The sequence below is a fragment of the Lepisosteus oculatus genome, chromosome 11 (assembly GCF_040954835.1).
Source record: "Lepisosteus oculatus isolate fLepOcu1 chromosome 11, fLepOcu1.hap2, whole genome shotgun sequence".
Taxonomy (NCBI): domain Eukaryota; kingdom Metazoa; phylum Chordata; class Actinopteri; order Semionotiformes; family Lepisosteidae; genus Lepisosteus; species Lepisosteus oculatus.
This window is the reverse complement of record NC_090706.1, coordinates 7,107,871-7,250,964: the sequence shown is the minus strand read 5'-3', so window position 1 is coordinate 7,250,964 and position 143,094 is coordinate 7,107,871. Positions and strand designations below refer to the sequence as shown.

At 43.9% G+C, this 143,094-nt stretch overlaps 3 protein-coding genes across 10 annotated transcripts; all 3 read left to right on the top strand.

Moving 5' to 3' along the window:
- The first annotated feature begins 28,694 nt into the window (after nt 1-28,694).
- LOC102689928 (AT-rich interactive domain-containing protein 1A) lies at nt 28,695-97,618 on the top strand. The gene is made up of 20 exons (XM_006631269.3): nt 28,695-29,948; nt 58,008-58,226; nt 58,817-59,440; nt 61,875-61,994; nt 79,660-79,900; nt 80,015-80,104; nt 80,285-80,455; nt 82,056-82,362; nt 83,982-84,127; nt 84,656-84,762; nt 85,147-85,356; nt 86,179-86,386; nt 88,188-88,320; nt 88,685-88,857; nt 89,921-90,059; nt 90,770-90,892; nt 91,169-91,265; nt 91,515-92,343; nt 92,820-92,950; nt 93,213-97,618. The coding sequence occupies exons 1-20, from the start codon at nt 29,022-29,024 to the stop codon at nt 95,088-95,090; spliced, it is 6,873 nt and encodes a 2,290-aa protein (XP_006631332.2). The 5' UTR covers nt 28,695-29,021; the 3' UTR covers nt 95,091-97,618.
- A 1,812-nt stretch (nt 97,619-99,430) lies between these two features.
- pigv (phosphatidylinositol glycan anchor biosynthesis, class V) lies at nt 99,431-105,599 on the top strand. Of its 2 annotated transcripts, none has more exons than XM_006631396.3 (4): nt 99,431-99,517; nt 100,091-100,215; nt 101,232-102,413; nt 102,752-105,599. In XM_006631396.3, the coding sequence occupies exons 2-4, from the start codon at nt 100,153-100,155 to the stop codon at nt 103,010-103,012; spliced, it is 1,506 nt and encodes a 501-aa protein (XP_006631459.3). In that variant the 5' UTR covers nt 99,431-99,517; nt 100,091-100,152; the 3' UTR covers nt 103,013-105,599. The 2 variants fall into 2 exon arrangements, with proteins under 2 accessions (XP_006631459.3, XP_015203879.2); XM_015348393.2 differs by having other exon boundaries at nt 99,431-99,678.
- Nucleotides 105,600-108,750: 3,151 nt separating this feature from the next.
- Nucleotides 108,751-127,509, top strand: zdhhc18a (zinc finger DHHC-type palmitoyltransferase 18a). 7 transcript variants are annotated; one of them, XM_069195482.1, is made up of 11 exons: nt 108,754-110,320; nt 111,686-111,846; nt 114,046-114,195; nt 114,686-114,823; nt 116,327-116,378; nt 116,971-117,073; nt 117,935-118,047; nt 118,792-118,894; nt 119,007-119,145; nt 123,958-124,051; nt 125,299-125,388. In XM_069195482.1, exons 1-10 carry the CDS (start codon nt 110,082-110,084, stop codon nt 124,005-124,007), a joined length of 1,248 nt encoding a protein of 415 aa, XP_069051583.1. In that variant the 5' UTR covers nt 108,754-110,081; the 3' UTR covers nt 124,008-124,051; nt 125,299-125,388. The 7 variants fall into 7 exon arrangements, 6 of the variants coding, with proteins under 6 accessions (XP_069051581.1, XP_069051582.1, XP_069051583.1 ...); XM_069195480.1 differs by lacking the exon at nt 123,958-124,051 and having other exon boundaries at nt 108,751-110,320; nt 125,299-125,459; XM_069195481.1 differs by having other exon boundaries at nt 108,753-110,320; nt 123,958-125,392.
- The last annotated feature ends 15,585 nt before the right edge of the window (nt 127,510-143,094 follow it).

Genomic DNA, 143,094 nt, shown 5'->3' with positions numbered 1-143,094 from the left:
TCTCTCTGTGCTCTGGCTTAGTGCTATATTTACAGTACCGTAATATAAGATCCCGACACTCAGAATTCAACAAATGATTTCTTTAAACACATATTATTGTAAACCATAAATCATGGGTTTATGCACGGGATTCACACACTACATTAGCCTAGCACTCAAGGGTCTTCCTCCTCGTATATTCTAATTGGTCTCCTCTGTATTACCCTTTCAAAAAACTGAAGGATGGGCTTGTTGTTGATATTATTGGAATAAGTAATTGTCTTTTGTGTCTCAGTTGCTCACAAAGAAAATCATTTGTCTGACAATTCAAAGTTACAAAACCAGAGGGGTTGGGCTAAAATTCAATGCAGAACTGAATAAACTGAAGGATTCTCTGAGCTCATGTACCAGAAAGTTTTTCAAAAGCCGTGCACTTCATTACAAAGCAGCCGGCTTTGAAGAGCTGAGGTGTGTGAGAAGCCTCATTTTCAAAACGTTTCATTAGTTTTAGACGACAATGACCTTCACTCATGAAACGTGGTCTCTTCGTAACATTGTGTAATATTAAGTTACTAATGTTATCATTAACTCTAAAACAGAGGTTAAAGGACATTTATCAAACATTTTCTTCTTTCTACAAAAACATTTTCCAGAATCAAGACCATAAGATCAAAGAGCAGGCCGCAAATCATTCTTGCTGGTTTTGGCATGTATACCTCTCTGCAAGATAAGTGTTGGTCAAATGGGGATTTTGGAAAAAACAAAATCCTTTATAAATGTTTACTGGTTGTTCACGACACATATTAGCTAAGCTGTTCGTTTTCCCTCGGCTTCAGGGTGACGTTCTCTTGCACATAATCTTTCACATGTTAAGAACGCTCTGACAGCACAAATCTAAATCCAAGTCTTACCTGCCACGTCCTCAGACGTCCAGCAGGTCTTCCACATCTCTTGATATGTCTGGTACCTAAGGAGCTGGAGGACTTGTCAAATCCGTCTGGTTAACCATTACATCAATCACATACATGTAATTAAGAGCTGCACTCAATGGAGCCCTACAGACTGTGGAATTCCAGGACTGTAGCTATACAGCCCTACTTCTGTGGGGGGACTGTAGGCAGATCTATACTGTCTATACTGCCCAGAAAAGTGCTTCCCAGTAACAGCAACAGTAACTGTAACTCCAGTCTCTTCTGGTTTTCCTTCTTGCTGAACAATTGGTTGCTTAATCAAAGCACTAATGTAATTAATCAGACTTTTTAAACTGTTTTCTGCTCTTAATAAATGCAGCTTTCAAGTTACTTGCAAATACATCAAATCCACTTTAAAACCTTTTACAGCCGCATAGCTGAGAATAATTCCATAACACCTCACTAGTGAATGATTAGTTAAATCAGAGATTCAATTGCATAATCTCTGCCGGAGCACAAAAAGGGACAGACGTTGGGATCTCTGTGCAAACCGGTATTTGGAGCTCTTGCCCAGAAAGAGAACAGAAAATCCTGTTTTTGGTTGAAAGGAGGAAGGCGTTTTGTTCAATAAGAAGTATTTTGCTCTTGTTTTTCTTAAACAGAAATCCTTGTATAAACCTTCACAAGACCCCTTGTGTAAGTATCAACCAAGCTATCGGGCGACCTAAGTAAACCAGCTCCCAGCTTGTTTCTTTTTGTCAGAGGAGGCCAGAGCCTGTCAGCCCTTCAGGGGCGTGACTGGGGTCACTGCCTTCCTACTGAACAGCCTCTCACCACACAGTGCGACAGGGCTTAGTGTTGACTGAGCTGTCCAGCAGTGGATTTCCAGTGACATGGCATTCATTCACTCATTCATTCATTCATTCGTTCATTCAGTGCTTTTTCACCACAAACTTCCTTCCCCTGGGACGCCCCCTCCCCTCCACCCCGCAACAGCCCAGGTGAAAGGTCACCGGTACGCCCATCTTTCTATCACGTAGCACTACACACGGTAGAAAAACCTGGACAGTGGACTTGTTTGGCAGAGAAGCAGCTGCTGCTCAGCGGGGTCAGAGCGGGGTCCCGGCGACCTGCCTTGTCCAGGTGTGCATTCACTCTAACAGGGCCCACGGCCTTTTCCCACCAGCAAATGTTTACTGAACACTTCTCCCTGTGAAGTGGCACCTCCAAGAAGCCTTTGCATTGTCCTGTAATATCAGAATCAGTGTTCAGTAAATATAACCGAGAGTGCTCTTCCCTCCCACAGCACTGGAAACAACACTGGAAGTGAAGGAGTGAGGAATGCGTCTGCTCTATGTGGTCACACTGCCATTTTGTATTCACGGTTTAGAGAGGTTGTTCTTTGGGAAGACTTTCTAAAATGAACTTCCAGCATGAAACAGGCCCAAGAGAGATTATTAGTGACTAGCCATTTTTATTGGTGGCGTGGGGATAGTCAGCAGGTGACGAGGACCAGCTCTGAAAAGAGGCGAGCCTTGGATGTTCTCTCGTGTGTTTCGATGGCGTTGCCTTTTGTCATGTTCTAGCGGCGTCACACCCATGCTCACCGCCAGGTGGCACTCCTGAGAGATTTGTTTCCAAGGGATCCTGCGCAGTTCACTCCCCCCGGCTTACACACGTGCTCGCTGCCTCCTCTCCGTTCTGCTCTCCATTCTTTAATTGCACAGATGAAAAAAAAAAGACTGTTTAGTGGAGCTGTTTTTTAGCCTTTCCTGGATGGCTGAAAGTAGGGCTTCTTAATTGTGCTGGCACGGCATTTTTAATTAAAAATAGGCCTGTTCATTAATTAAGCTGCTGCACGGTTTACGCTCTATAAGGCGTGAAATAAAACAACACCCAAAATAGAAAGTACTCTTGCCACGCATTATTTTTCTCTTCAGTCCTATCAGACATTTATTGCCGCTGTTAGCTGATGGGCTCCACTAAGTCCTCCGTGCGGCACCTTGGTAAATTCGTGAAAATCATACAACCGGCGGTTAACTGCCTCGACCACAGCTCGACACATGTGAATTATTTTGAAATCAGACACAACTGCATTTTTTTTTCACTTCTCGTTTCAGTGCCTCGCTGCGTCAGAGCTGTAGCTTAGACAAAGGCCCACTGTGCAACAGAATAAGTTTTAAAAAAATGGTCAACTCTATCCTAGGCTTATATCTTTACGAGACGTTTGCGTTGAACGAAATGGGGGAAAAGAGCTTAGGGTGGCGGCGTGGGCTGATGAAATTCTCGTTTTCAACATCAGTGGAGCTACTCCGCCCTTGTCTAACGGCTGCTCCTGTGCTGAACTTTTAAGAGAATTGTGTTTATTTTACACCCCTTTTGACACACGCTAAAAGAAACCGCTTAATAACATTTTAAGTGGTTGGACGGACCCGCTTCCCGCGACAAGGAACAAGCCCAGCATGCTCCTCTCTCTCTCTCTCCCCCTCCCTGCCCTGCGCGGTGCAGCTGCAGTGACCCACGCAGCAGACAGGTGGCAGCACAGGGATGGGGAAAACGTGTTAAAGTTCAGCGGAGAGCGCGCCGTGCAAGAGCGAGCGCAGCTCCCGGCCGCGGCAGGGGCGAGCGAGCCCGAGAGCGGCTGCGCCCGGAGCGCGTGTGCTCCGTGCGCGCAGCCCCGGGCCCGCCAGCACGGGGGCTGGTATTTCTATTCATTTTTAGGGGTTTTCTGAACCCTCGCCGAAACGTGCTGTGAACGGCGAGAAGCTGCCTGACCCAGAATTGCAAAAGAGCTCGACTTGGTTTTCTTTTTAAACGTGTACAGAAGCATAACGTCATAAATCCCCCACCATCGAACAGCGTTTATTTTAATATTCCTTTATTTTTCTCTTTCTTTGTCACCCTGGTTATACAGATCCGTCGCCGGACAGAAAGCCCTATCATCAAAGGCTTTTCTGATTCTTTAGGAAATTAGGAAAACGACGCTGAAGAAAGGGAGTTGATCTCAGAGCGTGTTTTGATTTGCTTTTTAGTTTCTTAGAATTTTGCCTGTTAGGTGTTGCTTCACGTCTTGCGGACAGGGGAGGGTCGGTTCTCTTTTTTGTTCGGACAAAGCAATTTTATTTTGCTTTGTCCGAACAACCTGTCCGCACCTGAAGAAGGCTCCACGGCCGAAACGTTGTGTTTTTTCTCTCTTCTTTTTTTCAGCATGGAATAAACCTATTACTTGTTCCTTTGCAGCCTACGCATGCTGATGCAGCTCCCCACCTGAACTACTACAATTTTATTTTTGTCTGAGATTTGGTCAAAGGAGAAACAGGAGTGTTTTGTGTGGGTGTGTGTGTGTTTGTTTGTTTGTTTGTTTGTTTGAACTCCTGGCGAAGTGTGAGACAGGCCGGAGAACCTGAGGCCTGAGAAGCTTCAGTCGGGCCGGGTTTTTCGCTGTGCAAGGTTTCCCAGTTGTGAAGCAACACGGTTTCAATTCCTCACAGCCTGCCTACAGGACAATGACCTCAGCCACACAGGGTTAAACCCCACTCTGGCTATGCCGTCTGGATCTCGTCCAGTCTTTCTGATTGGATAGAGAAAACAGACGTCAAGGGTTTTGGTCACTAGGATCCACGGCTGGAGCTGTAATTAAACACGTTTTCAGAAGGGGCAGGCAAAGCAGGCATTGTCATCCCTTTGTGAAAAGCACTCATCAGCTCATTTCATGGACTTCAGCTGCGCCCTGTCCTCGTTGGAGGCAGCAGCTTAGAGATTTCAGCGGTGGAGTTTTCAGCGCACAAGCTAAACGAATTCCGCCCTCACGTGAGGGAAAGGAAAATCTTTTCTCTCTTTTTTTTTTTTTCGGGAGTGTAAACAGGCCTGTGCCTCTTCCATCTCCCCCTGCCTTTTGCATTTCCGCTAATGGCGTTAAAGGAGCGAGAGAGCCCTGCTCGTGGTAATTGCCACACAGGACTCAGGCGTTCTTGGTTTCATTAAAATGCTGCACAGCCCCACTATTCCCCAGGGCAGGGAGCAGGCCAGTTTGGGGGGGTGGAGGAGAGTGTCTGTTTGGTGGGGGGGGGTAGGCAGGCAAGCAAGGTCTTCACTGCTGCCCTCACTTAACAGAGGGGGATCCTTGTCAACGTCAGACCCTGGAATGATTTTCCAAAGGTGAGCAGACAGATATAAAAAAGAGAGCGCTTTCTTTTCCTCACCCTCTGCTCATGACTGCTCTGTCACGTTTCTCTCTCTCTCTCTGTCTCCTTTCTCCCTGGGTACGTGTATCATCGTATGTATACCTTTTTTACGACCGGTTTGTAACTGGATCATGTTGTTCCCGGAGCCTGGTGGCTTGTTTTCCTGAGCCGTCTCTTGCAATGTGGGGCGCCACCCTGTAACGAATGTGTTTTTTTTATTTTACATTTCAGAGGGCCGTGGCAGGCTTGCTGTTGTCAGAAGCTGATGACCTTTCTCCAGTGCTGAGAGGAAGCACCAGGAGTCATGGCGAGGATGGTCGAGAAACACTTTAGGCCCGCAAAAAACACAAAAACACACCTCGTATTAAACACGATTTCTTTTCCCCCCATATTGCATCGTGATCTCAAACTGTGTGGCCATCTTTTCTACACCCAAGTTCATTATTGCTAATTGCATGCTCTTGTACAGTGCTTTTCATCCCAAAAGCTTCACATCTGGGAAGAGACCCACTTCTTGCACCACTGAAATCCAGCACCCATGTGGTTGACAACTTCAGCCATTCTGGGCCACCAGCCTCACCGCACAGCAGATCAGGAGAGGTGAGAAATTACTTCAGCTGCTGATGTAAGGAGGAACTTGAGGTGAACTTGAGGCCGAGGTTGGAATTTCGCCTGGACGCCAGGGTTACACCCCTGCCCTTTCAAAGCGCGCCAATGGACATTTAATGGCCAAGAACTCAGGACCTCCGTTTTAACCTCACATGAATGATGGACCCTCCCGCAGCAGAGTGTTTCAGGTCACCAAACTGGGACGTGAGTTTGGAAATTTGGGTCCACAGGGAAGAGTACGACTACTGGTCCACTGACACCAGTAGCAAAGACTCGCCTGGGTTTCCCCCAATGTCTCCCAGCCCTGTGCTGACCAGGTCTGACCTTGCGTGGCTCCTGAGATCTGTGTGATCAGGCTACGGGGTCATATTGCCGCTGTGGTTGCTGCTGCCCAAATGCAGGGCACATGTTAAGGTGAAAAACTAAGGAAATTTAACTTGAGGTGTTTTATGCAATCAGGCGCTGCTGCTTAAGGGCAAATTTGCATGTATATTAACACTCTAAGCTTGTGTTACCTGAAGCAGACAAGCTAATGAATCCCAAGGAATTAGCACGACTTGCTCTGAGATCCTACACTTTCTCAGCATGGTATGGATTCATATTTAATTTTGCTACCATTTATTATTCTCATCTATATATCCCACTCCACCAAAATGTCCCTCTACTATTACATTAGTTCCTGAGTTAAATCCTACCAATGTGCTCCTGAGCTACCGTCGCGTCTGCAAATAAATCAGAGCTATTACTGCAACCCCTGTGCCTGCAGTAGAAATGTGTCACCTTTATTTCTGGGCAACGTTGATCCAGTCCCCAAGCCTCTGCTCACATGGGAAGACATGGGAAGCAGCCCTGTTAATTCAGGAAGTGATTAGGATCTTATCATCAAAGCCCTCTGCCCTTCCTATTGCAGGTTATTGCTTGCAGTCAGCAGGTGAAGAGGTCACCTTTTTGCACAAGTTCATGTTCATACACATTCCCTTTTCAGACCAAGTAAAACAATACATATGATGCCTATATTTCCTAGTGGGCTATAATTCTTTAGACTCTGCATATAATTTCAGTCTAGTATATTTAGGCAGGCAAATAACAAGAACTAGAACAGAAGGACCTGGCTGATATAAAGCTAAATAAGAAAATTGAAATGGGCTGATGTCATGTTCACACTGAAACCCCTTTCAAAACCACATGTGACAGTGTCACTTCGGTGTTAATGCTGTGGCTAGCACTGCTGTTGTGGTCTCAATGGATATGCTCAGCAGAATAATGGCAAAAAAGTTATTGGGAGATTTTCCATCGGTGTAAGAAGCTGTAAGGGGTCTCAGCCACTCCAAAAACACAATGGTGCATGCCGTCCTGCCCCTGAAAACTCCTCAACATCCCTCTCGTGTCTACATTCAACCACCTGCTTTCCTGGGAAAGACAATATTAGGCAAACATTGGAAAGGTGGCTCCTCTGGGTGTCAATACAGGATTGTATTGATTCGTACACAGAACCTGTGAGATCAGTTAATCTTTTCTGCCAGAACAGACTTGTGTGTGGCCACACAGGACACAGGCATGAGAGAATTTTAACCATGGATGTAACTATGGAGATATGTGCAGCGCAGTCATAAAATATTAAAAGATGCACATTATATATGCTAGAAAATATAAAGATTCCCCCTCATACATACACATACACACCGCACATACATCACAAATTAACTCCTTCTTTTCTCCCTGTCCTGGATCAAATTCTTTCTGCCTTCAAAGTTTTAAGTATGCAGGCTCCTAATGGTGCGGACTTGAGCTTTCTAATTACACGTACTTGGAGAATGAGAGATTGCTAGATGGTGGAAAAAAGAAATTGCAGCACTTAGAGAGCAGCTCTTCCCTGGGTGTCTGCCCTTACGCACATCACATCTCTGGAGCTCCTTGACACTGCTTTTCAGAAGGGCTGGGGCTTCATCTCCTTTTATTGTTTGTAATGTTTTAATGAGGTCGAAGCTATTAATGACCTCTGCAGCGCCTTTCATCCCCACGCGATGGCTTTTACAGCTTGCCACGCTGACTCAGTTAAGATGCTCCCGCTCCTGCGTTGTGTAAAACGTAGGGGGAATGTGCCGGGGTCTGCTTGCCGCGTAAGTGAGGCGCACATTTCGTTTTTTTCGTGCTTCTTGTGCTCTTTCCTGAAACAAACCAGGCTTTGGACCGGACATCTCTCTGGTTACCTGCTCAGTCGCCGTCTGGAAATCTGGCAGTGTTCATCAACAGTCACAATTCGCGCTCCAAGTCAAACAGACTGAATTTCATACACACCTCACCAACGCACACACACCAGAAGAGCAACAACAACAACAACAACAACAACAACAACAACAACAACAAACACAACAGCCAGAAATGATAACACACCCAGACCAGAAGAACACCACTTTTCACCTGAGGTGGCTATTTGACATTGAATTCCAGGATTATGTAAAACTAATTCAGTTTTACTGGGCTCGGAACAGATGGCTATTTTATTCAGCTTTGAGTAGTTTTGTTGCTTGGCAATGGGTTCCAAACCAAATCAGGGACCTTAAACTGTCACTTAAGAGCAGTGGAATCTCGTTTTCCGCAGGAGGCTGATTGTGAAATTGTCAGTCATTTCACACAAATAAAGGGTTTCATACCCGCCAGCAGACTTACCTCTTTATGGAAAATGAATATTGCCTTAAATGAATTGACAGCCTATACTTTTATATATCCGAGAACCCTTTTATAAAACTAAATATATAATAGACACATGTGAGCACCCCAGACTGCCGTTACCACTACCATCCAGCTGACTGTCTTCGTTTCGAAAGGAAAACGAAAACACGAGTCGCCCGATACTTATTTCTGATCTGGACAAAGTGAACATTTGTCCAATCACTGAGATTCATGGGCTCTCTGAAGAGATTCGAAATGGTGCAGTTACATCCAGTAACTTATAAAGAGTGCCATAGTAGTAGCTATTTGCACAGGGGTATGTATGTTGATAGAGGGGAAACTGTACAATTTGTTTTGCTACATAAGTAAACTGCCAAATGTGCTGCTAAATAACTGAATCATTTGGTCCTACAACTTCTGAGTGAAAAGAAAAAATAATTGTTCATTTACAACTAATAATATTTGACAGTCTCAGTATTCTGTACTCCTTGTTAAGTTTATAAATAGGTATATTAATAAGTCTTCTACACATCATTAGTATGTATGGCCTTTGCCAATTAGCCTGTTTTGGCAGATGGACCACTCAAGTTTGACTGCATCTTTGGGTTTAATTAATGCGCAGAGTTTACGCTGCTTTCTTCCAGGAATTCTTAAGCATCTGTAAAAAAAAAATGTTACACATGCACGTACATTTTCTAAATTGTTCAAATGAGCTTTTTGTGTTATATATTGGGTCTCAGTCTATCTGCATTTCTAATTTTTTTTGTACTCAAGGATGAAAGACGTGCTGCCTTATTTTTAACACGTTCTACTGAAATTTCCATTGTAAACGGGTTATTTTAAAGCACTTCTGCCTCGGTTTCTCTCTCTCTCCTTCGCCCTCTTTATTAAGGCGGGAGTTTCCAGGAAGAGCAGAGCAGGCGGCCCCATCACTCGCGGAGCAACACAGGAATGCATTGTGTATGAGCGAGCGAGAAAGACAGGACAGCCACAGAAACTAGTGCGCAAGTTTTACAAACACTCCCAGGGGGCGGGAGGCCCCCCCGGCGGGCAGACGTGCGGAAGACCTCACGCCGAATTTCGTGTTGTCCGGCAGACGTTGAGAGAGAGCGCTGGGTTTGGTTTTTGGGGGGGCTACTAAAACACTCACACATAAAAGTGAACCGTGGAGGAATCAGGAAGGTTGTTGCTCCGTGCTGCGTCCCCGAGTCGGAACGCGCACACACACACTGTAGATTGGAGAGAAAGCGCTCGCTAAAACCTGGACCGGAGTCTCGTATCTACCGACGGGAAAACCGCCTTAAAAACAAAATAACGCTGTGATTCTGTTTCCCGCACTGTGGCATCGCAGTGTGGCGATTTCTCGGCGTGCGCCTCCGCTGGGAAATGCATTTTGTTCGACCGCAGGCGGTGTATTTCCCGTGTTATCGCCGGTCTGAATCCAGGCTACGGCTGAAATCCCCCGGGAGGTGGAGCCGGGGTACTCTGACCTCCAGACACAGATACAGCTGCTAATGTAGCCGGGAATATGCGAAAGGAGACGTTCAGTTACAGCGCGCAACATTAAAATAATCGCGTGGACGTGCACAACCAGAACACCATCGCAAGTGCTGTGCAAACACGCTGGGTTTGGGTGGCAGTCCGGGGCGATAATCTTGCATTTCGTCACACCGATACACTGAAAGCCTGTGCTGTTGATCCTGCGTGACATGCATCATGTATGTAGGTTCAGTTAAAGCGCGCCCGCCCCCTTCCCTCAAGTGCAGTCTCGATTAAATACTTTCCCAGTAGCAATATGAATTAGGCACACTTGGTACCATACGGAGAAACTCGAATGTATTGTTACGTTATGTATTTTAACTGTAGGCTTAATGCAATCCTATTTGAATGGGCTGACCTTGTATTTAATTTGGGTCAGGTTACAAAAAAGTGCGGTCCGGTTCAGTGACACATGAAGAAAACAGGCGCGCGTTGCAATGAGACAGAACAATAATGTGTTCTGTCTCCGTACTCCCAAAACTTTAAATGCCTCGAAAACATACTGATGTATTCGGTTATTTGCATCTCCTTCTACCGTTTAGATTCTTAAATTGTTGCATCTGTTGAATTCTGTTTTGTTTCTTTCTATGTTAGGTGCCTCACTGACTTTAACAACGTATTAATAAATGACATAAATTACTTGTGAAAAAAGCTCTTCTAAACTGAGTGATTGCAAGTGTGCAGGACAGGACAGTTAGCATCCCAGGACAATGCCAGGCTATTTTCATCTCTTCGGCCCCCTGATTTGACTCTGGTCTCCTTCAGCCTTTCCACCTTAGTGGAGTCAGAAGCAGGCCAGTGTGAAAAATAGAGGAAGAATCATTGAATCACTGGGAACACGTGCAACAGCGGACACAACAGGCAAAGGTTATTTGCTGGAAAGTCCTGATCTCATAGCCAGATGCCACGGTCAGCCATTTACGAACGCCTGCAGGACAGTGGCTTGTAGCGCCGGGTTCATTTTGTGGGTGTCCATCTCTGTTGGTAAAATTGACAAAAGACAGTATACTGCAATGCAGCGCTCTTTTCAAAGGCTCTCAGCCTGCTCTGATCGCGGCGCCTTCCCTGTTAATTAACCTTTCTTTTTGTTGGCTGTAAAAAGCGGGCCGCTGCTGTTAGCAGTTCGAACAATCAGTCCCGATCGAGTTGGCAGACGGTTGTCCTCCTACAAGAGCCCCAGATTGGCCATCCCTCTCTCATAACCCGGCTCCCAGGGTTCCTTCATCTAACAACAGCACCCGATTGGAACTGGGAGTGAAAATCTCCAAAAGCTACCAAGAGCACTCACTTACTCCCTGCGTCCACACACCTTAGAACCTTCTCAGTAATGCATGAGGAGCATGACTGTGACTATTCCAGATATTTCCGTGAACCAGAAATGAAAGGCGCTGATTTTTAAATAATTACATCAGTGCTTTTGGCTTCCGAGTTGGTGCACTGGCTTGACAGGGAATAGAAATCGAAATGTAAGAGCCCCGGTCTTTTTGAAATGTCGTTCAATGGACAAAAAAAAAGAAAGGAAAGAAGATCTGTCCTGAGCTGAATCCTGAAATTCCATCTTTGGAACGAGTTTCTCTTTGCTGGAGCGTTGTGGGGATCCGTAAGCTGTGAAGGGCTAAAAACCCCACCAAAATTATTTTCACGGCTACAATGAGCTGTTGTCTGCTGGAATGTGAAAGCCTCTCGCGTCGTCCGGCTGCCCCAGAATCCCACTGAAACCATGGAATGTGTTAACGCATTTTCACGGGAGCTCTCGGGCTGCCATGCTTTCTGTGGCACTGGCAGCTTCTGCACCTCACTGCCACATGGCTGAGCCGACTTTCTCTTCACAAAAATCTAGCCATTTTATTTCCCCCCGCAAACAAAAAATCCCATCACTGCCTTTGTTTCGGAAGAAAAGGCCTTTACTCTTAGCGGAGAGGTGTAAATGTTTTTGAGCCGAGTGCATGGTGTGACAATAGGATTGCCGTCTACTGTGGGGCATGATCATCTTTTAGAAATGACACCCGGGAGCTCGGTAAACATAATCTAGGGAATTATTGATCCTGATATCCAGGCATAATTCAACATAGTCACATGCCAGCTCCATAGCCTGAACTGATCTAAAAGGAGGTTCAGTGGCATAATGCATCAGGGGAAATCCTGGGAGTATCTGGGGTGCCTTATTGCCTTAAGCAGCCATTTTCTTCTGTTTTACCTCAATGTGCAAATTCCTACAGGCTCTTGCCCCTGTCCTTTCTTCATAAGTGAAGTAGGACCCATGGCTTACACTGCCTTGGGCAGAATGACTGCCATTCTTCATTAACGTTCATGCAGAAGGTCATGCAAGAGTCCCCTCTGTGACACAGACAATTTGTGCATGAAGCTACAGATCAGAGGCAAATTCCCCTGCTTATCTGAGCCCTGCTCGCCAGCCAGCAGCACAGGGTCTCTCTTTCGCTTCCTCTGTCACTGCCAGGGGACCCCCAGCTAGGGGCTCCAGTGGGGATGCCTCATGACAAATGCCGCCAATTAGCAAGAGTCCCTTTACCTGGGTTTCCCTATTCATTCAACCTGGAGGGAAGGAACGCTCACAGGCATCACTCTGTCATTTCCATTGGCAGATCACAACAGGAGCGTCGCAGCACAGGCAAGGGAGAATTCAGAGTCACGCAGACACTCCAGGGGATGAAGCAGTTATAGGGAGGTAGGGAGAGGGGCAGAGGAGCACAAAACTATTTTTCCATTATTTTATGTAACGCATTCAATGTTAACACATCGCCAAGTGTTTTAAGTAAAGACGCACTAAAAGACATTCGGTGTAGTATTAGAATGAATCAGAAGGAAAAGAAAGTTGAAGAGTTTTCCCAGACTCAGAGCACAAGCAGGAAAAGTCCTTCACTGCCCAGAATCAATGGAGCAGAAAGCATGACCTCCCAGAGGCAGTGGCCTGGTGGCAGGGACTGGATGTAAAACTGAGTATAGAGACCACAGAAAGCATGCAGGACTGCAAGGGCATAAGGGCACTAATGTAGTTGAGGGTTAATCTGTTCAAGGCCTTTAAAGTAAGCAAAAGTATTTTACTGGGAATTCCTCAGGGAGCTAATGCAAGGACACTAAAACCTGAGTGGTATGCTCACAAGTTTAGTTTTACTTAAAGCCCAGCCAGGTTAATTCTGAATATACTGTAACTGATGAACATGCGGACATACACCAGCAAGGAAGCCAGTACAGCAGTCAAGCCTGGAGTCTTATTACTGTGAAGGTGATGTTGCACGTCCTCCATATTCTGTCTGTTGTTCTGATGAGCTTGGCATTCGCTAGTGTAAATGCACGGTCCTGTTTAAATATCTTCAAACAGGCTTTTGTTAACAAGAATAAAATGAAGCAACAAAGAACAGAATATCAGTGTAGCACTGAAAAGCCTCACCAGTGGGAAAAAGGGCATAACAGATCCACTTAGCTTCCCATTGTTCTTGTGCTTTCACTGAACAGGCACCTTGTGTGGGCACTGGACTAAGACAGGAGAATTGCCACTTAATTCAGAGGCAGACAAAGAGAATCCAACCCTACTGATGACCTGCCAAAGTTGAGAAAACTTAAAAATCAGTGGGCTGGGGAGACGAGAGTGAGCTGATGGCTGTCGGGCCAGGAAGAGGGCGATCTTCATCGCCGGCGGTTCCTGATCATGATGGGGAGACTGATCAGACACTGCCATGCTGCTGTGTCCCGTCTGTGATGGTGTTCACTTTCCTCCGTGGCTCCATTTGTCTAAGTTAAGCTGTCCTTACGGAGAAAACTGCTTCTGTGCATGAAGAAAGACCTTGTGCACCCCTCTGGAGAAAAGTAAAGACCTTGTCCACCCCTCTGGAGAAAAGTATCAAACGTTTTTCTCACTGTGGAGAATACTCAGTATGATGCACCATACACCGAACGCAGTACACTTTCATACCAGTGAGCTGGACAGCCGAGAACACATTGTGCGTAACTGAGGAGGAAAAATGCTTTTCACGATTTTTTGGTGGGGGGAGTTGTAGTATTTCATGTCTTGATGGGCCTGTCGCGACAATTATAACCACGTGCGAACGTAGCACCCCAGAAAGCGCTGGGGGGGGGTCCTGAATCAGTCATAGTGTACACAACGGGCTGGCATCCCCCAACATCCAATTTCACTCTCCTGAGGGGCAATTTCCCCAAGATCTCCGCCGTGACCCGAAGCGTCGGAGAGGGAGGGGGGACGTGGCGCTGAGGTGCCACTTCTCTCCACACGCACTGCTGCCGCCGTAAAGAGCTTCTCCCTGCTCTGAAAGCCCAGCTGTTGGCGGTTACATAATAACAGGGCCTCGTCAGACTCCACAGCCTTTGTGCGCCTGTCACCAATCGGAATTGTGGGTAAGATTAAGCGGCTGGTAAAAGCTATTCGCGGGGGGGGGGGGGGTCTGGGTCTCTCTACCTGGACGCTCGCAGTAACAGGGAAGAAAAACGGGCAAGAGACCTTCACTAACAGAGCGCTCGAGCCTGGCCATATTTCATTTAGTCAGTGCCGCGCTCCCCAGTATGTTGATCATCCTGCTCCTCGCTCTCCTCGTGCCTTGCGGAGGTCCCGCAGAGAGTCAGACATTGTGCCCGTTCACACGGGCCGGCTCTCTCCCCAGCAGGCCTGAGTTCAAATCCAGTTCAGGTCTTTAGTCAAGAGGTGTCGGGCCTCGCCCACCCCCTTCCCTCCAGTGAACAGCGCTCCATTTCAAACCTCCACCGCGTGATTTATCCCCAGTGACTACCGGCCCAAGAATGGTGGAGCCACAGGCTTAAATTATTTTCCTGGCCAAATCCCACTGGCCAAATGGGTCGTGCTCACGGTGGGTCTGAGCGCGGTGCTGCCAACTATGAACCAATAAAGGGGTCCTGAGTGCCAGAACCACCCCCATCCCCCTCCAGAACGCTTGTGCCACGACTTCAGAAAATACCAGGCCTTCATTTTCCCTTTCCAAATGGGATGTTTTCATAAGTATCAGTCTTCACCAACTTCATGCTATTTTGCTATTTCGCCTGATTTCTTTGATAATGAAACCTGTATCACCGTATCAGGTACAGTATGTTTAAATGTATTTATACACTCACCGATTCATGTTAATTGTGTGTGATGGTGGGATGTATTGGTGTACTACATACAAAAAATTTAATTTACTGAATAGATTATTTCGGAAAAGAATATTATAGCAGTATATGCTCAGCTGACAGGCAGTGTCTCTGACAGCAATGGTCCTTCTTGCTCTCTGAAGAAAACGGATATGCGTCTTGCTGCCGGAGCTCAGAAGCTGGGGCCACCAGGAGGGCTTGCTTGTAACCCACTCCCACTGGAGGACCTCACTGGGCACAGCTCACGTGCAGCTGACGAGTGGAGCTCCACAACCCAAGAACAGATGATCTACTGGCCGCTGGAGATCTGTCCCAGCTCTGTCCTGGTCCAGCACGATGAGCTCCACACTCCTCCCCGTCACAGACTGTAACTGGAGCTGGGTTGTAGGACTATTGGAAAGTATTCATTGACAGATGAGTCCCCTGCGGTTAGTACCTTGATCTGCTGGACACTTAAGAAAACACAGCTCCACTCTCTTTGGGAACCCCTGCAGGTAAATGATTTAGATAAATCCCAAGTGTCAATGACGGTATGAATGCCTTTCTGACTGAGAAAGCTTTAGGGAATCCTGTTCACATTATGCAGTCTTTTGTTTTCTGCACACAAGGCAGAGTTCCACTGAGGCTGATTGGATGGTTCATTGATTTCATTGGATCTCCCTGTAGATGCTAATATGGTTGTTGTGTGGACAAGTGACTAAAATACACACTTCTATCAAAACTGACCATCATTTATGACCTTTTTTCCTGTAATACAGATGCATTGGGTTTATTACATTGCTTTAGTATTAAGGAGTCAAAGTTAGGATGCAGAAAACATTTTGTGTTGATGCACTGCTAAATAGATCCAAAATCCGTGTGCTGGGTTGTTAAAGGACGCTATATCAAAAACGCTTGTACAATCGAAACTTGGCAGCCTGGGTTCTAACTGGATCTTGTCCTGGCAAACATACAATCCCTGCTTTAGCCCCCTGCTCTGGCTTCCTGATGCATTTCATATAGGCTTTAAAACATTTCTCTTGACTTAAGACGATGTGGGGGATCTCTCATCCCCTTGTGCAGTATTTCTCTTGTCCTCCAGTGCTGGTTTCCTGTTAGTCTCTCTACTTTCCTAGACTGTGGAATACTCCTCCCCCCAAACTCAGGGATTCTGAGCTTCAGTTTTCAAATCTCACCTAAAAACCTGATTGCTGTAGCCATCGTTCCTAAAGGTGTGTGTCTATAGATGTACAGTGTCTATTGTATGCTTTTTTATTTCGCCTGATCATTGGTTAGGTGTATTATTTGTATACAAGGCTCTGTATGAAATAAAATTTATTATTATTATCATTCTTGCTGGCTGGGATAGGCTCTGGCTCCCCAGCGTATTGGAAAAAGCTGTAACTGGATGGATGGATGGGTTGTGTTTCTTAGGGGAAGCAGAGGCTGGCCTGCCTTGCTTGTTTTCTGGGCCTGTTAAAAAGTGGCCATGCACCAGGCTGTTGGGGAGTCTCATTGTGCTTCTTTGCCTTCGCTGGGGGAAGGCTTAGGGGGAGGTGGAGCAGGCATGGAAATGTCATCAATTTCAGTCCAGCTCCACTCATGGATCCAGGCCACCTTTTCCTAGTTTCTTCTTTCGAAGGAGAGGCAGCAAGAAAGCCTTCCCTTCCATTAAATCTGTGTTTCTGCATAACTGGCCTCATGTGTTTGCAGGCTTCCCTCCCTCTCCTTCTCTCACTAGAACCACCTTATACAGGCATACCAGGGGCTCTGCTCCACTCCACTCTCCTTCTCCTTCCCTCCCTCCTTCTGCAAGGATGTTGGGAGAGTGTAGCCCTGTTCTTGCACAGCTTCGCACTCAGAACTGCTGAAAGACCTGGACATGCCTGGCTGTCTCAGGGCACAAACACACACACACAATGGCAGCAGTGATGGCAAAATAATACTTAAAATCATGTAGAAGTTGTCTCAAGATATTCTATTGCTCAATCCCCAACCACTCATTTCTCTTTGAGGTCTGGACATACAGTATATCTGAGTCTATTGATTCGTTTATTTTTTGCCCTCCCTCCTGCCCAAAGCAACCGCTTTTATCAGAGGAAAACTTGTCTTGCTGTTCTCTCCCTTTTAACATCTAACCCTGTTGTGGAGCATCGAAGCATTTCACAAGGAAAGACGTTTTCCTCACGGTGATGTCTTCTCTACTTCCCTGCTCAGTGGAAGACCTTTATTTTAAAACTGATTTGTTAGTTAGCTGTTGCAGTGTTATGTGCTCTTCACAGTACTCAGTAGAACATAACTTTCAGCACTTTTACTGAGTCATGGGACCTGTAAATGGGAAGATTGCATGTTAAGGCTTCATGACAAGACTAATTTCCAATTGCTGCTGACGTGCCTGAGCCACAGTGTGACAGAAAGGACCTTCCCAGCCGTAACAGCACAATAAAAGAAGGGTACCTTTACAGGTTTTCTCTATTAACTGCGTTTCTAAAGGCGAGTTTTATTTGTTTGAGCCTAATTGCCAGTTTAATAAGACAGCATTGTGGAATAACGGTTCATCCAGAACCCGTATGACTTCAGAGTTGTGCTACAGCAGCAAGGTTGTGGGTGCAGATTGTGAATGGGACACCGCTGTGTAACCTTGAGCAAAGCGCTTTACTCAGACTGCTCCAGGAAATTGTGTTGCTGAATGAATCGACTCCGTCCTTTCCTCTTCCCTCCTCTTCACCCCAGCTTGCCCTATCCCGTTCCCACCCCGACCCAGGCTGCCACCTCCCTCATGGGCCTGCAGAACCACACTATGCTCTTTGCAGTTATTTCACGTGAGGTGCGTCGTTCTGATTAATTAATAAGCCGTCAGTTAATTGCAGGATTGAATGCTTCGTCAGACGCCGCTCTCCGTGGCGCCCCAGATAGGATGGCACGGGATGACTCGGGGGGCGCCCCCACCCCCCCTCCTTAACCGAGCTGTCGCGCACTCGCCTTGCCAGGGCCTGGCACCTCGTTTTGCATTGTCTCCGCGAGTGGCGCCCAATCGCGGCGGAGCGCCGCAGGGATTTTGGGCACGGCGTGGACAGACAAATATTCAGCGCAAGGGATTTCCCACGATTCCCTTCCCGAGCACAAGCGCCAAGGCAGTGACTTCTGCTGCGACTTCCAGGCAGAAAGCCTCTCAGTCTCCAAACCCTGCATCCAAGGAGCGGAAATCACGCAGAAGTGTCAAGAAAAGTTAAACACGTGTAACAAGTATGTCCATTCACTCTGACCGCTCCTTCTGATGTATTTATCTTTGCATATTGTTACACTTGTCAATAGCTGGCTGGTGATTCCTGCTTCACCTTTGAACTGCAGCCAGAGCTTGAATAATGGGCGGATTAGGGCCGGCTCTTCTCCACGCTTGTTAACAGCCTTTTGCACGTCTGTGTAGCTGCTCGTAATGACGACAACACCTGACATCCTGTATAGCAGATCAACTGCCAGCACTTTGGGGGCATCATTAATAATGATCTTCCTGAGTAAGAGCTGAGTGCCGTGCAATTAATAACTCCAGCACAGACGCTGGAAACGCGAAGTGCTGTGAAATTCTGAATTAGTCACAACTGAACAATCCGTTCAACAGCTCTGCTTAAGTGAGAAAGTGTTCTGGAAGCAGGGCTGGGAGGGGGTGGGCTCCCTCCGGATTGCAACTGTGTTGTTGTTGACTTGCTTTAGAATCCCAAGATGGACACCTTAAATGAGCACTGCAAGCCTAGAACTGATTATTTCTTGCTTATATGTAATGTGTAATCGACTGTGTGGGCTCCTGGAAATGGAAAAAAAGTCGTCAAAGCAGTCTGATCTGATCTGTTGTGTTTCATGTTGGTGCACTGGGAAAACAATACGTCCTCTTGAATAGAGGGCAGTTTCAGATGCCCATTCCTTCACTCAGCTTGTAAACCTCTTGAAGCCTCAGACGCACATGCAAATCGGTCGCTGTCCTTTGATCGAGCCCCCCCTGCTGTGGAGGTATGAGCTATGACAAAGCCACGTCACAGTCCGGCCAAGTTTTGCACAGTTGGCTCGTGGGAGGTGTGTGAGATAATTGCTGGCGGGAGGGTCATTCTTCAAATGAGCCTTTACAGCCTGTGCAGCTACAGATATGTCTGCGTTGCTCTGGATGTGCGTTTGAGATACAGCCCTATGCTTTGCTAGTCAGTTTAATTCCTGTACTGACCAGTATGAATAGATACTAAGCCAATGCATTGCCTCTTATCTGCTAACCCGATGGATTGTGAGGGCAGGTGTCCCCACCAATTTTGAAGAAACCTTCATATTTATCTTTCCGTCTGTTTGTCTTACAGGTATTACATTAAAATTGAAAACATTACATAATATAGCTAGGTTTCAAGTCTGTTTTGTCTGCATAGTGAAGCTTCGATTGTCTTTAATTGTCACAAGCATGTCATTTTGTATTTTGCAAATTAAGTTTTCAAGTGGTTTCCAATTTGTAGTTCATGGAACCATTCTAGTCTTTTAGCAACCCCCAGCTACCTCTGATTTTTGTCTCCCTCTCGTTTAACTGTATGAGTCTTTTCCCAGAAAGTTGCTTTACAGTCGATACAATTGACAACATAATACCAAAGTTGCCCCACAATTAGATCCATATTAATTTTGTTTTCATTAATGCACATTCTCTGCTAGAATGCACAAAGGTATCCTCCAACAGAGAAAGTGGATCCGTGTGGTCCACACCTCCCTACTTGCATTGTACCAGAGACCGTCTTGTTGAGCACCTGTGAGCTTGCAGAACTGGTGTTAGTAGGAGCTGCTCATCACTCCTTCTGCTCATAGCACAGGACTCTGAGAAACGCACACTCCTGATTAAAGCCTACACAGCCCTTGTCCATCCCCTGGTGATAAGCAGTAGTGAAGATGAGTTGATTCACAGGTGATGAGCCCAGACTGAGAGAACGTGAAATGAAAACAGTGTCCTCAGAGCCCAGGTTGAGCCTGTGTCATGTCACTAGCTGACTGTGACCGTACTTTCTCAAGCAGAGGCTTCTTTCCTTTGGCTCTTGAACTAACTGCAGCACCTGCACTCTGCTGAACACCTGCAGGGTTGCAGTAATGTCAGAGAGAGGCACGCTTGCCCTCCGGTCAGCGCAGACTCTCCTGCCTGGTGTTGTGGAGCGTGGGCGTGTTGGAGGAGCATGTCTGCTGGTCTCGTTCCTTCCTGAGCAGGTGCAGGAGTCAATGGTCAGAGGGACGAGTCTTAACGAGTCACCACCGGTCTTGGTGATGAAGAAAAATATAGATATTGGATAATCTGCAACTTTTAGTGCATCTGCATACCTCTGCTTGCATCTCTAGGTCTAACCTTGGCCAGCTGTACCACCTGCAAGAGCAATGGGTGCATAAACTTGGATTTTTTGAGTGGGCTAACTGGCACAACGTGCTGCCATTCTGATACAACACACACGCTTACTGAGCACCTTCATAAATAGTTCACTCATGTGTATGATATACAAACAGATTTCAAAGAATCCAAATCCAGTGACTCTTCATTTAAAGAAAAATCTTAAACATCCTGATCCTTGTACTTGGAAAGCGATGAGCTTTTTAAAATATTTTGATTAAATCTTAGGATTTCTTCCGTCTCTCTGTTCTGTATGAAGGGGCTGTGTTTGCGGTCTTCCACCAGCTTTAAAAATCGGACCACATATTTGCACACTGGTCCTGGTACAAGAGCGCAGGCTGAAAATTAATATGCACACTGCAGAAATCCATCTCTCACTGTAGAAACTCAATCATACAATCTGTACAGTGTCAATACATGTCAGTCTGGTAACAAATCTTTCCCACATCCTTTTCCAGCTTGCCTGCTGCCTGCAACTTCTCTGAAACAATATGGAGATTAATTTCTGTGATCTATGGCATCGAATAGAATTGCACTGGGTTAAAAAAGACACAATTATTCTGGGAGTTTAATTAAATGAAAACCAATGCATTATATTTGCTTTTGAATAAGGGTCTTTTCCAGTGTTCTTGGAGGACGTGTGGTCACTAACCCTGGCATCCCTGTTAAAGACATCCAGATTAAGCTGATGGATTGTTTTCATATTCGCAGATTGGTGAATGTAGAATCCAGCCAATCTCAGTGCCTTCAGTTTGTGTTTTTAATTATTTTTCACAAAACTCAACAGCATATTTTAAGTCTAAGAGAACATCACCTTTTTTTTTAGCTTTGTTGTGGTTTCCTATGGTGTTAACATACTGTACAGTATATTCTCTGCTTTGTTATCCTGTACCAGGTAATACCAAGATGCAACATGATAAATGGCCACTACAGCACAACCATCTGAGTCCTGTGGTCCACAGCAGAAAAACACCTACGTTAAAACTGTAGGAAATCACATCCATTTCTGGAGTTGAAAGGAGTTAACTCACAAAAAGAGAGAAGCAAATAAAATCCCACTTTCTTGCAGTTGTATTGCTCAGGGGGCCTTCTCTTGTGCACATTTGTGTCTCTCTACTGGTGGGGACTTCCTGTTGACTCCCTTTTCTATTTTTATTCCCTATCCCAAACCCTGCTGGAGTGGAAGTGCACGTGGCCTGAAACCCTGAACACTGCAATGTTTTCAGCACTTGAAATGTAAAACAAGGTGCCATTTTGGTTTCCGAAGAACACATTTCTCACACAGTTAGGGACCCACATAGTCCGTTTGTGGGGAGGGCATGTCTCTGGGGAGCAGGACGGTCTTCCCTGCTGGGAGGGCTGCTGTGGCGGCGGCACTGAAAGGGTTAAGCCCTGCTGCCTGCAAGTTGCCTGCAAGTAGCCACAGGCAGCAGATCGCGGAGGGAAGGCTTGAAGGTGCCCAGAAAGGAGGAGTCCTGTCGTGGTGAGCTGAGCACCGCCCCAGCCTGACGGCCGGGGACTTCCGCTGCCTGCCGGAGAGAGATTTATACCAACCGGTTTTGCAACCTGGTGCTAACAGCCACCAGTTCCCTGCCAACAAGGAAATATTGCTCGGTTGGCAGGTGGAGATAATCTTCTAAGGCCCCCAGCTTTCCAAAGCGGGTAATTTCTGCCCTCGATTGACTGTTTCAGAGTTTTTGCAGGCCCCACACTTTGTGTACAGTCCCGAACGGTGGATCTAAAGTATAAAACAATGATTTGTGCTCTCATGCGGAAAGTAAGAAATGTGAATGCTGTAGGTATTCTATGGCCCAGGGTGTTTTCATGAGAAATAAGAACAGTAGACCTCATCCTAAAAGTCACACTAAACCAACAGCCTGGCCACTGTTTGAAACATCATTTTAAATTCTGGGACAAGAACTTTCCCAGCAAATAAAGCACCAAGTGTATTCTCCCGCGTGTGAGGCTTGGGAGGAGGGCAGGAAGGAGTGAAACATAACATTAATTATCTTTTTTCTACCCTTGTGGTGATCACTACTCTTGCCGCACGTTTCCTCACAGCAAGTGACTTTGAAAGTCCTCAAATCATCATGTTTTTATTTTTTCATTCTCAATTTTCAGAAAATATGGACGCAACCCCTGTTGCACAGGTATTGTTGATTGACATGAATTGTGACAAAATAAGGAGCAATATAGCACAGTCTCTACAGTACCCTCTGTAACCTTCCTTGAATTCTGTAGTTCCAGGAGTTGAAAGCAATGGGAAACTACATTTCCCAACTAGCCATAACTTAGTAAGGCCAATGGGATGTTTACCCTGAGTTAATGGAGTTCATAGACTGCATTAATAGGCTGAGGCTGGCTTTATTATGGGATTATTAATGGGATACAGAAATCCCCCAATCATAAGAAAGAAAACCCTGGGATAAGTTTTCTGCTTATCCTTTAGTGTACAAGAAAACTGTGGAGTAAACAAACGAAAACAGTTTTCTTGTATGCTAAAGGATAACCAGAGAAGAATTCAGATGAAGCACACTATGGTGTCTTAAAATGATGACATGATGTAGTGTTAGAAAAACAAGTTTATGACATTCAAATCCTCACAATGCCCACCTTTTCTTTTGTCTACCATTGTCAAAATCTGTACCAATGGTGACTTTTTGTTGATGGTGAAATTGAGACAAAGACTTTTCAGGTCAAGCACTTGGGAAGTAATTGTTGGCTGGACCTATTTAATCCCAGAGTTTGCACATTTGATTAGCAAGAACAGTTTTTATGTAAATGACACCGCAGTGCTTTGACTGCAGTCTTTGCCAGATGACAGACGGGTCACTTTTCCCTTATCTGTCTATACTTAAAATAAATGTCATCCTATTGACCTAAGCAAACCGTTTCACTAAAGTGAAACAATGAGTGGCAGTCAGTGGGATCCTAGTAAATACAAGCGATAACTGACTCCTAACTGCAGTTCCTATGGTCGAGCCCTTATGATGTGTTCAGTCAAAGCTATGAAATAGACAGACTCAATTACCACTCTAGGAGTAATGCATTTGATCCTAGTAAATCTTATGTCCATGAGTGTATATATACACACAGAAAGGCACATGCTATGGAAATATACAATATTTAGAGAGACATTTCTAGCACAATTAAGTCTCTTTGGATCTGTATGGATACACAACATTTATTTGCAATGGAGGAGATGGAAGTCTTTCTTATTATTATTATGTGCTGTGCTTGAAATGTGTTTGTGCATCTCCTGAAATCACTCATGCAGTGCAGATGTCCTGACTTGACAGAAATACAGCTGTGTGGATATGGGTGTGACCCTAAAGCATTTTTCCCTGGTTTGTTTTCTACTCTTTTAAGTTTTGAGGGGATGTTTTTGCAAAGTTGTTGTTTAAAAAAACAATGCAAGGCACTAATTCAGCACAGAATTCTGAGGTTTGATGATAACTGTTGCCCCTTATCATTTTGTGTGGTTATCCGATCTGTGCACGCGATCTGTCCGTGGTGTCGATCTGTTAATTGCAGATTGCGGATGTGAAGAGCTCGATTATCTGCTCCAGGTGAGGCTGTGTGGCGGTGCTCCATGCTTTGAGTGTGTCTGGGAATGACCAGTCCCTCGAGTGCCACTTCCTTCCTAATCACACTTCAGAGTGTGCGTCGCCTCTCAAGCAACAAGCTGGACGAGGCCCAAAGTGTGTGTGTGTGTGTTTACATGCTGTGGGTGTGTGCGTCCGTATATCACCAGTCCCTATTCCACTTTCGTGAGGAAATTCCATTCCACATTATCTGGCTGTCTTAGTAATTAAATGGCTCCTTTCCCAGACTTAGTCCAATGGGAAAAAAAACACAACACAGAGTTCAAAAATAATGATCCATCATCAATAAACTTTTTTCCACTATTGTGCTGTTGCTTTTATTTTCTTCAGTTCAGAGTGAAAGAGATGTTAGTGTTTTTTTTTGTTTCATTGGTGTAATTAAGGGTTCTGGTAATCTTTGTGTGATTGCAGAATTTTCCCCTTATTTATGCAGTGAATGTCCATTGTGAGTAAGGCCAGCAGGCTCTGCTCTGTCAGCGGTATGAAACACAGTCTGTTTTCTTTCAGGGTTAGGGAGCTGTGACCGTGGGACAGAAAGAGTCTGCATCCCTCCCCATCACGACCAGGCCTTGCTTCAGTCACTGTTGGGCCAATGTTTGAGTACAGCTGGTATCAGGTTTGTATTACAGCTGGGTGATGGTGGGTGTCATGTTCGAGACAGGCATGCTTTTGGCCTCTGTTCCTTGGCAAAGTTTCAGGAGTGCTGCGTTAGAGAAGCCCTGTACCAGTGGAGGCCTGAATGTGATACATTCGTCATTTTCTCGGGGGGCAAGATCAGAGGCTGTTCGGTCAGCATGTTTTAATCATTATTGTGGGAAGACGGATTGAGTTTCCTAACCTAGCAGGAAACGGTAGGGAGAAGGGCAGCCTACAGCACGTAACCGATGACCAGTCATACCTGAGGAGCTCGCTGCTAAGTGTCAAGTCCAGGGACCTGGAGAGTGGATATAGGCCTGAGCATGGAAAAATGTCATGTACAGCGTTTGTACCAAACCCACGCTCTTTGATGTTAGTTCTCAGTTTTAGGTTATTGATCTTTCTGGCAAATTTGGCAATGCTTTTCCCATACGATGGTGAAAAAAAACACCATCCTTCACAAGCACTGCACCATACGATAAAACAACACGCATTATCCTTTACCACCACTGGTGCAAATTCCATTATGGGCCCATCATTATTTTGTACCGGTTCGTAACGAGACGCAGTTTCAGCAGAAAGCCAAGATCAGAGCTCTGGACTTCTAGGGAGAAGTCAGGTGGATATGAAGGACTGGAGAGCTGACAGGAACTTTCTGCAGGGGCAGGTCGGTGGCAGCAGTCCTGTCAAGTTATGTGAAATTTCAGTTTGCTGTATGGTTTTCATGCATGTTGTTGTATGGTGTGGTGTACCCTTCATGAAAGAGTTACAATGCTGTGTGTGTGTTTTTTTTTTTCCTTCGTCCAAGTGTAACGAATATGCCCCTGCGTATAACAGGGATCTCAGCCACCCGGGCTGAGGGAGCTCTCCTTTAGCTCAGCCGTCAAGTTCCCTGTTGCATGACGCCGGAGACCTGGGTTCGTGCCCAGGCGGTGAGGGACGAACTGGCAGGGCAGGAGTGGCAAGGGCGGAAACACCAAGAACCATTACAGAAGCAATTCAGAAGGCCTCTTGCCAGGTTTCTTATCCTTGATGTCCTGTGCAAATACAGGCTTATCATATTTTTTGGTAGATTATATACTGTATGTTCTTAATATTATATATTCTTCAAATCCAATTTATTTATAGGCTTGGAACATTCAATTTTCCTGGGGCACAATCCTGCGGATTCCTTCACAGTGCCATGTGCTCTATCCCGGTGGGATTGCTGAGACACACGAGGTGGAAGGCCTTAGGGATTCTACCTTTGCTATTAATGTGAACAGTGTGAGTAACTGGGGCTGGGTTAACCACTTAAGTGTGATCTGAGCGCAGTGTGATGTCATGCAAAGGGGAATTGTGCTGTCCTCTGCTTATCCTGCAGAACGGTCTCCTTTCTTTTGTAGAGAATAATTTCTGCAAAGGCACCTAAACAGACAAAGTGGTGAACGATCGTTAGATGTTGTTTTGTCTTACTGTGGCTTTAAAAAAAATCCTTAATGGACGTATTTAACTTGAATGCCAACGTGATGAAAATTGTCCTGCAGTTTGGGCTGTCAGTTATGTCCCTGATTTTAACACCAAGAACGAATTAAGTTCCTCTCTATTTCTCCACCTGGCCAACTGGATGCCTGGTTTGCCTCACTCTCCTTTCTTCTTCTAGAAGAGCGCAAGACCCTTCAAAGTCCGGGAAGCTTATTCTCTGCAGGACAGGGGTTTCTGTCAGCTCGTGCGACCGTTGCTCACGCGAAAGTTGGATCCAAAATTAAAACAAGGGAACACCTTCTTTTTTTTCTTGTCTGGGGAAGCAGTTGGCTTTCGGAGGCCAGAGGAGAGGAGTCACAGAGGCGGCGCGCTGTCAAAACCTCCCCCGGCGTCACGGCCTAGCCCCAGCCGAAGACAACGGACGTTCGGTCCTTTTGTGAGGAAAATATGTCAAAACTTTCAAGGAACACCATGTAAAAACCATCTCTTTTGTCCGGCGTTTTGATTTCCGACACGTCACGGCGTCTGGAAGTTTGCGGGGGGGGGGGCGAGTCAAGTCGGAAGGGTGAGCTAGCTGAGGGGGCTGGTGGGGTGAAAAACGTTGCCGGCCCGCGCGGCTTTTTGTGGTAAAACGAGGCCAACGGGCATCGGAGCCGCCCTCATTCCCCCAGGCCCCCCGAGCGCGAAGAGGCACAACACACCTTCGCTGCTGCCGGCAGTTCGGCCCTCAACAAGTTGGTCCGCAGAGCAGATGTGCACCTCGCGCTGAGCCACAACCTGTCGGGCTTGCAGGCCCGGCCCGCTGAGGGTCCGCAGTGCCGCGTCCCGGCCCGCTGAGGGTCCGCAGTGCCGCGTCCCGGCCCGGTGAGGGTCCGCAGTGCCACGTCCCGGCCCGCTGAGGGTCCGCAGTGCCGCGGCCCGGCCCGCTGAGGGTCCGCAGTGCCCCGGCCCGGCCCGCTGAGGGTCCGCAGTGCCGCGGCCCGGCCCGCTGAGGGTCCGCAGTGCCGCGTCCCGGCCCGGTGAGGGTCCGCAGCGCGCTCGCGGGGGACGGCGGGGAAGTCGGCGCGAACGCGTGGCAAGCGAGGGAGGCGGGGTAGGGACCAGGGACGGAACAGGCCGGGGGGAGGAAAGCGTTGGGCAAAATCGACGTCGAAACACCCTCCCTCCTCCATGGCCTCCTCTGTCGTCGTCATCCGTGGAAGACAGCCGACACATAAAAGGGATGCAGAGGGATTTAAGCGAACAAACCCGGGTGCAGAGAGAAAAAAGGGTGGAAAAGAAAAACAGGTCATTGAGACACGAGTTTAGAGGGGGAAGAGAGAGTTGGGGACGTTGGGATGAGTTTCCCCCAAACCTCCTCCCCCCTGCGTCCTGACTAGGCAGGGTTTGGGGTTATACCTCTTCTTTTACCCCCGCCAAACGCAAATAATAAGCCACTGGTTTTATCCCCCCTCCCCGCCAGAGGGCCGAGGGGAACCCCTTCCTCCGCACGCCGGACGAGGTCAGGCCCCCGCGCGAGGAAGGCGCTGTGGCGCCCGCGCGCCCATCCCCCCGCGCTGGAGAGGCGAAGTTGTGTGCGCGCGTCTGCGCCGGAGAGACAGGCCGCGAGCGCGGGGAGGGGGTGGGGAGAGCGAGAGGGTGTGAGTGTGTGTGTGTGCGCGGATCGGGGATGGCGGCTCGATCTCTTTAAATGCGCCGGGACGCTAAGAGAGCCGGAGGCTTATTTATTTAGTTTTTTTTTTCCCTTCTCCTTTTGCTGCGCAGCCAAGCCACAGTCGGAATATTATGCATTGTTTTCTTAAGAAATAGTATTCTGGACTGTAGCTGCTACTGCGGCGGATCTCTCCCCCCCCCACCCCTGCCTTCTGTATCACTTCCTGCTCTGTGACTGGTTCAGTCCACAGCTCACCCCTCCTCCCTCGCTCTCTCGCTGTAATTCCATGCCGCCTCTGTGAGGAGATCGGGTGTTTCTGTGCACACAGTCGCACTTTTCACATGCTCGCAGTGCGCGGAAGATTTACACAGAACCGTCCACGGCAACTAGTTCACTCCTGCTTTTGAGCGCACAGGAGCAGGACATTTAACATCCACACACCCCCTGTCTTCACACGGGCGCAAGATAAAGTGTAACCATATCCTGGTTCGCGTCCATTCGGTATGCGTTGTTTTAAATAGGCTTCCCATTGTGCCCGCAGTGATAGTTTCTTTTACAGTACCCGTTCTGTTTTTTTAAACAAATATATAACACTTCTCCCCCACCCAGCACCAAACACACACCCTGACACACGTGAACTTGTTTGATTTCTATCTTGACTGTGTTTTTTCCAATGCACACAACCCCTTTCCTGAAGAGGAAAATGGGATTTAAAAAATAATATTCATGTTTTCTTTTGAACTGGCCCAATTAAAGCATGAGGGGCCTCTCAGGATACGGCACCTTTTAAAGCCGACGTCTGCGTTTCCCTTATTTTCTGCACCGCCACCCCCTCTACCATCCACTTTGCGATAAATGTTATTGCTGTTGTGATTTCAAAACACCCCGGTCGAGTTCCAGTCTCAGTCCCGCTCCACCCCGTCTCGGGACTCCAGTCCGGGTTTTGCGTCTCTCTGCGCGCCTCAGTAAAATGGCTGTGTCTCGCGGAGCCTCGTGCTGGTTTGATCAGTTTCTCGCTCTCAGTCTCGTTCTCTAACAGAAGCCCCCCCACATTCCGTGTCGGTTAATTTCATTCCCGGGATTTTTATTTATTTTTTTTCAATAACTTTTAATTCGCATCGGAGCCGGGAGTGGAGCCCGGATTCGGTCCGGTGTTAGGGGGGAATGAGCCGGGACACGGGTAAATTGTTATAAATAATTGTATTTATATTCAATGCTATTGAGTGTTTGATTGTGACTGACTCGCTGTGAAAGAGAGAGAGAGAGAGGAATATCATGGCCGCTCAGGTCGCCAGCGTCGCCACTCTCAACACCAGCCCGCCGTCCGAACTGAAAAAAGCGGATCGGGACCCACAGGAGGAGCCGGTACCGGGGGAGAAGCAGCAGGAAAATAAGGAACCGGGATCGGAGAGTGGATCCCCGGGTCAGAAGGAGCTACAGGACGGGGCCGATGGTGGAAATGCAGGGGGAGGAGGGGATCCGGAGATGAAGAACGGGAACGGGAATCCGTCCAGGGTGAACAATAATAATAACCAGAATGATTCAGGAGCTCCCGAAGGGAATAACCACCCCGGGATGGCACACCACCACCCCGCCGCTTTTCCTCCACCACCCTACGGTTACAGCCCGCACTACGGCCGGGGCCCTTTTCATCAACATGGCGGACAACAAAGCCCTGGCATGGCAGCTGCGGCGGGGCCGGCCGTGCAGCCAGGCAGCATGATGGACTCCTATCAGCCCAACTCGCACGACCACGGCTTCCCCAACCACCAGTTTAACAACTACAGCCCATTCCCCAATCGGACTGCCTACCCCGGCCAAGGGTACACTATGAATTCCCCGCGAAACAACCAGCCTCCGGCGGCTGGGGGGCAGCCAGCCAAGCAGCAGCAGCAGCCGCCGCCGCCAGCGGGAGGAACTACAGCTATGGCTGTCACTTACAATAATCAGAGGTATACTATGGGAAACCCGCAGCCGACTTCCACCCCAACCCTAAACCAGCTCCTGACCTCTCCCAGCTCGACGAGGGGCTACCAGAACTACCCCCCTAGCGACTACAGTAACCAGGAAGGAGCTAACAAGGGACCAGTAGACGTGGGCAGCAGCAGTCAGTATGGTGGCCACCAGGGTTGGCAACAAAGGACCCATCATCCGCCGCCTATGAGCCCGGGAAGTACTGGGCAACCACTAAGCAGAAATCAGGTAAAGTTTCATTCGCCTCGGAGCCCGCGGTGCTTGGCTGTGTTTTACACTCGCAGCCCTCTGTAATGGTGTAGACTAGGACCTAGTGCAATGGACCTGCCATTGTCTCTCTCTCTCTCAGACTCTCTAAAATGGCTGCCTCTCAGCTTTTTCTCCACACCACCTCCTCTAACAGCGTTTATCTAGTAAAAACAAGCGGCTGGTCGAGCCGAATCGTCGTCTTTCCGAGCCCGGCGGTGAAAAGTCGAAGTTTGGGCGGTCGGGCTAAAAGGAGAGGCGACTTTTAAAGAGGTAAAATGACAGCGAAAGGCGTTTTTTTGTTTCGCGTGTTGTTTATCTGCAGGGCAGGACGGCTTAAAAGGTAATTAAAATGTGTAATTCTCAGGGCTTTCTGTCTCTTTCAGGGGTGGTTTTTTTTTCTGTTTCCCCTGTAGCCGCTCGTTAGCAACATTGGTGTGTCCGGGGGTTATAGCAACTAATAGATCCGCACGTTTGTATTAATTACATTTGCATATTTGGATTTAATAGTGGGGAAAATTCCCAGCATGGCAGTAAGATTTCCTGATCCTTGTAAAATGCATGTAACATTCCAGAAAATACTAAAACAGTGCTGGCTTTATAAACGTCTAGTTGGAGCTGGAAGTTTTTTTTAACACTATATTTGCTGAGTTTTTACATTGACCTCCTATTCCTCTCGGAGAATGGCGTTTTAATTCTGTCCCTGCATTCCCAGATCGGGGCTCTTCTTTCCTTAGGCTGCTAGTAAACAATGGCCAGTGATTTGAGTAAGTGCAGATTGCTTTGCTTTGGGATTTGAATTATGGAGGTAAAATCCTTCTGTCAAAGCCAGGAGACAGTTGGTCTTAGGTTGACATGCTAGCTGAGATCTGATTGGCTCTCCATCCTCTGCTCTTGGCCATTTATAATTGCATCTGATGTAATGCTACAACAATCCCTGATTAGCTCATATACTTTTACACTCTGAAGATAACAGAAACATCTTAACAACACACATTGCTTACTTTCAGGCATGCTGCCTCTCTTGATCCCAGAACTATCTTCTGTGATGCTTGTAAAAGGTCAATTTGTCATTGATAATGGTCAGTTTAATATGTTACATTTTCCCCCCAGTGTCTTACTTAGTATATGTCATTAATAAAAAAAAATCTTCCAGCTTTGTTCAGTGTTTATGGTTGTATTTGTGTAAGGGCGCATCTTGTTGATAGTTTGATCAATAATTTTAATAGTCACAGGTCATTTTTGGTTATGATGGAGTGTGAAATGGATCTGTTTGACTGGACGGGGAAATAATTTTAAAACCTTAATGTCCATTTTCTCTAATCCGTATTAGTGATAACATCCACATCTCATTATATAAGCTTTTGAGCAGTTTCAATTATTAGAACTAGAACTTTTTCAGTTTTTTTAATCCAAGTAATTCTGTATTTCTTGGGTGTATTCACCAAGTAAACCATTCATTCATATATTATTATTAGGATAAATTAATAGTTTACTTAGTGGAATTTCCCCCCCACATAGTTTCTACCATCTGGATGCTATACTTTAATGCTTTTAATGCTTTTTTTTAAAGCCTCCTAACTTTATAAAAAGTTATCAGAATTGTTCATTTTAATTTTATTAACAATTACAGTATAGCTCAGAGGTTGTTCTTTTTCAGGGAGTGAAAATTAATTTTGAGATTGTTGTGGCTTTAGATAATTGATAAAGGGTCTTAGATTGATTGCACATTATAAAGATTAAATAAATCCTCTCATCGAGAATTTGAATTTAGGGTTCTAATTGCATAGCACAACTGATTAGATTATTTATAGAAGTGGATAGATGTCCATTTTTTACTAAGATGTAAATTGTAGTGTGTGATGTTATGAAATTGAATTCCAGTTGTCCATGTCACACTGCTGTGACTTTAGTGTGGGGTCATGTTTTCATTAATTTATTTTGTCTCGTTGCTTGGTCGGAAAGCTTCACATCACAGGTGGAGATCCCTGGGCTCTGAAAGATGCTTCGAGTCTGCAGTTTAGTGGCCTGGTGGATTGAAAAGAAAAGTGCCAAGCTGGAAATGACCAAAATGGAGGTGGCTGGCCTGTCGATTTCCATACATTTCTGTGGAGGTTATTAATAATGTTTACAACTGTTCTTCTTGCAGCAGATTATATGAGCTGTCAGTGTCTGTAGCCTGTCCAGCCCATGATCTTCGCTACAAAGTTGCAGTTACATACAGGGATTTGCAGGCTGCTCTAGGTTTTCTGTGCATCTTTAAAGCTTTGTAAGGAGGGAGCTGGCAGTATTGACTGTAGGCAGCTGTGAAGGTGCATGTGATTGGTTATGCTTGCCCTGTTGTGTACTTTTTTTTCCTGTTTATCAGATCCTGCTTTTCTTTGTGAAGGTTCTGTTTTTTTCAGGTTTTTCTTGGATTACGCGAAATTAAATTTCAGCGGATGAGTCTGAACAATGCAGCTCGGAACAATGCAAACACATTTCTAATACTGTTAACATTTCGCCAGAACTTTCCAAGCAATACTTGTATGATGAGCCGATTGCATGCATCTTGTATGTCGCCTCTACCCCTCTAAATTGAACTTCTAGGATGTATAACTTAGAATGCTACAGATTGAAATCTGCTTTCAACTGCTAGAGGTAGAACATCTTTTCCTTGCATGTTATGCTGAGTTGCTAATGATAAGTCATAAACACTGCTCAGTGCTCCCGATTTGAAAGGAAAATAAAAGGGCTTAGCTTTTGAACCTTTGTTGCGGGAAATGTAATTTTTTTCTTTTGGTTGTAAACAGGAAAAATGAATCTTCATCTTGGGCACCTTCTCCTGGCACGGTTTCATACAAGAAATGTGACATGCTGCTGTGTGTCTGCAAGCCTCAGTTAACTGTTGCTACTACGGTTCAGAATTTTTTTTTTTAATAAGGGACAATCAAACTGGTATTCAGAATAATGTAACCATAAAGATGTAACAGCCAGTCAGGGAGCTGTTGTATATTTGGCCTGTTGTGTTACAGGTTGTTTACTGGGGTACAAGGGCTTCACTTTCATTGTGCTCAAGTGACTCTTCTGGTATTTTTGTTTCTGTCCCTATTGAAATTGAACAGAGGCAGTACTGATGTTCTTTTATGGAACTAGAAGGAACAGAGGACTTTGAAAGTGAAGGAGAGATGAAAAAGGAAAAACAGAGTTGGAATACACATTTTTGGTTTTCAGACTGCTCATCCTGGTGAGGGTCGTGAGCACCCAGGGCACACCCTGGAAACACAGGGCACCGTGCAGGACTGCGAGCGTGGGGCTGCTCTCGCCCGGGATGGGGTGGGGATGCCAGCTGTCGAAGGGCACAGCTCCCAGCAGTCTATCGCACCTAACCAGTGTGTATCCAAAAAACGAAATATTCAAGGAGGGCAGCCCCCTTGGAATGGATACATATTCCTTTTAATAACATATTACAGATATTTACAGAACTGTAGTGCAAAATCAGGAAATGTTCGGTTTGAAAGCTTCTAGCAAGGATATAAGATTTTCTCATGTGCTAAGGAAACTGGATTCAAAACTGCAGCAGAGAGGCAATGGAGAGTGACACCCTGCAGTTTGCCTTGATTTCTGTTTAATTATCTTATACCTTGCTGGCCTTTACCTGGTCAGGCTCCCTGGATGTCGAGTGGCCCAGATGTGCTTTCTGCAAAAACAACACTAGAAGGCAAGGAGCACACTAGCTGAGGGGTGAATTAAGGCCTAATTAGATTTAACTTTTGTGTTGGCACATCATTTTAACATTTGAGTGGAATCAATCTTTCACATAGATTATTTTTAATAGGCTTTAAGAGAAAACACTTAAGAGACTGTTCTTTGGTGATCCTGCACAGAGATGGTGTTAAGATAGTCTGGCTAGTGTGACCTCTAAGTACTGTGTACTGCTACGGACTAGAGTATCTGCTTTAATTTCTTGATCTAATTGCAAAGAATTTGATCCCTCATCTATGTAGAATTTTAGGGGCTCTTGAATATATTGCCATTAAGAATGAAAAGGGATTGGGACTTTAAGAATGCTGTTTGGTGATCCTGCACAGAGATGGCTTCAGATAGGAGAGTCTGCTCCTCTTAAGTGTACACTGAGCTGTTGTTTTCAATCTCCTGCTCATTAATAAGTCAGATGCGTGTGTGGCAGTGTGTGTATTTACAACTGCCTGCCCATGTGCTGATGTTGCTCTGCGCTCTTACATTTTATGCTCAGATGTCGTAGGCAGCAGATTAGAGGGCTGGGGTTCCAATCACTGTCTGTAGACGTCCACTGGGCCCTGTTTACAGCAGATATGTGTAAGAAGTTATCAGAGCTGGCTAGCTTAGAGGTTAATGTACTTAGTTTACATCTTAGATCAGGTTAAAATTCATTTATTAATGCCGAATAGCAACAGGAAAGCATGGGTGAAATTTGCAAGTCCACTGACTTCCTGATAGATTTCAGTGGTTTTCTGGAATATTCCACTGATGGGCTCTCCCAAAAAGGCAAAGATATGCATGTAACCTGGTGTTTTGAAGGTAGTAATATCCCCTAGCCTGTTTCAAACCCCACTGATTTCATTAAAAGGTCACCAGTTTCCTAGGTTTAGTTCATTTATATTCCTGCTTTATTTTCTTTTAGCAGAAGTTAATCTTGCTAAAGGCAAGTGCTAATTAATGTTAGGGTCCACACCCATCACACCTTTCTTACCACACTGGACAGGATACTGTTTCTGAGCCCGTGAATTTGGTGCTTTCTGAACTTTGCTGGGGACTACACTGATGATTTAGAAAAACTGCAAAGTGCTGGTCAGTATCATCCCAAAAAAGATGACATTTTTTTTGCAAAAATTTCAAACATTTGAAAGTGCATCTGTGCTTTGGTTGTGTAGAAGAAGTGAAGAACTGCAGAGGAGTGAAGAAGTTAAAGGCGAAATGATGAAAGCTGTTCTCTGTAACAGTGAGTTTCCTTTTTCTCAAGGCCCACAGCTTTTGGGGCTGGATGGTTCTTGGCTTTTACAAATTGGCAAAATTCTGAAATTTTGCCAAGGTAAAAGTAAATTCTGAAATTTTGCCAAGGGCCAATGGACGCATGGTACAAATTATTTCAGTAAGCGTCTTGATGGTGTCTGAATGGAAAAGGAGTGCTTAACATGATATCCGAAAAGGTCACTAGAACTGTTTCAGCATCATAAACCTCTGTTTTTAATCACTTGCACTCTTCAAAATTTCTTCCATTGCCTGTAATTATGGATGTATAGACATATTTAAACCCAACGTACTTTGAAGGGTACTTAACTTGAGAATTTTCCTTGCTGATCAGTTTCAGTTTCCAAGCTTTGCGAAGTGTCAACTCTTCTCTCTTGAGAATGGGAGCATGTGTTGCAAATGCTAGTTGTATTTCCTTAATTGTGTTTGGCACCCCTTTTTAACGTATGAACTGGAGAGAACAATTTGGCTTCGTATGCTGATGAAATATTTCTGGCTTTTCAGAGAAATAGAGAATGAGGTGGACAGAGTTTTATATACATTAACGAAGGCCGGGATGAAGCCCTATTTACTTTGCTAAAAGATGTTAATGCACTAATTGAGACTATAAAATGATACAATATTACTTCCTATGTTTGGAGCTATCGATTGCAGTGTGATGTCTGTTAAAACAGAAGTACTAGAATTACATTTATTAAAATACACCAATTTATGCAGAAGTGAGTTATAGGCGGCAGCAGGCAAGGTGGTGTTCAGACAAAAGTCTCCTGGTGAAAAAATGTTGTATAGACTAATGCGGTTTAGTCTTGTTCCTGAAGGGCCATTTTCCACAGGTTTTATAGGTAACTTAAAATCCTCAGTGAGTCAAGATCTGGACTTAATATCACTGAAGTCAACAACAGATTCAAATAATGTCATGAAGAGTACAGAGTGAAAACCAGGACATGTGAAGTCCTGCAGGACGAGGAGTAAATATTAGTGATGCAGAACGAAGTCAATGTGTGGTTTCAGCTATCAGTAGTCAGAAAATGGTATAGTGACAGATGAATTGCTACTGCTTTAATGTTAGCTTGAAGAAAAGTCAAATCATAAGGAGTTGGAAACATTGGGTTCCCTTGCAGGTAGGACTGGATTTGAGGTCATGTTTTAGTTTGCATAGAAATTGGGGTGAAGCATCGGGAATACAGGGCAGGGGATGGGATCCTTGTTTTAAGGGTTCCGATGGACAAAGGGTTTGTCGAATCACATAAGAGCAGGAGCAAGCTTGTTTTGTAGGACGTGACCAAAGCAACCTTGATCACATGCTGCTGGAGATCTGTTTCTGGGCTAATTTTCTGTTAATTAAACCATTGACTGGCTGTGCCCTCTTGAGTGTGCTGGTAGCCTTTGGCTAATAATTATATGTGGGAAATGATGGTGATTCATCAAGATCAGAAATCAAATTGTACTGTTATTGCCATTTGCTATTAAAAATGGAAAGGAAGGGTGAGTACCAGATGTCTTGTAGATATGTGAACTGATATTTCTGCTGTTGATATTTCATTGTGTTCTTATATTTGCTACTTTTTTGATAGTGTGGCTTAGGACTGATATTCCTAATAACACAGTAGCTAGTAGCTTGTGAGTTTCTTTATTCTGTGGGTGGCTAGAGAATTGTGGCCCGTTATGCCTGTCTGTGTCCACTACCATTCTTGATAAAGAATTTTCTCACTAAAACTTTTTTGCGTTGCCTTACTCACTTTTTAGTAATAAACTAAAATTAATTAAAATGGCAAACGTAAGGTGATAGCCTAAAAGAGATTTTCATAGTGCACGGGATGTTTCCAGAACACACCAGCATTTTAGGCAGCGTTACCAGGCACATTGTTGTTGCTTTCCTGGGACAAATTTGTAGTGAAATTCTGACATTATAATATTACATTCTGCTTTTCAACCATTATATCACCGCAAACATGAATAGTGACAGCACAATTTCTTTGCAATCTTCCAGAAATAAAGTAGTGAATTTAATTTTAGGTACTGTAGCACAGATTTTTTCATTTCAATTGTATGTTCAGTAATGGAATTAATATGCTGGACGCTGTCTCTTGATAAGTGCCTGTCTTTGATTTGGAAACAAGGGATATGAATTGTAATTGCTGAGTGCAAATGGGTTACTCTTCACACCTGTAAGTCATGATATCGCACTTAAAGTCATCATCTGCCATTTCTGGAGTAACACTTTTTAACCCTGCATGTGTGTATTATGGTAATCTTTTCATTGTGCCTGTACAACCCAGCATGACTTAACACTTGTCAGTTTTGGTTGAGTCTTTTTGACCTTCGCATCACACAGTGGATCAGTTCGTCTGAAGTAGTATAGTTTTGGGAGAAGCATGATCAACTAGCTGTGACTGCACAGTTTCACTGTAAGTGGTCACTAAAATGTCTTCTAAAAGATTTTAAGTCTTTAAGTATTTCTTCATGTATTTAAGAAACTAGACTGGCTTTAAGGTGTCAGTCTATAAGTGAAACATTTTCAGCTTTCAAGCCAGAATATAAAGATGGTTATTATCATGGTGATATTGGTGTAGAAACCCAGTTCAATCTTTGATCTTGACTGGCAATATGAAGTCATGTTTTCTAGAATTAGCTAGGTAGCAATGTGAAGGAGTGGTTAGTGCTCTCCTTTTATAACTGGAAGGTTGTAGGTTCAAATCTGAACTGTGCCACTGCTGTTGTTCCCTTGAGCAATGGATAACTGTCGGCCAAACTAGCTCTTGAGATTTGTTTTTACTGCTAAAGAAGGAGGCCATTTGATAGTATATAAAAACATGTTGATCATTAATAACCAACTGTTGTTATTGCTGTGAAGGGAATTGGAATATTTTCTCTGGTTTCCAGGAAGTCTCTTTTAAATAGGCAACATCTTGTTAGGCTTGGTCAATTCAGCAGCTCCCCATGCTGTAGACAAATTTCAGTCAGGAAATGGAGAAATTTACTGTATAAGAAAGACTAATAACATCCAAACACAAATGTGGTTAATTCTAAACTTCTTGCCTGGTATAAAAGGCTTTACATAGTTTGCATAGGCTTTTCTTTTTAAAATTGAACTCTAAAGTTGCTTTCTTATTACATCTGTATGTTCCTTTGCTGTCCTCGGAATGGGATATTTACTATCATAGGCAGCTTTACCTTATCTAGAACACCTCTGTGATGAAGGACTGTGCTCAGAATTGTCTTTGTGGGGTAGAACATACACTTCAGAGGTAACTTCAGGGAACCCAGTAGGTGTTCTTAGTTTTCTAAGGAACCCATTTTGAAAAATTGTCATTTTTACTATTAATGTTGCACCAAACTGACACAACAGGAAATGGTCAAGACATTATTTGTATATTTTAGGAACTGGAAGCAATCACAGTACTGTGGCGCGCTGGGATTTTCTCTGTAGTGACAAGGTTGTTTAGGTTGGGAAGGATTTCAGCTGTTGGCCTTTTACCATCGAGTTCCATTAATACATTGTCTGCAGAGTTCCAGCCTTTACCAGATAACTAGAAAGAAAGAGAGAGTGCACTCCATTACCCCAGTAAGACACTGAATTCACGAAGCCAAACTGTGGGTCTTAGTGGAATTTCACCAGCTTTCTGAAAGAGCGCAGGTAGGAGTCATTATTCACTTCTTCAGATGTGTAACTTGATTTTATCTGTCTGGTGAAAGGCTAGCCAGGGTGTTCGTGTTTTGATGTTGCATGTAGCTTTGATAGCCATATAATCAGCAGTTAATAGTCATTTTCTTTTACCTTTGTTTACACTAATTAACAATTTTGAACTTTTAATTTTATTCAGCAAGTCATTTAGATAAAAAATTGTCATCTTGCTTAGAAGAATAAGTAGTGTTTCATGCTTCCTGAGCATGTTGATGTACATCTTTAGGGTTTTTTGCAATGGTTTTATAAATTGTCAAAAAGTTACTTTTTGACTTGTCTGTGAATTCATCTGTGATACAACATTTCATAGTCATTATAAAATTAATCAAAGGTTCTGATAGTTATTTTCATAATCTGTGCAATACATTTATATTTATATTTGCATCTATATTTATATTCATATGTGTGATACGATTTTTCTGTGTACTGTTCTGTTCTAGTTTGTTCTTCGTGTGTCCGGACTGTGAGTAACTCTTTTAGTGGACCCCTCGCTGTACTGATTGTATTGTATGTATTGTACTATTATTATTATTATTGTATCATTGTCTGTGTTAAGCTGCTGTTGCACTGCAACTTCCCTCACGGGATCAATAAAGTATCTATCTAATCACAAAGTTTTTAAGAGGCAGTGCTCTACAAAATTGAGGCTGCATCTCAGGTCCTGACTGTTGCATCCCCTTTTCAGCATCGGCACATCAGAAAGGCTTGTATGTAAGAGGAGGCCATCTGGCCCATTGTTTTCGTCTAGTTTGGTTGTGCTTTAGTCTTTTAGCCAGTACTGACTGTACTGGGAACCATCCCTCCATTTTCTTACTGTTTCTTCCAGCTCGGGGTTGCAGGGGCGTCGGGAGCCTATCCCAGCAATCAGCGGGCACAAGCCCCAGCTCTCCCAGTACCATGCCACCCCTGTCCCGGGAACTACCCTCCAAAATACAGGACCATCCTGAGCGCCCTGATGCAAAGGGACGCTTTAGAGCAGTCAGACCGAATGCGCATGTCTCTCATGTCTCTGGGGGGTGGGAGGGTGCAGGACCATGATTGTTTCTACATGGAAACATGGCACAATGGGGTTTCCCAGGTTAGACGTGAAGCTGGGACCCTGGAGGTGTGCACACTACTGGTAGAAAGTGACTGCTTTTGGCTGTAGAAAAATTACTTTGACTGGGCTTTGAAGGTTTTCTCTGAAACACTGGACGTGACAGTGTAGTGTCCTGAATCCGTAGTGTTGGAATCGCTGTTGCGTTTTTCAGCTGCCATTTCTAGCGTGCTGCAAATGGGCATACATCACGTGGCAATGAAACCCGCCTCAAAGTGCACAGGTGAAATCGTCAGCTACGTGAGCATTTAAGCCAGTGGCAGCTTGTAAGTTGAGGTGCTGGCTGCTTAAAAATATGTATCCTTTTAAACACCTTTTCATGTGTAAGGTGTCCATTAAATGGAGTGGATCCTCCTTAAAACTTAACGACAACTTCAGGTTTGCTGCCTTTTGCATTCGTTTGCAATCTGTTATGTTTTTTAGGCAGCAGTCACTGAGGAAGGCTGTTGGCATTTCTGTCGCTTAATGTGATTGATTATGGTGTTAATTTGTCTAGGCATTGTGTGGCTGAAGGATTTAATCAGATTTATCTACAGGTATGTATATTGGTTTACTTCAGAATGCATGTAGTTTTTTTGTTAACATAAAAACAATGCATAGGGCATGGTACTGGCAGTCGTCAACTTCCTGATGTCATGGGCTGTAACTCACATGTACAGATAGACACTTGATGTCAACTTTGTGAACAAGACTACCATATAAAAGGAACATTTTTAAATAAATTGGATAAGATTTACAAACTGCCTTAAATTAAAAATTGTCTGTGTAATGTTACCATGATGACTTTGTCGAGTTTAAGATCATGTTTAATGCCAGTTCACAGCAAATATGGAATACTGTTAAGCCGTTCCCTTTAAAACAACATGAAACAAGGGTTTCCAGTAAACTGGTAACATTGCTCAGCTGTTCGCTCTGTCTGACCGTTGGCAGAAATAGTGAACAGCTGATCAGTATTTCACGTTTACTGCACTCAAGCATTAATTGCCAATTTACGTCTCGCAAAGACATAATGCTGAATTGACAAATTAATTTTTTAAATTTATTTTAAAGGCTTATTAAATCTCATACTTTCTGTCCCAGCAAATGCTGAGTCCTATGGGTAGTGTGTCTATACATCATGTAATTCTAAATTCATGGAAAAGTGTATAAAATGTTGAATGTTGTAATAAAATTTGTATTTTCTGAATATGCATTACTTAAATAAGAATTGCAATGATGATAGTTGATCTCTATGGTACATCAAATAGGATTAAGAATTAGTCACTGTCCAGTGAAATACCACTTCAGTGGAAGGTGCTGTTTGTGCTGTTAGTTGACATTTTGTAAGTGTTTAAAGAAACTAATTTATTTCAAGCCCATTTAATCAGTATGTCCACATTACAGGTAATTTGCTAAGCAAGTTGCCCTACACCATTGGAAATCCGAATATTGACAGGAGGACAATCTCAACAGCAAGTGCTAGAGCAGCACATGACGTAAAATTTGTATTGAACTGGGTCCCACTGAATTACAGCTAAGTCACTCCTTGTGTTTTCTCTTCTGTCTGGCTCCCCTACAACCCTCTATTGGATAAAGCAGCCAGAAAATGAATGTTTCTTAGTGCTGGCAGGTTAGAAAGTGAAAATACATCTGTGAAATACTTCTGCAAGAAGACACATTTGTGACCACATTTGCGAGCTGATGGAGAAAGTGTGCTCATTGTGAGCCGTTGTGTCATTGAGGGGCAGCCCGTGCTGCAGGCTCTGTAAAACTTGTTGAGGCCGTGGCAAGTGGCTTGTTCATTGAAATGTTTGCCATCTGCAGTCGGTTATTTCACATACACAGCTTTTTCAAGTTTTAGTGCCAGTCACAAAGAGTACAAAACTAGAACTTTTCCACTGTGGAGACATCTGGGGTATTCAATGGTCAGTATTAACAGTGATTTTCCCGTTTTGAAATTCCCAAGCTGGAGCTCGATTAAGCTCTCTGCTAACGGAGACCTCGACAGACAGAGGTGTCCTTTGGTGATTGCCGGGCATATATGTCAGCTGACTACACTCACCCTGGGACAGTCCTGTTTTTTGGAGGCTTCTGGTCACAGACAGGGATGCACCAGCCTGACACCACCCCTAATTTGGTCTCGCCCGTGGCAACCCATTCCCTGCTGCACTAGGCTACGGCTAAATTTCACACCTGCCTCTTCAGGACACCTGCCCTACTCGCACTTGGGTGCAACGTTTCCCCGGACAGCTTTCACTTGTTCATGCTTGTAGCAATCGGAAGGCTGACATGTCATTCCAAAACCCGGGGTTCATTCAGTGCCCTGCCTGTTAGGAGCAGGTCTGTTTTAGAACATTTGCCTCTGCACTGTTGAGCTGTTTGTATTTACTGATTGCAGGCCAGCCTTTTTGTTTGTTAAAGCAAGACACAAAAAAGAAAGGCTGCACACTGAAGGTTCAGCTCGTCTTTTTAGTTGTCTGGAAAAAGGCAGCACTCCAGCTGGTTTGGTTCTGTCTTAATGGAACCATTATCGCACAGCAAGTCAAAAATGTAGTGAAGCATCATCCATCCACGTTTATATTTTTACACCCAGTGTTTCAAGTCATAATGAACCTTTGCTGAGTAATTTTTTGAAAGTGCAATGTAAATGTCTTTATTGCCTGTCATATCTTGGTTTAGCCATCATGATTAAAATGTTATTCTTCTTGGCACAGTTTTAAGTGCAAGGGTTCAAACACTCTGTTGGTTCCAAACAGCAAACACGGTCTTGAGGGACTAATCTTCACTTTAGTTGTAAGGGCTTGTGTCCTGCCTGTATAAGGCGTTAATGTGATTGTATCCTCCCAATTGTGAAATTGAAAGTCAGTGACTAGAGGGACTGTACAGTACTGTTGGCATGTGTGTATTCAAGGAATTTGTAGCTGTTCATTTGTGTTGGCTAGCTGACTAATTAATACCCGTTCCCCAGTGGAGCTGATTCCTAATCATTTATGTCCCATGTGAGGCTGTGTTCTGAGGTGGATTGTGTCATTGTGTGTGCGTATGTTGTGTTGTGGTGACAGTTCCACAGGGATGTTTTCAGTAGGTTGTATCAAGTCCTCACTGCATTGGAGTAACAGGCCTGGTTAATTTTGTACATGCTTTTAGCCTCTGTGCATTTGATAAGGTGTACAGTCTGGATGTGTGGTGTTCTTTAGTTTTTAAATGTGCAAGCCTCACACATCTTCCTCAAATGGCATTTTAGAGACAAATGTTGCTTGAAAGCTGTGCCATAGTATTTAAATGCCAGTTTAACATGGAATATTATAATGCAGCCTTCCTTTAATTTTTAGTGCTGCACAATACGTGCTTAAAGTACCAATTGAAACAATCTTGCCAGTGTACCTATAACATTTTTGTATTCTATATCTTTTAAATGGAAGTTTTATCATTTGGGCTCTAGTTTTATGCAGTCATTTCTTTGCAAGGTTAAAATGTCAGAAAGTCATTAATTAAAAGCAAGGTCTGTCTACAAAGTTTTGAACATTGTAAACATTAAAAATATTTTTGTCTTGAAGAGTAGTATATGATTGAGCTGTAGATCTTGAAAAATGGTCCTTTATGGGTTTAACAATTACAGAAGACTGGATATTTAAATAAACAACAAAAAATATATATACAATATCCAATTTAGAAAATCAGCACAATATAGTCAGTTCCCTTGCTTCTGTCTTTGGCAAAGAAAATTAGTTCAATTTAACACATTTAAAAAGTCTGGAGTAAGTATATGATGCCCATGGTGCTTATTATATTTTTTGCTTTTAGACAAATGTCAAATTCTGACTGTTTCATAGGGCGACATTGAAATTTAAAGGTAATTCATTTCATTTGACATTTACTTTTAAAAAATGTTGGATTAGCATAGTAATTTCCTCTCAAAAACTTGTGGCAATCGGCTGGCTTGATTTACATAATATATGTATGTCTTTTATGTAAAAGTGGTTAACCTTAAAATAGATGTTCTTAGTTAAGTGGGGAAATGAAGCAGCCCTCAGGTAACAGCACAGCTGAGCAGCAGTCACGGGCTGGGACTGTTTCACTATCGAATTTGTGGTGCAGAGTGACAGGCTTAATGGTGATCTTTGGAGGGGGGGGTGTTTTTGGATGTGTTCATCTCTGACCGTTACTCTGGTTATGTTGCCTTTTTGCTGCAGTTTAAGGTTTTCATTGGAAGCCCATTTTTCTTTCTGAAATTCTGCGACTCCGCAGCAGTGCGCTTCTTATCAGATCTACAGTTGTTATATTTCCGTCAAATTGGAGTTTGTGCATTCAGGACAGGAGCTTATATCGAAGACATGTATGCGGTCTCAGTGGTGGTACTTCAGATTACTGTTGATTACGTAAAGATATCCTTGGGATCAATCTTTTCTTCAAATGAAGAAACGTACTTGTGAAGAATAAACGGCAAAATGCTGCAGGTTGCCAGTATGCCCAACTAGTAATAGGTCGTTCCTGTCGTAGGAAGACCTTAAAAATAGATATATAAGGCAAAGAGGAAGCAAAACTTGAAAGAGGAATAGGTTCCTCTTTCAATAGGCTAGATGAAGTTGCCCTCCTGTCTTTAGTACATTGGTGGGTATACTGTGTGTTAATTTTGTGTGACTGGTGTATAATTATATTTACCATTTGGTAAATGCCAGGGGGAAATCATTTAATAAAACGTGCCGGGTAAGAAGTTTACTAACCGCTTTCTTTTGTGCAATCTGAAGGCAGATGGCTTCAAAGCTATTGGCTTTCACTAGTATATTGTGATTAAAGCTTCGCAGGGCTTTGGGATTGCTTTTTCTGAGCAATAGAACCCCAGAATTTGCATACATGGTAACTGTGTTCTGCTGGTGGATGTGCAAATGATTTAGAAGATGGATGGATGACGTTCCTATTCCGAGCTATATGTGAACATATATATACTGCACGTCTTTGTTTGGTTACTTGATCAATTTCAACAGTGTTGAGTTGTAGCTTGTTGAAGTCTAGGTCCCTGCTTCGCTGTTGCTGTTGAGGGACAGTTGGTTTAGTAGGGCGCGGTGCAGTGTGTTTGGGGAAACTCTGTCGTCAGTGTTCAGAGAGTGGCTTTGAGACTGCTGCTGTCAGAAAGCTTTAACCATATTCATGTATAAAGTCTGACACTGTCGAGAGGTAAAGTGTTAAATGACTGTGACCTGCTGTAGCGTCGGAGGTAGTTGACTGGTAGTATCTCATCTTGACCCATTTCACACTTGACTGCCTCAAATTAGGTTGGCATTTTTCCTCTGCCCCTTCCCTGTTCACTCTAGAGGTTTAAGGTGCTCTAGAGCATTCACTCTCGTCACTGCAAAGCTTGCCTGAATTTCTGCACACAGGTTTTCGGGAACACGGGCATAAATTTCAATATAAAAGGGTAAAATTACTTGGCTGAAGTCATTGATAGAATGATTACAAAAGCACACACAAAAATGGATACATAAGATGAATATAGAATCTCTTGCACTGTTTGTACTATACTTCATAAACTACTTATATGGTTGAAAGCTGTTCCCCCCACTAAGCTTTCGTAAGACAGTCTGAAGGTTAGAGTTTTCTGTCCATTTCTTTATCATTTACTCGGCAGCCTGAGTTTAATATGATTCTTTGTTATACTGGGCTAGTGTCTTACGATTTATCCTGTGGCGAACTAACAGTGCTAGTACCTGCTCGTAACTGATCCCTACGAATGATGAACAAAGTTTTGTTACAAACTCAGTGTTCGTTTTATTAGTTGGCAAATTAGTACTAACAGCTAATGCATTTATAAAAAGCCATTATCACCACTACAGCGTTACTGAATGTAATATACAGTTGTATATTGGATTTGTCAGTTCAAAGTACTGTGGTACCTGCGTGTTCGGCATGAGATTTGGCAAGGGGGCCCAGAGCTGGATTGGCATGTAACTTCATGGTGAGAATGTTAGCATTCGGAGACAGACCGGGGCTGCGCTAGCATGCAAGTTCATATGGGGTTTAAGGTTTCTGTATTGCATTATTATAAATTAATGTGGTTGTGACTTTACTTGTGTGAGCCTTTTTGCCTGGGGCACCATGTTAAACACCTAATATACTCTCAGTGCTGTCTCTACTAAAGAAACTGAAACCTAGACAAACAAAATAGTTGTTTCAGCAGTGTCTTGAATAAAGAGTAAAAAAAAAATGCGGTGTCTGCTTTCTTTACATCGCTCCTTTTTTTGAAGACAGATCAGTAAGTGAGGACCTTGGTTTAAAGTCTTATTTGGGTGACCGCCTCTCCTACAGGAGAGTTTCTCCACCTTTTCCACCCCTCTGTACGTGGACAAATACACAAAATTCCTGGGTGCTACCCCTCTCCTCACAGGTTAAAGACACCAGCCCAAGCACGTTATTTTTGAAGTACGCTCTAAGCCTGGAAGTGCACAGTTGCCTTATCCTGGCAGGAATTGATGACCGTGACACACCGGGTCTTGCTCAGCTGCTCTCGGAGGCTCACTTGTCTGTTTTTCAATTCTGTCAGCCTTGAACAATTTGACTCCCACCTCTTGGGATCCCCACGTACACTTCAAGACATAACAACTCTGGTTCCTCCAAAATCTAACGCATCTAGACTTCCATTTAATTTCTTTCTTGCACATGACTTTTCTCCAATTCTGCAGCACACCTATTACTATCTTGCTCCAGATCCCCAAAACACCCTTTGTGTATCACATGGAACACTGGTTGAGAAATACTGTTATACAGCCAAATTTTCCCTGTCACTGTACTGAGGCATTGGCTTGGGAATCAAGAAGGAAGAACCACCACTCTGCTTAAAGGTCCAAGGGATCAGGCCACAATATGGTGACAGTGATGCCTACAATTCAGAAATGCTTGTCAAAAAGCCTTTTTCTCTATTGGATAACTTTTGTCCTAAAGGCTCCAATTTGCTTGCAGGCTTAAATTTGAACTGTAGCCTCAATCCTTGGGATTATTTCATTCTTTTGCAATAACTACATTTCTGCCTTTTCTTGTTGCCTTACTGTTTTTGCTGTGAATTGGCCTTTATTTTATTAGTAACATTAAGAAGGGAATCTGATTTGGGACCAAAAATAATCTTGGTACTGTACAGGCTTTTGTAAGTAATACACTGCTTGTCAGAACACAAAGCCTCTAGACTAGGAGGCTCATCTTGTTCGGTGGCTAGTAGTTTATTGATCTGAGCCTGTGCCTTCAGAAGGGCCTACGGGAATAATCTTCAAAAAGTACTGTGAAGTAGCTTGCTCCAGATCCCCAAACCACCCTTTGGGTGTATTTATCAGCTCATGTCATACATTGGTCTTGGTCCTGCAAATCTAATGAACAGCTGTTTGTAAAAACTGGCGGACTAAAACATTACAAAGCTGTGTATTGGAGGTTTGGCTCCCTTTTAAGAGGTCTGGTCAAATAAAGGATTTGGTCATAGCTGATGGGCTTTAACTGGTGAGTCTACCTCTGTGGGACCTTCTGGCTCTTAAATAGACCTTCCCTTCTGATGATGCAGGGTTTTAGGGGTTAAGAGTTTGACTAGAAACTGCAGTTTATCTATTTATTTTTCCCTTGTCTTGTTTTGAGGGAAAGTCAATTAGAAGCAAAGCAAAACTACTCCTTTGTATTGTCTGACGTGCACAGGAAAGAGCTGCCGATGTACAGCGCAGCTCCCTTGAAGGTGAAGTCCTTTTGGTGTTGAAGTGTTTAGAGAGCACCTGGTAACAAAGAGTGAGAACTGTTTTGAAGCCTGTTTTCAAAGAGGTGCTGTGGGAACTGGAGCCTGTCATTAAAACTGTTCTGCTTTTTTCTCGAGGCTTCTGAAGGAATGTGAGCTCCCCTTTTAGTTTTGTTTTCCATGTACTTTGTCTCTAAAATAAACCTTCTAAACTCTTTAGATGTATAACATTAGAGATGGTATTCCCCCATTCTACTCCTACCCCAAAAGCAATTTAGTGATGTCTTGACATTGAATGGAACTGGTTTTAAGCGTGTAGTTCACATTTTATTTGTACTGGTCTGATTCTAGGCCCCTGTAGTACAGAGAATAGTGAAAGGATTGTATTTTTAAGTTGCCTTTAACTGGGTTCTTGTTGTTTAGCTGTAATGGTCAGACCCTTTCTGTGAATCTCAAGTGAAATTAACCATTGATTTCTAAATGGGTCTCCTATTAAACATTAAGACAAAGGTTGTCTGCTTGTTTTAAATCCCATTTTGCAGATTGTCATTGTACTTTATGCCAGTCCTTTTATATTATTATAGGCTTTGCTGAAAAAAGACAATAGTCTGAACTTTTTATACGCAGCCATTTGTAATTCCTGAGTTTCAGTCAGGGGCAGGTTATTTTAAGGCTTGAAGTTAGTGGGGTCTTATCCAAAGCATATTTTCCTACCTTTAATTTGACAAAACGTCACTTTTTTCTGTTTATTTGACTTGCTGGGCTTCAGGTTTTGGCTTGTTTTAACCTTTGTGTTAACATATTTTACCCTTGAATGAGACAGTTTGAAGTTCTTTTGTAGTACAGTGCTAAAGGTTCTTGCTGTAGTGTATTATGGTTTGGAATGGAGCACTTCAAAATGGCAGTGTAGGAAACTTTTGGGTTAAGGGACTTCGAATTCAACAGTAAAAATCTGCTAAAGGATCATTTTGTCTGTAAAATCAGAAATACTGGTCTTTCCCTGCTATTACAAGGAAATGCACAATCAAGGCAAAATAAATACAATGGGTTTAAAAAGCAGGAGTGTAAATTTTGCCCTGTAGGCGGTAGGTGAATTGCTGATGATCGGTGTTTGTTCCGTACACTAGTGAATTTTATACAGTGTTTACGGCACATGAAATAAAGAGCTTGTGTGTTTGCTAATTGTACAGGAACAATTTTTGAGGGTTGCGATTGCTAAAAAAATCAAAACACGCTGGAAGCATGTCTGTAGACTTTTATCATATAAAAGTGTGATTTGGCCTGAAAAAAAGAAATTTGTGATCTAGTGGACACCTCTTCTCCCCTATTTGTCCGTTGAACTGAGGGTGTAGGGCATTGGTGTTTTAATATTTGAATTCAAAAGATGTGCTTATCCTCACAGTGTAAGTGAAGGTCACCTTACAGTTTGGATGTGCGGAATCCTTAACAGGTTTATTTCTGTAAATTTTCACTGCTGTTCAGAGAGAAACCCCGATTCCCATCCCTATGTGGCCATTTCTACCTGGTGTGTAAAGAGTTAAACATTTTACAGTAAAGAGGAATGTCATCCCTGCATCTCGCAGCATGACAACACATTGATGACTGTGATATTATAGGGCATTTACAAGCAAGCTACCACTTAGTAGCTTTTTTCTATGCACCTAGGGTGAAACTACTGAGAAATTTAAAATGATAAGCTCAGGTTGCGTGCAGTTAAAAGCATAAAGCTGTAAAGACTCCCTGCTTCTAGAATTGGCCTGCTGTATGAGCTCTTTTAAAATTACATGGTGCTTTTTACATTTTGACACAAACTTGAGGATATTTAAAGTAGTATTTGGGTCTTTGTTACAATAGAGACCCTCTGAGATCCTTTTAGAAACCTGATTTGTGCTGCAGGGTCACAGTGGTACAGTCTGCCCTGTCTGAGGTACAGACTGACCTGCAGGTGTATGTAAGGAAACACTGGCATTAGCTTAATGAGAATATAGAGTTTGAAGCTTTGGAAAGAATTTAACAGAATATTGCATATATTATAATAATGCCTTTGTTCTTAATTTAAACTGCAGTACTTATTTTAACAGTTTCTGAAGCGTTCTGTATTCATTCCGTTTTGAGATTATGGCAAGTGCTTATTTTGGCTCTGTTTGTGAGTCAAAGCTACACTTCTCTCTGCCCAGCTTTGTGCTCGCATGCGTTGATGTTCCCAACAGCCTCTTCACTTGCGAAATTAAGAATGGTTTGGGGTTTTGTTAAGGGGGGTGGGGGATGTCAAATGATGGCTTGAGCTGGTTCAGTTAGAAAATGCTGTGTAGTTTGAAGATATGGCATCACAAAAGCTTCTTTCATTGCTGGCTCCTCTGCTTTGACTCTGGAAGACCCTGTATAAACGTGCACATGAAACAAGGAGTGCACTGCTTGTGACATAGAAGGTTGAAGACAAAGAATGTTGGATAAAAGCATTTTGGCTACCTTATAGTTAAACCGGTTTAAAGCTCTTTCACGGTTGTTCTGTTAGCAGCAAGCCCCTGTTGTAAGTACATCCCCAAATGCAAACTGGCAGTTAAATGCACCACAGAGATTTACTCCTCTTTTTTTTGGGGGGGGGGGGAGTCTACTTTTGCTGGGTGGAGTAATTGAAGTAATCCTGGAAATAAAAAAAGTTAAGAATCATTGCTTTTAAAAAGTATTTTTCAGTCTCAAAACTAAAACAATTTCAAGAGAGAATTGCAGAAAATGGAAGGTTTTATTTTAATCTAAAAGGTTGTGCAAGGCGTCGCCTACATACAGGGCAGCGAACAGTTCAGGATCCATTTAAAATCTCCAGAGACCTCAGATGCTACTTTTTATCTCCTCTCCCTACACCCTGGTTAAGCCGCCTGTCTGCTCTGTCAATCAGCCCGTTGTGCAGGAGCTTTAGTGCTGGAACAATAGTTGGGCTCTCCCTGTGCCATGTGGCGGGTCACATGAGAAGCCCTTGTTTATCATCTGTCCCCAGTCCATCTGTTTGACTCGGCGCTATCTCTGCTATCAGGCTGTGCTCCAACCCCTGCCTCCCCACCCTCCAGCCCTGCCACCAGACATTCCAAACAGCACAACCTTTTCTGCCAAGTGTGCTTTGGCTTTCTTTTATGCAGATTAGCCATGTGCTAATTTATTTATTTTTTAAAACCCAGGAAAGATTTTCCTCCAGTGATTGATTAGATGACTGGGCAGAGTGCACATGTGAAAGCAGGAAAGCGCATCCAAGTCAGGCAGGCTTTTCCTCTCGTACCGTGCAAAACACTTAACTATTCAGTTGCCCTGGACAGCTTCTCCATTTTTATGTAGGATTTTTCTTTTAAAGTTAATTTCTTTAAGGAGTTTGTGCCCTCCCTCCATAGATTAGTATTTTTTTGTACATTGCTGACTGCCAATTTCATTTTTTCCCTTTGGTACCTTAAAGGTTTTTAATGTTTTTTGATCTTTTAAGAAGATTTTATAATTTCTTTTTTAACCCTTTTGTTTTAAAAATGTTTAATCTGGCATAGTTTATCTTCAGTTGCAAAAAAGCTGTTAACATTTCGTACCTTTAAGTTCTCAAGGCAAACAAGAAATAGTTTGTTGCAGAATTTGAAGAATGTGAAACAACTGAAGACCAAACCAGTGAATGGCCTAAATCAATTCAGTCGGTTTAACTTGGCTGTGTGACAGTAGATGTGTTGTTCACAAATAGTGAGATTCTCTTGTGAATTTGGCCTGAGCTGTTTGGTTTTCTGTAAATCTTAAGATCTGCATGGCAGCTCTTTTTGTATTGTGGGTGGATGTGCCCTATTTGGGTATAGAGTAAAATCTCACTGTCCTTTAAAGGCGGATAAACAAGTCCAGCAACAAGCCTTTGTACAGCATGTTTGAGTAAAGCCAATTAGTATTATGGGGTGACCTGCAGCCCTTTGCTAACAATGATACTTTTCTCTAGCAATGTTTCTTGACATTCAGCATGGCTAAGTCTTCTCAGGACTCATGGAATATTAGAATGGCACATAATCTAAGATGAGTGGGTTCCCAAGTTTGTTCCTTGGGGGGACTGAAGAACTAAATGGATCCTATTAAAGCTTAATTTGATCAATATCGCTCTTCTTTGCAAAGTTCCTCTGATGTTTCAAATTCTCATGATGTCTACAAGATGCACTTCAAGTTCGTGATCTTCAGGGTCCACTTCAGAGACCCTTGATCTTCCCATACACAGCAGCCAAACGACAGAAAGGCAGTGTTAATTTAAAACTGCTTTTAAAGTAGATATGTGTGAGCATATGCGAGTTCCTGACAAGTTCAAAGCCTGTTTTGTCTCCATATAAGCATCAGCCTATGTGGACATTAACTACAGATTTTGTTGACAAAAGGTGGACATTAAAAATTATAATTGGAAACTTTATCTGCAGGAACATTTAATGGATCTTTTTTCAGCACCTCAGACAGCTCAGCAAGTCACCTCTTAACCATTTGACTGATAGCGATATACAAGTTTATTTATAGAATAGCTGAAGGAAATGCTAAACTTTTGTGCAACACTTTTCAGCTGATGCCCTCATTACTGGCTGCTGACATTTTTAAGGATGTAAAATTCATTTTCTTGTATTAATACTATGGATTTAGTGTAGCAGTTGTTATGCATGATATTTTAAAATGACTGTGAAAACCTGCAGTGTATTCAGCCCTTTTTTGGTCAATATTTTTACAAACTTACCAAGTGATTAGGTTACTATGCTTGTGGGCTTGTGGTTGCTGATGAAAACTGAACTTATTTCTTTGCAAGTGTAAAGACTTATTGTGGCCAGTAGTTAAACTCTATTCTGTAGAAAGTTATCAATTTGCAAATTTGGAGTTGATTTCTGTGACAGGTGTGAATTGTTTTACACATGATTGTACATGTTTTCATGTCCTGTATTGTGGAGTTATGCTTCATTTAACTTACATTCTGCTAAGTTGTTACTTCCTGTAAAACCTTAAATCTGAAATTCATTTCTTGCTTGTGTGATTTCTACTGTGTCCAGTGCTGGATTATAGTGCTTCCATATTTCCTTCATTTGAAAATCGGGCTTGGAACCTGGCAGAGTCCCCAATCTTGTAATGCTGGTTAACAAGTTAACACCATTCATCTGTCTATCCTGACCCTAAAGGTTCACTGTTGTATTTTATGTAATTGATTAAGCATCGTCTTTCTTTAAATTTCACACAGTTGCACTCACAATATAATCATTGGCATGCTTCTATTACAAGCTTTAGTAAACCATGTCTGAATGTGCACAAATGGTCACAGTGTGTATTTAATTGAAGACACCTCTACTGTAGTCCACTTGATTTAGACACGGGGCACAGAAAACTATTTTTACAGAATTGGGTCAAAAGTCCACGTCTGTTTGTCTTTGAATAGCCAGTTGGTCAGCAGGTCAGGCAGGCGGGTGCATCTCATTTCAAGGTTAAGACAATCTCCCAGACCGAGAGGGATCGTCTTTTGTGGAGAAGGTATAACTTACCTCGCATTGGAAGAAAGCTCCTTAACCATCACATATTGTTAAACTTATTTTTAATGATTGAGTCTTCACTTGAATTTCCCTTTACTCGCCTTCTTTTGAGAAGGGCCGTCATGACTGAGTTCGTCATAGTTCCAGAGCAGGATGAAGGCAGCCTGAAGTGGCTGGGGTGTCGGGGGGTCAGTCAGTCAGTGGGATCTGTCACTCCTCTATGTGTGAAACCCTGAAGGTGTCTCTTACTGTCCTGCAGTCCAGAGGTCTGATCTGTCGCTTTAAGTTCATCTTTAAAATAACTTGACAGGAATTTTCTTTCATTAAAAATGATGCAAGCAACATTAAGCTAAAAAAATCAATTCATGTCTACGTTTTGTATCTATTTTAAATGGACGTTAAAGTTTGCAGAGCTTTTTCTGCTTTAAGTAACAGTATAGTATCAATACAGATGACCTTTAATTATTTGCATCCTTTTGGAAGACCCGAGAAATACTTGAGTATTTAAGGTATCGAGCTACAGTGCATAATCAATTAGAACATAGTCAGTGGCCCGCATTAGGATTCCATTTCACTTATTAGACCCCAACTGAAGGAACCGGGACCCCAACTGAGCAAGAAAAACGACTAGCTTTGTTTATCTGTGGAGATTTCTGTTCTCTCCACTCTTTCATCTGTGTCCCTGCCAGTGGAGTGTTGTATGTTATTGGTTATAGTGTTGATTTACAGAGTCTATAATCTCTGGGATTCATCTGGAATGAGAGCTTTCAAGTTACAGAAACTAATGTGTGTGATCATAGCTAACCTATAGATTACTTACAAAAGTGTAGTAATTGTCACTTGTTACAGTATTCTTTTCTTGAGTTGCTTCATTACTACAGAACTGAGGTGATCTTGTGGATTTGTTTATGTGGATGCTCCATAGGCCTTGTTAGGGGATTTTAGGGTGTTATAAAGGTCATTTTAAGTGAGGCTGTGAGAATGGCATTGAGAAGCAGCGTTCTGGTGCTGAGCAGACAGGCACTGAGAACTGAGGCCTGGGTGATCCCTGAGGTGAGATTAGGGTAGGGACTCACTCATCTTTAACACTTGAAGAGTTGATTATAATTTTGTATGCACACTCCTGCTTGTTGAATCCTGGTCACTATCGGCTGGTGACATGACCCAGACTTGAACCTGATTTCTGCATCATGGTGCTTCACCTGTGGTCCGAGATTTTGGCTTCCATGCTTGCTCCTCAGTGTAGTTGAAAACCTTTTTTCTCCCTAGAGTTTTAAATTGAATGTAACTGCTCATATGTACTGCTATTCTGTTAGTAATACCTTTTCCGCTCTGGTTTGCAATGCTTGCAAAGTACTGAAGTTGAGAAATGGGATTAAAACATTAAATAATTGGCAGAAGCAAGCTGAGTACGGAATAATGCTATTAAACACTGATTCCAGACTCATTGCCTTTCACTTCACTTGGAGAATTCTTACGATCTCTTTTTTGCTGGAATTGTTAGCAGAGCAAATCTAGGTTTTAGCTGTAATCCAGTCTCGTGGTAAGAAGAAGAATGATAGAACATGGGATGCTCTTCCTTGTAGTATTGACGATGTCCTTTGAAAGCTGCTTGATGGGGCAGAATGTTTCGGTAAGTGCTAAAGCACACCCTGCTTCTTTATAGTGCGGGTTTTCAACATGGCAGCTTCTGCCAGTGGTGCATTACATCAACTTCCAGATGTGCTTTATCTGTTTAGAACTTAGGGGCTTACCGGAAAAAGATATAAACCTTGATCGTTTTGAAACATTTTTCTCCTCGTTTCCAAAAAAGTAAGTGATAAGTTCAATAATGTGCTGTTCTGATTGTAGGATGTCTTCATTCCTGTTGTTGAATGTTCTCTTCTTCCACGTGCTTACCTTTTGGGGTGCTTGTTATTTAATTGGATTTAAAGATACAAGGGGTGTACTAGTTCAGGTGGGTAGCTGCGTCAGCATGCGTAGGCTGCAAAGGAACAAGTTATAGGTTTATTCCATGCTGAAAAAAAGAAAGGGGTGTACTGTTACTTTAGAGATCACTGGGTCCCCATTTAACAAGAAAAACGGGCTGTGGTTACTTATCTGTTAAAGTAAGTAATATGGTGCCCTGATATGAATCCCTTTGAAGAATAAAGTTGCTAATGAACTTTAAAATTGTTTTCTGTTAATATTTCATGGAGAAATCATCAGAAAACTGTGTAGCGCTCTCAGGATTCAATGTGAAAACACTGAATGACATGCAGTTCGACATCTGCTATTTCCAGTGTCTTTACAAATCGTACCGGTCGGAGTAAACTTCAATCCCATCTCACTTGCTTGCCCTTTTGGCTTACCCCGTTTTACCATCAGAGTCATAACCTCCACAGGATCTACAACCGAGAGGCACGTCATTAACACTGTGGTACAGTTTCTACGCCTTGTAGTTTTTTCCAAAAAACAAAAGTAGAATTCAGTTGAAAGTTCAACGAGGCCTTGCTTACGCAGTGTTAATAATGAAGGCCGATAGTCTGAGGGAGGCTGGCATTGAGCTCCAGGACTTCCAGGGGTGTCTCCCCTCTCCGGGTATCGGCTGGTCAGATCAGCAGCTTCGTGTCGGGCCCAGCAGCTGGAAAAGCCGGGCACTGCCGACCCTCCAGGTTTTGCTGTCAGTGCGCCGTCCCTCCAGTCTTGCATGATGAGCTTGGCCAGGAGCAGCAAAGGGTACAGGGGTGGGGATGGGGGGTGAGAGCTGGACCGAAAAACTGGAGCGGAGCGCCTCAGGCAGCTGGGCTTTAAACCGCCCACAGGTCAGCGTCACCACACAGCATAGGCCTTCTCTCCCTCCCTCTCCCTTATAGTGCTGGTGTCATTCATTCGGTGCCAAGATAGCTTTATTAAAAAAAATTCCGTTGGCCCTGGTTCAAACAGGAGTACAGCTGGGATGTGTTAAATTTTCGGCAGACTGCCCTCAATTTGAGATGAGTTATAAATAGCTCTGTTGTCGACTTCCTTAACTAAGGCTGAGTGAGGTAAAATTCAGGTTAATAACCGTGGGAAGCAATTAAACTTTTGTTGGGAGCGAAGCGCCAGCTTTCAGGTTGTGAAGTGCCCGTCGTGCCGTGGGGAAAGATAGACATTGATGTCGAAATTTGATCCAGGATCCCCCCTGGACACCCCTCCTCATTCCTTCCCATGTCTAATGAGATTCTTCGGGATAACCGCAGCAGACCACAGTGTAATCTGCTCTAGCGTGTGACATGGGACTGCATTAGTCATGTGGCCAGTGATGGAGAGCAGTGCTGGATGCATGCGGTGAGGTTTGCATGCCACAGATAAGACCATGTCATTGTTGGCCCACATTCTCTTTCCTTCTTTTCTGTTCAATCACTGACATCCTGCAAGTGAAAGAATAGTGTTAATAGCACAAAGTGGTCTTAGCACAGTGTTTTGTACTTTAATGTTGTTTTCTCTTTGTCAGCATTGTTTTCTCAAAGGAAAAGGCTTCTTTGTAAAATTGATAGCAGCTATTTTTGCGATCTATGTTTTACTCATTTTAAGGTTAGTTTGTTTTTAATCTTAAGTCAGTTGTTAATTCATTTCATTGGTGGGACAAACCACAGCTTGAGTACATCTGGTTGGCAGGAATATTTTATGATGAGTGCAACTGTTTCTTATTTAGAGGGCTTATTACCAAATTACATTTTATCTTGATATTGTATTGAACTCTGTTCTTGCTGTTCTGTTCCTTTGCATTTACAGTGCCCTCCAGAATTATTGGCACCCTTGGATGAGCAAAAAAGGCTATGAAAAAATGTCTTTGTTGTTTATCAGCTTGATCTTGTATTGAAAATGAGAGAGATTTAACCTTTCAGTGAGGTAAAATCATTCAATGAAGAAATCTTCACAAAAAAATAAACATTTTTCTCAAATCACAATTATTGGCACCCTTAGAAATTTCTGTGTACTTGATGACTTGGAGAAATGTGGTTTTTATTCAATATACCCCCCTTTATAAATGACTTGTAGTTCAGAAGCTTGCATTTTAATTTTTTGTGAAATAGTAAATGCAATTAATCAGCTCTTCCATGCGACATTACTTAAAATTTGCCCCTTTGGTTGGAAACTACCCAGCAATCACAGATTTCCTCCCCAGTAATCAATAGTGCCCACCTATTGAGTCACGATCTGCTAGCAGGTCCCAGCAGTTCACCCCTGTGGAATTTGTGATAAGAAGGGAATCCATTTCTTGAAGAGCGGTTGGTGATGACACTCAATATGTGGCAGTTTTAACTGTGTGGTCCTAGCTACGAAATGCACTTTTTATAAAGAAGGAAACCCTTTTAATCATTATATGGTAATGGGAAAAAAACTTAAAGAGTGCGTAGACTTCCTAGGTTCAGTGAGTAAATTATAGATAATTGACATTCACTCTGTCTGTGTCTGAGCAGCCTTCGTCTTAGTCATGGGAATTCCCATGTGAACCTTTTGATCGTTTTAACATTGCTCTCTTCTCTTCTTCTGTCTTTTGCCTGTGAATTGGTCTTAACCTTAATGCTTCCCTACTTTACCTAAGTACAGCTGGACAGGTGAAATGAGAGGTGGTCCCATCACACTTTAAACATGCGCCTTTTTATGAATGTATTAGTTTGAAAAGTCTTAGTTGTCTGTGCCTGCGTGCCACGGATATTCATGTTCAATCAAGTGGCATTGAAGTACTGTTTATATCTGGTTTACCTTCATTTCCTTGTTGTGTTTTGTGAACCTCTTTGTGCAGCGACTGGGGCTGTGGAGTGGAACACGGTTTCCCAGGCTTGCCTTTCCCTGATGTTAAAGCCTGATGACATGCAGCCCATGTCTTCTCCCATTTGGCTCGGGGAGGTTGTTTCGGAAAGTGTTGGCTTGAATAGCGAGCGGGCATTCCAAGTAGAATAAACACTACTAGGCTTGTGCAAACTCGGCGGGATGTACATTAAATATATAACTCAACCATACAGTATCATCCTCGATTGAATACGGTGGTTTGAGATTTGTAAACTGTTTTTTTAAGAAAGGTCGGAGATAAGGCATTGAAGTATTTCTCTTTCCCCCCCAGCCTTCAAGCCCAATGGACCAGATGGGGAAGATGCGAGGCCAGCCCTACGCAGCGGCCAACCCCTACTCCCAGCAGCCTCAGCAGGGGCCTCCTCCAGGGTCGCAGCAAGGGGCCTCGTACCCAGGGCAGGGCTACGGCCCCCCCACCCCACAGCGCTATCCCATGGGCATGCAGAGCCGTACGCCGGGTGGCATGGGCAGCATGCAGTATGGGCAGCAAGTGAGTCTGGGCACTCGTCCTACACCACTGCAGCTCCAAAATGGACTTGTAATCCAATAACGGTCTACCCTTTTGCTAGCCCCTTCAGTGATTTATTTCACCGGAGCAGGAACAGGAGCCATCACTGCCCAGTTGGTTTCTTTATGCCGTACGACATCCCAAATCGATCTTACGTGTTGAAAAACTGACCTGTTTGGATAAGTAATGTACAATACTTAACGTACTCAGCATTAAATTTGTGGTTCATCACCTCCCACGCAGGGAGGAAGAACCTCTTGGTTTTGGTACTTTTTTGGAAACATTTGCCCATACCCCTCTTCTCAATTTTGAATTTTGTATTTTTCAAAAAAATATTTACCGCATTTACAGTTATCCTTTTCGACTATCTCTTTTCTTGGAAGTTCCTTATGAACTCAATTTTGGAGCACCTTTTGAACATACAATAATAGTGTCCATTAACTCTTTTCTCATTTTTAATTCTCAATAAACGCCCGACGGTTTGAACTCTACCCTGTCGGTTTCCGCGGTGGGAGTGCTGGGTCACCTCCGCCTCCTGCTTGAACGTGTCCTGTTGTTGTGTTCCCATGTAGATGCCTCCATACGGACAGCAGGGGCCAGCTGGCTACGGACAGCAGGGCCAGGCCTCGTACTACAGCCAGCAGGCCCAGCCGCCGCACGCCGCCCAGCAGCAGTCCCCTTACCCGCAGCAACCTCAGAGCCAGCCAGGGGCGCAGACTCCCTACTCCCAGCCCTCGGCCCCGCTCGCCCAGGCCCAGCCCCCCTACTCGCAGCCGCACCAGACCCCCCAGTCCCAGGCGCAGCAGCAGCAGCAGCAGCAGCAGCAGCAGCCGCCGCCAGTGCCGCCCCAGTCCCAGGCTCCCTACTCCCAGTCCCAGGCTCCCCAGTCCGCCCAGCCTCCCTACCCGCAGCAGCAAGTCCCCCCGCCGCCGCAGCCGCAGGCGACCCCCCAGGCCCCGCAGTCTCAGCCCAGCTACCCTCAGCCGCAGGGCCCCCCGCCGCCACCGCAGCAGCAGCAGCAGCCCCCCTCCCAGCCGCCGCCGCCGCAGCCGACGCCAGCGACCCAGCCGCAATCCCAGCAGCCCCCGGGACACGCCCCTCCCCAGCAGAGCCAGGCCGCCCCCTACTCCCAGGCTCCTCCACAGCAGCAGCAGCAGCAGCCATCTCCTTACCAGCGGTTCCCCCCTCCGCCTCAGGTACTGTGTGGCTTGTGTTCCTGCCCTGAACACGGCCCCCGTCTTTCTGCCGAGTCAGAGGGACACGCGCATTGTTTTCTTTCTGTATCTGTCCCACGTCAGGTGACCTGAAAAATGAATTCTGCTGTTTAGTAGCAAGTCGTGGGACCGGTCTAAAATAAATGGCTGCTTGCCATTGGATTCTGCATCGGCGAACATGTTCTTCTGCACAGTTGGGCTTGTCCGTGCTCTTAAACGTCCCTCGTGTTAGCTTCACTCAAGTCCCGAGTGTGGATTTGCTCATGTTCATGCTGCCTTAATAGCTTTTGTATGTAATGTGGTGTTTTTTGGCAGGGGGTTTGACATTTGCACTCTGTAGGACAGATTGCTGGACCACGTGATTTCCCAAAGCTTGATTACAAATGCGTTTCATATTTTAAAACTGCTTGCGGGAATCCCAGTCTCTTGCTTTTTACCGGTGAATAACAAAAGCAACAGTCGGTAGTGCAGTTGTAATTCATGTTTCGATAGACAAATCAAGCTGTTAGGAGAGCCCAAATAGTGGGGGGGAAACTGGGGGGAAAGATGGATCTTGTAGTGGTCTAATGATACAAATTCTGCTCTGTAACTGATCGAACTTCCTGTGGAGCCAACACTGTAGCTGCCCTTTGATCAGTGACTGTTTTGCTACAGTGATTTGTAGCATGGGATATTTTGAGGTGATGAAACAAGCAGGACATTGACTGTGTTCCCAGTGTAAGGGTACCAGAAACATCATGATGGGGAAGAGGCGTCCTCTTGGGTTAGTAGATACAAAACACTAAAGGGGTGAATGCTCAATGTGGGGTGATATAGTTAATAATCTACCCAAAGGATCTGTATTGTGACCAATGCTGTTTTTAATTTATCTGTTAAGTAGACTCTAATTTTATAGTTGGTAGTCTGGTCAAAATGGATGATCAGAAAAGGAGGATTAGCCAACACTCGAGGAGCTGCAGTTTTCTCATTCATATTGTTTGGTTCGAGAACAGCTTTCTGAACTTAAGGTCCTTTTACTGCTGAGGTAGCTAAATCGTTTGTCTAATCATACAGCCTGTGTTTGATGTCGCAGATCAAGTTTGACAGAGGAGTTTTTTTGCATGTAATTTGGGGAAAGACATCCTGTCCACACAGTTCCTCCAAATTTCAGAGCAGCCTCAGTGATTGATCCACATTTGTGTTAATTGAAACTGTACTAGTGGGTTTTTGTCTGATTTTTGCAAATGGTAATAAAGACCTTGTAATTATGCAATTGGAGAAATAGTTGGTGAGGTTAAAAGAGCAGTGGAGAAATTTTGATTCTTCGAAGAATGGAAAATCCAATATCCTTGGTTTGTTAAATGTGTAGCTGTTGCCAAAGATCAATATTAATAGTTTAAGGGATTTGTTTTGTTTCTGTACAGCTAATGCCAAGTAAAAACTATTCTTTCTTTTTTGCCCTGCAATGTCCCATTAACTTTCCCATTTATTAAATCTGTTTCCTAGTTAAAAACATGAAACCTCTGCTGATTTAAAGTGAAATGCTTCTCACTTATCACTGGCACTATTTTACCAGACCCTCAAACAGATTTTATCAGATCAGTTGAAATTCACTGATCCCGCAGTTTGTGAAGGGAATTTATTCTTCAAAATTTGTGAAATTACGAATGACATGACGAAAATTAAAATTCCCATTTCTTTAGTTGTAACTCAAGGTTCTCAAGGTCTGAAAATTTACCTTGTGTCTCTCATTACTACATTAAAAAATCTAAATTGTCAAAATAAGCATGTTTATCTAGGTGCTCCAGTTCTCTCCCGTAGTATAACGACATTGATGGGTTAATTGGCTTCTTGAAAAATTGGCCCTGGTGTGCAAAAAATGAGGAGCATGTTCAATGATCAAAATCACTAAGAAAAAAAGCTAGATCACAAGGAAAGCAGTTACAAAGTGATGTTCTAAAGTACTTCGTATAAATACAAAAAATTGTGTAAATTGCAAGATAGTATAAACAAGCGGATATACAGTTGCTGGTTTAATTGCCCAAGTTCTTGAACATCATAACCCAATATTTCTCAGGAGAAGAGACTTCCATAGTGTACAGTCACAGCTATATTTTAATTATGGTTAATGGATCTAAAAAAATGTCCATGCTCGGAGGTAATGAGTAACCTGAGATGCAATGGCTAATTGCATTTAAAGGGAGGTATTTCATTGGACGATAAACCCCCAAAAATACAAAATACTGTAGGTGAATACTTAGCAATGGTCATGCCTAGGTTCCAGCTCATTTGTGGTTTGAGTGTCTTGCTTGAAGCACCTTTAAATCTAAGGTGTTCTGCCACAGCTGGACAGTTCTAAGCGATCGGACATCCAGCTCATGTGCCCTGGCTGTGGTCTTCCTTCCTCCCTCTCATTCTTGCCATGATGCTTTTTTAGGAGCTGTCCCAGGATTCCTTCAGCTCCCAGTCTAGCGTTCCTCCTTCCAATCCTGCTATGGCTTCCAGTAAGAGTGGCTCAGAGGACGTTAACATGCAGGGCCGGCCCTCCAGCCTCCCGGTGAGTGTCCCCAGCCTTCGGCCCGATCGCTCCCCATCGCTCTCTAATCGTTTACCTTTCAGATTTTCCGCCTTTTCTTCTCATTGCTTAGCTGAACGGGACTGATTTACTTTACACCTGATTGGTGATATTTTCACTTGTGAAACCTTAAACGTTTTAAGAAATGTTATAGTAGTAAGAAAATATCCCAGACCTGGTTAAATAGAACTAATGTGTGAAAGATAATAGTAAAACAAATTAGTGGGGGGAAAAACAATCGTTTGATCATTTTAGATTGTATCTACAAAGAATGGTTTAAGTATGGCTTCTGGTTTGCCTTTTTTCTCCTCATCTGTTTTTTGCAGTTGTTGATGATCTGGGAGTTAATTGGTGTAAAGTTATCTAAGCACTAAATGTGTACAAACAGAAGTACATTGCTGTCTTTAGAGCAATTGAATAATGTTCCCTCCTTAATGCTGGGTTCTGCCAGGTGCTGCTGGGTGCATTCATGCTAGAAGAGTCAGCCGTCTGCTGAGGGGAGGATAAAAACGGGAACTGAATGACAAGGACAGAAGTCTGATGCACAAGGGGTTTCTAAAGTATAAAAAGATGATTGGCAAGAAACAACTTTGCAGAGAAGCTGTAGATAAAATAAGTTGTACACCTAGTTATCAGTTGCCCATTTGAAAGTCACTATCTTGATTAAAGAGTTTTCACGTAGCTCTTCAACAATCTTTTTTCCTACCTGACCTGACCAAGCAGTAACATTGATATCAGCTTAGAGAAGACCTGGAGTCTGGACTGTTTCTGCTTCTAGAGGACGTCCCATTTGGCACCTGTGAGCACTTCTGTCTGTTTACAGGTGCTTCATTGGTACAGTGACCTCCCTGAGAACTTTATCATTTAATATGCAAGTTTATTTCATTGAAACAAGAACCTAAAGTTGTGCAGAAGAAGCAGCTGACTTTCAGTGTGCTGTAAACTCCTTCGCTTGAGAATGTAATGCGATGTTAAGAAAATGCTTTATATAATTAAGACACAAATGATCAAGAAATTTCACTTGGAATATCAGAGATGACTGCTAGAAAACTAAACTTAGCAGATGTAATAAATTCCAAGTATATAGATGCCAGATATTTAAAGATCCTTGTAAAGTAGGGCTTTTTATAACTTCTGTAACTTTAAGCCAAACACGCAACATTTAAGAAATGTTCCTTGATAAACTGGTATTCTCTAATGTACTGCTCAGAGTTTCTCATGTTTCTTGGCTCTCAGTGATTTGGGTTCTAGTGCCGTGTTCCTGTGAGGGCATTGGAAGTTTCCTAGGTGACTTTGGTTGGCTCCGTCATGGTGTGTAGGTTTTGTGATCTCTTGACTTGTTCAAGGTGGCTCGTTGCTGGGCTGCGCTGGCAGTAGGTGCTGAGTGGCACCGGAACCGTGACCAACATGGCCGATGTGGTACCGCAACGCTACAGGTGTTGAAACCCAACATGTTTTGGTAGTACAGCCAACGGACTGTAGACCAAAAAGATGAGGATTTGGGTTGTTTTGATTCCACATGGCAATAACCTTGCATCTCTTATATAGAAGTGTGTGGGGTTTACTTTTTTTGGTGTGGTGGAGGTCGCCACCCATACGAGTGTTTTACCAGCGTGTTCAGAGTAGAGAGCTGGGAGCTTATGTCGACAGCAACCTGTCAGCATGAGAAAATGTAATGTCTTGGAACTCTAGGCCAATAATGTTGAGATATTTGAGTGCCCGGATAGCTTGATAGTTTGTAAAATGACCACAATTTGGCTTAATTTAAAAATTAATTTCAGTGCCATTTAACCTGTGAGCTAGTGTTGATGCTCTGTAAAATGTTTTCATTTTTCTACCTTTCAGATGAAGCAAACGAACACTAACCTATCTCAAGTAAAGCTGTGGACGTTTATTGAAAGAGAAGTGAATTTATTTTATAATGGTTGTGAAATCCGTATACTTAACTCTCTATTGCTGCTGATACGCATTTATAGAAAACGCTTGGATTTCTGTTCAGTTTTTTATTATTAGATGTGGCATCATTATTATTGGAGCATCGATTTGTAAGGGGGTGGGGTGTGAGCTGCGGTTTGTTCGGTCGGTTACAGAACAAACCGTTACATGGTTACTCTGGGATTGCAGTGGTTTGAAAATGATTGAGGGTTTGAACTTTCTTTGCTGTGGAGAAGTGGAATTCTTTGTGGTATTATGTTAATTGGTTAACAAATGGTGTTTTTGGCAGCGATAAGAGTGTTTTTCTTTTGTATGCCAATAGGCTGTAACCAAGGGGATCCTCTAGGCCCTGTTTTGGAGGCCATGGAATTAGATCAGGAGGTTACTCTTTTTCAGAGAAGTCCCTACTCTTCTGGTTTTGATTCTGTCAAGAGTAATCAGGCTATTGGTGGGATGAGCAGATTTCACTTAATCACTGCTTCCTGGATCACTTAATCACTACCTTCTGGATCTGTCACATTTTGTGTAGAGATTACTGTGTGCCAACTTGAGTAGGGATCTGATAACCAGTTTGTCCGGTTTTTCAGGCTATCTTGTGGCTCATTGTGTTTGCTGTGGTGAATGGATTTAAAGCTAGAAAAGATACATTTTTTTGCTTTGTGTTGGTTCCCTTGTTTCCAACCCTATCAAATTACAAGTGTTCAAAGCCCAGTTTTCTATTTATTTATTCCTTTTTCAATTATTAGAACATAATCTGTTTGGTTTGATATGCTGTTGTATGGCAGCAATTAAACCATTTGGTCTTGACATATATTTGAAGGTAAAGTCTGTTAGTTGCTCAAAGATTTCTATGCTAGAAATGCTACCTGCTTTATTTTTGCAAAAAGAGCAACAAAGTTCTTGACCCAAAGAACCAGAATGGAAATAGATGGGACAGTCCAGCATGCTGTAGCAAACTAGAAACTGGATCAGCAGACCTTGAGAAAGGAGAGGCTAGGGGGGTCTTTACTGAGGAATTAGGAGAAGAGTAATGCCATCAGAGCATGCCTCCTTATCCAGTGGAAACGTTTGAGCTGTCCCATCCAGTCTTCCTCCCAATGGCAAGTGGCAACAGTTTGACAATAGAAGAGTATAAGTGTCAATCTGTTACTGGCTTCGAGAGATTGAGTGTAGAGCAGGAGGCAACGGGGAAACACAGCAAGGAAATGTGATCACTACATCTTCATTGATGCCAGCCGCTTTTTCCCAGCATTTTTATTTGGTATGGTCTGTTGTTCGGGGTATATTCGACTCTTATCAGAAAGCTGGGACTTCAAGGTATTTTTAAGTTGTGCTACAGGGGTCAAAATACCAAGAGTAGCTTTTCAATTTCAGTTGAATTCAGTCTGTAATTTGAGCACCTCCTGCCTGTTTCACACAATACAATAGAAGCCTTTACAGGAATGTCATATTCAGCAGTACTGCCACTAAATTTTATTAGTTTTTTTTTCCCGGGCTGTTATACCTGAGCTGATATTAATCTTTTCAGAACTGTAGGTGGATTAAATGGGAAAAACTATGATTTTCCACCATGTGGGGCTTTTGCATGTTGAAAAGTGGTCTGTAAGGAACTGTAAGCAAGTACTGTCAGCTTTCCCTTACTGTTTACAACAGCACACCAGCTACATAGTTTTTAGGCAGGGAATGGTCTGGTTAAAACAGTCATTCTTTATCTCTTAGGCAACTTGTTTTTTATGTGGCAGCTGCTAAATTAAAGTTGTATTCACACAATGACTGTTCAATGTGAAAGGGTGAGTTTATGCAGTGATTAGAACACGTTTCTTCCTTTAAATCCGGGCTCAGGCAACTAGCTGATACACCTCCAAATGCCATTTCCTTTACACGTATTTTCGTGAACTAATACAAATTAACCCTCTTCAGCAGAAGAAATGACTATTAATTTGAGAGGACAGCTTTGAAATACAATGGAATAAAGTGAGATGAAGACATTGTCACGGACATAAAAAGTGCTCATCTCCAAACACAGCCTATATGTGGAGTGCTGCTTTTAAAAACTGCTAGAGTAAAGCATTCATTTAAATAATAGTTTTATCTTAGAGGTTTCTCTTGTGGGTCACCAGCTATTTAAAGCATGTGCATTTGACAGTATAATTTTTAGTCCATCAAGGATGGCTGCAGTCCAGTCCCTCTAGACCTGTTAAAGTTGTGTAACAGCAGCTTGTTCTGTAATACAGCGTCACAGTTTGGACCGCAGTGCTTCTGTCAAGAAAATACTCATTTTTGCTCTAAGTCTGCTTCTCAATGTAGGTTGCCTCTCGATCTGAAGATTCTGGACTCTCATTTAAATGAAACATTCTTCATTCCTTTTAGAAATTAATAAAAGTGAACTAAGCCAAATCAAATGTTTGGAGGCCACAGAAAACATTATTCCTTCTGTGTTCAGTTGGAGAGTGTAGAGGAATAGCCAGCATTTCTTGGATGGTTCTTCAAACTCTTCTGGTTTCTACATAACATGAAAACGTCTTCAGACTTGCAAGTTTTACATGTGTGTCAGGCTTTGTCGTTTTTGCCACGCTGAGGCTGTTGGAAGAGAAGACCTTGTGGGATTCCCAGGGCAGCCGATGAGTCAGGGGTGCCGGTGTGCCGAGGTTCACATCACTGCAGCCGAGAGCTGCCGCTTTGTTGTCAGCACTGTCACGCTTTCACTTTTCTGGAAAAGTCACATCCTCTTCCTGTTTGTCCGTGGGAAATCTTTTCTTTTTTTAATCTCTCTCGACACCTCAGCAAGACGGGCTTTTGTGCCGGAGTCCCGCTGAAAGCTAATCCCAGACGACCCCGCCCCCAAAACCCAAGTGTTGACCACTGCCAAGAGCGTCTCTTCGGGATGAGCCCCCCCCCCCAGCCCCCCGCCTGTGTGTGTGCGCCCACACTGGCTCACAGCCTGTGGGGAATCTTCCCAGTTCATCGGTGGTTCATATGACCGAGCTTGAGGCATGGTTGGTCATCTAGACTTTTTTTCTCCCTTTAGAATTTAATTAAGTCGCTATACTAAGGGTAGAAAAGTGGTTATGGGGAACGAAAGGCAAAAGGGCATTATTTGTGGACTTTCTCGGGACTTGTTCTGGCCTTGTAGAGTTGAGGACCACCTACGATTTTTTCCTCATATGCCTTTGTTTGGCTGCCAGGGTTTTTAGGCTGTTTTCTGGTCTTTTTTTCCAGACGGCCGCAGCAGTGGCTGTTTTTGTAGCCGTGCAGAGAGACGCAGACCGCCACGCTGCAAGTCTTCAGGCCTGCCTCCGTGCTTGGTTGCCTTGTAGCAGTGGCTCTGTAAATCAGCTTTCATAACACTGCTCTGGTCGACCTTGTTTTGCGAGCTGCGGTATTGCAGTATTCAGCGTCTGGGGCGTGTTTCCTGTTTCTATTCTGGTCCCTGGCTTCTGGGCCTGTGCTTCCTGTGTGCACAATATTCAGATTCTGGGGCTCTGCCTGCTTTCCACTGTAGCCCTCACTTTTTCACAGTAGTGTTTTATTCTATAAAAGGAATTGAGACACCCTAATTACATGAAGGTAGGCGTATTGAGGCACCCAATTTTAGTTGACTCAAACCTACTCCAGGTCTCTTTCAGGTGTCCTGAGATTTAGTCCCACCTTAGTTTCTCTTTTAAACACTTCTTTGTGTACTGTTCCCTTCACACTAACCCTGTAACCTTAGGTTCTTAAAGTCCAGCTTTCCTTTTTGTCTTTATTAGTTGTGTCCATCAGTTTGGATATAAAATACAACAGTGATGATGGCACCAGCACTTGGATGAAATTAGTTTATTCAACTCTGCATTAGCAACACAATTAAACTTAGAATGCAGTCTTTTCTGCTTTTAACAGGGTAAAATGGATTTGGTTCTGTCCCTGCTGTGCTATGAATTAGAAAGTGGCAGCTGTCCAGAATTGACTTTGCCATCAAGATAAGGCCTTGAGCAGAGGGAAGGGGAGCCTTTGAAAGGTTACTCCAGGGAGAGAGACTGTCTCAGGAGCAGACACCCCCAGTTCGGGCTGTTTTGTGCTGGGCTGGGCATCTGTGCTGCTCACTAGGGCTCCCTGCTGCTATTGTGAGGCAAACAAAAGGCTCCTCACACACTGCCATTCTGTTGTTAGTAGCAATCGGGACATGAATGACACCTCAGGCTGTCTGCTCCTCCCGTGAATTACCTCACAAATCAAATCACACAGGACGCAATTAGGGTAAAGCACACTGCTGGTGTATTCTGCATAAACACACAAACATTTGCTTTTCTTTATCTTGGTCATCCTACTTTCAGATTTCCCCCCCCCGTCATTGGATTTTTTTTAGAAGGAGGGTATACGTATTGCTCTGTAAGAAAATGAGTTTTTTAAGTGTTGTGACATTTGCATTTTCCCAACAATGTATATACACACATGCTGAATGGCAGTGTGCAACGGACTAATTCCATTATCCTGCCCAGAGCAGGATTCTGAAATTTTCACTTCTCATTTCTTAAGCTTACCAGTTCCTGTCACAAACTTGCTGTAGCTTGTTTTCTGCAAGATGTTCATAGTGTGTCCTTTTAGCCTTCTGTCATTCAAGATTGAATGACACTTGAATCGCATATGAATGCTTCAAGACTAACTTAGAGACTGAAAAAGAATTTCAGTCAAAATGGTTTAAGCTTTTATGGTTAGAGCATTTTTAAAAATTCTTTGAAAAGCACTTCTAATATAGCAATAAAGGTTTTATTGAAAGCTTGGGATTATGTTCTGAAAAGCATGTAATAAAATCATTATTTTGGTTGTAGTAGCTCTTGTAAATGCCCTCTTATTGATGAGCATAGGGAAGCAGCCCTGCTGTTCTTACTGTGGTAAGATGATCAGGTATTAATAAATAATAGGGTTTTTGACTGCTTTTTAAGAGGTAATGTGTAGCAATTCATATTTCTCAAAAGATCTGTTCACTCTGCTGGAGCAGACAGGTCAAAACATTTATTCCTTGGTTGTTCTTTTTTCAGTTTTGTGAATTCTGTCAGAAGCTACAGATGAGTTGTCTTGTGGTTTGGCAGAAGCCCAAACCTGGATTAAGGAAGAGAAGGGTAACTGGGTTGGGATTGAGGTGAATTTATCTTCATCCCTCTAAAATGCCAGTTTGCAGCCTGAATGTAGTCAGTTCCTTGATTTTTTTTTTATAACTTCAGAGGAGCTAAATGAGCAAAGTTATGTGGAGGTAATTTCTTGCAGGCAGCTTTTACTTTGATACTGTCAGTTTTTAGAGTTCTTGTAATTGTAAGGGAGGGAGTGGCTCATTTTGTGAGCAGTGTTTGTTTTTTGTGTCTTCATTGAGGATAAATAATGCACTGGTATTAAATGTGAAACAAGTAATTGGTTGTGGATGCTGTGGTACCAGATCACGGTTTTATTTCCTGTTTGTATGAAGGCAAATTGTTTTCCCTTTTTTCCATACACTTCATTCTGTATTTTTTTTAGGATTCTTTATAAAATACATATGAATAAGTGATGAATTGATTATCGAGACAGAGGTTCTTTAGCAAAGCCCGGCAGATAGGCCTCTTCTGTATTTCTAATGGAATGGGAGTGCCCTCTTATGGTTAAGCTCAGCTCTGCAAAGCCTTGGATCTCAAGTGTGTTGAGAATTCTCACAGTGGCAGGGTAGCAGGAGCCATTATTGTACAAGAATCGTTTCTAAAATCTCATCCCATAGACCTGAATTTTGTAAGCAGGCAGAGGGCTGTGATCCTTACTTTAGCTGGATCTGATTGAAGAAGTGTGTGAGAAGAAAGCTCTGTGCCCATCCATTTCTTTTATGTTCACAGACCTGGATTCAATCAAAAGCTTAGCCCACCAGCTGAAAGCAGATTACAAACACATCACTCGATGGCAGTTTTCTAATTCGCAGAGACAGGTTGTATTTGCCCATTGGAAAGCTGCCACACAGTACTGGATTTATAATTGGCAGTTGGTGGGTGTGTCATTTTATTTTATTATGGGGCCTAATGGTTGGTCTCCATTGGCATCGTTTGTGGCAATAGCATGGCCTCACTTTTCCTTAATATCACATCGAGACATTGCCATAGGCTTTGGCTGTCTTCATTTAACTACCTTTATATCAGATTAGTTTGCTTGGGGGTGTATGAGCAAGTAACATTATACCAGAAACTCTCAGAATGGCCTTTCGTGGTTCTCTATATCCAGCATAACATTTTAAGACCGGTTTCAGAATCTTTGTTTAATACCTTTCATTCACACTTGGTAGTGTGTATCCTGTTGATAGAACAGCTATGTGTAAGCAAAAAAGATGGGGAGTTTGAGTGTAGGTCCTCTCAGCTTCTCTCAACCTGTTCTCTTAGCCTTCTGCCTGCATCTTACTTTGCAAGAACATGCAGTTCTGCCATGGTCTTAAACTGACAGGGTTCATGCCTTATTCTGAGATGGGTAATGAGCTGAAGTGAGCTGGATTATTGATTTCAGTACCTAAGCTTGACTTCAAGTAGGGCCACATGGAATTGAAAGTGAGGGTAGTTCTAGGACTGCCTTATTTAAATACTCTTTAAATGTTTAAACTTGTTGCTGTTCAGTGTGTTTTGATGCTGAGCCAGATTGGACACTGGTGAGCTTGTAAGGGGACTCAGTTGGCTGTGAAATGCATGTTCTTGCTTTACAGACTTGACAAGTTTGCCAGGACTATGTGCAGTTGAAAACTTTCCAAGTTCACGGAACCAAAAAAAGGACTGAATCTTTTTTTTAAGTGTGAAATTCAATTAACTCCGAAACTGTATTCATCTAATTTCAGGACATAATAAAAATGAGACATTAAACTTTTTAAGATAAGTGTAGGCTTTCTGTTTCGATCCTAAGATGGCTGCCCTTATACTATTTTTCATTCTTTTGTTTCCAAAGGTGTCCATGCTTTATATTTTCTAAAATAAGCACTTAATTATCTTTTTATATGATTTGGGTTCTGTGCCAAGAAGACTACAGACTTTATATGTACGCTGTTTTGTAGATATTTCATTTTATTGTGGTAAAAATAATTTAAAGACGATTCCTGTGTAGACATTTCTACAGCTTGGATTGTCATAGCATCATCTTTCGTCTTATTGTGGTGATTTTGACCACATCTGCTGTAATACAATTCCGAATTATTTGAAGAACACCCTCAATAACTGTACAGCTTTGAAAACTGAAATGTACTTGAAGTGTTTCACTATGGACTGCTGCCTCAGCACATATGCACTCATGCTGTTTTGCATATTCCTGTCTCATTTCCACAAAAAGATGGAAAGCTTTTTTAAAGAGGAGGTATTCTGTGATTTAATACTCTGTTTCCCAGTCTGGGCAGACCACAGTACTTATTGAATATTGGTTATGAGGAAACCAGATTGCCACTGGAAAGAAAGGAAAATAAAGCAAATTGGATTTCAAATGACCTGCTTTGTAAGAGTGATTAGATTTTTTTTTTTGCAAATCTGATATTATACTGAGGCAAAAGAAGGTATATGAATCATAATGAGGTCCTGTTTGGTCATTAAAGATCCCATGACAGTTTTTGAAAGGGCAGGGGTGTTAACCTCAGTGTCTTGGCTAGATTCCACTCTCGTTTTTTACAGTCTAGCCTTCATTCACCATCTGAATTAAGAGGGAATTTAAGGAACGTCTCTACTTGAACTGTAGTGCCGTGCTGCTATTGTTGTATATGGACTGCTATACATCACTCAGGTGGTTGATAATACGCTTCTCCTCCTATCTGAGGTTAGATTGGTTGTTTGGGTAGGGTAAAAAAAGCTATATAATCGCTTTTATTTCTATAGGTTATGTTCCTTGTTTCTGTGACCGGGATCTTACGAAGCAGATCATTCTACTTCTGTGGAAGGCTACTTGTACTATGGAATTAAGGAGAAGCGATCAAGGCTAGGGGCAGCTGTACGGGCAATTACTTAAAGCACAGGGTAAAGAGGTGGTTTCATTAAAGCTGCAGAGCAGGAAGGGAGGCTCAGGTCTGCTTGCGTTTCCTGTAACGACAGCCTCCTCTTTGTAGCAGTTGACTGTGCTGTGACCCCTCAGCCCCTGGGAGTATGTGTGTTGGTGCGTCGAGACACGTGGAGCAGAACACGGTTGCCATGGCAGCCTAATAGACGCATCACTTTCTTTTGCCAAGAGGATACACAAGAAAATCGGATGCTCAGTGCGAGTGTGGAGACCCGACAGCATGAACTGTCAGGGAGGCAAGCCAAGCCAGACCAGTAGTGCTGCTCTCAGAGATGAGGACCAGCAGTTAGCTGACTCGTTCCTCACCAAGGTTTATTTAATGGCCTAGGGGTTCATTTTCAAGGCTTTATAAAGAAATATCTTTTTGTAAGAATCAGTTTAATCTGTTTTGTTTTAAATAATTCCTAATGGTGATCATTTAAGCTGTAAAGCTGATAGAGTAAGCTGGTTGGAGTCTGGGGGTTTCTCAAGTAAAATCCCTCGTTGTGCCCCACTGTAAGATTAGTGAGCACTGTTTGATTGCAAAGCATTTAAATGGGAAGACTGAATATCAGGTTTGGAAGTGAGAAACAGAGACCCCATAGTGAGTTGTTTCCACACCAGATCCTGTTAATAGCCACATTCCTCTTTGCTGGCGTTATCTAAGCAACTCTGCTGTGAGTGTTGATTGATGGGGAACCAAGAACTCTTGGTTTTGCCTTCCAGTTTTTCTAGTGTAAGGTAAAACATTGCATGTGTAGAACACTAATGGATTTTTTTTAAAATTAGCCTTTTGCACAAAATAAGCAATACATACCATTTAACTTAACAATAAGTGGCCACTGAGATTTCACAAATGTCACAGAATATTGCTGTTTCAGCCTAGTTACTAAACAGTGATGCAGTAGCATTTAGGTATAGAGAGCTTTCAGTTTTGTACAGAAAGGTTAATATTTGAGCAGTGTAGAAAAATTACGTGCATTATTATAATGAAGTAGCCAGCCTAAAATTAGTATTATTTGCTATTATTATTAATGTTCCTTCAGTTTTGGGTTTGTGGACGGTGATGATGACTGGTGTTGGTTCACTGAAGGCAATTTGATCTGTTCACCGGTCACTCTGGCCTGAAAGCCGTCCTGCTGCTTGCAAGGGGTGAGCGGAGGTGGCGTGCCACATGGTCATGTCTTCAGCCTTCATCCACAGCTCTTTGGTTAAAGCTGTCATGGTTGGTTTTGCTCCCCAATTCCTTGCTGCCGGAATTCTAAGAATCTCCAGCTGACAGAGTGGCCTGGTGGTTCATGGGTTCAGTTCTAGACTGGAGTGTCCGAGTTTGTTCTCGTCTGCATGGATTTTCTCCAGGTGCTCCAGATTCGTCCCAGCTTTCAGGAACACACTGGCCAGATTCACTGGCATCTCTGAATTGCCTCTTTGTGTCTGTGTGCATGTAGTCCCTGGAGAGGCTCAGGGTATAGTTCTTACTAGTGTTTTAGGTTTTCAAAATAGGCTCTGGGTTGCTGCAACACATACAAGGTAACAAATGACTTCCTGGTAATGAATGGGTAGTCATGATGAGATTTTTTTTGATTAGTGCCTTTTATCTTAAAGGAAGCCAAAGTGCTTTACATAGATGAAGTGGGTCTTGTGCTTTACAACTGAAGTGCAGCACCCACCTGTGTGGCACACAGTTGCCACTGCTTCATCAGGCCCCCCTGCACAGCAGATCCAGTGGAGAAGGAAGAAATTACTTTACTATGATGAGTGATTGGTTTGTATTTAAGCAGAAATTTAGGGAGGCCAGATGAAAGTCCAGCGTGGAATTTAGTCTGGACGTCAGGGTTTATACCCCTGCTCTTCTCTTACAGTGTCATGGAATCAGGAACTTGTTTTTATGAACCATTAAAGCAAGAATGTTAACAAGGTGGCAGTTTAACCCATTTAGCTAGTGTTTTTTTTAGTCTCTCTCATCCAAATGACAGAATGAATGGAAGCAGAAATAACTCAAAAAATGACTTAGCTCTGCACCACTTAAATCCGTTTGAACCTTCTGCGATATCTGCGTCACTGGAAACTAACCTTGTTAACTGTGAAAACAAACTTGCCTCTATCAGCTTTCTGGATATGAGTGTGTTGTAAGCCTTTGCTGGCATGGAAACAATTTTTGAAGGCTTAAAAAGGTGCATATTGCAGGTGTAATTTTTTGACATGACAGAATCTGAGCCTATTTGAGTTATAAAGCACTTTGGCATCCTTGCTTACCTAATGTCTGAGTGCATAGTACAGTGTGGCATATGCAGTGCCTGAGCAATCTGGGAGAAAACAAGAACTTTGAAACAAGAGGCTTTTGCAGCATTACAGCAAACTGAAAGGAAGCTGTCATGCACACAGATGCGTAGGATCTGAAACCCAGATAGGGGAGGGGACTGTTTGTACAGAGCGCAGCAGGCTGCACCAAAGAGATGGGCTGATTAGTCCTCTATCACATTTGTTGATCTGGTTTTCGTTTGAAAAGGGAAAGGCTTGTCTCTTTCTGTGCACAGTGATGAGTAGCCAGTATTTTTGAATGGCACAGCCAGTGGAGACATAATTAAATTTCTGGGCAAGCTGTGTAGTCAGCAGAACTGGGCAGTGTGCAATATCGAGCTGTGAAAAATCAATGACTGCAGCAAGCAGGAAGAGCAGAGGCTCTGTTTGCTCAGCTCCAGAACAGCTACAGAAAGGGATGGTTCTATAGAAGGGCTGATTATGAATCAAAGCCTTCACAATGGAAAAGTGCCAGCAGGTGGAATTTTATTTACTAACAAATCCTAATAGTCCCTCAAATGCGTCCTGAACTCAGAGGCTCACAGATTTGTTGTGGTAATTGTTGTAACATAACAGAGAATCAGTGAAGTAATATAGAAATTTTAAACATGAGAAGTGAAACCTGCAGAACATATAGGGATAGTCCATCTCGGTGTTGGGGAAAAGGGAACAGAGATCAGAATGCTCGTTGTCCCACAGTCAGGCCATTGATGTGTGTTTGTGTTATCTCCTTCCTTTATTGCGACATTGCTGCACTATTTTTTAAAGAAAGATTAAACCTTGGAGGGGTATTCCGATCCTGGCTTTGTGTACCAGTGTGGGTTCAATGCCTTTTAGAAATGATTTATTTTTTAACTGGAATATCCATCCATGGTATCTAGAGAAGTGTTTTCTACAGTGATTTCTTATTTAAGAAAGTTAAAGTATCTCAGAGAAAATATTCTTTATAGATTGCAAATAGTTTAAGCATTATCAATAACTAAATTAGTTTCTTTTACCATTCAATTTATTTGAACAGATCTGGATTACGTATAGTACAGAGAAAAAAATACTGATGTAAAAAAGTTCTTCCAGTTTGAATATGAGCCTCTTCAACAACTGCATGGCTGAGAAATCAAACATGTAAATAGCCCATAAATACTGTTGGTCAGTATCAGGGGCAGAGATTGGACAGCTGAAAGCTGGAAAAATCTTCTTTCTCTACTGTTCTTTCCCTGACCTCTGTAATTAAATCTTACTCTATCCTACAGCATCCCTAAATAAGCTGCAAGGCACATCCTGTATGACACTGGGATGTCTTTTCTCTAGCTCAGTTGGAATGGATCCGGCTCTGTGGCTACAGACAGTATTTGATTTAGTTGTAATCTCTTAATGGGGGCTTCAGACAGGATGTTGGAATGCCCTTAGGCTGAACAGCACTTCAGATGCCCACAGAGGAAAGAAGAGGATGAATTGGAATTATTGGGTCTTTTGATAACCAGGCAAGTTTTAGATCCCAAATAGATATGCTTTTCAAGGCACCCTCCTTGCCTCTGGTTAAGATGCAACAATGCATGTACAAGCCTTTGAAATAGTTACCATAAATCACAATTAGTACAAATATAGTTTTTCTAGCAAAAGATCTTATTTTAGGAATGTTTGAAAGCATGATCAAAAATCTGTTTAGGCTGTCATAAATCTGTGTTTTGATATGTTACAAACATGCAATATAAATAGTAAATTGCAGGGCTTAAACATTTGATATGCTGATCATATCATAAAGGGCGAATGCGAACGATTGTTTAACTCCTTTTTGAATATTGTCACAATAATACGATTGTATTGATGCAATAAATGCTTCAGTTAGAGAAAGTTAGGAAAATTTTATTCAAATTCAGACATTGCTGCACAAGAAAAGGTCCTTTTCTAGGCAGTTTTTCTTCATTGATCTTTGACAAATTCCATTGTATCAAGTGCTGTTGAATGTAGTTATACATATTCTATTTTCAGTTCCTGAAAAACTTTGATGTCTTGATGTTTGATGTCAGTAAAGCTACAAATATGAAGAGCATAACTGTAGATGGTGTCACATCCATTGCTTTTTCAGGCCATAGAATAAACAATTATCTGTCAAGCTGTCCATTTCTTTTGTAGATCTATTACTCCACTGATGGCACTCTACCAAGCTTGTGAACTACTGGGTTTTACTATGTTTCCCTTTCTGCAACCTTTATCTTTCAATCTGAGCTTCTGGAGTGGAAGGTCTTAGCAGAGAGTAATAGACAGTATGGTAGAATCTCTGGGAAGCCACATATTCGCTGTCTTTTCTGAGCAGTGATTTTAAGGAAGGACTTCATGGCCCCTTCTTTTCCAAACAACATTGTAGAGAATGTGCTATTGTCAGCCTCACAATGACCCATTGTTCTGTGAACTCTCCTACTCGGAGTGTCCATGGTAGGAGGAGGGCTGTCTGCTTCTCTTAGTTTGTTGTTGTTTGCCTCAGGGAGCTGCCAGAGGAATTCACTCAGTGCATGTGTTGATTTACTGCAGATTTACACAGACATGTATGGAAGCCATCAGAGTTGTTATTCTTGTTTATGGACATTGCCTAAATGGATCACTACATAACTGAATTTTAAGCAAAGGGGTTTTAGATGGATGTATATGTGACTTTGCTTAATGACATGCGTTGTTAGTAATATCTCTACATGTTTGTAGTGGCTGACTTCCAAGGGTCTTCTTTCAGGCTTTCTGTGGATTTATATACATTATGACCATGAAATCAATGGCTTCAGTGTCAGATGACTTGTCTTGTGATGCCTGTGTTAGAGAGATGGATTATTTGAGTTAATTGTTCAGATTAGCTTGTCTTGAGTTGCAGGAAGACAAGTTAAAGTGAGCAAAAACTTAAATGTCTTGTTGCACTAAAAGGAAGATACAATGGTTGATTTGTGAGCCAAGTGAACACAGAACAAATTGAAACAATGGTTTGGGCTCCTGGAAAACAAAAGGGCAGGAGGAAGAAAGGTTAGTTAGAGGATCCTGTTGAAGGTAATCAACTGAGACCTGAAATGTTGTGTGAAAGCCTTCACTTAGTTGGGACAATAAGGGTCAAAGCTGGTTAGGTCAGTTTCTGATTTCAAGATGCTACATAGGTGTAACAGAATTCTATTGTGCTTTACGCTTTGTTCCAGCAAAGGAAACAAAGTGTTGTAATACGACTAACTCTTATTTTCACATTTTGTAATTGGGGGGGGGGGGGACATACAATGAATACTATTTTTTCTTAACACCTTATCAGGTAGTCAGATTCTTCTTCAGCACCGTCAGCAACACTACTATGGCGTGAAAGCGCTCTCTCCACTTTTCAGTTGTGCTACATAGCGCTGGGGGGCTGCTGCAAGCGTGTCAGGTTGAATACTACCTTATTGCACAGTGCGCTTCACGGTGAAGGATGCCTGTTAGCGAATCTGCCGTGCGGTATATCTTTAGTCTGGGTTAAATGTCTCAGATCAGCATCAGCAGGTGACGGGCTCACCCTAGCCACAGCAGCAGATAAAGCTCCCAGTTAAATGAACAGCTGTCATGACACCGCATGGTAACCAGAGTTAGCACAGTTCTCCTGGTAGCTCGCAGCCTTGTGAGCAGAAGTAAATGGAGGGTGATTTGCTGCTGGCTCTGCCCTCCCTCTTCTAAAACCTGAAGTGTGTGTTTTAAACCAGTGGTCATGAGCGGAGCTGGGCTGGCAGTGGGTGAAAGACAGAGGGGGGGAAGAGTGTCTGAAACAGCTCCAGCCCTCCTAATGTCGCTCCCTCTGGGGTGCCTTCGTCAGGTCATGTCCCAAAAATAGCAGCGGGCGCCGTTTCAAGTGAAAAACCGCCGGCTTCGGGGCTGCAGCCAGCCTTGGAGTGTGAGATTTCCATGGGAAATAGTTGGCCCCCTTCCAGTGTTTTTTTTGATCTGACTGGCAGATGAGCTCGCAACTCTGGGAAACACATGGGAAACACGTGAGTACAGACTCCACTCACACACACGGACACGCACACGCCCGAGTGTTTCCTCCAGCCCTCACATACCTAACTGGCGGTACGAGCACTGAAAAAGAGGAGTTCACAAGAAGGCACAGCAGTTCATACTGATGCATCTCAGCAGGCCTGTTTTGCACTGCTGTATTTGAAGCGCTCTTTTCTGGCCGCGGGTGCAGAATCAGTGTGGTTTTGGTCCAGAACATGTATTTTGTGTGTGTGGGGGGCGTAAGATTGTATAAAGTACAGCCTTTTATTTTTCGTGTTGAACACATTGTCCTGACTGCTGTCATCAATTAAATGCACATACTTTGTTGCAGTTTTGTCTCTGATCTTCCTTTTTTAACAAGTGTTTTGGTTCTCTTTCCAAGGGGGATTTTTCAGACACTGATCTGTGCTAGATTCCACCTTCCTATTTCAAAGTTGTTTCATAGTTTATTTAGTTTAACACGTGGAATCCCAAGTGATTTACCCCTTAATACCTGAATTGGCAATCATTAGTCTGTACCACACAATCTAGCTGCCACTACAGTTGCTAGAGTCCGTGGAAATCAGCCAGTCTTTGGATCATTTGACTAGTTTTGTGCTGCTGTCTGAGTATTTGTGTGGTAGATTCTGAATTAGAATTTGCCTTCCTTCAGTCTCTTTTGAAGATTATACTATAGTGTACACGATCCATTAATAATCCCATGTTTAACTGAGACAGTAAACATACAGAAAGGCATTATACACACATTGACAATGGGTAAGAGGTAAGGGGAATGAATGTACATGTAATGGGAAATGCTGTGTTCCTCTAGAGAACTATTGGACTGCTTGGCTTTTATGGCAAATACCAGTTGAAGGGGATTATTGCAAGACCGGTTTGTCAGGACCTAATGATTTTTCTTAAGATTTTGGAGAAAGTGGGACTAAGGTTCTTGTTTTTTGGTGCTGTTATACCCGTCTTGCCAGTCTGTATGAAATCAGCCCTGCTGTGATTTGTAAACTCATCTGGAGACCTGAATGCCCTTTTAGTTTTTTCACAGATAGTGGCTGGGTTTGGAAAACCAGCAGACTTTTAACATTCAAATAATTGGCATTAATTGCCGGTCTATCATGTAGATCTTGCTACCTGCATGTTTTTATCCTTGACATTTAGAATTGATGTTATGAAGTAAGGAATCTAGAGCATACTGTATACGTTTTTGAGCTATTCTGTGCATTTGGAAAAAGGAGTGTCTTTATTTCACTTTTGGTCATAACATCTGTATTGTTTTTCAGTGCTGTGTTTGCAATGGTCACAAAAGTTCGACTAGTCTTTTGGTGGAGATAACTTTTCATTTTAAGTTGAATTTTGTGAGCACTGCCAAGGTCTGTGTGACTTGTCTAGATTTTTAGAGCTCTCTGCTGATGTGCTCTTCCGGTTTCCCATCCAGGATCTGTCGGGCTCCATTGATGACCTTCCCACAGGCACAGAGGGGGCCTTGAGCCCTGGAGTGAGTACCTCAGGAGTGTCGAGCAGCCAGGGGGAGCAGAGCAATCCAGCCCAGTCCCCTTTCTCCCCTCATACCTCTCCCCACCTGCCAGGCATCCGCGGGCCATCGCCCTCCCCCGTGGGCTCGCCTGCCAGCGTCACCCAGTCGCGCTCAGGACCACTGTCCCCTGCAGGTGTACCAGGTAGGGCTGCTGGACGGATCCTAGCCTCCTTTTCTGATTACCCACAGTGCGTCTGAAACTGAAACTTAAAAAAACTGACCATTTCCTGATTATTGCTGCTGTACCATCTTGCAGGGACTCAGATGCCCCCCAGACCTCCAAGTGGGCAGTCGGAGAGTATCCTGCACCCTTCCATGAACCAGTCTGCCATGGGGCAAGACAGAGGTGTGTTTTGGAGGTTACGCATACTGGAGTTGTGAGAATGCTGTTGAAATGACGCCAGGGCAGTTTAAGAGTTTGTAAAACTCCTAATTTTGCAAACATTAAAATGACATTGAAAGGGTGAGAACAGTGGCTTAATGCAGTGATTTGGAGTCCATCCTGCCTGTCTTTTGTGACTTGCAGTGTACATGCAGAGGAACCCCCAGATGCCTGCCTATGGGTCCCCACAGCCTGGCTCTGCCTTATCTCCACGCCAGTCCTCAGGAGGCCAGATGCATGCTGGGATGGGACCTTATCAGCAAAACAACTCCATGGGCAACTACGGGCCTCAGGGTGCCCAGTATGGGCCTCAAGGTGAGAGCGAGTGGTCTAGCAGTCTGGCTAAAACCACGTCTGCACGTGCTTGAGTCTGTTACAGTGTCAAAGTGACATAATCTGCACATCAGGAGGGTGTAGCACTTTGTGTAGTAACCTAGTTACAGGACTCCTGCTGTGGATCTTCTGCTATAATGCTGATTATCCAGAATAAATGCCTTGACGTGTTAATTATGAGCTGCTCCTGATGGCCTGTAGTTAGTTTTAAGAAAAGCTTTCAAAGCATTTATGGAATTGTAATGATAGAATATTACAGCTAGCACAGAGTCCAAAGCACCTATTCATTTCCCATTTGCTGGAAATATTTCAGAATTCACCTTGGACACTGTTATTTCACTAACTGTGAACTCAATAAAAACTTAATTAAACCTTGCACTGAAGCTATTGATAAAAACATTGATTTATGAAAACTGCTTTCTGTAGGTACTGATTTAATGTTTCAAATGATAATTGATCATGCATTCCAGAAGGTTCCCTACTGGTATTGTAGCTACTCCTGAAATATTTTGATCGACTTTTCTCCTAGTTGTTTGAACAAACTGGTTATTTTAAATAGAAAATGAATACCCTGAAAATTTCACTTCAAAGTCCCAGTCTTTTTTGAAGGTCTCAACTTCTTGGTGAATTGATTTTTTAATCGTGGATGTTTTGAATATTGTCATTCAGACGAGACCCTCGGTATAAACTGAAGTGTGACCTCAAAATGATTTGCATCAATTCCAAGTGATGGACTTTCTTGTAAGCTCTGAATAGTTCTAAGATAAAAGAGTAAGCATCACACTTTTCAACAAACATTAAAGATGTTAGTTCGCATAGACTGCAAAACAATAAGTTTTCAGGTATATTTAGAATGCGAGACAACCTCTGCTTTTTGGCAAAATGGAATTACTTAATGCATGTAGGCAGTTTTTCCTTTTGTATATGCAAGCTACAGTGCAGGATTGTAGCCTCATTTTATTGCTGAGTGTGAAAGACTATTTGCAGTTTTCAGATATCTTCTCTGAACTGCAGAAATTCATTATTTATCCCAAATAGAAAAGGAAATGTAAAAATTGTAGGGCTTATTAGTGTTGTAAAACCTAAGGAATTTACATTTAAACTGACTCTTAACCTACTGCTTACTCTTAACTTTCTTTTCAAGTGTTCATTGTTGTACCACCCTCAAATAAAAACACAAATTTACTGGGAAGCCGCAGTAGGAGTGAATCTTATCTGGAGAGTGTTGCTTTTTAGTCTTTTTGATTATATCCAGATGAAATTGTGTCAAGTGCAGTGTTGGGATTGTTTTCAGACATCCTCTTGGCAAGTTTTGTATACGCTGCTTGCTTTTCAAGCTGTATAATTTCCCTGTACTGCCCTTTCAGGATTACATTAACCATGTTCAGCTGATTGCAATGAGTGTGAGAGTCAGTTTTTGTATATCCCGGAAATAATATAATAATTTTACAGATTTTCATGTGTGGTCAGTACAGAGACTCCTAGGTCTAGCCATTTGTATTGGTGTCAAGTGCATATAATACTTCTTCATAGTTTTCCCTTTCTTCCTCCTGTTTTAGTGACTTTCTTGTCCATCCGGCAGGTTACCCAAGGCAGCCCAACTATACTGGCATGCCCAACGCCAGCTACCCTGGGCCTGGAATGGGTGGCTCCATGAACCCCATGCCTGGGCAGGGAGGGGGGCCACCATACACAGGGATGCCCCCGGGTAGGATGGGTCCGGGACAGATGGGCACCCGCCCCTACGGCCCCAACATGGGCCCCAACATGGGCAGCATGCCCCCTCAGGTGGGGTCAGGGATGTGTCCTCCCCCAGGTGGGCTCAACAGGAAGGCCCAGGAGGCAGCCGCAGCTGCTATGCATGCAGCTGTGAACTCCTCACACAATAGGTAGGCATTATTGTGTCCATCTACATAGGCTTTATGTCTCGTACTGATGAAAATCCAGGTGTCTGAGATATGCCAAAAATGTATCTTGAAATCCTGTATTCTGAATTCCTGGTTGCTTGCTGCTATTTTGAATTTTAATTCTGGATATCAATAACTGCAATCAGTTTTGAGGGGTGTTGCATCTTTAAATGTTTGAAGTTCACGCATCCTAAATCTAAGTAATTTTGCTTATGAAATTCGGCAATCTTAAAGAAAATGAATTTTAACTATGAGACTCATGTCGGGTTGCTTATACAAATGGTGGGTTTTGTCATCATAAAAATCAAACATATGTCCCTGGTACCAACTGTTTGAACCCCACTTACATCAGGGGGGCCTTGATCCACAAGACAGAACTGACTGCGCTGCATTCATAGTGTTGAAATGATCCCAGCAAGATTTGCTTTAGCCTCTTTGAAGATATAGTATGAAAATAAGTTTCCCATGTTTTTTCATATTTCATGTGACCCCTCTGTAGATGATAGTGGTGTCATTTTAGTTGCATGTAAGCAGCCAACAGAGCAAGGCAAGATGTATCATCCTCACTTATTGCTAAGCCTACCTGCTCAATTCATTGCAGCTGCTACTGAGCTGAATTTAGGTCTGGTGTAGCCATTTCATTATTCCCAGGAAAGTGTAAAGAAGCCAGTCTCTTGGAAGAGTGCTTTTAAATAGGGAATGTTAACTGTAGAAGGCAGGCAGTCACATGGCACACAGAGCAGGATTCTGTGGCTGCTGTGCTGTCTCCATAATTGTCCTCAGCCTAATTAGCTTTGTTCTGTGTTAAAGGTCCTAATGAGCAACAGGCTGGCTGGAAGGCTGAAATCTGGGAATTGATTAGACAAGCCTTCAGGGACAGGAGCTGTGCAGCTGTCAGTGAGATAAGTTAGGTGATATAGGCAGATAGACAAGCAGAAGGAAGGCAGGAAATTGATGACCAGAGAGGAGGAATAACGTCAGGAAGACAGGCTAAACATCCTGAGCAAGCAGCAGATCAGAGATGGCAAGACAGTGCCTTCTGTTTACTGAACACGTCTGTGCCGAGCTGCTGACCTGGGAAACCAAAAAATGAGGAGGACAGGTGAATGAGAAGACAGGCCTGTTCTAGCTGTGTGGTTATGTATCAGGGCTGGCAAAGCAATATCTCTTCCATTTAAACCCCATTCCTCAGAGCTGTAGCTTTACATCCAGCATTCCTGCAAAAAAACATCTCACACCTTCTACGTCTGAGTCATCTGTTCATTTTTCAATCTGTAAAACCCCTCTGATATGGCTTCCCAGAATGGCTGATGTATACTTCTTTGGTCTTAATTTGAGTAAAAGGTTTAAACAAGACTTTTATTTATGCATTAAAGCGTGTCCAGATCAGTGCATTAACTTCATGAGATATCCAAATAAGTTGGTTTGGACTGGTTGAACTTCTTAATCTCAGTGCTCTGATAACTTTAATATTGTATCTTGCTGGAATATGTCTGTCTATGTTGGAAGTTATTGATGCTTTAATTGGTGTCCTTTTTGTGTATTGGAATAATGAGTACTTCAGGTTTTAAAGAGTCTATTTTGTATGCTTTGTATTCCAGACCACCTGGGTACCCCAACATGCCCCAGAGTGGCATGATTCCTGCTGGCACCCCCTATGGACAGAGTATGAACAGCATGCCTGGGATGATGAACCCCCAGGGACCCCCCTACCCCATGGGAGGCAACATGCCCAACAACACTGCTGGTGAGAAAGCACTGGAGCCTTTGTGGTGCTCAGAGTACATGTGCAGATGAAAGCTGTGCTTCTCAAGCCATATTTCTCAATGACAGCACATTTCGGCTGCAATTGATTTCTTTAGCACATATGGATAATTCTTCTTGAAAAATGGAAGCATTATTGGGCTTAATTAGGAAAAGTATTCTAACTAGTGTTTCCAAAATGCGAGAACCAAACTCACAAGCGACTCCAATGTTGTATTGCATGAGCAGTTCGCTAGTTAACCCTTCTAAACTTGTGACCACAATCCTGCTGTTTCAGTGTCGGACCCGGTAAATTACATTGTGAATTGCATGCCAATAGCTGCAGGGGAGTTAGCATCAAATGCAACGTCTTAAGTGTTCAGTGTTCAAATTTAAAAAGTGCCAGCTGCTGCTTCACTAGGAGCAATAAGATACAGTATTCGGCAGCTGTGTTAGTCATTTTAATATCTTCTAAAGATAGATATAAAAGATTTTTGCAGTTTTGAAGTATTGATTTTTTTCCCTTTCCTAGGGATGGCTCCCAGTCCTGAGTTAATGGGTCTTGATGTGAAATTAAACCAAGCCCAGAAAATGAACAACAAGGCAGATGGGACTCCCAAACCTGAAACAAAGTCAAAGGTAATAAATTAAACTCTTATCGATGAGGTGTTAATCCCTGCCTTGTGGGACATAGTGTGCAATCTTCAGATATGCTGTTCAGTAGAAAATGGCAAAAAGAATATGCCCTGCATATCTTAAAGGAAAAAGTCCTGAATTTGTGATGTTCTAGTGGTATGTTAGCATAGTATGATAGCTATACTGCGGGCTTTTCTCAGTTATTTTGAGAATAAATACACTTTGGATTTTTAAAAATGGTTTCTTTGTGTTCATGGTAACCAAATAAGGAAGAACAAATTTTGAATAGGGCAGCACCATGCAGTATTGAGTACTTCTGAGCCTCGTCTTAGTGCCTTCCTAGACTCCCGCACAGAGCCCTCTCCCTGAACCCTGTCTGAATTGTAGAAGTCGAGCTCTTCCACGACGACCAATGAGAAGATCACCAAGCTGTACGAGCTGGGCCCAGAGCCGGAGCGGAAGATGTGGGTGGACCGTTACCTGGCCTTCACTGAAGAGAAGGCCATGGGGATGAACAATCTTCCTGCTGTGGGCCGCAAGCCGCTGGACCTCTTCCGGCTCTACGTGTCTGTGAAAGAGATCGGGGGGCTCACACAGGTAGGACTGCAACAAACTGGTCATTATCCTAGTAGACCACATTATTCTGAAAGGGCCAACATTAACTTTTGAACCCTTTAAAGGGGAAAAATCAAACTCTACATGGCACTGGAAGTCTGCGGATTTAAAATCAATTTTCAGTCATTGTCTTAATTGCTTGTTCTTTTCAGTATCATGCCCTTAAAGGTATTTGCAGACGTCTTTTTATTTTTAATGTCAGTAGCCTCAAATGGTATAAGCAGTTTGGTAATCTAAACTTAATGGGCCACTGATGGAAATTGACAATTTGCCTACACCTTTTTTTGTTTAAAGCTTAATTACCTTTAATTTAACTGCTTATTTAACTGAAGGAGCAGACTGCTTAAGTTGTTTTTTTCTGTTTGTGAAAATAAACCCTAAAGAAACAGCTGAATCTATGCAAGTCACAATCTATGTTCTATGTGACCCAGTATGCGTGCTTTGTGAAAGGGTTACTTACAGAATTAAAGGACGATATTGGAATTTTGTTTATTGATAATGTGATTCATTTGGTTGCATTTCTAAATGGACTGAGTTTTAGAAAACATGCTTTTAGTGCTTGAAGCAAATACCTGTTGGCTTTATTGCTGGATAAAAAGGGTCTACTTTTGTGAAAGAGGAAATTTACAGTTGCAGTATGCTATTCCAGGACAAATTACCTGGCTGGAGATCTGCAAAAATAAGCAGTACATGTGAATCAAAATGTTTTTCAGTTAATTAGAACTTAGAATGAAGTCACATGGCCAGGATTTTCCCGTTACAAATTAAAGATCTTGACTTTACCGCTCTTTGATTATTCTCCAGGTGAACAAGAATAAAAAGTGGCGCGAGCTGGCGACTAACCTGAACGTGGGCACGTCCAGCAGTGCTGCCAGCTCGCTGAAGAAGCAGTACATCCAGTGTCTGTACGCCTTCGAGTGCAAGATCGAGCGCGGAGAGGACCCTCCCCCGGACATCTTCTCCGCTGCCGAGGCCAAGAAGAACCAGCCCAAGATTCAGCCTCCTTCCCCAGGTCAGTGGAGCGGGTTTTCTGGTCTCCAGGATGAAATTGCATTTCATCTCGCATTGACGCCATAATTCGTCCTGTGCTTTTCATTTGAGCGCTTGCTCTGGATTGCTAAAAAACATAAACCTGATTGGATTCGTTTCAAGATCTTGTATTGCCATTGCAAACTGTCATCTTTCATTTTTTATTGAAATTCTGGCTTAACACTCCAGTCACAGTTAACACGGATTGAGTTTTTCCTATCAAATCAGGATATGTTATTTTGAAATGAGTTCATTGCGTGAAGATCTGAGTAAGCTTTTTATGATCTTTTAATGTAGATGTTTAATCATAACAATAACCTGAGGCCTTCAGATCCTCTCCCCCCTTAACTATTCTTGGAACTTTAATTGATCACCCGATTTGTGAAATTTGTATTGATATATGGGGTAACTCTGGCCCCGGGATGTTCAGGTTATTGCCTTAGAAGAGCCTGCCAGTGTTGATGCGTCTTTAAGACCGTGATTTTTACTGCAGGAGAAAGAGGATTGTTTTTAAGATTTCGGTGGGATCCAGATTGCTCTGTTTGCCAAGTAATTCCATGTGCACAGGAGGCTTGGGCTTCCTGCAGCATGCCAGCGTGTGCAGAGTGCGTCCAAGAGCTGTCACGTGAGCAGGGATGCAGGGCTCGAGATCGGGGGCAGGAAGGGGGGATTCCTCCTGTTATGCAAAGAATGTCTGTAAGCTGAGTCCTGCCAGTGTGGTCTAGAGGGATACTGTATCCGTGGTGTTGTTGTTTTGGCTGAGGGCTTCAGAGGCAAATTCCCTGGAGATTTGTGCGAAGCCAGAAATGATGAATGGGAAAGGGTGGGTTCTGAGCGTGTGTAAAGTCACACTCTCTCCGAGTTTCCTCACTCCCCCCTTCCTCTCCCTACATCCTTAGCAGAGGGAAATCCCGGCTCAGTAGAGAAGGGAGGAGGAGGAGGGGGGGTGTGTGAAGTGCCAATGTGTGGATGAATGTGACCTGCCAGTGACCCTCGCATGTGTACAAGTTAATGAATAGAAAGCATGAGTCATCAGACACTGCATACTAATAGTGAGAAGTCACGGTTGGTGGTTAAGGGTGAACAGGATCACAAACACACAGGCTGGCTGGAATTCGCAATAATCTGACAGTCAAATGTGACTGGATGATTATTTCTTGAGAGATCTCTAAATTCAGGATATGGAAAAGGGCTTGGCAGAAGAGTGTGGACTGAAAAATGTTTTTTTTGTGCTCAGAGCATGTCTTTTAATTAATGGTGTCTAATTCCATGTGGATTTTAAATGGATTTTGTAATACAGATGTCAAGTACTGGCAAGCAAAGATTTAAGAATTTTGAAGACCTTTAGATCTGAATGAGTGTTCTAATCTCTCAATCATTTAACATGATGTTATATAAGTATTTGTCATAAATACAATTTTAAAGATGTGAATTTTGATTAGTGCAATATGTTTATAACCTTTTCTTTTATAAACAATAGAATCTTCACTGTTGTAATTACAGTAGTGAATATGTGAAAAATTGGTGTTTTGATTCTTCTTAACAGATTGAGAGGTGGATCTATAAATGTATAAGCTGCATGTTTAGTAGTATCCTTTAAAAAAACAAATGAAAACCACGCTAATGGGCATCGGCTTTGTTTTTGCCACTGTCCAGAACATGATGTCATCATGGCACAGCCAGTGTCCCTCTGCAGATGTTCAGTTGGTGGGTCCAGTCCTGGAACATTTGTTTAGCAGTGTTCTCATGCATTTTCCCTGTCTGATGGGTTTGTGTTCTCACAGCGGGATCGGGGTCTCTGCAAGGGCCTCAGACCCCTCAGTCGACCAGCAGCTCCATGGCAGAGGGGGGGGACCTGAAGCCTCCCACCCCGGCCTCTACACCACACAGCCAGATGCCCCCCATGCCTGGAGTCAGGTAATCCAGCACTTTCCCAGTTCTTATGAGCTTCCTAAATTCCTATAAATACAATAATGTAGAGGTGTGGAAATGGGCAGATCCCAGTCCTTGGCATGAGACTAGAACCAGATCTGAGGTAGAACCCTGGAACTATAGATTATAGATGGAACTATAGAAATGAACAAGTTTGTGTCTCGGATTAAAATAGATGTTTGAATTCTAGTGTATTACAGTTTGAATGTCCACGCAACCATATCATAAAGTACTAAAGTGTTAGTATTGTACAAATGCTTTTTTTAAGTGAAATAGTCTTTAGTGCAACGTTGGCTTTCTCATCAGTGCTGTGCTTTTTGCCCTGGTTAAACGGTGTTTTTTCTCCCAGGAGTAGCGTGGTAAGTCTGCAGGACCCTTTTGCAGACAGCAGCGACCCAGCGTTCCCAAGGCGAAATTCCATGACCCCCAACTCGGCGTACCAGCAAGGCATGAACACTCCTGACATGATGGGCCGCATGCCTTACGAGCCCAACAAGGACCCCTTCAGTGCCATGCGGAAAGGTGAGGCCCAGCTGCCCAAGCCCTTCGGGGCGGCCATGTCACCGCCTCGTAGCAGACGACAATCTTTCGCAGATCTACGTCCTAAAACTCTTCAACATTTTGTGTGATTCATCAAATTCTGCATTGTAATACATGCACCGTTACTGCAAATGACCCTTTGCAGATTAATTTTTTGTCAGCATGTGCTAGGGGCAGTTTCCTATATACGTTTTGCTTTCCCTGAACCCCAGAAAAGTGACATTTCACTGAGCTTTCCAGAATAGCTGCAGGGGTGGTTTATGTTGGCAAGGAGCACGTTCATTCAGTAAATAGTTTTTGTGCTTTGTGTTTTCGAATACATTTAGGATTGTTTTATGCTCTCTTTTTATTAAGACTACCTTAAACCAAATTGAGCACACTCTGTGTATTGGCAGATAAGAGAGGTTTTATTTAACAATCTTGGGAGTCTTTCAGAAAAATAATATGAATGGCACTTAAATATATATGTCTCATTTTTTAGCAGTTAATTATTTTATTGAAACATCTGCGCTTCTAGTATTGTTTTTGCATCATGTGGAGTAATTGATGTATTTCAAAAGTCTGTTATTGCTCATTTAGCTGGATGTAATTGGTTTCTCAGTCTGGCATTTTCTTTTAGCATTAGTGGAATTATAGAAATTGTACCTTGATTGCAAAATCCATCCATTATAAGTTACAGCAAAAAATATCTGTTATTCATTTTTTAGTGTGTGGCTCTTCATAATTATTCTCCTATGTTTTGATGGTTTAAAACTTATGTATGTTATTGCCAAAGGTTAAAATAGTAATAATAAAGCAATTCTTTGGTAATATTCTGAAATATTGAGGCTTTAAAACTCCAAATGTTTAGGTTTTTCTGCTTGAGCATGGTCTTGAAAGATGGCTCACCGCAGAATGGGCATGGGTTTTTGAAGATGTATGAGGAAAATGAGGAAAACGTTTGAGGATCAGTTGGGCTGGGAAATTTGTATGGGCTGAATGTATGTTTTGAGATGAGATCTAGGCTTGGTCAGCAGTTGTTTTTCTCCTCTGCCTCCCTTTGTAGGAGGGGAGTTCATGTCTCCGGGACAGGGACCCAACAGTGGCATGGGAGAACAGTACAACCGGGCTCCCCCTGGGTCTATGGGCAACATGGGGATGGGCCAGCGTCAGCAGTATCCATACGGCCCGGGCTATGACCGGAGGTAGGGCTTTGTTCATGCAGTGTAGAAGTGTAGGAGAAGCCATCTTCCTTATCACCTAGAATTCCAAAGTCAAATTAATAGAAGTACTTTCTCTTTTTTTCCTGCAATTTCTTTTATACACATCTAATTTGGAATCCCCAATTGTATTTTTCACGTCTTGTCTCAAACCCCCAACTTTACAGAGGAGAATGTTGGCTAATGATGTAACTCAGGCTCAATTCACACTGCCTGGCTCATACAGCTCAACTGTGAGTGTCTTTTACAATTGAGACCCTCAGAAGACCCCAGTGACCAAATATACACCTGGAATACAAGTTTTCCATACTGTTAAGAAAAAAAAGTGTGAGTGTAACAACCTGGTTTGAAGTGCTCAGGCACCTGTACGGGCTTTTCAGGGCTTTACTGTGTTATGCATTAAGTAGTAATGAAAAAATTTGCAATGCCCTTAATGTTTAATTTCTTCTTTAGAAACTGGCCTTGGATTAAATGGTTACTAGGGTGCTGACACCCAACCACCTGGGTTGACACCAGCGTGATTTATTGAAAACAAATGAACACTTGTTTCTCAGCTACATTTTGTTTCATTGCTGTTCAGTGCCATTTTGTTTTTGCTGGAGCAGCGCAGCTGTGTGCAGTTCTGTGTGTCCCGGCTCTTAGAGAGTTCTGGATCCCCCGTGCAGGGGCCTAACGCCACTGTGTGCTCCTTCCAGACAAGAGCCGGGGATGGGCCCTGAGGGCAGCATGGGACCCGGCGCGCCACAGCCAAACCTGATGCCTTCCAATGCCGACACGGGGATGTACTCGCCAAGCCGCTACCCTCCACAGCAGCAGCGGTCAGTGCAGTGGCGCCACCCTCGTCTCCAAATGCGCTCCTGCAGTTCCCTGCCACGCGAAACAAGTCTGAAGCCACTTAGGGTCACAATTTTGGTGTCTGTTTTGAGTTTGTCCTCAGGCGGTATTCAGTGTCTTTCTCTTATTATGTAACGATACTCTTAAATTAGTATGGCATGTTTTTGGTTGTGCTTCTGGCTGATGGGCATTACTGAAGCGTATCGACACTGATCGTCTGAAAATTGCTTGTCGTGATGTCTGTGTTTTTGGTTTTATAGGCACGATTCCTATGGTAATCAGTACCCTGGCCAAGGTGCGCCCTCTGGTGGCCCCTACCCCAATCAACCACCAGGAATGTATGCACAGCAACAGCCGGTGAGACTCCCCATCATAATGTAATGAAATACTACATCGCATAACAAATAACACATAACTGTTTTTTCCCAGTTTTTGTATGAAAGTCTGTAAAGTTGTATTACGCTGCCTGTTTACTTTGAATACAAATTATTTTGTTGATAGTGGATTGTTTTGAAAACCGGTGTCTTAGCTGTGTGTGTAGCTTCTCTCACTTGGTGTTCTTTTCTGGAAAGACTTGGCATTAAAATGACTCATTATTTCTTCCAGAACTACAAGCGTCCAGTGGATGGGGGTTATGGACCACCTGCCAAGAGGCACGAGGGTGAAATGTACAATGTGCCCTTCAGCGGGCAGCAGCAGCAGCAGGCACAGCAGCAGACAGCGCCCCCAGCTCAGCAGGAGATGTACAGTCAGTATGGCAATGCGTATGCTGGGTCTGAGCGGCGGCCCCCGGGCCCACAGAACCAGTTCCCCTTCCAGTTCGGCAGAGAGCGGGTCCAGGCCACGGCGGGGCCCAACTCCCAGCAGTCGATGCCTCCACAGATGATGGGCAGCCCCATGCAGTCCACCCCCGACGGCCCTCAAGGCAGCATGTGGCCGAACCGTAATGATATGGGCTACAACTTCCCTAACCGGCAAGGCCCTGGGGCTGCCGCTCAGGGCCCAGGCTACCACAGCATGAACCGCTCCGAGGAGATGATGCCCTCCGACCAGCGGATGAACCACGAAGGACAGTGGCCAGCCCACGTCAACCAGCGGCAGCCCCCCTACGGCCCCTCGGGCCCCGTGCCCCCCATGACACGGCCCCTGCAGCCCAACTACCAGACTCCCCCCGCCATCCAGAACCACATTCCGCAGGTGTCCAGCCCTGCCCCCATGCCTCGGCCCATCGAGAGCCGAACGTCTCCCAGCAAGCCTTTCATGCATTCGGGGATCAAGATGCAAAAAGCTGGTCCCCCTGTCCCTGCCTCACATATCACCCCAGCCCCGGTACAGCCCCCACTGATCCGGCGAGACATCACTTTCCCCCCGGGCTCTATTGAGGCCACACAACCCATCCTCAAGCCGCGCCGGAGACTCACCATGAAAGACATTGGTACGTGCCTCGGCTCTTCGTCTTTCTGAGCTCAGTGCCAGACAGTCAGTACAAGATGAGTTGCATAAATAGTGATTGCTCTAGTCATTTTAATCATTGCTGGTTTTGCGCTTTTTTTGTGGAGTATTGGCAAGATATGGCTTTCCTGAAGGGAGTTTACAGCTTCATTTTAGCCTTGACCTCTTTCAAATGCACTGCTACTTTTAATTAAAAATTTTCTGGACGTATAAACATTGCTGGATGGTTTCCTTTGTTAAAAAAATCGTGATTGTATTTTAGGAGCGTTTGAATTATTGTAATTTTAAATATATGGACAATGTATGTGCAGATTAGTTGGTCAGCCATGGGTTTTGAAAAAATCACCTTTAACAGTTATTAATTTTTGCAATGTGCTTGTATGAATGTGAAGATATTATTTTGCTGTGAATAGTCTTTTTGCATTTAATTAACGTTCTGTTCCCTCCACAATTTAACAGGAACACCTGAGGCCTGGCGAGTGATGATGTCTTTAAAATCGGGGTTGCTAGCAGAGAGCACTTGGGCCTTAGACACGATAAATATTCTACTGTATGATGACAACAGCATTGCTACTTTCAGCCTCTGCCAGGTAGGATGCTTTTTCCTTTAAACTTAGTTCTTGTTGGGAATTTTTGATGTTGTACTAATATTTTTTGTGACCTGAATTTTTATTGTAAAGGAATTAGAGAAGCTGTCTTCATGGTTGTACAGAATTCTTGAATTTAGAGGAAACTCAAACTTTAGTCCAATTTTCAGCCGCATCAGCCTATGTCTGGTATAACTTGTAGTTTAAGCCACCGTGCTGGGAAAGTTAGCTTATGTACTGATGCTCAATGTTCATCTTCTTGCAGCTTCCTGGCTTTTTGGAGCTGCTGGTGGAGTACTTCCGACGCTGCCTCATTGAGATCTTTGGGATTCTGAAAGAGTACGAGGTGGGTGACCCTGGGCAGAGGACGCTGCTGGACCCTGAGGGCCTGAACTCCGAGCGAGACACAGGCTCCGAGGATGAGGAGCAGGAGCCAGAGGAGGCAGAGGAGATGGAGGAGGAGGACGAAGACGAGGACGAAGAGCAGCCTGAGGCATCTGAACAGCAGCAGCAGCAGCAGCAGCAAACACCACAGCCACCGGCCTTGGAGAAGCAGGAGGGAGAGCAGCAGAATGGGGAGAGAGCTGGGGAGCAGCAGGAGGAGCAGGAAGGAGAGGCTGCAGTCAAGGACCCCAGCGTGCTCACGCTCTCCCAGGACACTGGCACCGCCCAGGAGAAGCCAAAGCAGGCCAGCAAATTTGACAAGCTTCCCATAAAGCTGGTGCGCAAGAAAGACCCCTTTGTGGTAGATTGCTCTGACAAGCTGGGCCGGTTACAGGAGTTTGATAGCGGATTGCTGCACTGGCGCATTGGGGGAGGTGACACCACAGAACACATCCAGACCCACTTTGAGAGTAAGCTTGACCTGCTTCAGGCCCGGAAACGGGTGCCTCCCGCATCCGGGGGATCGGCGGGCCGTAAGAAGAGCCCTGCGGGTGAGAACGTAACGGAAGGGGTGGAGAAGGTGAAAACGAGTGAGGAGCAGCCCCCGGCGAAGAGCATTACAGCCACCATCGATGATGTGCTTTCGGCCCGACCGGGCTCCATGACGGTGGAGGCGGTGAGGGGCACGCCCGAGAGCCACAAGGAGAACAGCAAGTTCCTTTTCAGCATCAACCCTGCGCAGAGCCACCGCAACATTAAGATCCTGGAGGACGAGCCACGCAGCAAGGATGAAACGCCACTCAGCACCATCGCTGACTGGCAGGACTCTCTCGCCAAGCGTTGCATCTGTGTCTCCAACATCGTCCGCAGCCTCTCCTTCGTTCCGGGTAACGACCTTGAGATGTCCAAGCACCCTGGGCTCCTGCTGCTCCTGGGCCGTCTCATCTTGCTACACCATGAGCACCCGGAGCGCAAGCAGGCGCCCCTTACCTACGAGAAGGAGGAGGAGGAAGATGAGGGAGTGAGTTGCGAGAAGGATGAGTGGTGGTGGGACTGCTTGGAGTTGCTGCGCGAGAACACCCTGGTCACACTGGCCAATATCTCTGGGCAGCTAGACCTCTCCATCTACCCTGAGAGTATCTGTCTGCCCCTGCTGGATGGCCTGCTTCACTGGGCAGTGTGCCCCTCAGCTGAGGCCCAGGACCCCTTCCCCACCCTGGGGGTCAATGGGGTGCTGTCCCCCCAGAGACTGGTCCTTGAGACCCTAAGCAAGCTCAGCATCCAGGACAACAACGTTGACCTCATTCTGGCCACGCCACCCTTCAGCCGACTGGAGAAGCTCTATGGCACGTTGGTACGCCTCGTGGGCGAGCGGAAGATCCCAGTGTGCCGGGAGATGGCGGTGGTCCTCCTCGCCAACCTGGCGCAGGGCGATAGCTTAGCAGCCAGGGCTATTGCTGTGCAGAAAGGCAGTATTGGCAACCTGCTGGGCTTCCTGGAAGACAGCCTGGCAGCCACCCAGTTCCAGCAGAGCCAGAGCTCCCTCCTGCACATGCAGAGCGCCCCCTTCGAGCCCACCAGCGTGGACATGATGCGGCGGGCTGCCCGAGCCCTCCACGCCATGGCCAAAGTGGAGGAGAACCACTCGGAATTTACGTTGTACGAGTCGCGGCTACTGGACATCTCCGTGTCCCCCCTCATGAACTCACTGGTGTCCCACGTGATTTGTGACGTACTGTTTTTAATCGGCCAGTCATGACAGCCGTGGGATGCTGCTCCGGTTTTTGTTCCCCCCGCCCCCCTTTTTGTGTGTCTGTTGCGCGTGAGTGGAGAAAACTTAGAGCAAAACTGACTGTTTTTGTCCTTTTTATTTATGCAAAAACACCTCGGATTCCACTGTCTTGACCCTCGCCCCGTTTCTCACTAGAGGAAGGATATCATGAAGTAGCTGTGGATTTTAAGAAGAAACAAAAGCGAAAGGTGACAAAATCGTGGATAAGACAAACGGAACGAGACCCTGGCCCAGGAGAGTGCGCTGCCTAATGGGAAGGACTTTTTTAATAAAATAAATAAAAAATACAAAAACAAAACTGTAACCAAAGTTGCTGTCTCGTTTACAGTGAGTTTGGGGGATATGTGCCCTAGCTCTCCTATTGGGAGCATGGAGAAATACAATTTTATGGTTCATATTTGGAGGCTAAACAGACTTCTGAACTCTTATGTGGTATAATTGCTGTAACTTGGATGCTATATATTCAGTCTACAGGAACCAGGTTATCGGCTGTGAACAGACGTCTTTAAATGGGAGGCCTGTGCAGTAGATTGTAGGACTTTTTCTGTACTGTACACCTTAAAACTGTAAACATACTGTAATAATACTGTTTCACACTGAGAAACGCTGGCTCGGCAGCAAAACTGTAGTTTTTAAAAATGTTTTTAGTTAACGTTGAAGAAAAAAAATGGCTTTCCCCCCAAAGTATCGTGAACCTACAACACCCCGACCTCTTCTCTTTATCCCTTGATTGTATGAATTTACCCCTCAAAAGAAATCACCTCTTAGGACTGGTTTTCAACTTTAGATGCAGCCTTGCTGCAGTGTATATATGACGTTGTACATTACACTCTTTCTCTCACCTTATGGAGCTCTTCACCCTTTTTATCTTTGAAGAATAAAAGGTTACACAAGTAATTCCCTGCATCAAGTCCTGCCATGTGCTAATTTAACCCTCCCCTTGGCCTCTCTCTCTCCTCTGAGGGTGATGTTCAGCACAGGCTGTGCTAAAACGAGCTGCTGTTTCCCAGACTGCAGTGGATCACGTTTTATTTTCTTTCTAATCCAGGTGTGGAAAAAGAAAAAAAAAGAAAAACCAGTTTGAGGTTCGATCTCAGCTCCTAATACAAAAAACAACCCTGATGAAGAAACACAATTTGAGATTTTTTTTTCAGTGATATGGATTCTGCATATTTGTATTTCAGACGATGTAGCTAAAAACTTGATGTAAATTCCTTTTTTTCCTTTTTTTGGCTTAATGAATATCATTTATTCAGTATGAAATCTTTATACTATATGTTCCACGTGTTAAGAATAAATGTACATTAAATCTTCGTAAGACGTTTGTGATGGTTTTATTCATTTGTTGGTTTGCTCTGTGGGTTTAACCTGCAAAATGTATAAAGTGAAAGCATGCGTTTTTAAACTAAAAGGCACACATACTGTTGCTTTAAAAGGTTGTATTTGCAGTACTATTTGGTTATGTTTGATATTTACTGTTATGTTTCTTGTATAATTTATTTTCCTTGATGGTATTTATTTTCTATTTCAATAGAAAAGGCTTTGAAATGCTTCTCAGGTGTGTATGACCGTATTGTTGGGAAGCAAATTAGCTTGCATGAAGGTAGTAGTGATTCATTTGAATTGTGCTGCCTTAAATTACTGTTCATCCACCTTCTTTTCAGAAGCCTTTTTTCCCCCATTAATAATGTGGTGAGCTTCAAATAATTGACGTCCTTCTCTAAAGAATAACATCACAAAAAAAAAACATTGGAAGGATCTGTCCCCCAAAATATTTCGATATTCCCGCATTCTGTGATCTTCAGCTGCAATTTCAGCTCTGGCATCTGCATATCTAACTTGCAGAAGTTAGAGAAGGTCAGCCAGAGGAAACTGCATTGTGCTCATACTGGGAGAAAAACTTGTACCTGCTGGAAATGTTTTTGCTAACAGAAGTAGTCGGGGAAATAGTAGGAAAAATAAAATCTATGGAGGCAGTGCTAGAATAAAGCAAAATACAGTTGTGAGTTGTCTATATTTTGGGTGAAGTGTAGGGAAGACATTAAAGCATGTTCTAAAAAAGGAATAGCCTAGGTATGGACTATCAGTAGTTTTGATCTTTTGTTAAGGCAGTTTGAGCTGGTCCTTACCATAAAAGGGCAGCATTACAAAATAAGTGGTTGTCTATGAAGTCTGAAAATGCACAGGATTTGATGCAAAAGGGGTCCAAATGTATGCTGTTTGCCGAGTGAGGTAAGGCAATAGGCGAATAAACATGGCTTTTTACAGAAAAATCCCATTTCATATAAAAAGGAGCCTGGATTCATAAACCATGCATTTTAAGCTATAATTCAAATGTTTTGCTAATGTGCCTACATAGACACCAGCGTGTGCTTGAAACAAATCTGATATTACGACGTTGCTGAATGTGGGAAAAGTTGGTTCTGCAAAAAAGAGGTTGCTCCTTTGCAGCAAAGAAAAATACCCGCCCTGCAATAAAATGTCATTTCATTATAGAGATTTATTTTCATTGCTTTTCCGTGTCCAGGCAGCATAACTTTTTGGCACCTCTCCATCTTCCCCTTATCAAATCATTTCTCCAGCTGATGATAAATAGCATACCTGTTGGGTGATTACATCTCTTTGTGTGCTTGTCGTCGGTGCTGTGCTGAAGCGACGGGGAGAAATTTATTATTCCCCATTCTAGGGCTGTTTTGCAACTTGCACAGGGGATGATAAATCAAATGCATTGTGTTGTTTGCACAGGAATGAACCTTCAGAACTTCTAAAGGACACATCGCCTAAATTGCAATTTCATTATGTTGTATTTACATCCACATTTCCATTCTTCTTGGGGAATGAAAAATATCGGTTTGATGGATCTGAAGCTACAGAGGTTTGATATAATTCGACATTGAAAGGGGAAAAAAGCTGAGCCCGCAACTGGGAAAAAAAAGAACATACTGTAGGCAAGTGATGTGCAAAATAAAATGTTGGCATTGAATTTTGATTTAAATTGTACTTGCCTTTCATGATATCATAGCCATACATGCAACCTGAGAGCTGTTGACGACAGGCTGTCTATATAAACAGGTTCATTTATCAATTCACAAATCATAGAACACATTTTTGAGTGATTGCACATCTTTTTATTATAGTACGTGCTAATTCTAGCAAAAATAATCTTTGACATAAGTTTATTAGGGGGATTGGTCAGCTGTGCAAAAGCACACAGGTTTTGCTACCAGAGCCCTGTGCAGGTAGCATCTATCCTTCACTACATTCAACTTTTTGGAATTGGGGAATCATTAATTCCAAGTAGAGTAACAATTAGATTGTCGTTTTTCCCTTTATTTCAATTTAACTGAACATTGCCTAGGATTAATTACAGTACATTCCATACTGTTAGCATTCAGTTTTACTTAACTGCTGTACTTGGTTTTGGAAATATCCGCTTTAAACGCATAAATCTAGAACTTGCCCGTGCGTGGCCAATACAAAAGTGTTCTGGTGTGCAGATACTGTCGGATTCTTATGTACGCTGCGCCTGTGAAATAAAGATGTATTTTGTCATGTGTGTCATTCTAATGCAGGGAAAGGCTACAATATCAAAGCGCATTGTTTAGCATCTTAGAAACAACTTGAAGAATCTGAATCTTGGCCTTGAGGTAAGACACAAACAGGTACGTACACCTTCAAATGGATGCTGTAAGGGTGTTGTGCAATGAACCGCAAAATTTTAAATGTATATTAGTTTCCTTATTGAAAACGCATAATAAAACAAAGATGTTGTAATAACTAAGATGCTTCCCAAATGGAAATCTTAAATGATTAGAAAACTGAAGGAAAGCGCTACCACGGTGAATTTGCGTGTTTGTCGTCAATTATGTGTGAGGACAGCGCCCTCTAAAGGCCAGAGCGATGCTTAGAAAATCAATTCAAATGTTTCTCCGGTGCTGGTACGTGTCAGCACGCAGATATTAACTTGACGTAAATAAACCTCTTCGTACCTTATTTTTTAACATTTGCAGTTTTATTGCATTTCTGCTACCGCAGCTGAACGCCCGGCAGGGGTTTTACAGCAACAGAGCGTTCGAAAGTTTGCGAAATGGTCGGTCCAGATGAGCTAGCCACCTCTCATGTTTTGTGGAAAGGCCTGCTTCGCAACGCGCCTTCACTCAGCTTAGGGTGTTTGGATCCGGGGAATAGAATATTGACTACAAAGCAGCCTGTTTTCAGGACGATAACGCGTTCATGTAGTAGCTTGAAAATCAGGGCATGCAGCTCAGCGCCACCCGCCCTGTGGCGTGAGAGTGGAACTGCGCATGCGTGCCGCTGTCGTCACAGGCCGGAAGACCAGTGGATAGTGTTGGGCTTTCTGTCTCTGCAAGAAAATACATCTCTTCGGTTTACTGGTGTGTGTGAATAGGAAACTGGGGAAGCAATAGTCAGTGGATTGTTGTCTGCACTAGGCCGGTTCGTTCACTGGGTTGCGAGAGAGTATCTTTCTAACCACGGTTTAAGGTGCATGTGAAGTGTCTTCATCCCTGCTTCCATTACACGTAACACAGAACAGGTGAATCTTCTCAGGAAAACAATCGTCGTCGAAAATAGATATGTGGAACTTAAAGAGATCTCATCGCTCTGCAGTGTTGCGTTTTAGCGCGGTATTATGCTTTAAATACTATGTCGTGGTATAAATGACTTTTTACCTTAAGGTCTGTGCGCGCGTGTTCACAGTAAGAGTATGCATCTTTCTCTTATTTAAAACCACGTTTGACAGAATATTGTAATCTTTAACATTTGTCTTTTTTTTTTTGGTTCCGTTATGCCTAGGCTAGTTTTGCCCCCACAAGTGAAGTGACTTCAATAGATGTTGTAATTAAAACACGCAAATAAGCACAACCTCGGGCAACGGACCCAAGGAAAGGTGCATGTGAATGAAATACTGTATGAACCCCGTTAACTGGTCGGTGCTCTTTCTCCAGGACTGCGTGACTCCACTTCCCTCCAGCCGCGGTGTAGGAAGGCGGTGTGTGATGAGGCTGGAATGGAAGGGCGCGGTGTGGCGGCGTTCGCTGTCTTCACACGGATTCTGACTCTGATATTACAGGTGAGGTGCGGACTCTGCTACAGCTGCTTTGTTGCGCAGGAAGTGGTCATTCCCCCTCCCTCCACTGACCCTGGTCGGTAAAGTGCGATCCCAGACAGAAGACGGCTGCTCTGTAACTGCTGCTCCCTGTAACACTTTCCTAGCCTTGCATGCTGTTCAGCATTTAAACAAGCTTTCTTTGAGGTACTGGATATTCCTAAAAATGTTTTTGTTTATGCTGTTCAGAGTTTCTGCCAGGCCTTTATAATACCAGGTGAAGCTTTAAATATTTGAGGTGCTGCTCTTATTTGTAAGGTATGTGTGGAGCTTGCATGTTGTCCCCTTGTTGGCATGGGTTTCCTCCAGGTGCTCCTGTTTCCTTCAACAGCCCAAAGACATGGTGAATTGGATTGGGGAAGATCGGCCCAGCTGTGTGTGATTGTGTCTTTGTGTGTGTGTGCCCTGCCCTTTGCCTGTTGCTTGCCAGGATGGGCTCTGGCTCCCCCACGACTCCTGTACTGGATAAAGTGTTCAGATTGTTGCACTTGGATCACAGTGCTTTTATTGTCCCATGTGCTGTGGCAACAGATCCTCTGGTCACTTTCTTGGCCAGATACAATTTCTTGTATTAGGAATTTGTCTTTCCGCATACCCTCACCTGCTCTCCAGGAGACACACAGACAGGGAGAGAAGCTTGGGGTCAGAGCACAGGGTCAGCCAGTTACACGGCAGCCCTGGAGCGGTTGGGGTGAAGGGCCTTGCTCAGTAGGATTCCTCTGCCGGCCGTGGGATATGAACCGGCAACCTTCCAGCCACAGGCACAGATCCTGAGCCATAGAGCCACCGCTCTGCCCAAAAAAACGCACTTCGCCGGCAGAGCAGGATTAGACCAGAACGAGGTGGGTTCGAACCCCCTCCGAGTGGGGCTCTAGGCTGCTCTGCGTCCACCTTGCCTGAAGTCAGGTTCTCGCTAGGGGGCGACACTGACTTTCCCCGCTGCAGAGTTCCGGTCCAGGCACGTCTGCCTTGTCTTTCAGGCGCTGTTCAACGCCCTCATTCCGGATCACGTCCCGGATGCGTTCGCCCCTCCCCGGGCCGGGGAGCCCCGCGTCCTGGATCCTGCGGTGGAGCTGCTGTTCGGGGGGCTCTCCCACTGGGACGCCGAGCACTTCCTCTTCATCGCGGAGCGGGGCTACCTCTACGAGCACAACTTTGCTTTCTTCCCCCTGCTGCCCCTGAGCCTGCGGGCGGTGGCCACCGGGGTCCTCTGGCCGCTGGGGGGGTGGCTGAGCGTGCGCGGGCGCCTGCTGCTGGCCGTGGTGCTGCTGAACAGCCTCCTGTTCGCGCTGGGCGCCCTGGGCCTGTACGGGCTGGGCCGAGCGGTGACACAGGACCGCCGGCTGGCCTACTGCTCCAGCCTGCTGTACTGCCTGACCCCCGCCAACGTCTTCATGGCGGCGGGCTACTCCGAGAGCATGTTCGCGGGCCTGGCCTTCGGGGGCATGTGGCTCCTGGAGAGCGGGCGCACGCCGGGGGGCTGCCTGGCCCTGGCCCTCGCCACGGGCGCCCGCTCCAACGGGGTGGTGAATGTGGGCTTCCTCCTGTACCTCCAGCTGCGGCGCTGGGTTTCCCAGACCAGAGCTGTGAGCGGGTCTCCTCTGGGGCTCGGCCGCTGCCTCCGCTACGCCTGGATTTCGGTCTGCAGGCTGTTGACGGTGACCCTAGGGGCTGCGGTCATCCTCCTTCCTTTTGTCCTTTTTCAGTATTATGGCTATCGGACGTTTTGCACGCCGGCAGTAGGACCAGGAGATATCCCTCCTGAACTTCTTGAGCTGGCAGAGCTGAAGGGCTACCAGGTCCCGGACGTGACCAAAGACCCCCCTGCCTGGTGTCTCGAGCCCTACCCTGTGCTGTACTCCCACATCCAGGATGTCTACTGGAATGTGGGCTTCCTCCGATACTACCAGCTCAAGCAGCTGCCCAACTTCCTCCTGGCCCTGCCCGCTGCGGCGCTGACTGCTGCGGCCGCCTGGGGGTACTTGACAGCCGACCCCCGGCTGTGTTTGCGTCTGGGGCTCCCGGGAGACCGGCCAGCCGAGGGGAAGAGAGGAGGTGAACGGGACAAGCCTGCCGCTGGATTCCACAGCCCCAGGGTGTTTGTGTACCTCGTGCACGCCACAGCGCTGCTGCTCTTTGGGGCTCTGTGTATGCATGTTCAGGTGAGACGCACTGCTTCTTAGAAGCAGAATTCGGAACAGTGGTGGGGAAAAAAAATAATTGAAATGCATTGCTAAAAAATTAAAATTCCCGTTTATGAGCGGGACTGCTGTTAAACATTTTTTTGGGGGGAAATGTGCCAGCATAACGGCATGACACTTTGCAAAAATAATGTGCACTGTCACATCAACGTGCATTTACGTGTGATACGCTTTGGCTAAACGCGTGTCGTTTTAAGGAGCACAAACAGAAAATGACTGTCCAGCTCCTTCAGGGATTGATAGCCGTGACAGGTAATGGCTAGGAACCCTCAATAAGACACCAGCTTTTCTGCCTTCAGGTTCTCACCAGGTTTCTCGGCTCGTCGTCTCCGGTCCTGTACTGGTACGGCGCTCACCTTCTGGTCGCTCGCGAGCCCCTGCTGGCGGGAGATGGCGCCTGGCGGCCGGGCGCGTGCGGGGGCCTGCTGGGAAACCCCCTGGCCCGGCTGCTGCGCGCCTGGAGGAGCTGCTCCCCTGTCACGCGCTGCGTCCTGGGCTACTTCACGTCCTACTGGCTCCTGGGCCTGGTGCTGCACTGCAACTCTCTCCCATGGACCTGAGAACACCCCCCCCGCCCCCGCCCCCCGTCATCTCTTCGCTCCCGGCCCTCGGCTCGCTGGAGCCCACCGGTTTCCGTCTCCCGAGCAGTCCTGCTGCACTGTGCCGGCTCGTCAACGTCTGCACCGGCTGACTTACCTCACTGCGGAAGATGACTGTAAAGCATTTGACGGCAGCAAAGGCTTTCTGTTGTCTTAGAAAACCCTGAAAACTGGCACTACTGCTGTGGCCGAGGAGAGAAAAGCTTTAATAAAGTCTGCAGCCCAGGTGGCTGCCGTTTAGCTGACCTAACACACATCCCTGCTGGGTTTCCCAGGTCTGGTGATTTCGATTTCCTTATATTTGTGTAACAGTGCTCAACAGTTGGCCTTTTCGTTTTTATTTCTTGTGAATCTGCTGTCGGACGAGGTGGATGGTGTGACCTTTATCTGACTTTTTGCATGTAAATACGTTTTGTTCCCATCAAAAGTCATGTTCTTTTATGGATTTTCTTTTGTTTCCGAGTTTGTGCTTCTGCTTTGTCCCCTCGCAGGCAGTGATATGACATTATCACAATTAATATTACAATACGTCTGGCTGAAGCCAGAACACATTGATCACTTTTTTCCTCCAAGTGTGTTAAATTTAAAACAAGCTTAGAAAACTTAGAACGGAAACCAAAATACCTTCAGCCTGGTTTACATTCACTAAACCGTTTGCTACATTTTAGATAAGTTTATTTCTGCATCATTTAAACTTTTTTTATCCATTGCTCGTTTAATTTAATAGTTAACCCATTAACACAGATTTAAAAATCCTACAATGAAAGAGCCCAGATTTGCACTCTGAAGTCAAGTGTTATTTTTGCTGTCGCCAGCTGCAGGTGAAATCCGACATTTTTACCCAAACTCATTTTTTAAGGAAATGTAATTATGTAAAAATGTAATAATACAAAGTAATGACTTTTTGATCAGGCTGGTGAACACATGCAAGTCTCAGTAACAGGAGATATTTATATATAAGGATATAAATGCATTTCTGATTAGTTTTTTTCTTTCTTGCTGGGATTTGTAATTGGTATCCACACCATACAAAATCCTTTTCCATTTTTCTGAAATGTCCTTATTCATGGGTGCTGCTTTTGATATAACAGGCTGGACAGCCGCAGGATGATGAATCGCTCATTGTGGATGAACGTGTCTCACACAGTGTCTTTCCTGCCTGTGTCTCTTCATCAGCAGATTGATCAACTAGTTAAGTCAACTGACTTGGTCAGAAACAACAACAAAAAAGATGAGGAGAGGCTGGGAGAAGTTCTGTGTGCTGTTTGCAATTCCGAAATGGCACTTCAAGGGACTGAATTGGTCTAATGTATTGGCACAAGCAAGCGTGCAATTTACAATATCTGTTCAGTCATCAAGTCATAATGAAAATCTGAATTAAAATTGTACATCTAAAGAAAAACACTATTCTTAGACCAGGCTGGGATATGTTTGTTTTTCTAAGCATTCTGGATGAATAGAAGTAGTGAACTCTCAACCAATGGGTATAACACCTCTCTTCTGAAAAAGATCCCGGATCCATTTCATGTCCTCAGGCAGGATGAACTGTCGTTTAGCCACCAAAGAGTTCAGCAATCTTCAGCACTCTGCTTTGTGAGTAATGTCAGTGAAAGGGGCAGGTTTATTGCTACATCATCATGTGTTGTAGACTTTTTTTGAAGCAGTTTTTAATGCAGAGGTGAGATATTTTAAGTATCTTCCATCAAGCAGAGAACAGTAAAGAAAACTATGGTTCCTTGAGGTTCATGGTCATGTTTAAATGCTTTCAGAAGAGTTTACCAACCTAGTTTAAGGTCATTTTACACTGATAAAGATCCTTTCCTTATGTTTTTAAAGAGAAAGGAAGACAGTAGAGAATATTGCAGGAATATTGAGTCTATATGAGTATACTGTACAATCTAAGGAGCAATAAAAATCATAATGAAGAGTAGTTTCCTTTATGTACTGCATCACTATGAGGGCTCTGCCCAGTATTAAGAGGTTGACTATAAAATGTATGCATCAGATGACCCGATGTCGAATCTTGCAGTGAAATTGTTAGTTGTACTAAACCTTAGAGAAGGTTATTGTGCAGTACGGCAGGTTTTTCGGCCAATGCTGCCATCTAGTGAAACAAGTGCATAATAGCACCTGGTGCCTTCTCGGTGGTGGTAATTAATTGAGAACTGCTGCAGTAATTTAGAGCCAGGAGAACCTACTGCATGTGTGCTGACCATTACCTGTCAGAGCTTTCATTCTCTATTGTTGAGAAGTCATCCTATCTTGTTGAAACGGCCATTGTAATCCATTTGGGGATTTTTCACTGATGTGACCAATTAATGTAGACTGGTCACATCTGAAACATGGTATCGCATGCTGACGACTGCTTCAGCAACTTTCACTTAACACAGCGATCAATAGATCATCTGTCGCCTGATTCAACTGTTTTTCAAAATTCAGAAAATATATCATTATAACAAAATTCTGTATTAAAGAGTTTTTAAAGGTTTTGCATAACCTAGAAATAAAAAATCAAGGATCTATTTCCTGCTTTCTGTTTCTATCATAATTTCTTTGTCTTGTCTTTATTTCAAACCGTTTACAAATGAGGGAAAGAAGATGCGATCCCTCAGTCCCTCAAGATACATATCTTCTCGCCTTCTTTTCCTGGCTGTGACGTCACTCTCTGACGTACGAAACTGCAACGTCACGACCACCAGATCTTTCAGTTGTGATCTTTTGATCAGTTCGCCCCAGACTTTGCAGCCTTTACACGAATAAACTCTTACATTTAGGGAGGAGTTACAAGGCTAGTTCATTGGGTTAGGTGTTTTCTTTTAATTTTTAACAATGTTCCCGAAAATGTATTGCTTGTGTACTCCTTTCAATGGTTAAGAGACACCAGTTTCCAAATTACCGCTAGTATATTCATATTTTTAGGTATTAGTTTCAAGATCGATATCATTTAACAATAAAAAACAAAATTAAAAGCACGAGCATAATAATATAATGATCATGACTTTTCATTTCTTTTCACTTTTGAAGTCCAAAGCAGAAGGTGTTTCCCCTACCTTAAACATGCGATTAAAATTGTTCAAATACCATGTATTCATTACAAGCAGCGGAGACAGTTATATTGCGATTAAAAAATGTATTTCGAAGAGTACGGGACATTGTGAATCAATAAAGACGTTAAAAAATAAGCCGATGTAGTTATTTTGCAAATAACTTAAGCGTTTTAAAAAATAAATTATTATTGACGGTAAATAAGCCGATCCACCTGGCGCTGCTGGCTTGAACAGCTTTTAGACCCGTGATTGGCTAAACCCCCGAACAGGTCGGGCCGCGATTGGGTGAAAAGTGAGAATCGACGCTCTGATTGGGTAAAGCGCCACAGCCGAGGTTCCGTGTGTACTGTGTGTGCTGTATGAGCACGCTAGATATACAGTAACACATGTATTGGTTTCCAATTATTGATCAATCTAAGAGAAGTCGCAATGAGGTCTGAATAGCAGACAAAGAATGTCATGGCATCCACAGCGCGGTCACGACTCCAATAGCACGTCACGATAGGAGTGCCACATCACGATCACATCGATACCCATTGCGACTGGCGCACCACTGTCATGGCGCCACTCGCGACATTAAGTCCATATATCGCGATATGACATACCCCGACAAAACACCCCCGCCCCCATGTCGCGACATGGAGCCCGCATATCGCGATATGACAGACCCCGACAAAAGTGCCCCGCCCCCATGTCGCGACATAGAGCCCGCATATCGCGATATGACATACCCCGACAAAACACCCCCGCCCCCATGTCGCGACATGGAGCCCGCATATCGCGATATGACAGACCCCGACAAAAGTGCCCCGCCCCCATGTCGCGACATAGAGCCCGCATATCGCGATATGACATACCCCGACAAAAGTGCCCCGCCCCCATGTCGCGACATAGAGCCCGCATATCGCGATATGACATACTCCGTCAAAAGTGCCCCGCCCCCATGTCGCGACATAGAGCCCGCATATCGCGATATGACATACCCCGACAAAAGTGCCCCGCCCCCATGTCGCGACATAGAGCCCGCATATCGCGATATGACATACTCCGTCAAAAGTGCCCCGCCCCCATGTCGCGACATGACATCCATATGTTGTGATAGGACATACCCTGACAGGATATGCTGACCCCATGTCGCGACACAAAGTCCATATATCGCTACACGTCCTGTCTGGGTATATCATGTCCTGATATGAGACCTTTGTTGCAACAGCGGTACCAGGGTGGCATGGAAGCAAGGCGCCAGTCGTGATATACACTGCCGCGATATACATGCGATATACATGGGTTCCCTATCATGACATGCTGCGGAGGGCTTGTCGCCATGATATCCCACAGTTACACGTTTGGCAACAGCGTGTCACGGTAGGGAAAGAAAAAACAGAGATCTTACAATCACGGTGATTGAACATACATTACGACCACAGGTTTATGGCATAGATGGTTAACTTGTTGGCATGCGTCACGTCTTAGTATTATTCACATCTAGGGAGGCTCATATATTTATGGATATTGATTGTCTTTAAATGTTAAAGACATTTTAGCTAAATTGTAACAGAGCGCTTGAACTCGGCAGATGGGGTCACTGGAGGTCAAAGTCACCGTGCATTGTCACGTGATCACCGGAAAAACAAGGGGCTATATCTCGGGAACGAAAGCAGCACAAACGCTACTTTCAACGGCACAAACGTAGCACTTACGAATGAGGCTGGATATATCATTTGTGCTGTCTGTAAGGGGGGGCAGCTTCACGGAGCTTTTATCTTGCCTTTAAATATTCAGCGGACTTTGCATAACATACCAGAAGATCGTGCACGCACGTATGGGTTTCAGAGGTTGGAGTAAATGCATCGCACCAAGGGTAATACCGAGAAAACTGCGAAGGTATTAAAATATTAAGTTCTAAAGATCTTGTTTGATCCTTCATGAAACTTGTATGAAACCCACTAAATTAGTAATCTATTTTCGATGCCAAGAGACACATATTTGGAAATTCGTGACTTCCCACAAGACTTAACACTCAATTGTTATAGTCGTATTACAGTGCTAACGAATTAATCGTACCTTTAATTGCAAGATAGTGTGCTAATAAAAGCGTCAAATACATACTTTGGATGTATTTTAGCTCTGTAGACGTCGTTCACTTAAAATACTGCAGGGCATTTAAAGGCGATCTGAATAGTTATCTGTAAAATGCACACTCGCATCTATCAGTCAATATTATCTTAATGTTATTCATGCATTCCAAAACTTGTAATGTGTTTACAGGAGAAATTTTAGAACCTCTTCGTGCTCAACTCCCTCAGATTGAGCTTGTATCGAGCTGCTACAAGCAAACGTTCCAGAAACACTTGTATTCGGGAAGCCAGGCTGTACTGCTTAAAACCCAAGATGCCTGTAGCATCTCATGTGTCTTATTTGTTGCGGGACTGGTCTGGTCACCTACAGGCGGATTTTTGAAAAAAATGTAGATATATGCATTTGTTTTGCCATGTTGGCTAATAAACCAAAAAACCTAGCGCTAGAGAGCTCTAAGAGCGTCTGACGACAACGATAGCCAATTAGGCTAATTAAGATACAGCGAGCCAATAGCAAATCACATACGATGAAAAAAAAAATCAAACACGTAACATTAAAAAGCAAATCATCGCGCATAACTTGAGATTTGTGACTCAACAGCAATACGGCAAAGGTTAAGTCGTGAGTTATCTGTTGTCGGTTTCGGATCGCTTCCCTTCCCCGCTCTGGAAAGGCTGGGCGATAACCATGAAGTAACGCGAGAATGTAGCATGGTGGCACCGTGCGCCGTAGGCGAGGTTGAAGTGTCGTAAATAATTCAGTGTCGCCTTCCTTCCTTCCTCCCTAAAGAAAAGAAAGACAGACCGAGAGAGAAACCGTCTCTCGGTATCCTGACGAGGGGGGAAGAGTAAGGGGCGAAACGGGGGGTCTCCGCTCTCTTCTGGACACATTTCAACGCGCAAGCGGGAGAAAGAATGAGGAGGGGCGGCTCCGTGCCTAGCCACCGGAGATAAGAGTGGTTTGTTGCTGGTGTCGCGGGGTAACTGTACCCCGGGCGATGAGCCTGGCTACGGATGGCTCGGGTAGGAAACTCCTCGGACTGAGCGCATCTTCTGCAGCGCAGCTGGAGACGTGCGCCCTCGGAGCGGTCCGGACCCATCGGCGGACTGGGATGAGACAGGGCGCGCACGGAGGGCGACGGATCCGAGTCGTGCCCTCTGAATTAATTTACAGGATGCTCGCGGAATCTGACTTTGCCCGGGAAATACATTAAGACCTGGTTTGGAAATACTGCAATAAAAGAGCGATGTAGGTTATTTTTGTTGTTGTTATTGTTGTTGTTGTTCAGATTTAAACATCAGCGTCCGGAATTAAAGGATTAAGTCATACTTTTCTATCTAAACGGCTGGGTATTGTTTCTGTAAAAAAAAAACAAGGCTAAATGAAAACCGAAGTTGTTTTTTCGGATTGAATCGTTGTCGAATACAGTTTACGCTGCGGGACAGTGTTCTGATAGTGGCAATAGTACTGGCAACTCGAAGAGCAAATCCAATCGGGCTTGGATCCTTATAATAGATGTGAATCCCTGCTTTTGAAAGCTGAGCAGGGTTCATTGTAGCAATGCCATTATCGGGTTTTAAAGATAAGACACTGAAATGTATTTTGTTTAGCCGCAGGAGTCCTGTTTGTTCCGTGTTTGCTGGAACAGCGAGGGGAATTTTTAAACGATACCTTTAATTACCGACTGTTTGATGTCGTTGTAGCTCAGTTGAAAGCAATACCATACAACCATTCGCCAGACACTGTAGAACAAAGCTGGAATGATCTCTACATATCGTAGTTAACATTTTCCAAGGTAGGAATTATCTCACTCGGGAGGATTTTCTTGAAAACAGCCATATTACCACGGCCGCTGCCTCTGGCTCATTTTGCTATTTCCAGCCTCGTCCCTACCAAATTAAACCATGAAAAACTGCGAATATCAGCAAATTGACCCACAAGCCCTCTCCACACCCACGCCGCCGGCAGCCGCGCCCGGCTCCGAGAAGACCAGCCTGCAGCGTCCGCGGAGGAAATGGGAAGTTTTTCCGGGGAAGAACCGCTTCTACTGCGATGGCCGGATCATCGTCGCCCGTCAGAGCGGCGTCCTTCCGCTGACACTCGGTCTAATCTTCGTCACCAGCGGCCTCTTCTTCATCTTCGAGTAAGTACTCAGCAATAACAGCGTCGGTGTCGTAATGCTGCTCTGTGAAAGTGTGTTACGTTCCCATAAAAAAAGCATCCGATTCTCACCAAGATCTACAGGAAGGGAAATGTACCTGTCTTTTCAACTAACAAACGGAATAACTCTTCTACAGCAGTGGTGAAAAGGGATCTTTTATTTTTCTCCGAAATGTGTGGTTTCCTGTTTTTTGTTTTCTCCCATGACGAATCTCATGCCACACTGGTCAAGCGAGTTAAGAAAAACACGTGTGTCAAGACAACACAGGCTGCGTGGTTTGGATTCTCAGGGTGGCTTCACACGAAAGAGCCTTGATGTTTAGGACCTTTGTTTCATCCGGCTAAGTGATACGATTGAACATCTTTACAATTAAAAAAGTTTATGGGATTGGATTTCATACGGTATTATTTAGCCACAAGATAGATGTTTAAGGGGGAAATTTGCATGCATCGTCGCGGGAGCAGTGCTGGCAAAGTTGGAGGAACTTCGATGGCCTTCGAAAAGGGACATACAAAGCAAATAGCTGACATTTGTTCTACTCACACCCCTTACAGACTTAATCTAATTCTTATTGCACTATTTGCTCATGCAACATTCGCAGTGTGTTCAAAAGACGCGGTCCTGCCGTATAAGTGAATTTTATTCACGGGGATATTTCCGAGACGCTGAAGTACACAGTTCCTGAAGTTAAAAACAGACGTGTTCAGAACAGCCTGTTCACGTGTACGCAGGCCTGCCACTCACCCGGCTCTTGACAAGATAAAGCCCCCAAAGCCCATTAAAACTTAAATAATAAAGGCTACCGATTTAAATAATGAACAAGTAGTCAGATTTCTGGGCCGAGGGATAAGGTTTCCATGAGGAAGTAACACAGCAGCACCTGTTGAGGTATCCCCAGGGCTGTGTTACTTGACAGTAGGAAGCGAAGTCAGAGCCCAGCTCAGAAGGGTCCTGTAGCACTCCAGAGAAATATGTTGATTTTGAGCCCTAAGGACATAAAGATTGCCAATACAAGGATGAAATTAGGCCCATGTTGCTTTCTGTAGTTTAGCAGCTAAGTGAATTTAAATTTGTCTAGCCTCTTCTTGATGAAGACTACAGTCTGGGCCACAATCACCTAGCTAGGGCAAACCAGAAGTTGTGTTCCAGACTCCTAGCAAAAAATGCTGTGCTACTTTGTCTGAAACAGCCACCCGCGTTGATCCTGTCTGTGCCTTTGAGAACTGTATACGCTATAATCAGATCTCCTGTCGATCTCCCTTGCTCTGGAGGGATGAGATGTAGCTCCGTTAGCTGTGTTTGTATATGGGAGCCAAACATTCCCTTTGTCCCTGTTGTCCACCCCAGCTGTCCTTTCCTGGTGCGGAACCTGACCAGCTGCATCCCAGCGATTGGAGGGGTGCTCTTCTTCTTCGTGGTCATCTCGCTCCTGCAGACCAGCTTCACTGACCCCGGCATCCTGCCTCGCGCCACTCCGGACGAGGCGGCTGACATCGAGAGGCAGATCGGTAAGGTCGCGTCTGTCTCCAGGGGCTGCGTACGGGTTAGGACCAACATATCAAAAACAAAAGAGACTTGGTGTTACCATGTCAGAGCTGGGGCCCTGGGTTCTGTTTTGGAATTTGGGGTGCTGTGTAAGTGGAGTGTGTTCGTGTTCTTCCTGTGGGTTTCCTCTGGGTGCTCCAGTTTCCTCCCACCGTCTTGAACACCTGCTGGCAGGTTCTGGGAATCTGGCTCTGGTGTGAGTGTGTCTGCGTGTGCCCTGTGATGTGCTGTCCTGGATATATCCTGCCTTGCCGGAGCCTGTCTTTTCCTAGATAGGCTCCGGCTCTCCTGCAACCCTGTATTGGATAAAGAATTAGGACAATTTCTGTGTGACCGACAGTTAAGCAGCTGGCTTTGCATGGGGCTGAAAGCACAGCCAGAGCTCAGCCGTTCTTGATAGGCAGTAGTTGGCCAAACAGCAGGCTCGATTTGTTTCACTGCAAGCCTAAGTAACCAGATGTTTAATTATGTGATTGAATGAATTAGCATGTTATCCAAACTATTAAGGGGCGGGTTGTGGGCAGATCGTGGACTGGACTTCGCAGTTCGCTCCAGGGGTGTAGGGGAAACCTAGTCTTCCCAGTAGCATCCAGTTAACACAAGGCGCAGGGAGAAAGGTGTTGCACTCTGGTTCGGATTTTGGTTCAGATTTTGGAGGTGACTTAGTCATTGCTGCTGAGCTAATCCAGGAAACTGGGTTTCAAGCAGCATTACTTCGCAAATAGTGGAACAAGTTCAGTGAAGTAAGAAGTTCTTTTGTAATTCTGATATTGCCACAGAGAATGCGGCCATTTGTTCAGTAACGATAGATTGTCCATTCAGTTTCCATGATCTTTGGTAACTGAAAGCCAGAAGGTTATGTTTTGAAGGTGTTGTTCATCATGAGTTCCTGTAGCTTTTCTGAGTGTCTTAGTACTTTATAAAAAACTTATAGGTGTTATACTAGTGTAAGAATGAATGCTACATCATAGTAGTATAGAAATAAGTGTCAGCATTGTATTGGTATCTGTTGACTTAGACAAAATAAGTGCTACTGTGGAACTAGTATAATGTGTAGGAGGTGTATAAAAATGGTCAGAGTTGTGTAAATATATGTCAGGCTTATAGATTTTTTTTTGTCATCATAACTGGGATACGAAATGCAGCTAGACGCAGATTCTGACTGCTTTAGGCTCACATATTTGACTCCACTCTGTAGAGCCTTTGAACTGGGTGGTAGATCTAGAATGCAGCTTTGATTCTCTGTACGTCTGGGTGGGATGAAGTTGCTCTTTGCGCAAATGATCAAAAGAAAGCTGTGTCCTAATTATTGTTGAAGAGATCTTTCTAGCTCATATGCAGTGTGAGGTTCACGTGGCTCGTAGTCTTAAATTGACTCATGTGGCTGACAACATGACTGGGTTTTGCGTGCGATAGGCAGAGGTTGATGGTAATAAGACTTGATCTGTGCTTCCAAGGCTGTGCACTCCATTCCTGTCACGCAGGACACGTGATGGCTTGACTGGACTGCCTCCCCAGCGTTTTCTATGTGTTGCTGTAGTCACAGTACAAAATACCACTTTTGTGGTGTAGTGTCTTGTTTTCCTCAGAAAAAGACAAAAAAAGGGCACCAGATGTCAGAGATCATTTAACAGAAGACATTTTGCTGAATATTAATGATCAACCATTATTTCTAAACAATTGCAATCTAGCCCATTATAAATAGATTCTAAATTAATTATCTCTTTTTAAAAGAGCGTGAAAACTTTTTACGGTTTGCTGTCTATGGAGCTTTAGTAGTTTATGGTGGTGAAGTCCTGAGCCTTCAATGGTTTGTGCAATATTTTGCTTCATTCTTAAGTGAGCCCACTGAGTAAGAAAGTCCATGGTCTGTGTGATTTCTTTTTGATTGTCTGTTCCTACAGTAGGTGTCTGGATTGGAGACCTGTTGAGAAATGATTATCTTATCCTGCATTACAACAACATGGTTTGAAAACCTCATTCCAGAAATTAAAATCCAGTGCTCTAACAAACAGTAGATTTTTGTTCGGGATGCTTGGACCCAGAAGGCAAACGAGTGATATTGCTTTGAGTCAACGTTCGGAGCATGTGTGAACACCGAAGTCCCTGACTTTAAAATAGCGCTTTCTTCTCTCCCTTTCTGCCTCCCAAACGCCCCGCAGATAGCTCAGGTTCCTCCACGTACCGCCCCCCCCCACGGACGAAAGAGGTCGTCATCAACAACCAGGTGGTGAAGCTCAAGTACTGCTTCACCTGCAAAATGTTCAGGCCTCCCAGGACGTCTCACTGCAGCATGTGTGACAACTGCGTGGGTAAGGGCTCCGTGTTTCTGCTGCGCTAATGAGAACTCTGATGAGCGGCAGGGAGGGAATGAAACTCCTAACCAAAGCCTTGCAGCCCAATATACACCTCAAATCTGGAATAAGACATGGGTCGTACAGCAGTATCCTGATGATATATTGGCCTAAGTCTGGTTGTGGCTCCATTATGCTTGTTATAACAACAGCTGTTCCCTGTAGGATCCATTTATTAATGTTATTCTGCACAACTATCGTATTACCATGAGCAGCCTGCACACACAGGTAGTAAATGCGATGCAATAGTAGGTTTGCTTTGTACATCATGCAAATCTTAACGGAGATGCTCATGCTGTCGGCTGATATCTGTACAGAGAGCTCGGAGGTGTTGCATGAGACAGTGAGTTCCTCTGGGCGAGTGCTTACAACCCTAGCTCTAGCTCAGGCGTCTAACAGCAACCCCCCAGCAGTCATGTTCAGCTGTCGTTCTGGTTCCTTCCTGCAGAGAGGTTCGACCATCACTGCCCGTGGGTGGGCAACTGCGTGGGGAAACGAAACTACAGGTTCTTCTACACCTTCATTGTCTCGCTGTCCTTCCTCACCGCCTTCATCTTCGGCTGCGTGATAACGCACCTCACACTGCGTATGTATCTCCTGGCCGCTGCGGTGTGCACACTCACACTCTGACGGTCACACTCGGTGTGAGACAGTGACTATGAGTGTGACTGTGAGGGTGACTGAGTCACACTCTGAGTCTTAACTGACTCCCACAGTCACTCTCTTACACCCTTGTGCACACTGACTGTCACACACACTCTCTCTTACTGCAGGGATGGGCAGGGGGAGCAGGTGAGGTATCTGAAGGGGGAACACTGTGAGCTGTGTCAAGGAGAAAAGAAAACCGTGAACACCAGTGTACCAGAAGGACCGAACTAACACAAAGAAGGATACTCTGTCGTGACAAAAGCCCAGTTGTAAATATGATAGAGAATTTGCCCCTGTTCCATCCCCAAACTAGGCTTTTTAGGACTCCTTGTCAAGCTTTTGGTTTTGATTCTCATATTTCATTTGTTTACAAATATCTAGATATTGACAGTCTGGATTTGAGATGTCAAAATGTATTTTGCGGAGTTGAATGGGAAAGTAAGGAGCTATTTGTCCCAAAGTTTTACAACATCGGTAATTTGCTGTTCTCTCTCCAGTCTTATTTTTGCAATTATTGTTTTTTGGGGAAAAAAAAGCCATCTGTTGACAGAGTGAGGCGTGTCTTTTACTGTAACGCCTATTCCATATTGATTTCTGCTACCTCCCCAAAGCTTTTTATACTGCTTTGTAGTCTTCCAAAGTGTGACTCAGTACTAAGGTAAATAGTACCTCTGGTGTTCCTGCCCCCCTGCTGTTGTAGTTCCAGCAGACCCCCATGAAGTGCTGATGCTGCTGCATGCTAAAGAGATTAAGAACAGCTGAAGACTCAGCCGGCCTGTGCAAATCCAGCGAGAGTTCCTGGAGCTGTTGTGTCTGTGGACAGTGCACTTTTCTGTTGTGCGCTGTTGGAAACATGGGCAAATCCCGTCTTCAAAATCCATTGGAGAAAGGCTGACCTCCTTCCCTTTTTTCTGTAATGAAGGGCTGCTAAAATAGAGGGTTTTGATGTGCTGTTAAACATGCAGGGTAAACCCATTCTTGTAGGAGAAAGAAAATGCTCGCTCTTTATCAGCACTTACTCCGAGCACTGACAGTCTCCTAGGAAATTAAAGTGGTGCCTTGTCAAGTTTTTAATCTTCTGGCCTCTAGCTGTTGAGACTTATCTTATTTGTCTGCAGTGAAATAATGAGCAGTGATTCTCCACTGAGCGTTGAGCAGGGTATTTTCATCACATCCACATAGCGTTCTTTAAACCCTAGTGTGACAGGCTGTTTTCTATTGAAACCAAAATCAGTTTTAAATGGGGGGGGGGGGGACAGACAATCACAGGAAGTCACTATTGGTATTTTTTATTCTTAGTAGCTGTTGCTACTTCTGTGTCCTGTTCCTGTCTATTTATAACATGACCATGTGACAGACTTGATACCACGCTTACCCTTGACCTAATACAGAACAGCTGCTGTGTGGTTCTAGCTGTTAATGTGCACTTTGTTTTCTACAGGCTCACAGGCTGGGAAGGGACTCATTGTGGCTCTACAGGAGAGTCCTGCCAGATATCCTTTCAGTTTGGTCAAAGGCCGCTTGTTTCCAGTTGCACAATTTAATGCCTTCCCAAGCCTTCGATCTGCAAGAATTTCGGATCCTTGGATGTGATCAGATGTATTAGTCTGCTCAGTTAGAATTCTTCAGGAGAATTTCCTGCTTTCCCCCTCTTCCTGTGCAGGGACTTTTAGAAGGTCAGAGGCATCAGAATGGACTGACCTCGCGGTGAGCAGAGTGCTTGGGTGGGTGTGGGCTCTGGCCAGTGAAATTCAGAGTGCTTTTTTGATAAGCCTGGTCCTTTTACCTTTTGGTGAACTTCATCACCTTATTTTGAGTTCTGTGGTTATTTTAGTTTGCAAGAACTAAAACCACCAAACGGAACCTTTTGTTAAAGAGTAACAGCATGCAAGGGAATATAGAAATTCTTGTGTTTTTAAGTAGCTATTCCCTTCTTAGTTTTCTTCCACAAATTCATAACTGAAAGGAATTCCCTTGAGGGGAAAATATTTTCTTCCAATTATCAGTCAGTGAGGGGAAAAGGAGCCATTTTGTAGGTAACATAGCAGAGACCCCACTGGGTTTTGTCCTTAACTCTAGCTGCAATGTTCTGGAGCTGGTGGTCTGTTTCTTTTCAGTCTGGTCTATACTGGGCCTCTCAGGGTTCCACACATATCTCGTCGCCTCAAACCTCACCACTAATGAAGATGTAAGTACTGAGCACAGGCACAGGTGAATGGTATTGCACTTTCCTTTAGAGTCACCATTTGCGCAATATTGCTGTGGTCAAATAGCACTGTAGCAAAGCCGTTCCAGCTGCTCCTTAATGAAGACAAGTTGCTTCACGTGAGCTCGCTGAAACACCTCTTTCCGCAAGAGGAGCGGCTTACTCCGAAGTGTTGGGCATAGGTGTTTCCTGGCCTTGGCCACTGGTCTGATGTCGGGATCAAATCCGTGGGACTGAAAACATTATTTTTGAAGGGCTGCAGGTGAAGTGGCTCCAGGTGATTTATCACTAATGATAAAGACTCAGCAGTGTGATGCACTGATGGGCATGGCTAGCTTCTGCATGTCTGTTGACCGTGGCAGTACAGTTATTATTGGGTTTTCCAGGCGGATCGCTCCTGGTGCAGGCAGCCAGTCAGCACTCTTCTCAGTGCCTGAGTGTGTGTTCAGGGCAGTGGACGGCTGTAGGATCATGATCGCAGAGAGTTCTAATCTCAGTCTAACATTTCGGTCTCCGCTGGATGAGGGTCTCTTCCTCCAGACCCTTCGCTGGAGACTCGTGGACGCGGTGCTGCCCTAGCCTGAACTGTAAAGCTCAATGAGCCTCCAGTGCAGTTGGGTATTGTGAGCCACTGCGGCACGTTAAAGTTGCACTTGTTGACGTGATGCAGAGACCTGAGCTGCGAGTCACGCGCTGTGCTTTTGCAGTGCTGTGCAAGCCCCCCGCTAGGCATGCCTTCGTGCTGATGCAGGAGCACTGAAGAGGCTGTGGCGGCGCCATGTTGTTTATCATGTCCGTTTGCTTGGCCCTGTGATCACGTGGCCCTGTGGTTCCTGTACGCAGATAAAAGGCTCCTGGTCAGGAAAGCGGGGAGCAGAAGACTTGGGGAATCCCTACAGCTACAACAACATTTTCAAGAACTGCTGTGCCGTGCTCTGTGGCCCCATGCCACCCAGGTAAGCCAGAGGGAGCTCCGCTGTGGTTTTGCTCGTTCTGTTTTGGATCATTGTCGGTCACTTGCACTGCGAGAGGAAAACCTCCTATCGGTAAACACGGTGAAACACTTTTTTCATTCAAATCCAAATTGTAACCAAAGTTTTAATATCAAATGCTTAACATGAGCTGGCTATTCAATACCAGGGCTACTAATATTTTCTTTGTTTTAAATTGGTTCTGTGACCTGCTGCCTAGGAACAAGTGGAGTTTAATTTCCGTGATTGGAAGATACTCACGTAAAATGCACAGTGTTTTGGCCATGAAGCCATCCTTGGACGGGGAAATGTTGTGTGTTTTACTCGGCTTCTCAGCGTGGAAATTAACCTGGGCTCGTTCATATACCCCTGTTACGCTTCCACTTCATTTATGGAGATTACTTGACCTGTTGATCTTTGGATTGGGGCTGCATTTAAAGGCGATTCACGTCTGATACATTTTCTAAAAGCCGATTGCTAATCCTCAGCACGGATCTGCCACAGTGTGCAGTGGCTTGCTGGTTTCCTCCTTGATGTTTGTAGTAAACTTGCGAGGGTCTCCAGTGCTGTCCTCTGGCTCCAATGAGCAGTGGATTCAGTGGCTCTTATGTATGGTGGGAGGGTGTATGTGGGGACCCGTATTTGGGTCATAACAGCAGGCTCTGCTGGCTCAAAGGTATTATCCCGGCCCCCGAATTCTGTAATCAGTGTTTTTATTTGTCTCTGGAGCTTAATTGACAGGAGAGGCTTTGTGCCGGCGGACAGCTCGCCCCCTGCAGCTCCCCCTGAAGCCGACCTCCCTCCGTTTGTGGCCAAAAACGACACCAACATGGTAGGCGGCGCGCCCTAGTGGTGATGTGACGGTAGTGCAGTGCTGGGCTCTGCACACTCATGGTGCACACCCTTTCCTCCCTGTGTCTGTGTGTGGGTGTGTGGAGGTACAGCCGCAGTGGTGTCCCGGGCCATCACAGCCTACAGCCAGCACACAGCGGGCAGCTGAGGGCAGCTCTGTGCGGCAGACTGAAAGACAGCCTCCTGAGACTGCTCTTGCCGGTGGCTCTTGTGCTCCCCATGGAATCCAGGGTAATATTTGGCTGCACAAGCTACCTGCTTCCTCGCCATGTGTTTTTGGTCAGATTGTGATGGACAGTGTTGAGTCTTGCTCCTCAACAGAGTGGAAAACAGAACAGGGAGCAAGAGGTGTCCCGACAAAAAGCAAGATCTCTCGGTTACAAATCTGACAGTATAAGAGATTTTGAATGCCGGTGAAAGATCTGTTCATTTTATTGTTTGCAATCTCTTTTTTTATTCTTTGCTGCATTCTTTTTATTTTAAAATCTGGTGTTCCTAATGAAGTGCACAAGATAAAGTTGTTTTTTTATTCCTCTTGATCCAAAACTTAAAAATGACTTTTAAAATCCCAGATCTGTCAGTCTGAGGTTTTATTAAATAAAATGTAAAATTATTTTCAAATCCTTTTTTTTTAATTTTGGTTGTTGTAAACTTTATCAAACAGTCAGTGGGCCTGGGCTTTTGTCCATTTGCATACTGGTGACCAGTGTGGTGTGAAACATTTTTTAGTATGTCATTTTCTAAGTAAATTTTCTCCTGCCTGCACTGTTTCTGATGATAATCACATTCAGAAATCCACAATCTCAGATGCATTTTGCAGTATTGAAACAGTATTTGGATCACATACTAGATTGAAATCTTGTGTCCAGGTTAATTGAATTGGACCTCTTTAAATCTACAGTATTTTAAAAATATATACATTTTGTAATCATTCAGTGTTTAAACTTTTGTGCAAACAGCATTTTGCATTTCTGAGTCTAATGCAGCTGACGTAAACTACCACAGTTGTTCTTTGTAAAACATTTGCACTTTCAAAGTAAAAAACAACATGTAAATGGTCAGGATGAATGTGCATATTACTGTTTGATTTAAATATAATGTAAAAGAGGCACTTGTTGATCCCAGCAAGCAAATTCCCAAAATAAGAAGTCATCTTGATTTCCAAATGATCTCTGGCTCTAGGATAAAACATTGTTGCACTAAAGTGCAAGGAAATTTACTTGCAGGCTTAAATCCTGCGTGAAACCTTTAACAGCCTGCTAAATAAGGTTTATGAACACTTCTTTTTTTTATGTGTGCTGAGCATCCAAGGAAACTTGTCACTCTTATTCTTACATGTTTTTTTTTTAATAAATGCAGATATTGAATATTGGCTGAGTGTTTTTGGCATCATTTTGAGAAATTGATTGTTCGTGACTAACCCTGATACGCTCGAGTGACTTTTTGTTTAAGAATCACTTCACTGATTGTGCCAAGTAATGAGGTGATTTAACTCATTCAAATGTCAAGCTTGGTGAAAATCAAGAAAGAAAAACAGAAAGGAGCCATTGGGCTCCATGTTCTCTTGATAAAATGTCTTTGTGTTGTTGAAGCCTGTACTTGCATTGTGGTTCACTGTCTGGGGTAGTTCATAGACCACAGGATGTTACAGCCAAACAGTCTGTGAGTGATGGGCCTGGAGTTTCACCCATCATCCAGTTGTGATGGGCAGGGGCATCTAGTTGCTATAGGCTGTTAGTGATTAATGGAAATGCAGGTGCAGGACACTGCTCAAAAGCTCAGATGTTGCCCTTGCTGTGGTCTCATCCAGATGTTCTTCAAATGCCAGTAGAACAGCACATGTGCTTCTGTTGTGTAAGGCATTTTTGTGAGATGGACATGTGACAGTTCTGGAGTTGAATGCTCTACGTGAGAGGCTTGAGCCCTGTTGGCCAATGTGGGGCTCGGACACCAGCGAACATTGGAATATGTGTCCAGGACAGGGTCGCCAAGACTTGGTGCGAAGTCTGTCACGCATTGCTTCCACTGCTGACCCCTCAGATTACTGTTATAAAGGTCTTGTTTTTGCCCTGGAAATTTAATTAGCGCCTCTGCAAACCTTCTTTTTTCTACAGTACAGCTCTTTCAGTTTATAGTCGTCTCCATGTGGTTTCATTTATAAACTGTGAAGTCATCCCAATTACAAGAGATCTTGTAAGCAGCTCATTATTTTCCGATTTCAGTCTCAGTGAGGTTCGGTTAATGGGGAAGCTTCTTTTTCATCTCAAAGTCAGATTTGGGAAAAGTTATTTTTGAAAAACTTTGCTAAGACTTTAAAACTTTGCTTGGTGAAACATCTGGTAGCAGACAAGCATTGAACTCTTAGATTAGAAGGTCTAATTGCTTCAAGAATTTGCCTTAGTTTTTATTAAAGCATGAAATTCATAAGGTATCTCATCCTAGTGCTCTTAAAATCCCAGAGGTGTCTTTCAGATCCTCATTTCAAGAAGGAGGAAGCCAGCACTTCCTGTTTATTTTGAACGGGGGGAGGGCAGATATTGAAGCTTCTTTTAATTTACAGTAATCCTCAAAGAAGATCAAAGTTAAAAGGCTGGTTTTAAAAAAAATAGAAGTGGTATTCACAAAGCCACAGCTAGCAGTTCAACCTTTTAATTGTTACTTGTAAAACAAAGCAGAACAAAACAAAATCCTGAAAAATCTCACACTTAAAAAACACCTACTTGGAATTTGATCACATCTGTGATGAATTGTTTCCTTTGTTTATGGAAAAAGAGAGACTTTGTCAATACAGCAGTTCAGCTTTTGATGTTCATAAAGAAGAGCTTAAGTTCAGACTTTTGCTAATGTTGCTTTAGGAGGTGCAAATAACACTTCATAAGTCCATAATGAGCGAGTATTAACAGTGAAGCAGCCAGCGATGAAGTAGTTATAAATAAGATACTTACATTTTATACAAACGACTGCTTTAAATGAAGAGTGCTGATGTTGGATGAGAAAGCAAGGCACATTTTCATTCCAGTTTATGACTTTTAAAATGGAATTTCTTTTATGATTTTGAAAATTGTTTCTTGGAGACTTCATTCAGTTGTGCTCTGTCTGTATCTTTTGCTCCATGGTGCCTACAGAGGAGCTTCAGTGTTAATTGCTGGTGAAATAGATTAAAACATTGCCTTTAGCCTGCTGTCTGTTGTGCTGTAAGTTATCCCTTTCCATTTACGTCTGCTCAGAGCTCTTGTGACACACCAGCTGGCTCAGGGACTGACCAGTACAGATTTACGACGTGGCCCCTGAGCCAGTTGAATGTGTTACAGACTGCAGCCTCCTCACCCCTCTGTGCCGGTTGTGACCATTCCAGTTGGTTTTCATCAGCAATGTTGCAGTACAGTATTGTTGACTTGTGTTGTGCAGACCCTGGTGGTGTGCCATGTCTGGTTGTCTGGCCATCTCAGTGCGTAGCTCATGTGTATGGGAATGCAAACAATGGGCTTATTGGGAATGAGACATTTATGTTTTTCATTTCTCAGGTGTTGAATAATTTTAATAGTTTTCAGTTGACTGTTTAAGGTCAGCTTTTGTTTGTAGTCCTAAGAAAGGCGTAATGTGAGATGGCTGTGTTAGAAATCCTGTGAGGTGTTTTCTTAAACTTCAGTAGCTGACAAAGAGCAGCTGGATTTTTTCGTGAAGATGGAAATATTTGGTTGATTGAGCTGATTGGTGAGAGCGTGGCTGTAGTCAGGCATGATTATGTAGTTCTTACTCGCTTGTTTTTCAGTGTGGAAGCTGTTGAAATCTAATTTGCATAACTCATTTTGTTCAACACTTGTGCCTTTGTATTGTGGTGGCTGTGAAGCTTATTTTGGTTTTAAACACTGATTAAGGCTTTTCTAGGTGGACTTTGCATGATGTAAATGTTTTTACTTCACAGAACATACTGACAAAATTCAATAACAGTTCCTTACCTGTTCCTACTTTTCTTCTGATTTTTACTTTTAATATTTTATATATATTGATTCCCTTGTCCTTGTTGGACTTGGGAAATGTTTTGTCTTATGGTTATTAAGTGGAAAGAGTTGATCTTTTTTCATGTTAAAAACGTAGACTTTATTTGTATGACATTTTCCCCTCATTGAAATATCTTGATCAGCATTGTGTGTTTTTTTTGTGCTCTGAGAATAGATGTTTTGTTTTCGCTCTGCAAAAGACCAGAGAACTTGATCACTACATTTTCTTTTAGTTTCTAAGTGTGATTATTACTGTTGAACCATGAGAAAAAAGGCGAAATGTCATTGTTCCTCTTTCTAAGCGTGAGTCAGAGGGTTTTCAACAAATCATTATTAGGAAATACAGGTCCTGGCCCTTATATTCAGGGAAGGATTTTTTTTAGCATTGGTTATACAGTAGGTGTGGTATGTAGCATTTATCCACTTCTGTCATTTAATAGAATGTCTCACACCAGACTGCCATTGTAGAGAGAATGTGACTATTTCTTGCAGCTCTATCCTTAGCAAAGTGTTTTATCGTGAGATATGTGCAACGCTCATATACGTCCCCACATGACTTCCTCTTAAGGTTTCAGATGTCTCTGCTGAGGTTGCACTTGTGCCACAACGCTTAGCCATACTAATCAAATAATACAAGTGGTTCACGTAACTGAGCATATGTAACAGGATTTCAACAAGACAAGCATGCTGAGAAATAAACGCCTGTTTTTTTTCCTGAATCTTGCTAGACTGAGCCCATTCTAAAATGCCTTATTTTAATTGGGATTACTTTTTATTCTGTCTTTTCTTGTTGACTGGTTTATTCATAAGTACTTCTGCATTGATATAGAGGCATATAAATTGCAAAAAGTGCAAGAATTGGGAATGTTGACTTGTGTGCATGTTCTTTATGTGTGTTTTAAATCCCCAGGTTTATTAATTTTTTACGTTGCTCTCTTTAAAAAAATCTTGTGCACAATGCATCTGTCTGAGTCTGCACCAGGCGGTGTGGGTTTCTTCATTTAGGAGTTTTAATCTGCGGGTTTTGTGATGTTTTCCTCAGGAGGAGAACTGCCAGGAATTTGCGCTCTCTTGCACAGCCTGATGGGATAGTTGACTTTAGCGGCTTAGCGTGTATCGCAGTCAGAGGGGAGCTGGTAAGAGCTGGCAGTGTTCGGATGCATGCCCTTCATTGATGCTCGTGCATGGCTCTCAGTTTGCCACCTCTGAGACACTAGTCAGGGTAGCAGCTGCTCTCACACAGAGCTTCAGAAAAACCTCAGTACAGTCTTAGACTCTTGGGCAGAGCTGCAGTGTTTTTTTCAAATGGCCCTTCTCCACCTGCACTGTACCCAGATTCAGAATTCCCTGATTCACACCTTGAACAGATCCTTTGGCTCAAAGACATTTAAATCTTCAGAAGCGAGGAAGCACTAAGCAAGAAGTCTAATGGGTATAAAGAGAAAGATGTTTTTCTTGCGAAGCTCAATAAAATGAGTATTCCCTCTTATCATTTTACTTTTTGTACCTGCTTTGATACTATAGTATAATTTCATTACTTAAATCCTTCTTTAACAATAGTACAGAATAGAATAGTCCCAGGACAGTACTGTAATCCATTTTTGATACTACAGTAATATTAATAGAACAGATGCTGGTTTTGATGCCTTGACTCTCTCATTGTTCTTTTAGCTTTTACAGAACTGTTTCAACATTTTGTTAAAATATTTTATTAGAAACGTGCCGTGGACATGAATGGCTGGAGGGGTGGCAGGGTTTGTTACTTACAAAGCTGTACCTCACGTACTGCAGAAGTCAGCACCGTGCAATTTTGTGACATTGTAGAGTCAGTGCTCTGTAATGTTTTTGTGCTTTGTACCGAGGCTGTGCTTTGCACGTGCACTGGAATGTCTGCATGCTTTTCATTTGCTCTTGACCACAGTCATCGCTTCCACGCAAGATTGTGCCACCTTTCCCAAGTGCTAGTTCTGTGTTCACTTGTAGAACGGAGGATGCACTGCTCAGTCCACTATGCCCAGTGACAGACTGGACAGGGCAGGTTGTGTTACTCTTTTTTTTTTTGCTAAAGCACTCAATGGATCAGTGCATCTGCAAAAACAAATCTATCAAAATAGAAGGTGCAAATCTGATCTTATTGGACGAATGCAGCCAGATGGAGTGCTTTATTTCCGTATAAATGTGTTATACTCCGTTTAAGCAATGAACCAGATTCCTCATCCGCTTGCGTCCTAACGGAAGATTTTAGAGATCAGTGGTTTCACTGGTTGGCGCGTGTTGTCTGCCTGAGCTGAGGGGTGGTGCAGTTCAGCTGGGCCTCTGCAGTCATCTTTTTGCCTTCTCTTCTCTTTCCTCGCACGCTGTCCCCTCCTCCTGCTCCCTCCAGTGCACACAGGGCACTCGAGACGCTATAGAGACTGCCACTCGCGTGCCGCTACCCACGGGCCGCTGCTCGCCTAGGAGACTCGCGACTGTGCCCGAAGGTCGGGCCTACCCCGCCGTCAGTGCCTCCAGAGCCCTCGGCCTTGCCTCCCAGAGCTCCTCGCTGTGGACGTCAGGCCAGAAACCGTGACCCGGGGAGAGGAGGCCTCCCCCATCTCCTGGACCAAGCCATGGCCTGCTACCCCAGGAGGAGTCTGCCTGGGTCGAGCTTAGTTTTGCTTCACTGACGCCAGGCTGCTAGACATAAAGTTAGTTCAATCCCTACATGCCTGTGGGGAAACTTTGCGTTGCACAATACCTCCTTCTTCAATGGTGGACTTGGGCTTTCCAGCATACTGGAGCCCCATCCTTCGTATTTGGCCTTGAGAATTTTTCCGAGGAGCCTATCCTCTTTAGGAAGAAATACCCTCGACAGCCAGCTCTGTACCAGAACCCCAGTCTCCTTCCTGGTGCCTGCTCCCGTGACCCTAGTAGTCTGGCATGGGCGAAAATCCAGTGCTGACCAGGCTTTTGGCTTTACTGTGATGCCTGGAGAAGGAAAAATGAAAATGAACTTGGGGTCGACCTTGTATGCTGTAGGAAATGTCGTGACATGAAATGTTTTGACCTCTGCCATCCAGGAACAGGATGGGTGGGGAGCGGTGTTGTTTTTTCTGGGGTCATTGTGTGTGTTCTACAGCGATAAACAAGGAGCAGTCAGCAATGGGGTATTGGCTAATCAGGCTGGACTGTTTTGGCATGTTGCCTGCAGTGCTGGGCTGTTGTGCAGTGGGGACGGACTCGTATCTGATGGGAATTCAGTAGCTTTACGGCCCTTTCAACCACTGTTGGTCCGATCCGGAGGAGAGAATGGGCACACAGTGGCTTCCACTCCCCTCCCTGTCCTGGTGGGGGGTTGGATAGGACTACAGATCTCCAGCTTCAGAAGCCCCACACCTTTCGTAAAGCACAAACGTTGACTTAGTTCCAGCAAATTTCCCTTTGCTTTGCTGGCAGAGCCACATGGCGTGGATGCTGAATGCTTTGAGCCATATTTTCTATTGACACGAAGACGCAACGGGTTCTGTCCGTGTTGCCGGGAGCCTTGACCACACAGGAGGATCGTTGGTCTGCTCTCGGCTAACGTTTCTTGGCCTTTTCACACAGCAATAATGTTTCCCGTTCCCATAATGTAATCCTCAAATCCCCGGTTGCGTAACGAAGCTGGAATTAATAATGCATTCGCCACATCTGCCTAACCACAGGGAATGGGATTATGACGTAAAAGCTGCTGTCGTCTTCCCTTCTGCCAGCTATTTTTAGTTCAGGTGGGGTGTGTGTGACTACGTTTAGTGGTAGAATTCGCTCTTTCCCGGCACAATCTTTTGCAGGAGAAAAGCTACTCCAAGCAGTGTGTAAAATGCCGAATTCTGCACACAGATGCTTTCTGCCTTGCCAGCAGTAATGTCTGCGGAACCCAATCTGAGCCTTTCTGCACGTGGGGAGGCTGTGAATTCATGCTGTTTAATCGAGCAGTCTCCTATGACTCCAGTTTTCTCTATCCCCCGTAAAGACTTTTGTTTTCAAAGGCTTTTCCTGGGGTTGTTGTATTTTCTTCTGGATTTTACACATCTACTCAGAAGTCCTTTGTAATAAGAAGGAACACCTTGCTTCCTTTCAAGGCACCCTTGTAGTGGTTGAGACTGCGAAAGCTACTTTATTTTCCATTACTTGTATTACTGTAGAATTTATTGTAACACCACGGTCATCCAATGTAAGAGCGACATTTCTTAGTTCCTTCTTACTCGCACTGCAGCTCTTGCACAGATGATGTGAAATAACACTGACTACCTGTCTAGAAGATTGTGTGGTAACAAACTAATAGTGTCATTTCATAGCATGAAATAAACTGTATTGTCTGCCATGCCACCGTCTTATTAGGATCGCAGATAAATTAATATCATTTTCTCTGCAAGTTTCTCTCAGAGCTGTAACCTGCGGAACTTCGATACGATTCATATTTGCCAAAATGGAATTATGGCAGAACTTTTAGGAGTGGGTAGCTGGGATTAAAATGACTCCATATTGTGTGTTTGTTTTGTTTTTTATGATTCCTAAGGGCTTGTCACATGAACCTAACATTGTACCTCACTCAATAAAAAACGAATAACATGAACCCATCTGTTGTCTTTTTTTATAATGTGTCTCTTCGTGTGTTATCAGAAAGTCTATCCTGGAGGCGTAGGTTGTAAGGTCTTGATAGGATACCAGCCCATCATAGGGCACAGTTTAGCAGCACCAGTTAACTGAGCCTCCATGCCTGTAGAATGTGAAAGGACACAGGATCACATGGTGAAAGCATGCATACTCCACACAAAATGTGCTCCAGCCTGCAATCAAACTCAAGGCCCAAGAGCTGTAAGGCAACAGTGCTGATGTCACCCTGTGGCCACATTTGAGCAAATATGCAATTATAATCTTTAAGGAGTACTGCTCAGTGTGTCAGTTGGAAGTTTTTTTACTTGTTTTTCTTCTGTTGATGATCAAATGTCTTTTCTCTTGTGCACGCTACAGATTTTCATAAAGGAAACCAATGCATACGTGGCACTCTTGCTATTTAAGAAGCCCCTTGGCGTAACATGGAGATTTTCAGTTTTATGTTTGACACCCTAATTGTCTGCTGTCAGCGTCAGCTGAAAGCAGCACACTCTTGGGGTATGCTGAAACGCAATGTAAAGACAAAAATCGGAGTTTTGCATTGATGACGTACGAGTCACGTGCTGTTATTTGTTTGAAATATGGAGCAAATAGAGTTAACTGAGCAGTATTGTTCCCCAGAATAAAATGATGAGCCGAAGTCTCGCCTACCTAAAGCCACTCCCCTCCTTAATAATAAAAGTAATTTCTCACTTCACCTGGGTGAGGCTGCTGATGCAGGCTGACTGCTGTGCTTTTCTCCTGCACCTAACTTTCTGCACTTGTCCACGTTATACGGCAGGTCATCTCCTAGGTGTTTCCCCTGTATTGGATTTTATATAGTATCTTGACGATCATTTGCCAATTTTGATATTTTGGTAATAGCCTGAAAGCCTTAACAAGAAGATTAAATATACCAATAAACCTACAAACTATACCAGGAAGTTTGCCATCTAAACCTGAAAATGTACTATGTACTATGTAATAAGTTTTTTAATACAATTCTACATTTACTACCACACCAGAAAGAGGCGGATATAGAGAATGACTTGTTACGCCACGTTGTGTATAATGTTTCACCCGGATCATTCTAGAAACTTAATTGGGATCCTTGCATGAACATGATACTACGAAGGGGATGGGTCAACTTTCGCGACCTTTGCAGTTGCTGAGCAACGCATTCGTGTTTGAGTTATCTGCAGTATGCATGACTGAGTTAAACCACACGCAAACTACACGTCCTAGCAATGCTCTGGTTGCGATAATGAAACTAGACAGCAGAGGTCCCTACTTAACCACCGTCAGGTACAGTAGGCGATAGCTTGTTGAAGTGCCTTCTTTTGGAAAAGGTTTGGACGATGCATAAAAAGGAATTCATGGGTAACATATTAAGCATGATATTATAATGTCCTGCTACAGAATTTAATAGGATTGTTAAAATTCGTGATTTGAAACTGAAATGTATTCAAGGTCAGCTGTTTGCCGTTTTGTAATTGAGTGCTAAGACTCATTGTGGCTATTGCCACGTTAAAAATAAGTTTGTGAGCAATGTGTTAGGTATCCTCGTGGTCTGAACTTGTCAGATCTCGAAATTAAACACGAAGAGTAGATAACCTTCGTTCGTATTTGATCTGGTCGGATGATCAAATAAATAAATAACGGACAAAGTTTTTCTGTATTTCCCTACACGTAGGTGCTTCAAGTGTGTGCTTATATATAGATTAAGCTTAAGAAGTACCTAAAATGTTTGTACATATGTACAAAAACGATGCACAAAGGTGCTTAATTTCTATGTATTTAAACGTAAGTAGAGCATTGATTGTGACCTAATGAGAACATAAACAAGGAAATAGACCTGGTTTGTAAAGTATCTCAATGCCTAGGAGCCACTCTCTGGTGCTCTGCTTTTATTTGTGGCCTTCCAAAGAATTTCAGGAAGCAATCAGGACTCACTCAGAAAGTGCTTGTCAATGAATCATCATAAAACTAAAGAGAGAATGGTCTGTATCAGTGCTCCCCAGGCCTGGTCCTGGAGAAACAACAGTGAGATTCTGGACTGCCCTCATTTGTGTGTGGAAGTAGAAATGTAACCAACTGAATATTTTAGGCAGGAAAAACACTGACTCACTGTGGGAGTTTTCTGAAACGGTGTCATTCCCACCTGTATCTGTTCGTCAACAGTTAATCACCTATTAATTGCTATTTAGTCATCCATCCCATCTACAGTATTTTCTAATTGGTTAACCCGATTCACTGTCATGGGGAAGCAGGAGCCTATTCCAGCAAGCAACAGGCGCAAGGCTGGCTACACCCTGGACAGGACACCAGTCTAAACTGAACTCGTCCATCCAGATGAACTTTGTCCATTTTTGCTTCACGGTTATTCTTTTCTGGCCTGTTTTGTATTTTGTTGTCCAAACTTGACCGGTTATTCACGGGCCGTTCACACCCCCCTCTGTAAGTGTTCAGTGCCCTAGCGAGTGTTTGTGGAAAAAAAGGAATGATCCGTCCCCGAACAAACACGAGGTAAGAAATGGACAGTCACATTGTGTTTTAGTTTGGACGCAGTGCTTGGTGCCCCTTTTTCCTGCCCGCATTCTATGCAGCTCTTAAGAACTTTCAAACTAGCGTGCCCTGTGGCAGCTCGTATTAACGATAATGAGAAACACCATGCCTTAGTGTTGAAATGGCCTTAAGAGGTCTGCTCACAGCAGTTAGGCTGACACCACAAGTATGTGCATCTCGGCTGAAGGAGAGGCCTGACAATCCAGCAGTGTTACTCAGACTCTCAGTGTGGCTAGCTTCGGTTTGTCCTGTGGGCTCTGCTTACTCTCATGCTCAGTGCGCAGTGCCAGTCACGGCCGCAGGGGTGCCCAGGTCGAGGGAGGGAGAGTGCGTCAAGATTTCGGGTGACCCCCCTCCCCCCATCTCCAGAACTGTCCCACAGCCGTGTGGTCACAAACACAAGGCCAGCCCAGCCAGGACTGGTTCAGAACATAGTGATCTTAAAAAAAAAGGGGCAGAGTGGCTGGAAAGTTGCCAGTTCAAATCCCGCAGCCGGCAGAGGAATCCTACTCCGTTGGGCCCCTGAGCAAGGCCATTAACCCCAACTGCTCCAGGGGTGCCGTGTAAATGGCTGACCCTGTGCTCTGACCCCAAGCTTCTCTCCCTGTCAGTGTGTCTCATGGAGAGCACGTTGGGGTATGTGAAAAGACTAATTCCTAATGCAAGAAATTGTATAAGGCCATTCAAGTGATCTTATCTTCCTGTATCTTAACCTCCTGGGGACCCTGATTATCCCTTCTGGAATAAGGAGGCTGAGCTGAGAGCCTCTCAAGAAAGCCTGCAGAGGTGCCTCTGCCTGCCAGTCATCTGCCACACTCCCAGTGAGGAGGCCATTGGAGGAATCCACACACTCACGTGCTTTTGCACATTTTTTGGGTTTGGATTTTTGTTTCAACCCAGTTATTCCACTGTGATTTCATTATGTCCTTTGAAACGGAGGCTCAGGCAAATTTCAGCACAGCTGATAGGTAACGGAAGAATGCCAATGTAATATTTAAAGGCTTTTGGGGGAAAAAAAAGATTGTGTTTTCTTTTGTCTGTTTGTTTACATCTTTGAGTTTGTGTCTCTGCGGGCCGATATAAACTGGCACGCTATGCCTCTGTTTCCCTGTGCGTGCGCAAATTAAACATCTTTTATTGTGCACGGGAGGGCAGCAGAGTGCAACAGAGGAAGTCCTGGCAGAACGAGAGAGAAATATCGCCTTTCCTCGCAGATTCGGTTCAGTCTCCGGGGATCTGGTGAGTTGGTAAAGACCTCCCAGAATGAACAGCCATGCTAATTCAATTTATTGACTTCATGAATACTTGTACACACCATCCAGTTCACATCAAACACGATACAAATCAGGCACAAGAGTTGGTACAGTGGTAGCTTTGATTTCAATGCATGGTCGAGGCACTATTTGCTACTGATTTAATCCTGAAAGTGGTTTTTGATTAGGTTCATTCTGAGTGTTTGTGCAGGAATGCTTTGTAGGAGTTGGAGCTGAAAGCAACACATTACTTTGCAGACATGGACAGTAACGGTTGACTCTGAATTTTAAGTGCTTCTAACATACTGTGCTTCATTGTTTTTTTTCTGTTGTTATCAACAGCTTAAACAACCCCCCGAAACACTGTAAGAGGGCAGGATACTATTTTAGTTATCTATTGAGCTGGGGGTCTCATTCAGAGGATTCTTGAGAGATCTCATGGAATGAGAATATTTACTGGCTAGGTCCAAAACATGCACATCTCTTTGTACAAGGAAGTGTCTCTTATATGGAGTGCCAAAGGCACTTTTTAATACATCTTTAATGTATTTTGTTTCAATGCAATGGCTCTTTTACAGTGTATAATCTTTTTCAGTGTTTACTTTGTCCAGCAATTGTTAATTTGTCATGCAGTTGCTAAAATATGAATGATGGAATGAACAGCCTGCAGTATAAGAAGAGTCAAAGATTCTTTCACAGGTAATGCCTGGGACACCAGTAGTTTAAAACAGTTTATTTAAATCTTAGTGTACTCTTATCTGTTGAAATCATCAGCAGTCTGTGTTGCGCTTTCCAGACCTTGACATGATGAGAAGGACCGTGACAGAAGGCCATTTCGGCATTGTTGTGTTCCAGAGGATCTGCTTCACAAGGCTTTTCATTCGCTGTGTATTCCAGGTGTGCACTTCTTGTGTCTCATTGCTAGCAAGTATTCACTCTCTTTTACCTCAGTGCTAGTGGAGGAATGAAAATCACAGGCTTCCAACAGCTTTGGCTTTCATAACATTCAAGCCAAGTCAGAAGACATTAGCATACAAATGAACAGTCGGGTGGAAAAAAATATGTATTTTTTCATTCTTAGAATTCCAGGTGCTAAATACTACCTTGTTATAGGAGTAGAAGTATTAAGAATAGTAACAACCATGCTTGTATGTAGGCTCTTATTTTAATCCTCATGTTCTTGAGATGGGATATTTTACTTTGTGATGATTTTCAGAAATAACATTCAGATTACTCAAAGGACCTACATAAAAAAGATCCACATCTAGTAAAATATTTTTACAAATTGGATCAGAGATGATAGTAGTGTTTCCACATTGTAGCCTGGCTGTGGACCAGTAGGAGGCGCTCTTTGGTCTGGCCCAGAATTTCGAAAACAGATGCCCGTGTATGGTGACCAGGGCCACTGCACTGTAGAAAGTACCATCACTCACTCGGTCATTAAAGATCCCATGAAATGTTGGGCAAATTTATTTTTTAAAAGTATCACATTAGAGTTACGAGTAACTCTTGTAAAGGACTCATTTTTAAAGTGAACAGAAGTTTGGGAATAAATAGTTTTTAAATGTTACCTGTTTCAGTAATCTGTGTAGTGTATATGCAGCTGCTCTGTAATCTAATTTATTACCTCTATGCATTCTCTCAATTTATTATTGATCTAACAAAGTGGCATCTTACACGGGTAACTTACCTGTAACTGTAATGCATTATTTTGTAAAGTACTCATCCCCACTTTAATTTGCTTACTCCTCTCCCTGATCCACTCTGCTGTGGGACAGCTTCTATTGCCTTTAGATGAACAGCATCCTGTTTTATATGAAAAACACTTTGGGATTATTTAGGGTGACAAGTGCTCTGTAAATGGTATTTATTCATTTGTTGCCAGAAGCCTGAAGAGCCTCTGGGGTTAAAAATGGAGGCTGTGCACTTAGGACCTGAATCTCCACATGTGCCTGTTAATTCTTGCTTACCTGAGCCCTGTTTGCCTCTCTGTTTGGGAGCGATCCAGGTGTGTCCAGAGCTCCACAGCTGTGTGAACTGTGGCGGGTGTCTACGAGACTGAGGTAGTCAAGCAAAGGCAGTGAAAGATCGAAATCCTGCCTCAATGCTTCAAATGCCTGCAGAGAACCCAGCTCTATTTTGAAAGAGAGCCTACACAGGAGCTGGAGCCTTTACCTAATAAGAGAGGGAAAGACTGACAAAAGAGGTGATAACCTGCCATAATGCAGCCATCAGCGAGGTTAATTGGGGGCCTGTGGCCAATGAAAGCCTGTAATAATGACAAGGTACAGACCGTTCCACTCCTTCTCTTGTGCAAACGTGGCAGCAGTGCGAGTGGATTGTTCAGGGCTGTGGATTAATCCTTTTTTATAGGCTGCTTTGAGAGAGGGAACCACCGCAGGAGAAAAAAATCTACCCTGACAAATTATGCTTTAGAAGCAGAATGTATGCAGGCAAAGCTTCCACGTAGCATCTCCTCCACTCCAGTACAAAAGCTGCCTTCAATCAGACAGCTGCTACAATGGAGCAGTTGCCTGGTTTTTCTTGAGCTGCGTGCATGTGGAGTAGAGGTGATCCCTCTGGAATTTGGACAGGGTTGGATGGGTTTGGATCCTCAATGATCTCGGGGATGCTGGCGTTGTACTCTTATTGCTCCATTGTAGTGCTGACTGGATCATCACTGTGAATGCGTGTTTGTTCTCAGTTGATCTACCTGGAATAAAAAAAAAACATCAAGGAGAGGTTTTGCTGACAGCCGGCACCGTAGAACAGAATAATAACAGCTGAGTTTCATGTTTATTTATTAAACACAATTAGCCACTTCTAATTATGGGGTTATGCTACATGCAATAAGTACTGTATAACCTAGAAGAATACATGCTTACTGCTTAGACATACAGTATTCTTAAGAATTCTTATTTTTGGTAGAGTTTTGCTGCCTTGTTAAGATTACAGAATATTGGTTGTGAGAGGTCCCAAGGAGCTGTTGGTTATTGTATTTAAGACCCAGCAAAATTCAGTCAATGAGCCACAGAGCTTCTGAGCACAATCCCCTGCAGAGTTTATGGAAAGCTTCATACAAACCTTTTTGTTCACATAGTAATTGATTTATTTTTTCTGAGAAACAGCAAGCTGAGATCAATTGCAAAATTGCTTAGTGAGTGAAGCCCACACAGTGCTGAGACTCCATGTTGTGGGGTTTATGAATGTTGAACATCAAAACCTAATCCCTGCTGTACAGTTTTGTGAGAACTAGAAGAAAGCTATCATGAAAGAGAACAAAAACTCCCCCTGGACTTTAAAAAAGAACAGATGGAAAATGGTGATCTAGAATTTTTTCAAATCTGTTTTTGTGATATAAACAAGTGCCCACAAAGAAAAATAACTCCTTAAAGCTGTTTTGGGAAGAACGGTGTAATAACTCCTTCTCTAATGTGATTTAAAGAAGGATTTCCCATGTCAGGCCCTAGAGTGTGAGGCAGACTCGGGTTTCTCGTTTAAAATGGGTGTTGTTCATGTCTGCGAGATAAGTATAATGTGATTAATGTTGTGTCCTGATTGGTAAATGAGAAGCTTCAGTGGATAAAATAAGAAATGAGCTACTCAGTCTTTCACTCTCACTCACGGCACTGTTTAACACCTTTGTCTGTGGTCGAATGTGGCCTTTCAATTTGAATGTATGAAGGTACTAACAAGTCTTATGCAGATTCTCAAGTACAGATAATGTGGAAAAGGGTATCACACACCATCTGAAACCCCTCCCTCCCTGAGTCTTCCTGAGTCTACAGGTAATCCGAAAGCCCTTTTAAAGCACAGCTAGGGTGGTGCAATTTTCGGGTCATTTCGAGGGAGACCAGCAGCTGTTCTGTTGGTTTTTTTTTTCTGTGAGAGGAGCAACACAAAGTGAGCACTGCCATTTTGCACCGAAGGTAGCTAGAAACACCCTTGATTCTGTGACAGTGTGATAGGAGGTCGACCATTGCGCTTTCTTCTTTATGCACTAGAAAGATGTATTGAATAATAAAATGGTTTGCATCCTGTGACTTTTTGGAGAGACTCAGTGGTGGGCTGGCCGTCAGCCTGCGGATGGAAACACTGACAAAGTAGCCATGGCCGCGTGCCAACTTAAAAGTGATCTTAAAGTGTTATTGTGCAGAACCACATTCGTAACCCAGGGAGACGGGAATGGGAGTTGCATAAAAGGTTTTGATCTGTATCATGTTTGATGAGGCTCTCTTGTGGGCATTTCAAGATGAGCTTCCTTTGCACAGACACCTGTCAGGTTAAAACGTAGTTAAATGCATTGCTGTTCTGCTTCATTAGTGCAGCTCATACTAGATCCTGCAAAGCCCTAAATGGGTTAATTTTTGTTGCAGTAGGAGTCTGATTTACTTCCTTGGAATTTCTAAAATACTCTTATTGTGGCTTCCGGTAGCTATTGTTGAGTAGCCTGGAGTCTTGTGTGAAATGCTCTGAGATTTAAAGCACTGCAGGAATGTATGAGCTTTCCAGGCTGTATGGCCCAACATGACGGCCTAGTTTGAAAACCTCCAGCTCAGATCTCTCTAATCAGCTCTACCACAGTCTTTGCAGAATAACAAAATAAATCTTTATGACTGTGAACTTTTAAACCTAACAGTGCAAAAAAAAAAAGTCTAAATGGTTGTGAAACTGGCCGTAATCTCTCGGCTTGGTATCAGGAGAAGTGAGCTGCTGGAGTTTATTGTAGGTCACCGCAGAGTCGAGCGGCACAGGGCAGCCACTGACACTGCTGTTTCCTGTTCAGGAAACTGGAACAACTTCAGATCAGTTTGACCTTTACGAAGGCACAATGCCACATAGTGGCACAGCAGCAAGTGCTCACAAGACCTCACAGATCTGTGGTCCTGGAGTCAGCTCTGGACCAGGGCACACTCTGCGTGGAGTTTGCATGCCTTCCCTAGCATCAGGAGCTACAGGACTTTTACAGGCATGCTGGCCCACTTAGCTGGGGTTTCTAAATTGTGCCCCACAATGGGCTGCACGTCCTATCCAGGCTGTACTGCTGTCTTTCAGGATAGGCTCCAGGAGGCCATTAGGGTTACCAGGAGTAAACGTCTTTCAGATACTGGATAGAAGGATGAACATTTCTAGGAAGAAACTAATGAAGTTTCTTTTTATTTTTGTGGGTTTCCTCCCCTGGTCCATGGATGGACTGGTAGACTAACTGGCTTCTGGGGAAATTGGCCTGGTATAAGTGTGTGTTGGTGCCTGTCTCTGCGTGTGCCATGCGGTGGACTGGCGTCCTGTCCAGGGGGTACCCCTCCTGTAGCCTGTTGCTTGCTGGGATAGGCTCCAGCTCCCCCGTGGCTCTGTATCGCATACAGTTGTTCGAAAACAAATGGATGGATGGTTGAGCGTTATATAGAGATTATGTTACAAACCAGGTTGAAAAATCTGGATTTGTCTGTGTCGTGTGCAGGTCCTTTTCTGTAATTCTCAAGACGAGGAGAGACAGAGAGATACAGGGATTCCATTCCTCTTCTGGCCTTCAGTAGGATGTTGTGCCTCTCGGCCCCCAGTCCGAACACCTAGAGAAGACGTACTGCAGCCTTATTCCTGAGTCAGGCTTCTGAGCAGCATTCTCCAGCCCCGCGCTGCCAGAACACGCTGCCTGATTACAGTCTGCTTCCCTGCTCAGCTGCCTGGCGCTGCTCTCTTACTTTCTTTTGTCCTCGCTGGCACAAGCATCAATTTGGAGCTTCCTCTTCCACAGCCCGACCTGGCTCCACAGACCCGGCGCTACGTGGGATTCCAAAACAGTGGACTCCAGTGGATTTTGTCAAATTTGCCAAATGGAAATGGCATTGCTTTGACACTGAAATGTGCATAGGAGACAAGATTGACCTACCCCCCCCGCCCCCCCAGTATTTTCATAGAAATGAATGCTGGACCAGCTGTGCATCCTGGTTTTCTCCAGTTTGTTTTATCTTATTTTGATTCAACTCATCTCGCCACTCCTGCAGGCCAGCCTCAGGTTCAGCAGATTTCAAGTGCCATGTCTTGGATGGTATCGGCTAGCTGTTACTCGGCCTGTTCCTGAAGCAGCCTGGCTGGGATCGCTTTGCTAACTGACTTGTCCAGTTCACATTTGGATTAGCTCAGCCCCGGCTTGGGGGGTCTCCTGGTCACAACCCACTGCCTGGGTAGATGGTAGTGGTGTTTTTCTTCTCTGAGCCAAGTCTTTAAAACAGGGGCCACTGCGGAGCCCATAAGAACCAAGGCCATGAAAAAATGTTTTTGCTGGAAAGTTTCAGGCCAACAACCCTTATGTCAAAATAAGAACCTTTAGAAATTGGCAGACTCTTAGTTTCATGTTTGAGGCAGAGAGACTCCTTGATTTGAAGATTACTACAATTCTAGCTTGGCTTCCCTAATCTCTCTGCTCGTCTGAATCAGGGAGGCATATTCCCGCTGTGAGAGACCTGTGGTGCCCCCTCTCCAGTGACAATGCAGTGGAACAGTGTTCTTCGAAGGCGAGTTATGACGTGTGCTTTCCTGTTACAAACTACAAGCAGGAGAGTGATGACGAGGAGGGACAGACATCCTGCGTATGCAGATGTAGTAGTATGCTTCATTCCACTAGGACTTCACTAGCGACTATCCAACAAGATTGTCCAAAGGACTGAGACCACCCCTTTCCTCCAGCAGTATAGCCTCTAGCTGAGGTTGTGATGGGGGTGGTGATGTATGGGATTGAACTGCAATAGCATTCGGCAGGACTGGAATGTGGGGTTTCTGTCCAAGAAAGGTGATGTCAATCTTCCTCAAGCTCATCAAGTCAAGTTTCACTTTCAAGTCACACTTTTGTGACACTGAGAATGTATTAATTTGCCTTGGGGGTATCTAATATTTTGACCAGCGAGTGTAGTAGGTTTAAAAAGAACAGCGAATTGCCTAACAGGTTTTGTTGACAGCCTGAGAGCGTGAGCACTCCGCCTCTATGAAAAGCACTGACCTCACCAGGCCGGTGTCAGCTGGGTTTTGTCACACAGTTGTTTACTTTTTTACATTTTCAAAGTCTGGTCACAGACGGGGGGCAACGAAAACCTAAAATATCCAACTCTCCCTCAAGGGAGAGAGAGGTGTTTAATGGTGGCTGCCTTGCCATCACCACAACCCCAGTGCGTGACGCCAGACAGCAAATTGACAGAAAGCGAGACTCATTTCCACTTGTGGGATGAGAGTCGGCCCCGTTGAATCCGTACCCTCAGACACCCTGGAACTGAAAAGAGAGGGGAAAAAAATAAATGAAATCTCAATTGAGTCACAGCGAAATGGGTTAATTGCGCTTAAACACAGGCTCCCTGTTCCACCACAAGCACAAGCGCACAGAACGACTGGGGCTTGATTGCATGCTTTGTGTCGGCGTTTATCACGCTCAGCCAAGTCTCGCTCCATACCTGGGAGATACAGCTTGTTATTACAGACCAGTTTCCGGCCTTCAAGCATCAAACACCAGCTCAGATTATGAGTGTTTTTGTGCTGCATTAACAATATCAACATATACTTACTGCCGCTGGTCGGCGGACGAGCGAGTGAATGTCTCGCTGTGTTCCGCTGCCTGTGTTTGACTAGACTTACATCAGCGCCCAAAGCACTGCAGTCAACAGCCACACATGTAGGGCTGCGTAGGGGCTTTACAGCTTTGCAGGCTTTAACTGAGGCATGGGCTCTCTGGGCAATGAAAAACACGCTGTTGATCGGCGAGCTGTTCAGGACACCCCTTCCGCTTCTTTTATGCCGCCGCAGAAGCACAGGCAGGGTCGTCAAGCTGAAAAAGTGAATGTTCTGTAAAGCTGTGCTGTGCATCTGCCGTGCTAAAGATTACCCTTGATCCTTTATCGGAAAGGATCTTATTCCTGCTGGGTCCAGACCTGTAAGGAAAGAATAGGGAACAAGGGAACCACGTTGAATCTTGAGAAGACGACAGTCCATCGCAGGGCTCACAGACACACACACATATCAACACGACAAATTAGGAGATATCGATTAATCTAGACAGCATATGTAGGAGTTAAGATAGAAGCAGAATATGCCTGCACAAATGCCATACTCTTATGTATACATCACAGACAGAATTATTGGCAATCCTCTTCAAAAGGTTCCCACTAATTGATTTAATATTGCTTATATCCTTATGAATTTGCAGTAAGTATTGGTTATTGCTATTGAATATTCTTTACTGAAGTAAAAGCTCTGCACAACAAATGTAAGAATTCAAGGAGTCAAAAAACAGAGAAAATATCAAATTAAAGGAATATGCGGAGCATATCTACTACCTTTTAAAGATGCCCAGTTTAATTGTGTCTGACATTAAAGCCCTACTTCAATGTGTTGATGTTTCTGCACACATATTTTATCTTCACTTCAAACGCTGAGCCATCATAAATTTATATACCTATGAAAGAGACTTGGTCTGCACTTAAACGGCTTGACATCTGTGTTTAATCTCACTGTACTACATAATACAGATGTGGACTCCTTTGTTCTTGAAGTCACAGATGAAAAGAAGCAGGGCTGTAATCAAGCAGATACACTGGAAAGTGGCTTAGTGGGGGCTCCTGAGTGGCTCAGCCTCTGATGCTGCTTGTGCATTGCACAGGCTGGACCAGAGATCTGATGCAGAAATTGCTGGGTCACGTCTGGGTTATCTCCAGTCCTCGGGTCTACAACAATCTATAATCTATAAATCCTGTTGTAAATCTATAACAAGGGGGACAGAGTTGGTGTGACCAGTGCAGTTCTGCTCCCGCTACAATTTAAACATTGACAGCTCACAGATACTCCTGGTTTCAGAGGTACAGAGTGCCACTTCCCAGACGTCGGTGAATTATGCTTAGCCAAAAGACCAGGCCTCTTACAATGGGCGAATCTGTTGTTATTCTGTTCAGTTATTTAAGGGAGATGAAATCTTCTGAAGCATGCTCAGTTCCTGAAACAGAGCATTGTTGAATTTCCAGGCCAGGGAGGATATCCTACATGATCTCTCTTTCCTGGGAAGAGTGGAGGGGCCTTTTTTATACAAGGGAAACACTTCTTTACATCACCACTCCCCCCTTCCTCCTTAATTCGATTCATTGGCTAAATGTGGCCAGGATTTCGGCGCGGTTGGTTGAATCTGGGCTTGGAGGCTTTGGGCAAGGGGAGGCTTGGTGTGCTACAAAACGGCCAGACCTGTGGGTCGCCACGCACTTGTGCGATCAAACTGTTTGATAAGGGAGATCTCATGCCTCATTCCTTAGTCTCGCTCTTGGTGCTGTTGGGACTTTCCAGCCATCAACAGCGCCTGTAGACTGCAGTGATGCCAGCGGGGAACGGGAATCGCCGCCCTTTGAGCTGAGATGTAATGAAGCAACTGGTAGTCCAAACTGGGTAGGTGTGCAGTCAAACGCGCAAAGCAATTGTGAAAACAGACTTTGTTGGCCTGTTGCTACATGTTATGGAGGATTTTGCCTCCGTCTCTCCAGTGTTGAGAAAGGGTTGTAGTTGATGACCAAGCTCGTTGATTATCTGTTTGAAATTTTGTTTGTGGAGAGGAGGATAGAAAAAGCAAAAAAGTCATACTGTACATATATACAGTAATTCTATTTTTTTTACACACAAGGGATACATTACGTGGCCTTGCAGGAGTGCCATGTTCCAATCCTTTTCTCCAAGTCTGGGCATTTTCTTCCCCTTATGCTGCTCTATAGGTGTGCTGTCACAGGAAGAGCTGAAAAATCCATCTAAATAAATGAAAAAGGCCTCCACAATATTCAGCTCTTTAGTTTCTTTGTTGGTGTGTGTCCCACTGTGGGATTCCCTGAGATGAGCACTGCCCAATATATTGTCATGCTCGCTAACCGTTTCAGCTCTAAAATTAGCTTCTGCAAGAAAAGGCATGCAGGTGGATCTTTAAGAAAGCAGATTAACATTGTGCTGTGCTTTGATTCCTAGCTCTGCAGCATTAAGCTCTGAAAGCACACACAGATGGGTTCTTGTCTTTCTGCGGTATTAATAGACAATTTGCATTGTTGTAGTGCTTTTTCTGGCCATCTCAGTGTAAGGGGTCTGAATTCAAATCTCACAATCTATGATGAAAAGGGATATAAAGTCATGTGAAATGTAGAAGATATTGCTGAATTTAGGAAAGCCTGTAAGTGACCCTGTAATAGTCCTACCTACTACAGATCAGTGCCATCTACTTGCGCAGAACTTGCTGTCCCTGTAATTGGTGTTTAGGGAAGCCAGCAGCTTAGGATTGTATATGTTGGTAATGCCAGAGCTTAGCTTTCTTCCTCTGAGCATTGGGATGTGCATTAGAGATTCCCAAGAGACTTACGTTAAAGTGACCATGCTCTGCATCTCAGATCTTATGGAAAATATAAGCATTAAATCAGAAATGACAGCGGAAGCCCGTGCATTCTTACTCAGCTACTTAGAGAGCTGTTTATTTGTTTTTTTCCTTACAGTAAGTTTGGGCTTATGAATGTGGAGGGGTGCAGAAGCAATCTTAAATCTGCACTAATGCAAACAAGTGAGTGTCTCGAAGTGGAACTGTTGCTTTATCAGGAAAGGCTCCTGTTTCTTTCGAGACAGCATAAAGCAGAACCAGTGTACAGCTTTGTTTGGTGTGGGGGGTAGTAGTTAATCATTCCGCAGGTTCTTTATTTCCAGCTAGACGTATAAAGGCAAGGGAATTAGTTACATCAACAGCTGTTGCTGCAGAACCTCCATTTTAAAGAGAATAAGGAACAAGGTGGCCTAGTCAGTGACTGATTAAAAAAAGGAACCTCCTGGCCAAACAAGCCCATTGCAGTCACCACTGGCCCTGTAAGCCTTATATTGATGAATCGATAGCCTCTTGAGTGATAATATGTCTATGGTCTGCCACAAGCTGAAAAATACCGGATAATAGCACAACAAAAGAATGTGAATGATTCACCAGCTTGCATGTTTCCTAATCTAGGCTGGACTGTTTTTGGAATGGTACAGCAGTTTAAGAGTGCACTGTTTCACCATGTGACAAGCCCTTTAGCACTATCTCATCTTGTGTGGGTTCTAGCAATGAGGCTGAAAGCAGAAGAAGGGATAGCTAGAGTGAAAGAAAGGCACTGGTGACTGTGAAAAAAAGCAATAAAGAACCTTCTCTTCTTGCACAATTTGATGAAAGGTGTCGGTGAAAACCATGGCAACCTAATGAAGGTAGGAAGAGACACCCAGACTCTGGAATTCCTCGCTGAAGCTCATTAGAGACTCAGAAACACTTTAATCTAGTTTCACAACACATTATTTTCATTTACAGTACATTTCTCTCTCTAATTTAGTTCCTTTTAAAATATTTTCCAATTGAATTGCCCTCTAATGTCTTGAATTTCTTTTTTTTGCTACTTTCTGTGTTCTTCCCTCATTATATCTCTTCATCTTAATCATCTCACTGTACTGTATCTGGGTTTCAAATACAAAATCTGCTTTTCTGCTCCAAGAACTGAAAACAACTGGCTTTAAGCATCACAGGTTAAGGTTTTTCTTTGTCATAGCTGGTGGGTTTCAGCTATGGTGGGTAGGTTCTCAGCTGATACTAAATAAAGTGCAGAACACTGCTCTTCCCTTCTCAATGTGTTACTCACTTCCTTAACACACACTGACCGGCAGTTTCAGTGATGTTAACTGATGCCTGCTGCTGCAGGCTTCTTGTCCTGTGACGTCTTCACAAAGCTGTTTAG

What these genes read in the sequence shown, in the direction of transcription:
- zdhhc18a (XM_069195479.1), top strand. Translation starts at nt 110,082, where the DNA reads ATGAAAAACTGCGAATATCAGCAAATTGACCCACAAGCCCTCTCCACA. An exon ending in GATAACGCACCTCACACTGC is followed by an intron (nt 114,824 to 116,326) that starts GTATGTATCTCC and finishes TGTTTTCTACAG; the next exon opens with GCTCACAGGCTGGGAAGGGA. An exon ending in TGTGGCCCCATGCCACCCAG is followed by an intron (nt 118,048 to 118,791) that starts GTAAGCCAGAGG and finishes TTGTCTCTGGAG; the next exon opens with CTTAATTGACAGGAGAGGCT.
- LOC102689928 (XM_006631269.3), top strand. Translation starts at nt 29,022, where the DNA reads ATGGCCGCTCAGGTCGCCAGCGTCGCCACTCTCAACACCAGCCCGCCG. An exon ending in AGATCGGGGGGCTCACACAG is followed by an intron (nt 85,357 to 86,178) that starts GTAGGACTGCAA and finishes ATTATTCTCCAG; the next exon opens with GTGAACAAGAATAAAAAGTG. An exon ending in GGCCCGGGCTATGACCGGAG is followed by an intron (nt 90,060 to 90,769) that starts GTAGGGCTTTGT and finishes TGCTCCTTCCAG; the next exon opens with ACAAGAGCCGGGGATGGGCC.
- pigv (XM_006631396.3), top strand. Translation starts at nt 100,153, where the DNA reads ATGGAAGGGCGCGGTGTGGCGGCGTTCGCTGTCTTCACACGGATTCTG. An exon ending in TTCTGACTCTGATATTACAG is followed by an intron (nt 100,216 to 101,231) that starts GTGAGGTGCGGA and finishes CTTGTCTTTCAG; the next exon opens with GCGCTGTTCAACGCCCTCAT. An exon ending in CTCTGTGTATGCATGTTCAG is followed by an intron (nt 102,414 to 102,751) that starts GTGAGACGCACT and finishes TTCTGCCTTCAG; the next exon opens with GTTCTCACCAGGTTTCTCGG.